At 59.4% G+C, this 126,950-nt stretch overlaps 4 protein-coding genes across 7 annotated transcripts; 2 read left to right on the top strand and 2 right to left on the bottom strand.

The window, feature by feature from the left end:
• Positions 1–5,614: 5,614 nt before the first annotated feature.
• On the bottom strand, positions 5,615–15,136 carry LOC311525261 (uncharacterized protein). The gene is made up of 2 exons (XM_084637223.1): positions 15,007–15,136; positions 5,615–7,109 (listed from the first exon to the last, which is right to left on the bottom strand). Exons 1-2 carry the CDS (start codon positions 15,023–15,025, stop codon positions 5,851–5,853), a joined length of 1,278 nt encoding a protein of 425 aa, XP_084493349.1. The 5' UTR covers positions 15,026–15,136; the 3' UTR covers positions 5,615–5,850.
• An 11,884-nt stretch (positions 15,137–27,020) lies between these two features.
• On the top strand, positions 27,021–38,584 carry PLK3 (polo like kinase 3). The gene is made up of 15 exons (XM_084637377.1): positions 27,021–27,307; positions 28,766–28,873; positions 29,001–29,117; positions 30,086–30,215; positions 30,322–30,409; positions 30,955–31,050; positions 31,967–32,165; positions 32,704–32,830; positions 33,359–33,468; positions 33,630–33,747; positions 34,386–34,469; positions 34,956–35,118; positions 35,776–35,905; positions 36,219–36,329; positions 36,965–38,584. Exons 1-15 carry the CDS (start codon positions 27,104–27,106, stop codon positions 37,157–37,159), a joined length of 1,980 nt encoding a protein of 659 aa, XP_084493503.1. The 5' UTR covers positions 27,021–27,103; the 3' UTR covers positions 37,160–38,584.
• A 3,264-nt stretch (positions 38,585–41,848) lies between these two features.
• On the bottom strand, positions 41,849–46,984 carry DYNLT4 (dynein light chain Tctex-type 4). Of its 2 annotated transcripts, none has more exons than XM_084636159.1 (2): positions 46,909–46,984; positions 41,849–42,717 (listed from the first exon to the last, which is right to left on the bottom strand). In XM_084636159.1, the coding sequence occupies exons 1-2, from the start codon at positions 46,953–46,955 to the stop codon at positions 41,973–41,975; spliced, it is 792 nt and encodes a 263-aa protein (XP_084492285.1). In that variant the 5' UTR covers positions 46,956–46,984; the 3' UTR covers positions 41,849–41,972. The 2 variants fall into 2 exon arrangements, with proteins under 2 accessions (XP_084492285.1, XP_084492286.1); XM_084636160.1 differs by lacking the exon at positions 46,909–46,984 and adding an exon at positions 45,258–45,402.
• Positions 43,305–122,903, top strand: BTBD19 (BTB domain containing 19). 3 transcript variants are annotated; one of them, XM_084636157.1, is made up of 8 exons: positions 43,305–44,514; positions 61,671–61,899; positions 70,495–70,548; positions 97,643–97,702; positions 118,798–118,866; positions 120,210–120,341; positions 121,098–121,223; positions 122,051–122,903. In XM_084636157.1, exons 1-8 carry the CDS (start codon positions 44,462–44,464, stop codon positions 122,171–122,173), a joined length of 846 nt encoding a protein of 281 aa, XP_084492283.1. In that variant the 5' UTR covers positions 43,305–44,461; the 3' UTR covers positions 122,174–122,903. The 3 variants fall into 3 exon arrangements, with proteins under 3 accessions (XP_084492283.1, XP_084492284.1, XP_084492282.1); XM_084636156.1 differs by lacking the exon at positions 43,305–44,514 and adding an exon at positions 47,682–50,702; XM_084636158.1 differs by lacking the exons at positions 43,305–44,514; positions 97,643–97,702 and adding an exon at positions 47,681–50,702.
• Positions 122,904–126,950: the final 4,047 nt, after the last annotated feature.

The raw sequence follows: 126,950 nt of genomic DNA, 5'->3' as shown, positions 1-126,950 counted from the left end.
GCAGTGGGGCTTGTGTTTTGGCCCTGAACCCCAACAAGTCTAACGTCAGCCCTGGCGCCCCCATTAAAATGGGGTCGTGACCCACTTTTGGGGTCCCAACCCACAGTTTGAGAACCGCTGTATTAGTTTAATTCAAGTGGGAACAGGAATAAGCGAAAGCAAAATAAATACCTCTTCTACTGAAGTAAGAGTGTCCACACATGGGGTTGCATTGGTTTAAAAATGAGATAAGCTAAAGCAGTGTAATGTTCCCCTGTCAACAAGGCCTTAGAGAGTGAACACACCCTAGCAGCATCCACTGCATGAGCTCTAAAGCACTAGGGCGTATTCTTCCTCAGTGTTGCCAAGTCTCCTGACAATTCTTGTTTTCCTTAAAGCACCAGTGCCTGGAGTCAAGGGGATCTGTGATGGTTTCAGCCTTTGTTCTTTAAGAAAAAGTAAGTTTCTAGCCCTCGTGGCTGAGGCGAAAGCTTCCAAATGTGACCCCTGTGCACCCTAAAGTCTCAACAAGCAAAAGGCAAATAAAACAAACTCCAGATCGATTATTTGTACATAATCTCATGATTTTTGGTGAGCCTGAGTCATGATTTTTGAACATTTGGGGTTGGCGACGCTGCTGAGCTCTCACCTCCCTTCACTTCATTGAACACAGGAGAAAAACTCCAGCCAACCTCTCCACTTCTCTGCCCCAGCACAGCGGACGGGGGACCCCGCAGGCACTGAAGTCTTCTGCGCTGACCTGGGGCAGCCTGACCCTTTAAGAGCTGGACCAGGCTTGTGTGACCCATCTAATGATCCCTGCCTGTCACACCTGGGATGGGGGGTGAAGATTAATCAGCAGAACCAGTTGAGTCCGGAGGGGCTGGTTCCCCGATAAAGAACAGCAGGGAGGGTGATGCCCAGGGAGAATTGGGGAGGGGGCAGTGAGTAGGTTCCCCATAGGGAGTCCTGAGTCTCCAAAAAGAGGCCGCAGGCTGGGATAGCCTGGATGACCCCCCCCCCCATCTGCATAGGAAAGATGCGGAGTACAGACTTGATGGGGATTTTAAGAAACTCTGTTTTGGGAATGCATCCGATGAAGTGAGCTGTAGCTCACGAAAGCTTATGCTCAAATAAATTGGTTAGTCTCTAAGGTGCCACAAGTCCTCCTTTTCTTTTTGCAGATACAGAATAACACAGCTATTATTCTGAAACCTGTTTTGGGAATGGTTTTGTTCTTTTAATAAACCCAGCCTGGGGGGCGGGGCAGTAGCAGAACCAGAGTTTGTTGGGTAGCTTGAGTGAGTGAGCCCTGAAAGTGGGGAAACTGAGGCAGGGTGCCAGCAGAGTGACCTCAGCCCAGGAGGCAGCCACTCTGTTCACAGGCACCCAATCCGGCTTTGAGACTCTGAGCAGTTTGGCATCCCTCAAGCACATCTTTATTGAATTACCGAGTTGAGTGCCCTTTGGTGACCAAGTTTGTTCAAGGCTAGAAAGGAGCCAGTTTCTCACTGCGTGATGGACTTGAACTAGCTCCCCTTGAGATTAAAAAGGAAAGCTGCAATGGAACGTAAAATAGTTTCCAGTCTCTTGAGCGAGGACACCACACTGCTCTGTCTCTGGGGGGGGAAATAACTAAACACAAAGTAACAAAGCAGGCGTGGTGGCAGCCTAACATAGCTCGCTGGGATGACCAGCACCACAGCTGCAGGAAGATACACAAAGAATGGCAGGCCAGCCCAGGAGCTTTCTGGGGCTTGCTTTCTAGCATGGCATGCGTGTCCCAGTAATGCTCTCACCTTCCTGCCTGGATGTGTCCTCCAGCTGCATTTCCTGCTGGAATCCTCAGGGATCGCCCTTGGGGTACTGACCTGCTCGTCAGTGCATGTTAATGAAGATATTGTGAAACATGTTAGATCCCATTAAAGCCTGATGTGCAATTTCTTTGTTTAATTTACATATGCAGATTAAGTATATTTTTCTGTAGCCCCTCTGGGTCTTATATATTTAACTGGCATTGAGAAAACTAAATGCATTATCTTGTTAACCATTTTTTTATTTCCACGAGGCGGGGAAGGGGCAGAGCTGTCCACTTGCTATTGTTTAAAAGACTCTGCCTTTCCTCCAACCCCTCTGGAAGGAAACTGTGTATTCCCTGAGCGTCTCCACGGTACTAAGCACCCTCACTTCCAGACCCCGGTGGATATTGATCCCGCCTTGGTGTTGAGTCATAACTAGTTTGCTGCTGTGCGTTTTGGACTTACCCTGAAGTAAACCCCTGGAAGAAAGCATTGGTGGGATATAAATAAATACTCAAATCAAAACAAAGCACCAACATGTGGGGCAGGGGCTCCTTGCCAAGCAGAGATTGCTGAGCGATATTCTTTGCAGGAAATGCAGCTTCCTCTAACGGAGATATCAACATGTTCTGTCCCTCCCCTTCTTGGAGCTCTTTCATCTCACAGCCCTGCCTTATGTCTAGTGCTGGTACGTCTGGTAAGGCCAGCTATAGTCAGCATCTTGCACCCCTTTCTTCCCCCTATCCCCAGTCAGATCTTTGCACCCGCTGAAGCTGTGGTAGCTAGGGGAGAATCCAGCCTGAAGGTTATGAGAGATCCAGGCCATGCAGGAGCAGGTCACTTTGGGAGCTAGTCGGTTCACCAGGAGAGGGCTGCAGGTTCGGGGTGTGTCTGGTGAACCTGCTTGTCCTTCCGGCACTGAGGCTGAGTGACTGTTAATGAAACGTTCCCCGAAACTCTGCCGTTCCTTTCTGGGGCCAGTACGTCTCTCCATGGAGGGTTAACCCCAGCCTAGACTGCTCCTTTCCCTGGCATCCAGGAAAGTCTCAGTTCCCAGAGCCTGGTGGCCTCGGAGAAAGGAAGGAATTAATTCCTTGCCGCCCACTGCTCCGTCCCCCACACAGCCCTCGCTCCCTCCCGTCTCCTTTCGTCCTCTGCCTCCTTGAGCCTTTGTGTGCCAGGATTCTTTGCACTGGCCGCAGCGACTCTTCCAAGGAGGAGCTGTGGCAGCTGGAGTGAAGGACCCTGGGGTTCAGGGGGACCCCAGTGCTGCCCGTAGGCCATACGAGGGCAGCAGGGGGTTGGGCTGTCTGGGCAGAAACTCCACGGGCAAAGGGCAGGGCCCTGGTGAGGGGCTGAGGTAGGAGTGGCAGCAGCCTATGCTCCCTGCAGGGTTCAGTGGATGTATCCGTTGAGCTCTGCCTTGGCCCTGCCCCGGGTAGGGGATGATTTACAACCCCTCCGCTCCCTTCTCCTCTTTCCCACTGGAACCCAGCTCAGAGAAGAGGGCAGTAAATAGCCCTTATTTACAGCCGGCCTGCTCTGGTGACAGCTTCCCTGTGCAAAGGGTACACATCACCCACGGCAGGGTGGGGCTGGGCTGGGCAGCCGAGGAGAAGTCCGCAGCGGTGGGAGGGATACACCGACACTGCTGATCCTGTGTCCCCTGCGAGGCCGAACCCACTGTGAAAGCCTACGCTGCCCTGCACAGAGCGCCGTGGGCTGGTCCGAGTGGAAACAGGGATCCTCCACATACCCGCCCGGGAAAGGCGGCGGGATCCCAGCAGCGCCACGGCAGGGGCCGTGGCTGTTGCAGCATCACGGGCCTCATAAAGATAAGCTGCGGAGTCAATCTCCAGGAGAAGTCAGCCTCGGGTTGAAGCTATTATGGCTGCTCATAAAACCATCCTTCAGCCTCAGCTGCTTTGCCTGTGGCCCGTGGGGAGGGGTCCCCTTTGCTGGCTTGCCCGGGCTCCAGCAGCATGCCAGCTGGCTGCAGGCAGGGTCGGTTCATGGCTGTCCCTGCGGGCAAGGACTGCACCCTGTGCCCACGCTCAGTGCCTGGGGCAGGGCGGGAGCTCTGGGCGTGTCTCTGGCTGGCTCCAGGGCAGCGGGAATCCCATCCCATTGAGCCCCCACAGCTGGCGGGAAGGAAGAGACAGCGAGGAGGGGGTGGGCACGAGGCTGGGGTTCAAAGGAGGAAAACCAGGAGATCCTCATTACTCCAACAAGGATAAAATGCCCCTCACCAGCCGCCTGCCTCCCCCCATAGCCTGACACAGCTCTGCACTGGGGCCCCTGGGAGCATGAGCCAGAGAGGCCAGACAAGGGTTTGGGGACTGGGTGGTTGTGGCTGGATCTGGCCCTTGTCCGAGGCCAACACCCGCGTGGCCCAGCAGTAGGGCCGGCCAGCTGCAAAGCCTGCTTAGTTCAGCACTTCTCAGCTTCCTGCTGTGCTCTGCACGCTGAATGAAGCCTCCCAGCCCCGGGGGCCAGGTCAGCTTTACCCCACAGGGCAGCTAGGGGCACAGAGAGGAGCAGATGTGCCCACAGCTGCCCAGACAGGAAGTGGCAGAAGAGGAATTAGAATGTGGCGTTCCTGCCTCCCACTCCTGTGCTCCAGCCACCAGCCCACACCCCTGCCACGCTCAGGCCTAGGGAGCCCTGGAGCCACAGGACGAGGGGCTGATGTCAGTGACTCTTGCGGCAGCAGGGCGGGCGTGGTGACTGGCTGCCTCATAAGCAACACACGCAGGGCCAGATCCTGAGCTCCTTAGCCCGAGCCAAGGGGAGAGGGGAGCTGGCCTGTTCTGCTTTGCGTCGTCCCAGTGTTGTATGTCCCTGCAGCAATAAATGACTTTCCTCCCAGATGTTAAAGGGCCAGGAGCTGGGAGCTCAGCTCTGCTGCTGCCCTCATGCCCCAGGGCACTGGTCGTTGTTAACGCTGTGGGGTTTGGGGTACCAGGAGCTGTGGCCGGTCCCCTCTCTGCCCTGCAGGGAAATGCAGGGACTCTCTAAAGAGGCACAGCCCATCTCTGGACAGCAAGGGCCGCGAGGACACCTCACCGTTGGGTCCCTCCTCTTCCCGCAGCGACCCTGCCCTGTCCCCAGCAGAGCAGCCTTGGATTTCCAGGGCCTGAGCCTCCTCCCACTCATGCTGGTTTTGCACCCGGGTCACCCCAGTGACTTTGATGGAGATAGTCCCGACCTGCACCCCGAAGGCAGGAGCAGAACCAGGCCAGGGGTGGGAGCATGGCAGAGGCCTGCTTGGGTCTAATTCAAGCCTGAGGGAGACCAAAACCCAACCCGAGCCTTTTTCAGACCCAGCCCGTGTCAGTACCACCACCTCGTTCTTGGGGCTTCCCGCTCCCCATGCCCACGACCCGTCTCCAGCTGCCTCCTGCCCGCGGGGTCGCGCTGACGGCTCTGTGCCCCGACGGCTCCATGCCCCCTGCTCGGTGCACGCGCGGTGGAGCAAGAGGTGCTGCGACTCCTCGACACGCTCCCTCCACTGCATGCCCGGGCCGGCAGGAGCGGGACACGCAGCCGCTGCGGTGCCGACCCCCTCGGCAGAAGGAGGGGAATCACGCCGCGCCGGAGAGGGTCGGATAGGTTCCTGACCTGAACCCCTGTTGTTTTCCAGGGCATTCAGGGAGCAGCACGAAGCCCTGCTAAGGACGGCTGGCCCCTGACCGCCAGTCGTGGGCGGCCACGGGAGCCTATGATGCGGGACATGTGCGGGAAGACCGGACCGTGAGAGGCAAAGGGGGTTTGAGGGTGGAGGGGGTGGGAATTCGGAAGGCAGCACGTCCCACTCTGCAATGAGCCAGCCGGAGTCATTTCCAGACATTTATACCTCATGTACAATCGCTCTCGCTCCAGTCCAATGGATCGACATGACAACGGTCGTTTGACTGACAAGATATCCATTCACTACCTTCCAGCTGCATCCTGTGCTAGCTCCCATCCCCTCTCACCCCCGGGAGTGCGCTGGATGTCAGCAAGGGCAGGACACGGCCCCAGGTTCCCAGGACACGGCCCCAGGTTCCCAGGACACCTCAGTGGCCAAGCCTCAGTGCAGGTCAATGTTCTCGTACTCCTGGTGGTCGGAGTCCTCCAGCTCGATGGCAGGCACCAGGTTGTAATAATCCACCGCCTGGCTCATGTAGAGCTTCTCTCGGTCCACCGAGTCCTTCAGGACGTCCGTCACGCTCACCGTCTCCGCTTCCAGCTCGCTGCCCGCCAGTTCGTCTGCTGCTGCCGCCACCTGGGGGGCCCCCTCGGGGCCCGTCTCCTGGTCGAGGCTCCCATCGTTGACCAGCACCAAGGAATCATCCAAGGCCCCCAGCTTGATTTCCACCTCTTCGTAGAGGTCCCGGTTGCTCCCCAGCAGGGCGGTGGAAGGCTTCAGCAGGATCTGGTTCCTCAGCAGCATGTTCTTCTCGCTCTCGGTGGGGGCAGTGGGCAGCTCACACTGGATATAGTGGAGATGCTCTGCCAGCCCCTTGGCACCGTTCCTCTCCGCTGTGGCCAGGTGGCACTCCGGACTGCGGCTCAGGGCAGAGCCCGTCTTTCTCTTCTGCCTGCAAAAGCACCAGGCGACCAGGGCTAAAATGACCACCAGGGGCAGGCAGATGAAGAGGGCGGTCAAGCTGTGTGCCCGGCAGAGCTCCTTCTTACCGATGTCTCGGATGTCCATGCTGCGGTAACGCTCAGGGGTGCTGCACACCACGACAGAGCCCTGCATGTCCCCGCTGGGTGGCTCTCGGGGATACTTCTCCAGGTCACTGAACAAGGTGCAGGTGCAATCCCAGCTATTGTTGGAGAGGCCGAGCCTGGTGAGAGATGGCTTAAAGACACTGGAGGGAAGGGAGGCCAAGTCATTGAAGCCAAGGTTAACCTCTTGGATTTGGGTGGAAGCTCTCAGGAAGGATTTGGGCAGCTTGTGAAGCTTGTTGCCGTCCAATCGAAGGATCCTCAATCGGGGGGCATCTTCTAGGAAACTTTCTGGAAGCTTTTCCAACTGATTGTGATCCAAGTGCAAAATCTCCAGCATGACGGGCACCCCTGGTGCATTGACAATGTCCAATACGCTGCAATGCGAGAGGTATAGCTCTCTCAGACCTGTTACTCCACCAAAGAGGCTCCAGTCCAGGGAGCGAATTTCAGTCCTGGTGAAGTTCAAACAGCATGTCTGGAGGGCTGGAGCGGCCTGAAAATCAGAGAAGGCCACAACTGTACTGCAGTTGCAGGTTTTTTCCACAGTTCCTAGAGCAAGTCGCGTGGCCAGCAGCAGCCCACCCCACAGTATGAAGGTCCACAGCTCATGACCTAAAGCAAAAAGGGAGAGGAAAATAGATTCGTGATTTCTTCTGAGTAAAAAGAGGTTTGTAACTAACTCACAACAGTTCTTGTACAACAAACACCAATTGTTGAGTAAGCCTGCAGTTCGATCCATTTAATGGATCAATTTAACTCTTGGAGAGCAGTTTCTCTCTTCAAAAACTTTCCAAACTTTATCTGTACAAGGTTCACTTCACCCAGGCCTGAAATGTAGCTGTCTCTGGGGGGGAACCCCGCAGCGTACAGTAATTCTGCAAAGCAGCTTAAGATAGGAAGTGAAAAAGAATCCTATCCTAACTGAAATACAGGGAAACAGCGTGCAGGTACCCAGATGAGAACTTCACAAAGGCCGACCCTGCTGCTTTTATTAAACGTGCCATGGGATCTTTAACAACAATGAATGTTCAGAGCCTCCATTGTACGTGTCGTCGGAAAGATGGCACCCCCCAGCAGCACACCGCCCCCTATTGGCAATGCATGTTTAACCACTATTATTACTTATAGGTAATTAGAGGGATATACTATTGGTCACATCTTCCAAAATCTGCCACCTTTAGCATCTCACATTAAAACACCCTGCAGCAGGGGAGAGGAAAGGGTTGGGGTGACCCCCTGTCCTTCTTTTGAGCCCTAAATATCTGTGACCCACTAGCATCTCCCAGTTGCATCTGGCATGAAAGGAGGGAAGAGGTGAGGTGGAACTGGCTGATTGGGAGGGACTTTCCTTTTTCAGCCACTAACTAAATTCACCCGGCCGCTCTAGCTCCTTCCCAAGAATGGAACCGCCTGCCCCCAGTACGTGGTGGCCATCTAGGACTTTCCTCTGTCTGAGCATGAAACCCAGGCTGATTCTGGCAGGCAGCTGATGTCAAGCTGCTAACGCAGTTTCTGAAGCAACCCAGCCCTGGCACAAACAAACATGGGCAGGAGCCCTGCCTCTCACCTGGTCAGATCCTGCTGCTCTGCAAAGAGTTACCTGCACCAGGTACTCAGCTCAGTGCCCTGGAGCACTGGGGAACACCCTGATTACACCCACTCCAGAGGAGAGCAGTTCCCCAGGCAACGGCTGGGCAAACGTGAGCTCTTGTACTGAAAAGGGGCATGTGTTGTTCAAACCAGAAAGGTGGTGTGTGGGAATCACGCTCCCTAGGGCACAGAGATTGACTGGATACCCATGACCCTGCAATACTTGGCCAATGAGTGATCCAGATTCCTAGGACCAGTGCCCTGGGGTCGTCGGCATCTATGCTGCACAGACAGGACCATGGACTCAAAGGGATCATCCACACACAGAGTAAACTGCAGAAATATGCAGGCTGAGTTAGATCCTGATGGGAGTGAAACCTTTGGTTCCGAGGAGTGTAGGATTTCAGACTCGATGCCCTCCATCATCCCCTCCAGCAGGTCCAGAGCCCCAGCTATCTGCCTGTTCCTCTTGTAGCAGCCACATAAACTCCTTCCCATGGCTATGGCCATTCTTTCAGGGAACCAGCTGGTCTGAGACCCTTCCGTTCACACTGGTGGTTGGAGGCATCTCTCTAGGATACTTCCATACAGCACAGCCACTTCTCTAAGGGTCAGCCAGCCAGGGCTTCCCCACCCAGCCTATAGGGGCAAATCCTGCTCCCCTTTCTTTGATGCAGAGGGCCTTCAATACAGTGGAATCAGTGTGATCCTGCTGCTTAGAGCCAGCAGCACGATATGGGGAACTGCATAAAGGGATCTGCACCCCAAGAGTACCATGGATTGGGGCTCCCTGCACCCCAGCGCGCAGGAGTTAGGGCGTAGGGGCAGGGATCTGGAACAGGTGAGCTCTCCTCCGGAGGCGACGTCATGCTGTCTGCATGTGCAACACCAGAACCAGAGAAATTAACAAAGCCCGTATAACAAAAGGCCACCCAGAACTCCAGTCTGACAGGTCTGACCCCAGTGGCCCAGAGAAGAGCTCTGGGTAAGCTCGAAAGTATGTCTTTCTCACCAGGCAGTTGGTCCCTTGAAAGATACGACCTCACCCCTCTTGAATCTCCAATATCCTGGGACCGACACTGCTGCAGACGGGTCTGACCCTACCTTCTCGTCCACCCCAGGGCCTGTTAGGACCGTGTGTAGCTGCCCCAGCTACCCCAGAATGCCCTGCTATGGACAAGCTGCGGGCATAACTTTGTACTGATGGGCCACAGCAGGGCAGCGGGGCATGGGAGGGGTTGAAATCTAGATGCCAGGCGTTATGTAGGACAGATCAATTCCGTGAAGCTTTCCTGGCATGACAAGCTATGCCAGTGTTGCTGCAAGGTAAGAAAAAGTCAGCCCCACAGGTCTCTGCCGGAGAGCGGGTTCGATCCACCCACGAGGCAGCTGGAGGCAGGGTTCGGAGTTATGCGCGCTCGGCTTGGTTCCCCTCGTCTGGAGTAATCGGCGACACCTAGTGGGTCCTCTGGTGCATTGCGGTGGCTGTGGGGCTAGGGAAGCCCTGCCTGTTTCCCCATTTAAGGGTCAGATGTTTACTGACAGGAAGCATTCACCTCTAGCTCCAATCCTGCCCAGACACCAGCACCTGGGCATCGGGACCTGGTCAGCAGCTTGGGCAGAGCAGGTTGGTGGGTGTTAGTCCAGTGCCAGGAGCCTGAGCTCCCCCCTCGGGGCAGGGTCGAGGTTGGCTGGCAGAGGGGTGTGTGTGGAAAGCTCGACCTGTCGCTACCCATGTCCCGGGGAGAAGCAGGGGGTTCAGTTCCCTGGGCGGTCAGGCTGGGCCCCAGGGGAGCCCGTGCCGAGGGAGGCGTTCGAATGCTTTACAATGCCCGAGATGCAGGAAAGGCTCAGGAGCTGAACCGCTGGAGGGCGAGGAGGGAGATCCTTGGGAATCAAAGCCCCAGGCAGCAGGACCTGCGGTGCATCCGCTCATTCTCCGGAGCCATCAGCCCAGCTGGGGCCAGGCTGCCAGTCCGAGCGCTGGAGACAAAGACCGGCCGCAGCTGCGGTGCTGACGGTAACACGAGCCCCAGGCCACGGACGCTGTTTCCTCTCTCCCAGCTCTCTCTCCACCAGGCCACACGGGGATGGCCCTCAGCAGTGGGGTTACCAGAGACCCCACTGTGTCACCCCCAAATCCGTGACTCCCTAGGCTGGTGGGACGGTGATTCTACCTGGTGGTCCTGGTTCCACACCTGCCTCTCCCCCCGACCCTGCAGTCATTTCTCACCCCTTCTTTCTCTCCTTCAGCTCCCAGTGCTTCCCTTCTCCCTTTCCCCTCTCTCAGTTCCCTTTCCCTCCCCTTGACTCTCTGCCATGATGCCTCCTTATGGCAAGGCTTGGATGCCCTTGTGCAGCCCCAAGACACGACAGGCTGAGGGAATTTTGAGGGCACATCCACGTAGAATGTCTCTGATACAGGCACTGGCCTGTGTCTCCAGGCCCTCAGCAGAGGGGCTGCCCAGACAAGCTAGCGTTCAAATGAGGACCTGGGGATTTGCCCCAGGCTGCCCCCCCATGCTTGGGAGGAGCTCCCTGGAAACATCTGCAAAAGGAACTCCTTGTCCTCCTTTAAATCCCTCCCAGCTCTCCACTGCCATGATGCCTACGGACGACAGCTAAATCGCTGGTGTGCAGGGAGCCCTGCCTGTCACATTGGCCATTGTTTCCTGGGACTCCTTAGTTCACCTGTACCCCACCTGACATCTCATCTTACATTGTAAGCTCTCTGGGGCAGGGGCCGTCCCTTTGCTCTGTCTGCACTGAGCCTAGCACCATGGGGGCCCAGTCCTAGGTGCTACGGTAATATACATAGGAATAATACTGTATGCTGGAGACATTACAGGGCCCCGGGCTCGGTTCCCTGCCATTGTGCGGGACAGGAAACTCCAGCACTTTGGCCCATGTTCCGGTTACAGTCTGTTGGTCTGAGCAGGGGTGGAACAATGAACAATCTCTGCTTATCAGCCCCGCCATCCCCAGAGGAACTCCTGCTCAGCCAGGCACTCCCTGGCCACTTCCTGGCCACTGCCCCTGACGTCGGCTTTACCTCCCCGCCCTGCTCTCCTTAAAGGCCCAGGCCTGGTTTTTAACCAAGAGCCTCTTACGGCTTAAACCCTGAGCAGGCCTGTTCTGGACGCCAGGGTGGCCAATGCTCGGTCTTTCGATGTGGGAAAACGGGGCTCAGGTCCCAGCTGTGGGAAGGACTCTTGGGAGGGGGGGCGGTGTCTCACGAGGGACCGTGTATTGCTCAGCAACTTTCCCCTCTGCTAATTAAGAGGCAGTGTGCACGGGGTGTGTGCGTTTGTTGTGTGCTGTGGGGGTTGGATGGCTCAGGGGACCAGGATGGGATGCAGAGACTTTCACCTCCAACTCCAGTCCAGCCTGAGGCTGGGGGACATGGGACTTAGGCTGGGGGCTCCGGGGGTCTTCCACCACTAGGTGGCTTGTTCCAATCCAGCACAGGCCAATCAGCAATAATGCCCCCCGCCCCTCGCTGGTAGCCCCAGCAAAAGGCCAAGGAGAGCGACCGATGCTGTCACGGCTGGCAGGAGCCCACTTGCCAAAGCCCTGGCTGTACCTGGCCATGGATACACCCAGACCTCCGGGCTGCCTGCCAAGCACCTTTCACCTGCAGGAAATTCACCCTGAAAGCAGCCGTGGGGATGGGCTCCGAAGGGGACCATGAGCTGCCTTCCTGGTGTGCTTTCCCCACCCTGTCCTGCCCCATAAGAGAACCAGGCACCATGGCCCAGTACTGCTCTCGTCCCCTCTGGGCCAGACCCAGCAGGCTGTGATACAAATCTGTGAAACCTGAGGCTCTCCCAGGAAATGTGGGGCCCAGGGCAGCTTGACCGCCGCTTTTCAAGGCGAGGAGCTTTCCTGGGACGGGAAAGGAGAGCCAGCGGCAACACTGGAAGCCCTCTCAGTCACGAAGGCATGTCCCTTTCATTGCACTGCCTTCCTGTTTGCTAGGGCCAGGCCTGTCCCCTGGCAACGGCCCAGGGCCAAGAGCTTGATCACCTGAGCGGGGCGCCATGCCAGCAGCAGACTGGTCACCCACGGACACTGCTCTCAGCGTGGAGCAAAAGCCCTCCCAGCCCCGATGGACGCCTATGGCCTTGATGGCCCAGCTCAGCCGACAGAGCTAAGCCTGGCCCCTGGGATGCCGACTGCGTACCGGCCCCGCCTGGAAACATTTGTCTTCTGTGACTGTCCCAAACACGAGCTCTGTGCGGCTGGGACCTGGCAATGGCAGAGGTTGGCACTGCGGCTTTCCAAGCAGTTACCGCCAACAAACTTCAGCCTTAACTCGTATCCCCCCCATCTCCAATTTACTCCAGGGAGACCGCGTTTCACGGCAGCAGAAACGTTCCCTCCCATGAATTGCTCAGCCAGTGATAGAAAGCAGACCTCCTGAAGGAAGGCTTTAGGACGAACCGGATACTGCAGGGAAGTGGACGGGAGAAAGGTGCTTGTTACTGAGGGTCTAATCAGACCATCTGGGCAGCCCTCACCCGATCTTCTGTGATGCCGAGTGGCAGCTTTCACCGAGCCCCTGCACCTCGTTCTGGTTCCTCTCTGAGCACTGCCCATGAGAAGCCTGGAACTGCAACCCCCTGGCCAGGGGGAACGGGCACAGAGTGGCACATACACCCAGCAGGGTCGTGGATGGCAGCAGCTACAAGCAGCTCGCTGACACAGCAGGAAAGAGAGTCCAGCAGCAACGGGGTATCCAGCTCATGGTGATCAGCACCACTCCCGCTCTGTTCACATTCCCTTCTGTCTCTGTAGGCCCTGTACGTGGCTGTATGCCACTGCTCCCCAGCACAGCCAGCCAGCATGGCCGGAGCAGGGGGAGTGGAGCCGGCTCACGGTATCTTCCCCCCTGCCTCTGAAGCACCAAGTGGAACTCCCACCCACTGTGTGCAACCGCAGAACTGGACCATTGCGCAGCGGCAAGGAAACGCCCCCGTTCCCCTTGGCTGGTCACAGCACGCTGCATGGCTGCTCCTCTCTCGTGTCCCGGGGCCTGGGCTCTGAGCTGAGGAAAGCACTTTTGCGCTTACTTTTCACTGCATCCCCTTCCACCCCATGCACCCCCCCCATTGTTACAGGGGCTCTAGAGAATACATGGATCCTGGGTTTACACCCCCTACTCCTACATGGGTATACATGAAAAATCATGAAGGCTGTCACCCGGTTAGAGTCAGATTTCACAGACTCTGGGCAAGATTTTCAACGGTGATTAGGCCAGGGGTTCAGAGCCGGCCTTAGGGAAAATGGTGCCCTTGGCTCCCGGGCTCCCCGCCCTGTCACCTCTGGCCCCTGCTGCGACCCCCCACACACACACTTTCTGCAGCCTCGAACCCCAGGCCTGCCCTATTTCTTGCCTCTTGACCACAGCGCCCTGGGCAGTCGCCTACCCCTAAGGCTAGCCCTGCAGGGGTTCCCAAACTTTTTGCCAGCTCGAAACCCACTGTAATTAATTATTTCCTCCCGAGGCCCCGCAGAGAGCATGGAGGGCGCCATTTTGTAGAGCAGAGTGGTCTCCGTGCATTGTGGTCTCACATGGACGGTGCGTCCGAGGTCCCAAAATGGCATCCTCCACACACGAGGGGCCACCGCCACCCCATCTGCTGGTTTCCCACTTTGGGAACTGCTGGACTTGGGCAGCCTAACTTGCAATTTCTTTTAAAGGGGCTAGTTTTTCAAAGGGGAGTGCTCAGCACTTCCTGAGAAATAGGCCCCTCTGAGGTGTTTCAGGTGGGGCCCCCAAAATCACTAGCCACTTTTGAAAATCTTGGCTTCTGACAGCTACATTCTTGGAGCCCAAAAGACCTACATCCCTTTTCAGCAAGGATGCATTTTGCAGGTCGCCAGCACCTTCCACCCAAGGGTCTCAAGGCCCTTTACAAACATTCCCCTGTGAGGTAGGAAATTAACAGTCTTTCCACCTCACAGAGACTTGCTCCAAGTTACAAAATGAATCAGCAGCAGAAGTGGGAATGGCGCTTAATTCCAACGGGGAGAGGTGCTGGGGCATAAGCAATTTTTTAATTTTCATAACTGATGCGGCGAGCCTGGAGGGGCCGGGGCTCTGAACTGCCAGGCCCGGAGGCTGCCCGGGCTCAGACCTGCCAGGCCGGGAGGGGCCGGGGCTCAGACCTGCCAGGCCCTGGCACAAATTAAACAGTGTTGATGATCAGGAACTATTTTTGTCCGTCTCTTCCCTCGCAGCAACAGGCGCCCCCAGTAGGGTGGCCAGTCAGCAAGTGTGAAAAGTGGGGGTGGGGGGTAATAGGCGCCTATATAAGGCAACGCCACGAACATAGGGACATCTGGTCACCCTAGCCCCCCCCCCGGGCTAGACTGGGGCACTGAAGTCGGGATTGACGCCGGGGGAAGAGCGCCCCCTATTGAGTCACCTGCCCCAACGCTGGGGCACCAAACTTGGGAGAACCCAGGCGGTGCTCGGCTGGGGAAGGGCGCACGGACTCCCGGCCCTGGTGGCCCAGCGGGAGAGGGGTCTCCGCGCCGGGCAGCTGGAGGGACCAGGTGGCCCCTGCCCTCGCCGCCCCTTGTGAATGGAGCCCAGGGGACGCGCAGGCCCCCGTTCCCGGAAAGCCGGGCAGCAGGACGGGCACTGGGGAAACCCAGCCAAACAGACCCGTGGGCGGCGGGACCCAGCCAAGCCCGAGCGCACCCGCTCCCCGGCAGCCTGGCCTCGCTGCTCCGCCCGAGCCGGAGCGGGCCAGGGCCGGGTCAGTCGCTCCGCGCCCGGGGGGTGCGTGGGAATGCGCCCGCGGAGCCCAAGGGGCGCGGAGTGGACGGGCAGCCGGGGCGGGGGGCGCCCGGGGCTGGAGGGAGGCGGACCCCGGTCCCGGGACAGCGCCGCCGGGCAACCCTCACTCACCTCCCGCGGCGGGTCCCATCCTCCCGCGGGGGCTCTCCGGGGAGCCGAGCGGCGGGGCCCCGTCTCAGGTGTCCATGCCGGGCTGCGCTCCGCGCTCTCTCGGGCCGGCCCTCCCGGGGTGTGGCCCGCCCGGCGCCCAGCAGCGGCTCCGCCTCGGCTTGAGCCGCCTGCGGAGCAGAGGCAAGTCACTCCCCGCCCTCCGGGATTTCCCAGTCCCCCGCCGCCCGGTCCCCTGCCCCAGAGCTAGCCCCCTTCTCTCCAGCCTCCCACCTCCAGCCCCCTTCTCCGCAGTCCCCTTCTCTCCAGCCCCCCAGTATCCCGCCCCCACCCCCTTCTCCTTCCCAGTTCCCTGCTATCCAGCCCCCTTCTTCTCCCTAACCCTTCTCCCATCCAGCCACCCCATATCCACCCCCTCATTCCCCAGCACCCCCTTTTCAGCCACCCCCCAGTATGCAGTCTTCCTCTGGTTCCCCAGCCCCTCCATATCCAGCCCCCTCCCTTCTCCCCAGCCCCCCCCTTTTTCAGTGTGTGTCCCCCCCATATCCTGCACTCTTCTTTCTTCCCAGCCCCCAGCATTCTCCTCTTCCAGCTCCCAACCTCCAGCCCCAGGAATTCCTCAACTCCAGCCTCTCCCCCTCCAGCCCCCAGGCCCCTGCTAGGCACCTGGCTGACGTTCCCCATCCCCTGTGGGTGGTGGGAAGCAGCTGCGTGTGTGTCTCTGTGTGTCTATTTCACCATCAGTGGAAACCCACCCAGAGCCGGGGGACACCAGCCCAGGCAACATGCACAACCCCGTGACTGAGAGTGTGTGTAAACTAGGGAGCCCTGGGGCCCTGCTGCCATCCCTGTGTACACCGGTGTTCCTGTGCAAAGGGCCGTAGCTGGGAACGATCGGGATGGAATTGACAGGAGAACGCTTATGCTGGGGCTTTTGGGTGTGCAATAGTGGCCGTGGGGGAGGGCCTGGCTGGGACCCCATCACTTGGGATAGACCAACTGGACAAAGCACTTGGAATTGCGCTGTAGGGCCAGGAGGAGGTCTGAGGGGGTTTATCCATCTCTAGTTCCCTCCATTCCTGATTCTAGGAAATGCAGGGGGATGGGATCTGACTGGCTGCTGACCCAAGGTGTGTCCTCCTCTCTGTGGCCTTTATCCTGCAAACACCCACTTGCTTACCTTGATGCACACGAGTATTTCTGTTGAGTTCAGTGGGACTCAGATCTCGGTGGTTAGGTGCTGAGCGACTAGTTAGGCATCTAAATGCTTTTGAGGATCTGGGCCTAACTCCTGTGCGTAAAGTTAAAAGTGAATGTAAACGCTTGCAGGATTGGGGCCAAATAGATCAAAGATTCTCCCCTCCCATTGTGTCTATTGTGAATTTTCTTTTCCCCAGTACAAGCAAAAGCCCAGGGGCACTTGGAACTGGAGAGGGAAAAGAGCCCCAGGCTGAGGAAACAAAGCTAAACAAAAAGGAAAATTATTAATACATAATACTAAGGCTTGGTAACTAACATCTTTGAAACACCAACCATGCTAAGGGATAAATCCTTGCTCCAGCTCTGCAGGGTGGGGAAGTCATAAAATGTTGATTCCCACCGTGACTCTCGGAGACAGATCAAAATGACTGTACAGCTAGGTAAACTGAGGCTCAGGTAGAGGCAGGATGCCCCAGCGCCCTGAACCTTTCAACCATCCTTTAAACCTGTGCAAACCTTGTGCATCAAACCAGTAGCATTTGACACCCACTTTGCACATATGTAAGTGACTACGCAAGACTGGAGAGAATCAGCCCACAGTTGACTAGCAGGGGAGTGTGTGTGTGTGTGTGATGGATAATACCGGTGAGGGTCTGACTGTACTCACAGGCCTTGTCTGTACTTAAAAACACTGCTGCTGTCCCTACACCTTCAAAATCCTGCTAGTGTAGACACAGTTATACCAGCAAAAAGGAGCTTTTGTCGGCACAGCTCATGCCAGTTTGAAATCGGACAGAAGCAGGTTTTTGCCAGTATAACTGCATCTACAACAGGGCTTTTGCCGGCCCAGCTACATCATAAAAACAATCGTACCCCAACCAGCATTGCATGCTGGCAAAACGTTTAAGTGTAGACCTGGCCTAGCATGAGATCTGTGTCTGAGCATGCTCAGTGCAAACTAAATGTTTCCAGAAGCCTGGGGAGGCTTGGTGTGAGCTGAGTGCTCCTATGGCTAATAATAAATGTATTTGGCCTTTTCTCCAGCCACTCTGCCTCCTAAGCACCTATTAAGCATTCCAGAGATCACAGTACATGCCTGGAATAAACGGTGCCGTGATGCATGCTAAGAGGTTGTTATGGCTCATCATTTAAGACACAAGTAGGTAGGGGCCAATAGTTTAAAGGGTTTATTGATTTGCTTTTATCAGCTGACATAGGTGAGGTACCCCTGCAAGCTGTGATAGTAGTTAGGGCTTACACTGTTTTATTCGTCTTTTGAGCTTTCTACAATTAAAGGAATGGAACCAATTTTAAAAGGTGCAGTACCTGGAAATTTTGTTCTGTGTGTGCAGCACCTAACGCAGTGGGGCCCTGGTCCATGGCTCCCCCCTTACTCCTGTTACAAGTGACAGCTAAGCTCACTCTACCTGAAAGAGGTTAGAGGGGAGGAAAGACTTTCTCAGTTTTCCAGAGTGTTAGCTTTGTGCATTGGTCTAGTCAGTTTCACGGTTTCCTTTGCAGAGGCAGGTGGTTTGTCAGTTTCCGTGTCTTGTCTGTATGGTTCTTTCTCACAGCAGCCAGAGAGAGAAAAACACGTTTTAAAAACAGGAAAATGTGGTTGTCAAGCCGCAGAAATAGGCAGGGAGACCCTGGGGCAGCTGATGGTCTTGGAACGGCTTTTAACTCATGTTTGAAAAGTGACTAGATTTCATTGCTGTAAGAAGTCCACTGGAGTGGACCCCGCCTGCCTTTCCAGTGTTACTTCTCTTCCCGTTGCCTGACTGACCCTGTGAGTGTGTCCGCGGCACGTCCCCAAGAGACACTGCCCACACATCCGGATCTGTCACCTCCTGAGCTCAGGTGGGTCACCAGCAAGAGCTGATGGTAGCAGATGAGCAACGGCCTTATGAGCAGGCAGCTGGGCTCCGTCTGCAGCAGGCAGCAAACAAAACAAACTCCATAGCAACACAAGGCCGCGCGTTCTCCTGGCTGGGGATTTCAGACACGAAGCAGAGTGGGTGAAACAGAAACAGACAGTTCCCTTTTGGGTGTGATGCAGGGAACGAGTGCTTGAAGGTTACAGGAAGTGAGGGTGTAGAGAGGAAGGATGGTGCATTGGGTAGGGTGCTAGCCAGGGAAACCGGGTTTCAAGTCCCTGCTCTGCTACAGTCTCCCTGTGTGACCAGGGCATGTCCCTTCGTCTCCGTTCTCCATCTGTACAATGGGGTCATAGCCCTGCCTTCCCTCCCAGGGCTGTTGCGAGGATAAGAACAGTAGATTGTGAGGTCTCAGATACTCTGGAGAAAGGGACCAGACAAGGACTGCAGATGGATGGCTTTTGCTATGCAATACTCAGTGCTGGAAGCAGAGAGGCCTTCCTCATAGTCCTGCAAATGTGGTCTAGTGGTGAGAGTCTCGCTGGGACTCCAGACCCTGGGTATTCCTAGAGTTTAAGGCCAGAAGGGACCATTCGGATCATCCCGTCTGACCTCCTTGCCAGCAGAGAGCTTAGAGCCTCTCCTAGTGATCCCTGCATCGAGTGCATGACATGTGGTTGAGCTATCATGGATCTTTTAGAATGATATCCGGGCCTGATTTAAAGAATTAAAATGACAGAGAATCCTCCCCATCCCTAGGTCAGCTGTTTGATGGCTAATTACCATCACTTAGAAATCAGGCCTTATTTCAAGTCTGAATTTGTCTAGCTTCAGCCTCCAGCCACTGGATCTCATTCTGTCTTTTCCTGCTAGGTTAAAGAGCCCTTGGCTGACTCAGAAATCTCCTCCCCTCTGAGGTACTTGTAGGCCATGAGCAAGTCCCCTCTTAATTTTTTTTGGATAAACTCAATAGATTGACTTTCTTCAGACCCTCATTGGAAGGCAGGTTTTCCAGACCTCAGATCATTCTTGTAGCTCTTTCCTGAACCCTTTCCAATTGGTTACCATCCTTTCTGAAGTGTGGACACCAGAGCTGGACGCAGCAGCCAGTAATGGCCTCTCTGATGCTGTATCCAGAGGTGATGCCCACCCTTCTACTCTACCTGATCAGCCATTCCCAGCTCTGTCACTGGGTGACCCAGGAGAAATCACACCCCAGCTTTAAAATGGGGATAGTGATCCAGCCCCAACTTTGCAAGGGATGCTGAGCTCCGGGAATGAGAAGCACTGCATGAATCAGGGTACCACTCTCCTTCTATAGTCTGCCTTCCCACCCAGAGGGGTTTCCGGTCTGCTTTCCCAAGAGCTGTGCACTGGGTCAGGGGCACTCCCTTCTGAAAACCTCAGCCTTGGTCTGTAATGCCCCGTGTCCTCCCCAGGAAATCAGGTGGCTGGCGGGGGACTCAGTGGCTGAAACCACATCCTGTCTCCCTGGTCGATGGCCCCTGACCACCATTCTGGTGCGGGATCCCGGACATGCCTTACCCACTCCCTTGCTCTCATGGACACTTTACCTTTCTTGTTTTCTTGATCTCCCCTGACTCTAAAATAAAAGCTGGTCCCTGCCTCCTTTCAACCTGTGACCTGGGATATTTAACTGCCCCCTGCATGGGCCCTGCTAGAAGCTGACGGGGGGAGCTGGATCTAATGCTACAGCATTACACTGCAAACATATATACACCCAAGCAGGTCAGTTTCCACCCAGCACAGGTAGCAATGTACACACAGAGCAAGGCACACACAGGTACGTTGTCAGGCCCACACACACACAGAGCAAAGCACACACAGGTACGTTGTCAGGCCCACACACACACAGAGCAAGGCACACACACGTATGTTGTCAGATCTATGTTCCTCCACCAGAGGGCAGTAGTACCTACAAATATAAAACATAAGCGAGAGGGTAGGACTCCATCCGGCACGAGGTGTGATTCTTGTACCCCGGCACAGCCAGGGGAGGCCTGCACAAGCAGGTCTGATTCTTTCCAACAGAGGGCAATAATGCCATGCACGCTATCTGGTTTAATTCCTCCCAGCCGGTGCCAGTAGCGAACGCACCCCTGCGGACGCAGGAGCGGATTCCTCCCCGCACCAGGCAGCGTTATGCCGATGTGTTGTCTCACGCATGCTCTCACCTACATGGTGTTCTCCATATGATAAATTGCAAACCCCTATAGCAATGGAGATTGCAGTTATGTGTTTTGACCAGCTCCCCTGCATTGCTCTGCCCACCATTCCATTTCCCCTGGGACTTACTCTAACACCCCAAGCCTCTGAGCAGCCTTAAAGAACCAAATGCCCTCACCCCAAGTCAGCCCACCAAAGAAACGATTCCTTCTTTCCTCCTAATGTGGAATTTTATAGTTACCCGACACTCAGGCCATGGGTCAAATCCAAATCCTTACTGTGAATCTGGGGGAAAGACCTTGCTCCGAAGGCATGGCGTGACCTCTGACCTTGGTGGGATTTGCGTGTGACCCTTCAAACACTCAGATGTCACCTCTCGGTTCTGTGTTCCAGGTTCACTTAAAACATCATCAGATCTTTACACCTTCTGCTCTTGAGCTGTATAGGGAGGTGAGTCCTAGTGATGGGAGCCCAGGCCTGGCACTGGCTCCCGCTTTGTCTTTGGGCAAATCACTTCATCGAGTCATGCCTCATTTTCCCCTTCTGTAAAATGGAGACACTGATACTTACCTCATAGGCGGCTGTGGGGTTTAATTATGTCCCACTTGTTCAGTGCTGGGAAGATGGAAAGTGCTTTGCAGGTACTAGGCCCTGTGCTGGTGCATGGATTTTATAGCCCCTTGTCTATTGTTTTGCAGGACACCTCTGTCAGCCATGTTTTGTCAGGCAGAGTTTAACGCAGCCCCTGGTTTAGCTGAGCCTCCATCCAGTTTGATCAAAACCTCAGGAACTGAGCATTTGCATCAATAATCATACAAGCTCCATCCTCTGCTTTCATTAGCTTGGATCCCTCTGAGGAGGGGTGATTCAATCAGTGAGCATTTAATTAAAGTCTCTCTGGTCCCATCACCAGAGTATCCAAATGCCTCATAATTTCTAATGTGTTTATCCTACCACCACCCCAGGGAGGAAGGGCAGCGCTGTTATCCCCTTTGCACAGGTAGGGGACTCGGCCGAGGGAGCCTGTGGCTAGCAAGGACTTGAACCAAGATCGCTGTAGTCATAGGCTACTATTCTAGCTGCTGGGCCACCCTCCCTCGCAGCCTTAATGCACCCTGGCATGTAATCAATGAAGGTGCTGAATGAGAGAGTTCACCAGAACCCAAGGGAAACCCACGTCAGGAATGAAACTGCTGTCCAGGGTGTGTCATTGACACATGAGCGCTGCCATGTGCCCTGCAAGCTGTGCCATGCCCCCTGCTGGTGGGGTGGGTAACAACACAGCCCCTTAACTCCTGCTGATGGGACCGGATTGGATCAGTAGAAGGGGAGGCTGCAATGTAGCTTAAAAATGAATGAAAAATGGCTCTTAGGACAGAAAAAAAACCTATTGAATAACCTAGAGGCCAAATGTTTAAAGGCGCCATGGATCTCAGGGCTGCTCCCCACTCCACAGAGCTTGCTGCCTGTCTCCTGGTCCAGCCAGTGCAGTCCTATCCCGGCAGGGATCAGTGCAGGGACAGCTCCATTGGCCTAGGGCTCCCAGCCAAGCTCTGGCCTCCTGCTCTCTGGAGTGGGCTCCTCACCCGAACCCCCCCCCTTGTAATTCAGCCAGGTGCCCAGGCCAAGGTGATCCATTGGCTAGTGACTGCAGCATCCCTCGTGGTGGAAAAGCAACAGGGTGCAGGTGGAGTGCATGCGAGAGGTTCTTTCCTGAGGCTGCTGGACATGGGCTGACCCCGTGGCGCTTTCTGAGTAGCCCATCTTGTGCTGCGTGGTGGCACCTCACAGCCTCTCTAAGTCCTAGTCTGGCCTCTTCAGTCAAGAACCGGCCCACCCTAAATGAATCCAGCTCTGGCCTCAGCTGGCGTCTTTTAACTGGGGAGGCCACATTGCTTGGGGGGATGGAACTTCTCAGCCCTGGGAGGCGGCCCCAGACCTACTCTCCTATCCTAGCACTGTCCAGGGTGCCCCCAGGTGAATCGCACGCCAGGGGCCCAGTGAGAGTCACGTATCAACTCCAGCTTTAAACCCCCAAGGGCAGGAGTCCAGAGCCAACGGCAAAATGCTGACACCAGCCAGATCACAGATGCTGTTCTAGAGCCCGTGCGGTCACAGATGCTGTTCTGGAGCCCGGTCCTGCTGCCATTGACGTAAAGGATTGGGCCCCAGGGTTGGACACCCACCTCTGGCTGAGGCTTGTGGTTTGCAGGGGTGACTGGGGTGTGTGAAATTCTGCCGTCCCCTGGGCTAAGAGACTGCTTCCCCAGCCGCGGCCGGGAGGAGAAGGGGAGCGTCCCGATTGCAAGCCAGGATCAGCACCGGCTCGGGCTCCCTCTCATCCGGTCACTGCCAGAGGCTACACAAGTGGGGCAAAGAGCAGAGCGGGGTGTTTCTGGGGTCCACGCACCCAGGAGGAAGGAGGCCTAGCCCCCCGGGTGGTCTCTGGAAGCTGTGTGTGACTAGGAGAAGGGGAGGCAAACCCAGAGCACAGCTGCTGGGCTCTGAGCAGCCGGTAGAGGGAACCCAAGGCCTGTGACTCAGAACCCAGCCCAGTTGTGCCATGGCCAGGAAACAAACAGTGGGATGGTATCAGGGGTACCCCCTCCTGCCCAGAGGCCGATTGATGAGCAGAGCAGAGGGGTGTTAGGGGCTGCAGGCACCTGGCTGGCCAGCCTGTTTGGGGGGCGGTTCCTGGGCTGGGTAACCCAGGGAGATCCAGCGGCACCTTTTGCATTTCCCAAATGCTGCGATGGATTCTACATGCGAGGCTGGCTGGGCTCCCTCCTCCTGCCTCCTTCCTAGGCCTGCAAGGCTCTGACCTGAGCCCAATGCTCTGCTGAGCTGCACCCCTGCCCCAGAGGGATCCCCACAAAAGGGAGCGGGAAACTCGGTCTCCACGGCCCATTCAGTCCTTGAACTCTCTGCTGGGGACACTGGCGATCAAGCTTCCAGCTTAGGCACTTATCCATATACCCCCGTTACTGGGGCGTCATGCTTACAGCTGTTAACCCTCTCATGCCCCTGTGAGGCAGGGCACTGCTATCATTGCCAGGGAACAGATGGGGAACTGAGGCTAAACCCCAATGGAAGCTGGGCACCTAGTTACCTTGGAGGATCTGGGCTTAAGTGACTTGGCCAAGGTCACGCAGGGGGGCTGCAGCAGAGCAGGGATTTCAGCTCAGGTCTTCCAAGTCCTAGCTTAGCGCCCTAAGCACTAGACCATCCCCTCTGCTGCCCCTAGGTGCTGGCCTGTGACACCCTCGGACTCCCATCCCCCACAGGCCACTGCGGCAGCAACCTGAACTTAAGGGTGAAAGGCTCCAGCCCCCTCACTGCCAATCAAACTCTACCAGGGCTCCTCCAGCACCGGGGCTGTGTTGTTCTGTCAAGTCAGCTCCTTGTGGAGAAGGTTCCACGGGGCTGGGGCCTCCATCGGAAAGCGCAGGGTTGCCCCGTGACGCCTCCGGCCCCCTCCCGAGCCTGGAAACAGGGGCTGGGGGGTGGCTACGGCTGGGTGGAGAGGGTTAGTTTCTGTGAAGTGGTGAAGGTCTCCTCGGCATCTGTTCTCACTGGGGGCGGGGCTCCCTTGTGTTTGTTGTGGTGGTGGCTGGTATGTTCGTTTCCTGTGTGATAGCTGGAAATGTGAGAGAAACAGAGCAAGGGGGAGAGACAGAGAGGAATCATTGCTTATGCTCAGTGCCTCATTTTCTCCATCTCTAAAATGGGCGTGAGGCTAAATGGGTGGGTCATGAGGCTAAATCCGTCTGTGCTTGCAAAGGGCTGAGCTCCTTGGATGCTGGAGCTAGGCTGAAGGTCATTCTAGTACATAGCTCTCTGCAGCCTCAGAGAGCACTCTACACTTTAAGTTAATGAAGCTTTCCTGTCCTCTGGGAGGTAGGCGGGTAACACGTCTCTTAGTGGATAGGTGGGGAAACAGAGGCACAGAGCAGGGAAGAGACTTGCCCAGAATCACACAGCAAGTCAGGGACAGAGCTTGGGAAAGACAAAGGAATTGGTTCTTCACATTCGCTTGCATTAAGGGCCATTGACACTTTCTCCGTTGCCTGGTGAGCTGTGAAGGCCACAACATTGGGTCCGTTTCTCTTTGAAGAGGATCCTTGAATGGAAACTTGGGGTGGTCCAGGAAGGTGAGGAGAACAGCTGGGGAGGGGAGATGGGGGTGAAGTAAGTGATGCTCCCTTGAGAAGTCTTGTTTCTTTGAACCCTAGAAGAGAGATTCCTGGGACCCCGTCAGCCTGCTCCCCATGCTGATACGTGACTGGGAATCCAATTAAGCCCCTTTGGTCTCCTCTACATCCTGCCCCCCCCCCTTTCCCCCACTCTGATTCCTTCTGAAGGGTAATTAATCTAGAAGCCAGTTGTGGCAATTAGAAGTCCTGCCAGGGTGCAAATTGCAGCCGCAATACTGGAAAACCAGCCTGCCTGGGAAAGGATTATCAGCAGCCCCTGAGAGCAGGGAGGGCAATACGCTGATTCACTAGTGGAGGGCAGCATCTGCATACCATCGTCAGCTCAGTGCATGGGAAGAGTTGATACTTGGGACTCCAGCTTTGCTTGTGACAAAATCTTGGGACAGGCAGAGTAAGAACTGCACTGGAGATCTTGTACATTGGGAGCAACTCCCTGGGTGGAGAAGGAGGCGAGGAATCCTCTGCCACCATGACACCAATGCTCATGCCACCAAGAGACGTGTAATTCTGTTACTGAGCCATCAACACAGGATGGCAGCTAAGACTGGGGCCTGTCAGTAACTAGGGATCCACTAGGGAATGCTCAGGTTTCCCCTTGTGCCCTCCTGGGCGATGTCTGGCATTTCCCCCAAACTAGGCCTACTGGCTGATATGATACAGACAGGGAGGGGGCCGGGGGTCTGGCTGGCAGCGAGCCCTCTGAGGCTCTTAGGAGATGCAGGCTGGGCCCTGCGTCATTGGGAAGAAAGGCAGGATTCTGACAGGATGTCGTTTGAGCTTTGTTGTCTTTCCTGGACATGCTCCTTGAACAGCTTCATGCCTCACTGTCTGGCAACACGCTAATACGGTCAGAGACAGAGTGGGAGCTCAGTGTGGCAGGGGGTGGAGCTGATCTGAGTCTCCCAAGCACCATGTCAGTGGCTAGTAGTATATAAATGTTCTGTAGCATTGGATCAGGGTAACAGTATAATACACCATGATGATGAGATGAACAGGGACAGCCTGTGGACCTGACCCAGAGGAGGCATGCAATTGCCTTGCCTGAGAGCCCTCTGCGCTGCCTGTCCCATAACAAACACCTGGGGGCTGGCGTCAAGCTCTCCACCAGACCCCCTTGCTGTGCTTCTGTACGTAATGCAAGTCTCTCGCCCGGCTTCATCCGCTCACCCTAAAAGCCATACAGCCTTTCAGCTCCAATCAGATTAGTGTCTGACACATGCCTGCTGGGTGAGGGGCTCATATCCTGCCCTGGCAGGGGCGAGAGACTCCGTGACATTTTAGGGTTTATTTTGTTTTCCATCTCTGCCTGTGATTCTCTAGTAAAGCCTGGCTAGGCCTGTCCTCCTGACCCTCTCTGTCCATCTTACCAGCTGAGGCTTCCCCCAAGCCCCGCCTTGGCATCTCTTCAGACTTGGAGGACTAGGGATCGGGAAACCTAAATAGCTTTAACATGTCAGTGCCCTTCTCATTGATTCCAGCCCGAGCTCCGGCCCTGGTAGGCAGAGCCCACCAAGGGCCCACTCCTGCAGGGTGCTGAGCTCCCGCCGCTCAACTCTGAGCAGAGTAAGATGACACAATGGGAAGTGAAGTATGAATCAAGGCAGACGGTGACCCTAAGAGTCCATCATGGTGGTAACCAGCCACCCCTTCCTATAACCTGCCCTGCCCCTTCTACAAAAATGAATGAGGAGAGAAACTCCTTGCAGGAAGAGCCTGACTGGCCCCATCCCCCTGATTAAAGTGCTCTCCTGTCAGATAAGACATTGGCCTGGATCCCAGTCGTTAGGTGCCTAAATACGTTTGCGCATCTGGCCATTATCTTACCCAAACAGAGCCAAACACAACTGATTGCAGGAACGTTGCCGCAGTATTTGGGGCCATTGCTGCAGGATAGCAGAGTGATTTGGTTATAAAATACTTTGGGAAAGAAACCCCCATTTCTTGTTCATCTCCGAAACAGGCTGGGGACAAGGAGGGCTCTGAGGGGCTGTGCAGACCCCAACTCTTCCCTGCAACCAGGTGTGGCTGTTACGCCAGGGGAAGCAAACACCTGGCAGCCAGAGTGTGGGCCCAAAGGACGGAAACAAACCAAACACACCCCAGGGACCGAATCCGCAGCCTTCTGGGGGCCGGTTTCTTCCCTTCCCAGGCCTGCCCTTGTGAACTGAACTTTTCCTTCTCTGGGTTTCCAGGGAGGGGGCAGGACAGACGCAGCCCCCCCCCCGGGTTATTCTGTTGAAGAGTCTCTTGACCCTGCTGCGAACAGCGCAGCAACCCGGGGGCGGGCGGCCCTGGTTTCAGCCCAGATCTAGCGGGCGCGGCCGCTGTCCCGTTACTAATTCGCTCGGTCGGGCGCCGACGGAACCGCGGCCCGAGTCGAGCCCGAGGCGAGCCCCAGGCGAGCCCGCCGCTGCCCCCGGCCCCCGTCTGCCGGCGCCGCGGTCCCTTTAAGAGCTCGCCCCGCCCCCAGGCGGAGGGCGGGGCTCCGGGGGTGACGTCGGGCCCCTGCGTGGCTTAAAGGCTCTGGGGTTCCCTGGCGGCCGCGGCTCCCCGGTGTGGAGGTTCCAGGGCGGCTCGCCACGTGTGAGGGGCTGGAGCGGCGCGGAGCGGCCGGCGCCCCCCATGGAGCTCGCCTGCCACGCGCGGCGTCACCCCGTCCGCTGCAGCCTCGTGGGCTCGGATCCGTACAAGCCTGGCCCCGCTGCCGGGGCCGCCCCGCCCGAGCCGAGCCCGGCCCGGGCCGAGCCCCGAGCGGCCGAGCCCACCCGGCTGATCGCCGACCCGCTCAAGGGCAGGCTTTACTGCAAGGGACGCCTGCTGGGCAAGGTACCGCCTGTCCCGGGGGCGCTCGGCGCGGGGCGTGCGCGGAGGGGGTCCCGGGGGGGCGGCCTGCCGGGTCGGGGGCCCTGGGGCCGGGGCGGCGCCCGTGGGGGCAGAAGGCTCTTTCCCTGGCCGCTCCGTGCGGAGCTTTGGACCCCCGAGGCCTGGCTGGGGCGCTGCTCTCCGATCCCGCCCCGCGCAGGTAGGAGCTGCTTGCGGGCTGCCGGCCCCTGGGGGTGGGTGGGTCCCTCCGTGGGCAGCCTGGCTCCGGTATCTGCGTGCTCGGGGGGCGCAGCCCTGCGGGGGGGTGATGCGGCTGTGAGCTGGTGCGTCGCCCCTTCCTTCCCTCCCCCATCCCCGGCACTGGGCAGTGGCAGACTCGGAGTCCGCTCGGAAGTGCCCCGGGCTCCCCCCCCGGCTCCGCTGGGAGCTTTAGGGACTTGCTCTGGGGTGCGATCCAGCAAATCTCCCCGGGGCCTGCCCTCTCTCCCCCCCGGCCCCGGGGAGCCCCTGCGGGGCCCGGTTCTCCTTCTGAGACAGCCTCCGGTTTCATCGCTCCGGCAGGAGCTGCCCCCGGAGCAGGTGTTTGGCTGCGGCACGCCCAGCCTCCGCTGCCTGTGGTCGCCGCAGTGGAGGGAGGCGACTCGATACTCTCCCCCTTGTGCCTCGATAACTCGTTATCTTTAGCGACACCCTCCCTCCCACGCCCCCGAAAAGCGGCTTTCGCTCTGGAGGGAGCAATCGGAGGCTTCTGGTGACCTGCTGCCTTCAGCAACCTCCTCTTAGCACCTCGGTTTCAGAGCCCTGCCAGCGACCTCCCAGCCGGAGGGAGGGGGAAGTACTGAACAGGGCTGAGTTCTTTGTTCACTCCGGGCCGGGGCCTCATGGTTGGCCCCATTGGCTGCTGGGGCTATAGGGCAGAGGCTGATCCCCCATGAAAGAGCCGCTCGCCTTCTCCTTACCCTTCAGAGCATTGCTCCACCTAGGGCAAGGCGCAGGGTGCGATTCTGTGGCTGTGCGCCTTGCATCATGGCAGAAAAACCTGCCTGTACGGTTCTCTCTCCCCCCCGTGGTCCAAAATCTTGGCCTGTTCTCGCTTCCCTCCCGTGTGCAGGACTTTCCAGTTGCTCTTGGGGAGAAGACTCAATAGTGGTGTGGTGGGAGGCCGGGCATGATACAGACTTACAGGAACTGATTTTAGAAAGTGGCCTGACTCAGGGCTGTCACTCCAGATTTTAATAATGGGGCTTCTAGCATGACAGGAAACCAGATATTTTGGTTTTCTTCAAAGCCCATGTGTTCCAGGGAAACCTCCAGGAAGTCAAATGGCAATTGTTCGATCCTGAGCAGGTGGACTTGTGAATAAGTGAGTCACTGACATGTGTTGAATGCTCTGACTTCCAAGAGCAGGGGGAGGAATGGAAAATGGTGACCCATGGGTAATGACTGCCTCTTCCTTTGCAGGGAGGATTTGCAAGATGCTATGAAATGACTGACGTCAACAGCAACAAAACCTATGCGGTGAAAGTTATTCCTCACAGCCGAGTGGCTAAACCACACCAACGGGAGAAGGTATGTGTGGAAGTGATGGCTGAGTGCTCAGCCCTGCGGGAGAGCAGAGAGATTTCAAGCTTGCCCGGAGCAAGGTCTTTGCATAGTGATGGGGCTGCTAATTGATGGGCTCCTTCCTCCTTTTCAGATTATGAATGAGATCGAGCTGCACAGAGACCTGCATCACAAACACATTGTCAAGTTCTCGCATCACTTTGATGATTCGGAGAACATCTATATCTTCCTGGAACACTGCAGCAGGAAAGTAAGTGGTGGGCTTGCCCCATATGGCCCATGGGCTGGTGTGGTGCTGTTGGGAGCGCTGGTGCATGGATTCGAGGTGTCAGTCGTGTTAAGGGGGGACCGTGCAGCAAACACACCCGATTTGCCTAGTGTAGGCAAGGCCGTAGCTGTGTTTTCGTTCCCAAGTCCCCGCAGGCCCCTCGTCACTCACCGCTTATGCACGGATGCAGATCTCGTTTTCTAACGGATGCTTGAATTCACACTCAGCTGCTTGTCAGATGTGCCCCTTTCATTTTCCAGTCCTTGCCTCATTGTGTGTCATTGGCCGGGTAACCGGGTTAGCTAAACACCACGTGCTGGTCTTGCGTAACCACACTAACCCTGTGACCGGGCTTCTCTTGGTGGGGCTGTTCCTAGATCCTACACATTGCTTGGGCCGTTCTAGTCTGGCTCTCTTGCCAGCAGTTCACTCCCTTGTAAATAGCAGTGGGGCTGACCCAAAATCCTTCAGTGACCCAAAGCTGCTAAGGTGGCATCTTTGGGCCTGCCTGGACCAATTCAGACTTTCGCCAGCCAGTCACGCTGGCAACTTCTCAGAACAGCCCCTGTGTAAAATGAGTGGCTCACAGCCACGGCTTCACCAGAAGTGGTATTTCGAGTCCTTTGGCCTGACCAAATATCCTGCTCCAGGAGCAGGCTGCACCTCTTAGTTCTAGAGCCTGAGGCCGGAAGAAATGGCTAGGGTGATCTAGTCTGACTGCCGATATAACGTGGGCCAGAGAACAAACCAGAGCCGCTCACACATGGGAATCGAGCCCCTGTTTTTCCTGGTACCAGAGCCAGCTCCCCTGGTCAGGGCGGGGCTTGCCAGATTAAGATCAGGGGTCTGCATGCTGCAAACCACAGCTCGCACTAGTGTCTCAGGCCTCTGGTGAGGCACGTCCCTGACTAAGGAGGTTTTCGCTAACTGCTTTGCTTTTCCTCTTCCAGTCCCTGGCGCACATCTGGAAAGCCCGGCAGACGCTGCTGGAGCCGGAGGTGCGGTATTACCTCAAACAGATCATATCCGCCTTGAAGTACCTCCATCTCAAAGGCATCCTTCACCGGGACCTCAAACTGGGTGTGTACCATGACCTGAGCGCCTGTTCGGGGGGCAGGGTGGGGAGCAGACCCCTGGGTAGCATCCATCCCTGCGCTGGTGTCCTAACGCCTCCCTTCTGTTGTAGGCAACGTTTTTGTCAATGACAACATGGAGCTGAAAGTTGGAGACTTTGGCCTCGCCGCCCGGCGCGAGTCTATGGACCAGAAGAAAAAGTAAGACTCCTAATGTGCCAGGCTTTCCTGCTTGCCTGCACCCTGATACTTCATTCTTCCCCTCAGCCCCATACCCTGCCTGGGAAATCCACCACCGCCCTCCCATCTCTTACCTTGCTGTAATCAACTGCTGGCCCTGCCTGGCCGGGGGGAGGGGAATGCACAGGGAAGAAGGTGCCTCCTTGTCCCGGCCCCACACTCAGGCGGTGAGGGCAGCTGTGTGGGGATCAGAGGCTGGAGGGAGCTTGGTGCTGGGTCAGTAGTGGGGGGAGAGGTGGTCTGTAGATGCAGGGGGAGGGATCGTGGGGGGTTCTAATCTAGGGAAGGTGTTAAATTGGATCCTGAAGGGATGGGGGCAGGGTGCTTGGTGCATTCCCTGGAGAATGGGGGTGCTGGAGTCCTGGTGCTCTGGATGCAGAATATACATGCTGGAGTCCAGAGCTCGTGCGTCTACCCCGTTGGCCAGGGAGCTGCATGGAGGAAGACTTGTGCTCTGGTTTGTTACTGCGCCACTGACTATGCTCTGCTCTGCTCTCTCCCCATAGGACAATATGCGGCACCCCCAACTACCTCGCTCCTGAAGTGCTCCACCGGCAGGGCCACGGGCCGGAGTCAGACGTGTGGTCTCTGGGCTGTGTCGTGTAAGTTCCCAGCTCTTGTTACAAAGCAGGGCAGGGCTGGTGGGAAAAGAGACTGGAAGAATGACACTGTCCTGGGCAGCTTCCTGGGAAATCAGCCAGATCCGCTCCCCAGCACAGATGAGTGAGCTGGTCTCTGGTTTGCACGTGTACCAGTCAGATGCCACTAAAAGCAATGGGCCTTGCTGAGGGCCAAGCTTAGCTTGCAGAGATTTTATTACTGCTCCTGGATTGGAAGCAAAGCCCAGCTGGACTGATCCTGGGGCACCTGCAGGGCTGGCAGTTAAGGGGGGAACCCCGCCGTGCTTGTAAATGGCTGGCGCTTGGTGTCATCCAGTGAGCCCAATGAGACAGACGACACTGCTCTGCAGAGTGCTTTCAAAACAATGGAAAATGTCAGACACAAGAGGTGGTCACCAATCTATTAATATGGGCGGCTATCGCTCCCCACAGTGTGAATTGTAAACATCGCTCGTGTGGCTGTTTGCCCTGGTAAGCCACAGGCTTCCTGTTGAACTTTCCATTCACTCAGGCCTGGACAGATGGAGGCGGAAGGTGGGCTCACACAGCGGTGAGCTCAGCCGCCAGGGGTGGGACTGGGGCAGAGTTTAGCTCCACCCCTGCTAAATATAGAAGTGGCTCAACTGACATTCCTGGTTCCCAAGGCTTCCTTATCTCATGCTGTAAACGATTGCAGGGAGGCGCATTCCGGATGTGACTGCAGCCTCTCGCTACTTAGAGGATGGTGGTTGCTCAGAGGCTTGTTATAGGTGGCACTTAGAGCCAGGTGCAACCTCTCGTCAGCCTGTGAATAACTTACGTGCCTTGTAATTGCTTGGCTGGGGGTGAGTCAGGCCAGGGTTTGCTCAGGTGGACAGGGGACGTGTGCCCAGCCCTCACTCCCATCACCTCTTTCCAGGTATACCTTGTTGTGTGGGAACCCTCCCTTTGAGACCTCAGACCTCAAGGAGACGTACAGGTGTATCAAGCAGGTGGAATACACCCTTCCAGCCTTCCTCTCCACGCCAGCAAAGCAGCTGATCACAGGCATCTTGAAACGCAACCCGCGTGACCGCCTCACGCTGGAGGGGATCCTGGACCATGAATTCTTCACCAAAGTGAGTGGCTCTCCTGCAGGCAGCGAACGCCCCCCCACCCCTGGACCGGTCTGAGGAGAATGAAAGCAGGGTGGGCCTGATCTCTGCTCGGGTGGCAAACCTCCCAGGGTGTCTGTCTCAGTACACTGCACTCCTCCCATGACCCAGTGCCCCTGCAGGCTGCAAAGGACACCAGACTGCTGGAGACCCCAACCTGCAAGTGGCCGCTCTCCCTGAGCCTGGCTTATTGGCCATTAACATCACTGGGTCTTTAGCCTTAGCATGCCTCCTAAATACCCTTGTATACATTTGAGCTGCATCTGCACTCCAGGGCCATGTGGCTGTTACACGTGAGCGGAGGCTGCGTCTCAGGGAGGCCGATTCTCAAGTGTAGCCCTTTCAAGGCAGCTCCCAGGAAATGTGAGCCGCCACTGGCTGTCAGAGGAGAGAAAGTGGCCACCGCCAACAAACCAAGGGCAGCTGTTGTCTGTCTTGCTGTGTGACGTGTGGTCCGTGGAGGAAGGTAAACCAGACAATGACATGCTTGCTCTCTCCCCAGGGTTACACACCTGATAAGCTCCCCCCTAGCAGCTGTGTGATGATGCCAGAGCTGAGTCCCCCCAACCCGGCAAAGAGTCTGTTTGCAAAAGTCACCAAGACGCTGTTTGGGAAAAAGAAACCCAAAAGTAAGTTCTCTCCCTCGTGTCTGTCTTGGCTTTTGTTGATGGCCAGCAGGTAGCATGAAGCCAGTTAAACCTGATGGAGGATGGCACGCCTGACCTCTAGAGCTCTGTCTGATCTTCCCCGGAAGCTTTGATTCTGACGCTCTGTTGCACAGAGCACTGCTCCAAGCAGGCGAGTCCTCATTGCCTAGGTTCTGCAGAACATGCTTGGAGCTGAAATGCCATTCCAATCCCTCTCCCTTGGGATGGAAATGTTTCCTTGCAACTTAGCAAGTTCACTGGGTGCATGAGAACCAGGAAATGAAACTGACTGAAACTGCCCAGCCTGGTTTCGCTGGCCAAGCTGAGTGAAGTGCAAAACTGGAACAGAATCAGGGGGTGGGAGAATGTAAACAAGATCTCAAACTGCTTCTGCTCTCGGCTGGGGCCAGTGGAAGGACTCTAAATATCGATCCTCTGACCCACCAACTCTGCTGGCCTCCCTGACCATCTGCTGGGTCTGCCCACTAAACGTCTCCTTCTTCCTTCTAGTTAAGAAGGGCCCCTCTGAAGAGAAGGAGGACATCTCCAAGTTGGTGGTTGGCCTCATGAAGACCTCCATCTGCAGGCAGATGAGCTACAAAACTGTGGAAGGGAATGAGGTAAGATTGAAGGCTGGGAAAGGGGAGCCTTGCTGGCTCCTTGGGTGAGGATCCTCTTCCCTGAGTGTCAGTATCCTGGCCGGGGAGCAGGGATGAGGTGGGGCTGCTCCTGGAACGGAGCCCCAGGTGGGACAGTGTCAATATGCACAACCTCTCTCCAGGTGATCCCCTTGACATGTCAGAGCACCAGCTGCAGCCCCGTGGAGACGCTGGCAGAAGAGGGTTCGCGGAGGTCCGTCTCCAGGTCCATTAGGGGGACAGCAGCCAGCAGCTGTGAAGGTGAGTGAGGCGGAAGCCTGCTTTGAGCAGCTCCTGTATGTAGAGCCGTCCTGCCCTGAGATTCTCGAGTGCCTTGCAGCTCTGCCCCTGGCCTGCCGGGTGGGAGTGGCAGGGAGGCCAAGGAGCTGCTAGCGAAGTGTTGCACTGGGCTGGGGGAGGGGCACTGGAAACCCTGTGAGATCCCCAGCCGCCCCACGGGGGTTGGTGCTGACATCACACTTCCCAGCAAGGAGAGGACCATGTCTAGAGACCATTCTTTGTACCCAGCTGAGGGTGAGGGTTTGAATGACCAGTTACTGTAGACCCCAGATCTCTTCCTCCCATGCTTGTGACTCCCTGGTTCTGGCTGATGTGGTTTCCTGTTGTGAAGACGGGGGCCTAAATTTGAATCCCTCTATTCCCCAGTGACCTCAGAGCTGTGAATTCAAAAAGAACAGTAGCTCTTCATGGCAGCTCCACAAAATCCCTGCCCTTGCCTTGTGGGGAGGGAACATCGACTTGTGTCTTGGAATCTTCTTTGGCGTCAGACACTGCATGCTCCTCGGCAGCAGCTGATCAGGCTACCTGTCTTGCAATTTCTGAGCTGATCAGCAGCTCTCTGCCTCCAGTATGGCTGACGGATCTTTCTTCCCCTGCAGTGTTTGAAGAGTGCATTACGGCCTCTGCGGTCACTGAATCTGCCATCGGACTCCTGAAGAGCTGCCTGTCCTCCATGCCTCCAGGTAACGCGGATTCTCGGGCTCTTGCCGTTTCTCAAGTTGCATCACACACAGGGTTAGCAGGGGGATGGAGGGGGACAACACAGGAGGGCCAGGTGTAGCAGCTTCTCCTCGAGGCTGCTGTTGGCTTGGTCAGAAAAGACTTCCATGGTCCCGGAGTGTGAAACCGAAGGTGGGGAGGGGGATGTGTCCCCATGGCTGCCCGGTGGCACTTGTGGGATTCCAGCATCTGTAAGATGCTCTGAATGGAGACTGGTGCCTCCTGTAGGGAACTGGCTACTTCCAGTGGTATTGAATAGGCTTAGGGAGGAAGCTGGCTGGGGTGGGTAATGTGGCTGGAGCAGAGGGCTGGACCTCTGGAGACCTGGCTGCCTCCCAATCTGCCTGCTGGGGCCAGCAGAGGTGCAGGCCACCCAGTGCTTGTTAGCATCCTCCATGAGGCACATCCTGGGTGTCGCCCTGCTCACAGTCCCTTCTTGCCCCCACCAGCCGAGCGGAACCCTGCCTCTCTGGCTTGCCATGAGCACTTTGCCTGGGTGAGCAAGTGGGTGGACTACTCCAACAAATACGGCTTTGGCTACCAGCTGTCCAACCACCGCATCGGGGTCCTCTTCAACGACGGGACGCACATGGCTCTGTCAGCCGATCGGAAGTAAGTGGAGGCCATGGGCCACCTGGATGTCTCTGCTCTGTGTGTGGGGGGACAGGGGGAAGTGGGGTCTCCTGGCTTTCTTCCTGTGTTGGCCTCTGGGCAGCTGCGTGGCACTTAGAACTCAAAGCAAGAAGGGGAGGAGAAGGTGTGGGGTTGGGGGGACTCTGTGAGGGCTTCCCTGCAGAACAGCAGTGTTCCCCTCCCCAGGGGCTGGGCCGAGCAAAGACTAGCATGGCTACAGGCCAATGGGTACCGGGAGGCAGTAACTGTACACGCCGAAGGCGGTGAACTCCAAGGAGTGTGTTCAGGTCCCAGGGGTACAAGCCCTGTTCCTAGACTCCAAGCCTTGGGCTGGGCGAGGGAAGCCAATGCCCTTCTCCCCAGGTCTAAGATCAGACTCTAACGAGGCTGCCAGCTCCTCTCCTCAGCAGGGCCCATGTCCTATGGTTACACCTCAGTCACAAGACGAGACCCTCAGACTATTGTTGGCTCTGAGCAGGTTCTGCCGCTTACACTAGAACCCCCCATCCAGCTGCGGGTGACCTAGGCTCCCCACGGTCTGGAACCTGATGGTGGAGCCCATGCGCATTGCACTCCTGGCAGTGCAGGGACTTGCTGCTGGAGATGGAAGCTCACCTGGTCTCCTCCCCTTTCCAGGATGGTCCATTACAACCTGACAAATAGCAAACACTTCGCCTTTCCCATGTCGGCCATCCCAGAGCAGCTGCAGAGCCAGACGAGCGTCCTGCGGTACTTTGCCTCCTACATGGAGCAGCATCTCATGAAGGTGAGTGGCCTTCTGGCTGTCCAGAAGCCAGTGCTGTGGGGTGGTCTCCTGGCAGAGCAAGCTCACTTGCTGAAGGGGGAGCCTGTGGCTCAGCAGGCGTGTGGCATAAATACTGGGGGGAACAGCCGGGTGTGCTCCTCAGGGAATGCACTCTGGGGAGCTCAGCTGGTGGCTTGTGCCTGGCCCAGGCGCTGTCTAGTCTCGCAGCAGTAGAAGCCTGTGAACCAGTGGGTAGCTGAGATGCTTGCTGGGTTTTGTCCTTGAGGCTGCTGCTCGGGCAGGAATCGGTGGCTAATGCGGATGCTTGTCCTAGGGGGGAGACCTGCCCAGCACAGATGAGACTGAGCATCCTGCACTGCTGCTCTTGCAGTGGGTGAAAACTGATCAGGCCTTGTTGATGCTCTTCAGCAACGGAACGCTCCAGGTATGTGTGTGGGGCCCTGGGGATGGAGGGGGGAAGATGGCATCTGCCCAGCTTGCCAGTCCCTAGACCTCTGCGTAGGTTTCCCAAGGCTGGCTCTACAGAGCTAGCCCCCACCCCTCTGTAGATGGCTGCTTCCCTCACCTGCAGGGAGCAGCTGCTTTCAGTGCTTCTCCACTTCTCCCAGATAATCTGTTTCAGGGCTGGAGTTTTCACACCAGGGCTTAGGAACCAGTTCTAGTTACAGGGGATTTCTTAGTCTTCCCCCAGAGCTCTGGGGCTCCTAGGGGGAGACAACAGGGGCAGAGCAACCTCCTCACTTGGTCTCTTGCTCATCTAACCTCTTGATTGGAAACCTTTGCAAGGGGAAGGAGGCTCCTTGGCTGAGTAGCCAACCTGTGGCTTCCCAGCATGGGACCCTTAGCCGCATGTGTCCCTCCCAGCTTTTGTTAGCCCTGAGGCTCCCCTTCTGCTTGGCCTAGCCATGGCACAGGGGCTGCCCTCCTGACCGTGGCCAAAGCTCCATCACAGGTCAGGGAGAAGGGGCTGGCTGAGGCCCAAAGCATCAGCCTGGGAACTATGAGACACACCCAGCCCGAGGCTGGAGAAGTAACTCCTCTGTAACATGGCTCTCCTAGGTGAACTTCTACAACGATCACACCAAGGTGATCCTCAGCAAGCCAGACCATTCCTGTCTCCTGACCTACGTCACCAAAGACCGCAGCTCCTACACGTACAAGACGAGCAGCATCAGGGAGCTGGGCTGCTCTCCAGAGCTCCAGTTTCGGCTCAAGTATGTCCTCAAGCTCCTCCAGGAGAGGGCCAATGCCTAGGCTGGAGCCTTGGGAGAAGCCTCCTTGGATTCGAAAGCCTTCCCCTGTCATGTCAATGGAATGAGTGACAGCTCTGGCTGCCCACCAGAACTTTCCTACCCAGCTAAATATGACCAGGCTGAAGGAACTTAGATAAGGGCATCTGGATATTTTGACTTAGCAGCAGCTGGCCTCAGCATCCTTCATCTCCTGATGGCTGCTGGCTGTTGATACTGAAATCCTTGCCCTGGCGTTTGTCAGCTGACTGCTTCAATCCATGGAGGAGACGGGGAGGTGTGTGGGGTGAAGTTACACGTCAAGTTTACTCCTGTGTAATCTTTACACAGCTTAAGTCGTGCACGTGGTTGGGTAGGGGAATCTCCAGGGAACAGCTGTTCCTTCTCCTCCCATGCCAAGCAAGCTGAGGAGAGAAGGAACAAACCTGATTTTTAAGGGGGAGAAAAATCTTTGTCCAGTGTCTAAATGCCTAAATGTTAAGAGCCCAATGTCTGTCCAGGTCAGTGTCCTGGCCTCTGAGCTGGGGCAGGGAGGAGCTGAGAACCATGCTCCATCTGGGCTTGGTTAGAACCTCCCTGCTCCCGCCCTGTCTGGCCCACATGGGGAAGGCTCCTAGTGAAATCTGCCCAGTCTGTGGGTGGCTGGGGTGAAGGGGAAGCTGCTTTTAGCTCCTCTGGCAGCGCTGCTGACTTTACGCTGAGCTGCTACCCCCAGGGACTCTCTTCTGCAGAGGGGGGTGTCTCCATGTCACTCTCTGGCCCTGGGGGTGGGATCTTAGCTAACATGAGCATCTTGCCTAGAGGCCTGAGAGCTGGATGGGGGCCAGGGCCACTCAGCAGGGGTGGGAGAGCCTGCTGTGGGGCAGACCAGCCTAGGCACAGACACACCAGGAAATACTTTATTGAACTTGAAAATATCTCTACAGCAGGAGCCCAATCGCTGTGTCAGGAGGGGATGAGAATAAGGATACCATCTCTGAGGGAGGAGGTATGGTGTTGCCAAGGCCAAGAGCTCTAAGGCGGAGCCTTTGTGTCAGCCCAGGCTGGCCCCTATTCCGGCCCTGGGTGGGGAACAGGAGAACTGCAGAATTGTTACACTAAAGAGGGGGCAGGGTCCCTCTCGTGCTGAGGCTTGGTGCGGGCACATCCCCTGCTTGTCTTGCAGCTTGCGCCAGGGAATGTGAATTGCCACGGTACAGACTCGAAATGCTTTAAAAAGGGACCCGATGAGCCCTCGGCCAGCTGGGACCTAAACAGAGTTGATTTTTTTCTGGTTTCCAAATGCAGGTTTTTTGGCCTGATGAAATTATTTATGTATTTGTATTTATATTGAAGTATTTATTTCACCCCTTCCGTGGTCTCCTGTCTGTGCAGGGCCCTGTTTGCTCTGTGCCTTGCTCACTAATAAAAGTGTTCCTTTTATAAAACACATGGGCCTGCTGCCACCCTTCTCTGTACCTTCTTGGGGAGCTGGGCCCTTGCTGGGGCAGTGCCATGTCTCTCGCTGCAGCCCCTGGCTCAACAATGGTTGCCTGCCTGTATGGGCATTCCCTGTGCACTGGGGACATTAACCTGCCCTATGCAAATGACTCCCATGTATCCTCCAGGACCTAGGGCTACTGCTCCTGGCTCTTGAGCAATTGACTCTCCTAGGAAGCAGCCCTCAGGCTGCCCCTCACAAAGATGGGTGCAGGGGTGTATTATTGCAGAGGGGCAGCACCCCAGTGCGCTGTTTAGCAGCTGATCTGTACATGCTCCTACATCTGCATCGTACTCGGCTTGTCTGAGTGCTGGGGGTCCTCAGAGCCTGGGGTAGGGTTAGTGCTCCCATGTCGGCAGGGGGGTGAGTAAGGGGTGCTGGAGAGACAGCACCCTAAAATCAGGGCCATCCCAGTGCTTATTCTCAATGCTTTCTTACACGCTCTGCCTTGCTCTCACCTGTGCGGGATGGATCGCTGCTCGTCTTCGACCCTGCCATCAACTCCATGCCGCAAGGGGCTGGCAGAGATGAGAAACTGGTTTTAGGCCCATCTTGCTTTAATCGTGACCAAGTAAAGCTCAAATCCTGTCCCTCCAACCTGCTGGAGCAACATCAGTCCCTGGCTATCCAAAACACTGCTTGGCTGCTGAACAAGGGGTCCTTAACAGCGCTAGTGTCCCCTACGGGGCTAAGGCCAGGTACAAAAGGGGGTTGGAGGGAGATCTGGTCAGGAGGCTTCTCAGCTATTGCCCGCTGAGGAGCGGCCCTTAAAGCACTCTTCAAAGCAGGGGCTGGGGAAGATTGTCTCGGATCTGGTCTGCTGGGTCAGAGGGTTGGATCGGTGTTCTCTGCCCTTACGAGCTGCTTTGTTTTCAGAACACTCTCAATCCGCAGCAGCGAGATGAGCTGGATGACACGGGCCTGGTGTAGATGGGGCGAGGGGGGGCCGCCTCGTGAGCCGAAAGGGTGCTTGGTGCTTTGGCAGGGCAGCGGGTGCTGCTTGTCAGCCTGAGCTCTGCCTTGATGGAGGAGCTAGGCTGTGACACTGCTGAGAGCTCAACAGGCCGGCTTCTGCAGCTCTAGGGAGGAGCGGGAGGTCCAGCCAGCCCCCTCCATGACTCAAATAGGGCTGGTAGCACACAATGGGGCCCCTGGGACTGGGGTTGCCCTTTGTGAAAGCAGCTGGGAGAGGAGCCAAGAATGTGCAGTCCTTTAATCCTGTGCTGGGCTGCAGAGCAGAGAGACCCTGCTGAGCCTCCACTCCTAGGCTCTGAGCTCTGAACACAAGAGGCCTGAAAAGCTGGCCTTGCATTAAATCCCTCAGCTGCTGGGCTTCCTCCCTAGGGTGTGGCTGAAGGGCTGACTCCAGGAGGTGCTAGATGCTCCCCCCAGGGAAGTAAAAAGCCCCCCAAGGTGCAGTTTCCTTTGCCTGGTGCTTGCAGGGCAGTGAGCTTTGGGCAGCTGGCTAGCAAGGGGCTCCTCACCACTAAAACATGAGCACCAGCTGTTGGTTAACAGCTTCACCCCTCAAGGCAGGGAAGAACTAGCCCCATTGCGTGGATGGGGAGCTGGGGTGCTACCAGCTGAGAGCAGATCACCAACCATGTACATTCAAAAACCCTGAGATTGGCTTCACATCCTGAGATTTCAGTCCTGAACCTGGCCTTCTGCCAGCTGAGCCAGGGGCTCCCCTCAGCTCCTGTCTTGGTGCTTCTCTCCATGCTCTCGAGGCCCAGGAACTACCTCTGCCTTTTCGAATGGGAAGTAGCGACGCCCCCATAACCCCGTGCCTCCAGGAGCTGGGGCTTTGAGAGCCTTCAAAGGTGGGGCTGAACTAGGCTGAGAACCCAGCTCCCTCTGGCCCCGCTCCCCAAGTACCAGCCCATCCTTTCTCCCCAGGCTGCAGCTTTCCAGTCATTTCTAGCAGCTGCCGTCAGCACCCCCAGAATTCTCCTTTTCTTAGCCACCTCTCGCCCCCTTCCTGTTGCTTCCTTGCCGGAGCTGGCTCCTGCAGACCCCACTAGTACTGCCGGCGAGAGCTGCACCTGCCGCCTCCTGGGTGGGCGTCCGCGCAGACTGAGCTGGCATTGTCAGCGTCCCAACAAAGGGGCTGCTGTTCTGTGGGTGGGAGGCTGCTGGCTGTGACAGCTACTCTCTCTGTCTGGGCCCCCGTGGGGGCTACTGCCAATGGGGGCAAGTGACGACGGAGCTGCAGGGCCCTGCTGTGGCCCTGACATGGCGAAGGAGGAGCCGGGCCCCTGTGCTCCGGCTGTGGGAGTTGGAGGCAGGGCTCCTGGTGAGCTCAGACCTGCTGGGTCGTGGAGCAAAGCTCCTCACCTCTCTGGTGCCCTGTGTCCTGCCGTGTCTCGCAGGGAGGCGTGGGGACAGGGTGGCGCTCAATACCTTGCCACTCAAGCCCTTTGGAAGGCTCCTAAGGCCTGGGCTTGGGTGGGAGGGTGTTGATGTCTGCCTGTGAGCACCCTTCCTTCTGGGTTGTGCTGGTCCTTGGCCTGCCCTTAGGGGCTAGTCACCCTCTGGCCCAAGGAACATGAGTTGGGACCACTGGCTCAGACCAGTCCCTTGTGGCTCAGGGCAGGCTGGACCAGCTGGGGGGCCTCCAATGCGCCCCTGTCCTCAGGGCTCAGCAGCAGCCTCTCCTACCACGGGAGTAGCCAGAAAGCCGGGGCTGGGAGGGTTCCAGGGACTTGCTCAGACCAGCCAGAGCTCTGTGCTCAGAGGGGCCCGAGCTTGCTCTCCTCCCTCGCTTTCCCAGCAGGACAGGCCACGATTCAGGCCAGCAGGGGATGCGGGCGTTGTGGCTTCAAGTCCCAGCTCTGTTACAGCCTCCCTGTGTGCCCTGGGGAAAGTCCTTTAGGCCGAGATTGCCAGACGTCGAAACCTTGTAGGCAGGCTTAATCTGAGCTTTCCTCTCTGCAAAAGGGGCAGAACGCCCCCACGCCTCCCCTTTGCCTGCCCTGTCAGTGCACACACTGAGCTCGCCCTCTGGGTCGTGCAGCGCCTGGCACCGCGGGGCCCCGAGCTCAGCTGGGGCCTTTAGCTGGTACGGCAGTCCCCATCGCAACCCCCCGACAGTGAGTGGAACCAGGGGAACAGCCCATTCTCTCCTGACCCAGGCCCCCACGGCAGCAAAGCACAAAGGCCAGGCTTCCCCATGCCGCCGGCCAGCCCCACATCTGGTTAAGAAATTACTGGTTGTGAGTTAACAGAAGCCCCGGAGGTCAGGGCGGGCTTCTCTTTATTTCTGGCTGGGTCTCTCCTGCCGTGCCGTCGGTGGCCGAGTGTGGCACTCGGATCCTGGCAGGAGCTGGCCCAGGCGCTACTCGAAGTACAGCCCGTGCACCGTGGCCACGGCAAAGAGGGAGGCGTTGACGAAGGTGGCGGAGGCCATGCTGTCGTTCTCCGGGTCCCAGAGGCAGCGGCTGGCCACCTGCAGGCTCTGTTGGCCCTGCTGGCCCAGGAAGACGTTACAGACCAGCTTGTAGCGGGGCGGGGTGAGGTCCTTTAGGCGGCTGCGGATGAGCTCAGACAGGCTCTGGGCCAGCTGCCCGCTCGTCACCGGGTTGTACTTGGCATCCCCCAGGTAACTGGTGAGGGTGGACTCCAGAGCCCGCTGGGCCCGGCAGGGGTCAAACTTACAGCCTTCGTCTGGCTGGGTCTTGTAGGTGTTCTCATACTGCGTCTCCCGGATGGGCTGGAAGAGGGGGAGCCCCGAGAAGCTCACCCGCCCGCTGTGCATCCAGGGGCCGATGGAGAGGCGCCTCCCTCCCATTGCCATGGAGACAGAGTTTCTTCGGCTGGTGAAGGGGGCGTTGGCGATGCTCATGATGGAGCTCCTCCGCGAGTGCAGGGAGGGCGGCTTCCCCTCCTCTATGCTCTTCAGCCGCATCAGGGGCCTGGGCGGGTTGTCCACTGAGTGAGAGCTGCGGCGGGTGGACAGCAAGCCCGCCCTCAGGCGTGCAGCCTCCGGGTTCTCTGACACTACTGCCTGGTTGAACTGGGCCAGAGCCTCCTGGAACAGTGCTAGCGGCTTGCCTGCCATGCCCCCGGGGTGACACCTGGGTCTGGGCAAAGAGAAGAGCAGTGCCGGCAAGTTACTCCGCTTCCACCACCCACCCAGCTCATGGCCTGCCTGGGCGCTGGCAGGTAGGATGCCTGGGCTCAGCCTGCTCAGGGTTATGGCGACTAAAGCCTTCCCATAGCGGTGCTGGAAATGGACTTGTCCTGCTATGCTCAAGGAGCTTCCACCACCAAATGAGGACGGGGACCTGGTACTGACAACCATTGGAACAAGGGGCCATCTCCCTGGTGCAGCGAGACCTCGAGGCACGTTCCCCACAGCCCTGGATGCTCTTAGCAAAGTGTCTGGGACCATCAGCGAGCCTGAGCGAGCGGCTCCTGCTTCCAACCCGCATAGCGCAGGAACCCCAGCGCCGGAGCTGCCTCCTGCAAAGTGCCCTGGCCTCCGCTAAGTGAGGTCCCTGGGAATCGCTCTCCCATTGGGCTGTGGTGGCGCTCTGGGGATAACGCCCACAAAAGCCAGGAAGGTCTGAGTTAATTCACAGACACATCAGGCATCTTCCAACTCCTTCCTGCTGCTTCCTCACACTCCCCCTTTTGTGTCTAGCCAGACTCTGCCTGTCCCTAACCCCGCTCTGAACTCCCCCGCGGCTGTAGCTTTAGCTTGTTATCTCAAGGCTGTTTCTATTCTGGTTCACTAGTATTTACTCTGCCCCCAAGTCCCTGCATTCCATGGGGAGCCAGACGTCTCCGCAGAGACCCAGGCAAGAGGAGCTGGTGTGAGAGCTCCCAGCGGCTGGTCTGTTTGACAGGCCACTCGGGGGGCGGATGGCCACGAGCCGAACCCCTTTCACTTTGCGAGATGTGTAAGGAGCAGCTGTGCCAAGGGCAGCAAAGACAAGGACCTCCAAGAAAGGACAATTACTCAATCAAAGGGATGTAAACAAGGCCTGGAGGATGGTCCTGTTGCATGTGACTAGAGCATTTTAAACGGAGCACCAGCTCCCTTGGCTTTGATATGAGATTTCCTATTTTAGTCTCCTCAGGCCCATCACCATGGTATCTGGTGCCTTTGCGGTTGGGAACCTGTGAAATGGAAGCCGGAAAACTGGGTTGGATGGAACAAGCCCTGACCCAAAGTTCACTCTCCTTTACTGGGAGCGGTGAGGGAGTCTGGCTAACTTGCCCCTGGCGTTTCATGGTCACGGCTACTGCTGCACTTCCCAACTTGTGCCCAGAGTCAAGAAGCAGAAGTACCAAGGAAGGAGGTTGACTTTCTGGGCTGTTTCCAGCCTCGCTGGATACAGGAAGTCTCTCACCCCTACGCCGGGTGTCAGGAGAGAGTCGGACTAAGGATCGGATCCTCTGGGGGCTGAGCTGGACCACACCTAAGAACTTCACTGAAATTCACCCATCACCCCCTTGCGAGTATGGGGTTGATGTTAACATGTCTCCCCTGGTTTTCAGTGCCATTCACTGTTACTGACCTGGGATGTCAAGCAGAGATGGGCACGCTCAGGGTTTTACCCCCTGTAAATGGACTAATAGGAAACAAATTCCAGCCAGAGACAGACAGGAGCCAGGATGGACGTGACCCCTCAGCACCTTCCTCTGGGTCAATGCACACACGTTCTCTAGTGCTTTGTCCAGCTGGCCCATGCAAAGAGCCTCCTTGTTTCTGGGGGCACCACTGAGAGAATATGTGGCCACCAAAGAGCCCCTGCTTCATCTTGCCAAGGGGTAGGCATCTCCCTGCTCTTTGAGTCAGTTGCAAATGCCCTGGGTATAATGGCAGAGAATCCAGCCTTGCAGTGCGCCTGGTTCTTGGGGAGTGTGAGCAGGTGAGTACACCACAGCAGGCCACGTCTACACTGGAGCTGGCGGTGTGATTCCCAGCCCCAGTCGACATACTCGTGCTAGCTGTCCTAGAGCTATCCATGGGGTGTCAGTGAGTTTGTACTTGGGGCGGCTAGCCCCTCCCACGGCTCACCACTGCCCATCCTGCCGCAGCTTCCTATTGATCTTAGCCTGCTGGCTCTCACCGAGCTCGCATGAGCGCGTCTACTTGAGCTGGGTGTCACACCCCCAGCGCTGAGTGTGGACGTAGGCTGGGACCCAGCCTCCGCCAACACCTAGGCGGGATCTCCCAGTCCCTGATCCTCTGCCAGTGAATTCAGTGGGAGCTTTACTGTGGAATCCAACAGGTGCCAGCTCACATCCCTTGTGCATTGAGGGTGGGTGGGTGGGTGTTCACGGGCCCGCAAGGGTCCGATGTACTATAAGCAATGCCGTGGAAACAAATACAGTCGCAGGGCACCTTGTTGCCCGCATCCCATCTGCACTGGGGTGTCTTCACGGAAACGAGGATCCCTGTGCATGCAGGAGAGGGACAGGGGAAGCCAGGGCAATATTATTTCTGAGCTTCACTCTCATTTGCTTTTTCCATGCAATGACTAGAAAATAAATGAGCCTGCAATTAATAATTGATCCTTCCCTTGGAAACAGCCCAAATGCAGTGGGCTGGAGTGGGGCGAAAGGAATTTGTGGTGTCACTTCAGCAGGCAAGCCTCGGGCGCGATCTCACCTGGCAGTGCCACCAGCTCCGATGGGGGGCTGCGGGATTGCTGGCAGGGTCACCGCCCCCCGGATCTGGGAGTGGAGATATCGCAGGGAAGAGAGCGAATGGCGGTTATCTCACCAGCGCTTGCACTGGCTTGCTGTGTGCTCCCCTGGAGCTCCCTGCCTGCTGGCTTAATACCCCCCATCCCCCCGCGGTAAATCATTGGCCTCTTTGATGTGACAGTTCAATGCAAGAGCCTTCAAAAGGGTGGGGGCAGGGCTGGGCAGGCTCAGGTCCGTGACTCTGTTGCCTGTACAAGTTCTGTGAAGCCCTGGTTTTTTTCTTCTTCTTTCCCTCTTCTGAATTTCGTGGCGTTTTGAGTAGCAGGGTTTGCTTGCTAGAAGGCAAGACCAGGCTGCCCTATCCCCTCCTCCGGCAGGGGCCGACGGGTCACCTACCCAGACCTCCAGCCCTGACTCCTGGGATCAGATCCCTGCAGGCACCCCCCTGCGCCCACGTGGCACCCCCGGGGCTAGACCTGACCCGCGGAGATCTAATGGCAGGACTGGGGCCTCGGTTGGGGCTGAGTTGAGGGTTTATTTGCAATTTTTTCTTTTTAAAGGGGCAGCAGCTCCCGGAGGGAGCCAATACCAGCCCTTGCCATGTGCCGGGGGTACCGCTGTCTTGTACCCCAACCCACGTCACGTGTCAGGGGATGGCAGCCAAGGAAGTCCCACCATCTCTTCCCAGCACTCTGGGGTGTTGTTACAGGCCCCCTCCTCACTCACCACTTTGGCCCTGCCCCCGCCCCCCCATCAAGATGTTCCCTCACCTCTCTGCCATAGACATAAATATCCACTAGTGCTGGCATGTCCCTGGCCGCTCTCCTTGACCAGCCCTAGTGGAGGGCAGGAACCTGGGAGTCCCACTTCACCCCAGATGCCTCTTTCCTCCCTCGTTGCTTTGGCCAACAGTGTCAGAAGGGGCGAGTGGATACAAAGGCCTTGATTTCCTGACCCTTCTGGAAATTCGGCTTTAAGGGGCTCTCAAGCCAGGCACCCAAAACCAGGGCTCACTTTTGGTAGATCTTGTCCCTGGTCTCTAAGTCCCCTGTCCCCTACCCCTCTCAGGAATGGATCCTTGCCTCGACCCTGCTTCTAATCAGAGCCGTATTCCTCTCTTCATCACGTCCTGCCCTGGCTACCACAGCACCTTCCATGGTCTCCTCTATCTCCACTCTCTGCACTTCAGAGGCTTCGGGATGCCGCAGCCCCACTGATCTCTGACTCTGAGGACCTGGACTCTCTCACCCCAGCCTCCGTCAGACTCCAATTCAGAATTGCCCGGCCTGGTTTACAGAGCTTGCCAGGACTAGTGCCATGGACCCTCCCAGACATCACCCCACACATCCTTCCCGCTTGATCACACTGCCCTTCGAATCTCCACGCTGCCTTGTCCTGCTGCCCCCCTGCCCTCCCTCACTGCATCCCCTGACCTTGTTCCTCTCCAATGCTGCATGCTCCTGGCCTCCTCCAACCTGCCTGGTCACATCCACCCATCTACCTGGTCACATCCATGCCACTGCTCCCACCCACTCAGTCCAGTCTCAGCCCCCTCCTCTCGTCCCACCAGTACGCTCCTGAACTGGAGCCATGGCCTTCACCGCCAGACCTACCTTTCCCCCTCAGCTCCTGTGTGACTTTCCAGGAGGGGCCGGGACATTGTGTAGTAGGGACTCTGCCCAAAAATGAAAGGCATTGTGTTTATTTTGTAGTGAAACATTAGGTGTTGCTATGTGACACTGAAATCCTTTGGCCATCAGGCAGAATAGCTTTAACTCTTCGCTGCCCGGTCCCAGGAGCTCTCCTCTGCATTCTGCCGAACACACATGTTCTCTCTTTGGGGAGATATTTAAGAAAGTGATAAACTCCAACACAAAATCTATAGCTGTCTAGCTACCTAATCTAGCTACTTAGCTCTCCCCCATCCCTGTGGCATCGAGTGTGTAAACAAACTGCCCTGAACACTTGCGTGTGTGACTGCATGTGTAAACGCTAAAAGAACCAACTCTTATGGCGTATGATTGTTTTGTGGCCTGTATCTAGGTAGCTGGATCCCGACCAGCATTTGAGAGGGAAGCTGTCACCTCCGCTTTGCCCTCTGATTTAGACTTTGTACAAACAAACTTCGTACAAAACCTAAAGGCCTGTAGAAATGTTTCTATTAGTTAAAAGAAAAATCCGAGCAGAGTAGTTATTTTTAACCGTATAACTGCTCTCAGAAGTGTTTGCAACCCAACAGTGCCCTTCCAGAACCCTGACAGTAGTGACCAGGATTTCATTCTCTTTTATTGGCCAAAAAAAGAGACACGCAGAGTGACCAAACAGCAGAACTAGAGAAAAGCTCAATGGGTTTCTAAAATTCTTTCCTCTTTAATAATCTGAAGTGTTGTTTGTGACCCAGAGAAGGACACATATTACCGAGGTGTGCTTTTAAGCAAAGTGTGTCCCTTTAATTATTATTTATAATTTCTATCCCCCTAGCACGTAGGGGCTCTTGTCACAGATCAGAACCCCACTGCGCTAGGTGCTGTTTACACTAGCCCAGAACACAAGTGGTTCCTCTTGAATAGCGGCAGCCTCAGTCAGGGCGTCTTACATTTCGCCATGTGGCCAATAGGCCCTTCACAGCCGCTGCGTGAGGGCAAATCCAGGACCATGCGGCAGGAGCTCCTGCCCTGGCACAGTTGATTCAGTCAAGCGTTCTGCTTCCTGCAGTTGCAGAACAGACGAATACTCCATCCAGCCCGCTGTCCTGTCTTCAACACGGGTCAGAGCTGGACGGGTTGAAGAAAGACAGGGCCGTCTCTCATGTCATGATTCACCTTGCTGGTGATTATCTTCTGCCCTGAAGCATGAAAATTGATAGCCTTCATGCTTCCATCCTAGCATGCATTGGTGATGATTTAGTTGTTCAATGCACTAAACTAGTGAGGAGAGGAGTGAACGGTCTTGCAGGTCTCTCTCTCTCGCCTCACTTTTTTATAGGGCCCTGCTCACTGTAGCTGCCAGGAGGTTCAAGGTGGACTCTGCTCTCACCAGCCGTGGGTCACTTAATTCAGCCCTGAACCAAAGACTGGAGATGAGGGAGAGAGAGGGAAAAGGAACAAATCCAAATTTCAGGCAATCTGGGTTCCTATGGACACCCAAAGGGGGTACCCCCCATAATCATGTCCCTGTGTCTCGCTAGGGTGGCAGCAAGTTTCAAGGGTAAGATGAATGGGGTGGTTCACACCTACTTGGAGTGATTGTTTCAGGCTGTCTGCAGACTCAGGCAGGTGTCAGTTACAGTCAGGTCACGTTGTCAAGCGTTTCTTTGCAGCTATGCGGGCGAGGAACATTGTTTTTTCTAATGAAGGCTGCGATTCTGATCTGGACACGAGGCACCAGGAGTTGGCACAGGCCTGTAGTGCCTTCGCCTTGGTCCAGCCCTGCTTTGGTGTCTGTTCGTGTGGACAGACTTCTGCGAACAGGAGAGTTCTGCACCCGGACCGGTCTGATCTCTTCCCTCCAGGTTTTCAACGGACCAGACCCCTGCTCCTGAGGGCCACACCCCGGGCACTGCTTGTTCCTGTGGACACAGGTCTGAGGGCGGGTGGCAGGGGCGGGGCAGGTTCACAGCTTATTGAGGCCCCAGCCAGCTCCTCCCAGCCGGTCCCACTTCCCATCAGCGTTGGCGCTGTGCCACCTGGGTCGGTCCTGTCCCCTGCAAAGGAGTGCTGCACCTCGGGGCCTCTGCCAGCGTGCCAGGCGTTTGCTGAAAGGGAGGGGGGAACAGCTGTGACCCCTGTGGGACGCCCCATGGGAAGGCTGGTGAGGACGAGGGGTGGCTGCAATGCTCCTTTGCCGTGCCAGCCACCACCGGGACACATCGCTGACGTGCCGAAGCAGCGCCAGGCGCCGGGGAGCTGCGTTGCTGCAGGGGGTGGCCACAGCCCTCGGAGCAGCCCGAGGAAGCGCCCGGCAGCGTGGCCCCGTTTCCAGGGTCGGGCGTCCGAGGGCGTGCGCGATGGGGGCTTGGGTGCGGGACGGCAGCTGAGGTGCCTTTCGCGCTAGTGCTCGAGGCCGGGCGTTGCAAGGCTGCTGTCTCTGCCGCGCGTGGGTCCTGGCTCCTTACAGCTCATCCGTGAGATGGCACAAAGAGACCCTTGGTCCGAGCAGCCGCGCCGCTGCCCTCCCTCCACCGTCCAGCTGGCTCGGAGGCCTGGCCGCAAGGCAACTGGCGTGCTGGCAAGGGTCACCGGCTGCAGGGCTTGCCTCAGTGCCGGCTTCTCGGGGACAGAGCCCAGGCAGGGGAGGCTGGAGACAGATCTTTAGTGTTGAGCGCTGGCCCCTCTGCTGCAGCACTGCGGGCTATCGCTAGCCAAGAGGGGCACGGCGCCCAGCCCCGTGGCTGGTGGGTGTAGACTTCCCCTGGGCTTTCGAGGACTCCCAGGAGAACACCCCACCACTTCCCGCAAGCACCAGGATCTCCCCTGGAGGCCTGGCCCCCCTCTGAGCGCTGGCCCCGACAGCCCCATAGCAAAGGTGCGAGCCCACCGCACACGCATGCTCTTTGTGACCCCACAGCTGTGACTTTGCCCTACGTTTGGGAACTAAGAGAGCCTGCGGGCCCCCCGGAAGTGGCAGCAGCTATTCAGCCGGCCTGAACGACGGGTGGGGCTGGGGGGGCACCGGAAAGTGCTCAGCTGCGGGAGCCGTTTGCTTTCTTTCAGGGGCTGAGATCCGCTCAATAGCTTCGCCCCAGGGGCTGGCCACGGACCAGCCCTTCAGTTCCAAGGCTGAGCCAGGCTGAGCTCCCAGATGGTGGCTGGCTCTGGCTGGCTCTGGAAAGCAGATGCTGTGTGGGGTGTGATTTTCCAGCTGCTTTCCCGCCGCCCTCCTGCCGGCCCCAGCCGTGAGTCTCGGCCCCTGCAGAACTCCTGTCCCGCTGCTCCCGCTCCCCTCTGGTTTGCTGCCTTTCCTCGGCCTGGCCCCCGGGCCGGCTGGCTGCCTCGCTCTAGACTCTGACCCTGTTCCTCTCGGTTCAGGCCCACGGGTTTCCCACACACCCCGTCTGGCAGCCGCTGGATTTCTGGAGCTGGGCAGCGGCCGGTTTCCTTAGTGATGAGCTCTGTTGCTTGCAGCAGGGGCCTCCTCCCCGTGGCCTAGGCCTGCCTCCCCGGCTCTGGCCTGCTCCCGCCCGCTCCTGCCGGCTCTCTGCAAGGCGCTGGGCGAGATAGCGGCCCGCAGGCCTGGCTGAGCCGCTGAACCTGGCCGGCTCTCTCGGCCGCACGCCCAGCCCCGCTCCCTCCCGCCTGCCTCGGTCGCCGCCCCAGGCCATGGCCTACGCCGGCTCGGCCGTCCTGGAGGGGGACGCGGCCGCCTTCGCCGCAGCCATCAGGAGCCTCGTCAACAACCCGCGGTTCAGGTGAGCTGGGCCGGGGAGCGGCTGGGCCAGGCCGGGGATATGCCTGGTACAGCTGGCGGGGCCGTACGCCCGCCAGAGCCGTACTGAGGGTGGGCCCTTCCCTGTCCCTCGACTCCACCCTGTGGAAACTGTGGATGCATCCGATGACGTGAGCTGTAGCTCACGAAAGCTCATGCTCAGATAAATTGGCTAGTCTCTAAGGTGCCACCAGTCCTCCTTTCCTTTTTGTGGAAACTCAGCCGCCCTCCCGCTGCGCCCCCTGCCAGAGCGTGTGCGGGCGCGGCCCCCTGCCCAGCCCCTCTGCCCGTAGCCAGCATCACTCCTGAGGGCCTGTGTGCTGTGAGCTACTCCCTTTGCTCCCTGTCCTAAACCTGCGTGCAGCGCTGCTGGGGGCCGTGAAGCAGTCGCCGCGGCTCATCCCAGAGACGGCTGCATTCCCGTGTTGGACAAAGTGCTGTGTGTGTGGGGAGGGGGTTGAGAATTTCAGAGCAGCCGAGAGGGTTTAGACACGTGTCTAAACGTGTGTCGAGGTCCCCTAGCCTGCTTTGAAAATCTCCGCCTCTGTCCATGGAAGTTTGCAAAGCTCGCGGGGCTGCGTCGGAAGAACAGCGCCCTGTGCACGCAGCCCAGGTGGGTGACCCCCTAGCACTCTGGCGAGGAGCGGGCCCCGCCGTGGCCGACAGCAAGTCCGTGGGACAGGGTCGCTGGCCTTACATTGGCCCCCCACGCTAAGAATTTTATGCAAACTTCTGTGGTTTCAACTCACTTCTTGCAAACCATTTGACAAGCCCGCGTGCGGAACCGGCTGGCACCTCAGGGCTGATTTCGCCAACCTAGGGCCAGCCCTGCGCTCTGATGGGAGCACGTCGCCCACTGGAATCCATTCCAGGGGGGCCGTGGGTCTGGTCTGTTCGCTGAGTCACCGGCAGTTCTTTATTCTGGAGGCGGCTTGCGGGGCCCGTCTGAGCACTGAAACCCAGGGAGGGTGGAAGTCCCTGTGGGCAGTGCTGGGTTTACAATGGGCCAGTGGCGCCATGGAGCCGGGCCCATGCTCAGAAGGGGCCCTGGCCTGCTCCGCTTGCTGGCTCCCCCCCTTCCACTTGCTCCTCTCGGCCTGCAGGGTTGTGCAGGGTGCTCTGCATTTGTGGGGGACTTTGGGGAGCCCTGGCCATAGGGAGTTGGGGGGGGCGGGTGTTGCAGAGGTGCAGAGGAAATTTCTGATTTCCCCATGGGTGCTTGACCCAGCTCTGTCCCAAACCCCACCCCCACTCCACCCTTTCCCCCAAGGCCCTGCCACCCACCTCTTCCTGCCCCCACTCCACCCCCACCCCACCTCTTCCTGCCCCATCCCGCACCCTCCCCCCGAGCGCCCCCACCTCTTCCTGCCCCTGCTCCTCCCCTCCCCCCCCAGCGCCTCCTGCCCCCTGCTGAACAGCTGATCAGCGGCACGTGGGAGGCGCTGGGGCGAAGCTGATCAGCAGGGCTGCCGGTGGGTCCTGAGCAGCCCCGGAGCACCCATGGAGTTGGTGCCTATGGGGTGTTGGGCGTGGGGGGCTGTGTGGCACGGCCTGGGCCTGCCCCCAAGGGGAAGGGGCACGCTGGCAGCACTGGGCTGGGCGGGCCACTGTGCGTCTGCTGGTTTGTGAATAGTGCCCTCGCACTGGGCTGGCAGAGCGGGGCCGCCCCTGCCATGCCCCATTGCCCCTGGCCGCCCCTCACTCTGGGGACCGACCTCCCCGCGCCGGTTCCATTGCCCCTATGGGGGCCCACAAATATGTTTGGTGCCAGGCCCACAAAATGTTAATCCGGCCCTGCTCATCCCTGGAGCACAGTGCAGCCGCTACGGGACTGTTTTCGGGCCCTTGCTGTCTGCTGGCCGTGATGGGGAGAGTTCGTGGGCAGCCGGCGAGAGAACCTGGTGGGAGGAAGGTGTGCACCTCCACTGCTCCTTGGGTTCTCTTCCTGCGAAATGGAAACCACCAGCTTGACGCGGGGCTGAGGCCGTGGCTAGCTGGTGAGCACGGGAAGCCAGTCGCATGCCCGTGACGGTTTCTTTTGAGGAACTTAATGCCCCCATGAACTCCACCCACGTCACCTTTACTCAGGCCTGGTCTGCACCAGACAATTAGGCCAGTTTAACGACGTCAGTTAGGGGGATGAAAAATCCACACCCCTGAGTGATGCCGTCGCGCTGACCTAAGTCACCGTGTAGACAGTACTGGGTTGACGGAAGAATCCTTCAGTTGACCTAGCTACTGCCTCTGCTAGCAAGAGGAGCCAGGAGTAGCTGTGATGAAGTGGGAACTGTTGTCATGTTTTGTAGGAGTACTGTGTGTGCCTCAGTTTCCCCAATGTGTTGCACAAGTATCTAGCTGGTGGGACAAAGGTGCGTGATCGTTGCAGAAACTCTACCGGGTAGCTGCCAGCGCCCAGACAATGGCCAGACACTCTGCACCCTGGCAACTGATGGCTGGGGCACATCCTCTTCAAGGAGCCAGCCGAAGGAGTTGGAGAACAAACAGACATGGAGGCCAGGTGACAAGTTTGCCTGAAAAAGAGACAAAGGATGGAGGGGCAACTGGGCACAACCGAGGTTGGGTTGCTGGAAGTGAGTCAGTCTCCTGGACTGGGACTCGGGGGGAGAGCCTGGGGCTCTGGACCCCCCCAACATAGACTTTGCTGAACCTTCCTGATTTCTGTGCTAGCAAGAACTGTTCTACGCTGCGTTCCAGATGACTAATAACCCTTCTGTTTTAGCAAAAAGAACAGGAGGACTTGTGGCACCTTAGAGACTAACCAATTTATTTGAGCATGAGCTTTCGTGAGCTACAGCTCACTTCATCGGATGCATACTGTGGAAACTGCAGTAGACATTATATACACACAGAGACCATGAAACAATACCTCCTCCCACCCCACTGTCCTGCTGGTAATAGCTTATCTAAAGTGATCATCAAGTTGGGCCATTTCCAGCACAAATCCGTTTTACACGCTGGCCAAGAGTCACTGCAGAGTTGGGGTGCAGAGCCCTCTAGGGGTGTGACACAAGCCCCCATCGAAGATAGGATTAGCCGTTCCACAAAGGGGCTCTTCCCACTTCTGCGTTCAGCACCCTGGTTCACGCGCCCCGGTGACGCCATGCTGACTAACCTGGCCGCCTGGAGTCTGACCAGCCACCCCCTCGTCGGCAGGCTTTGCCAACCCCATACTCGGTCACTGCTCTGTGTGGGGTCCCTGGCTCCTCTCTCCTGCCATGGGGCAGAGGCCGAGCATTGGTCTCTGTACTAGACCCCGGAGGCCCTGAGCGGAGCCAAACCCATAGGTACAGTTGCACTCTCTCACCACTGGATAGCTCACGCCTCAGCTCAGCATCGGCCTGCCTCCCGGCCATTATCTATTTGTGAAGGCTGGCGGGCGCGGCTGGCGCTGCCTGGGCACACAGCTCCTGCCCCACCGGGTCCTTCCTTCTGGGCCAGCTGGCTCTGGGAACTGTGGCACACCAGAGCTGGTAGCTGGACAACAGATTTGTGAGGCAGCAGGGGGCTTGGACAGTCCCAGCATGGCTGGTATGATGCGGTAACCCGCAAACACCCCCCACCCCGGGCACACAAGGAGGGCACCTCATTCCCCACGTGCAGTTAGCCAGAGAACCTCTCCACCCCAGAGCCGTTGCAGCTGCTTTGTTCAGCAACTAGAATCCCAGTGGATTGCCCCGATCCAGGGAAATCTGCAGTTCCAGGGAAGGGTGACTAACAAATCAGGCAGGTTTTCAGCGCTCGAAAGCTGAGCAGGGAAGGACCTGTCACAAGGCCCAGCGATGCACTGGGCTGAGGAGCGATGTATACGGCACGGTCCACACACTGCTCCTCCCTGGACAGGACTGGCTGAGGACAAGCTAAGCAGCAGCCTTTGCTCCTGGTGGTGGGTTTCACCAGTCGGTGCAGCCACACGTCACTAAAAGAAACCCAGCGCCTCCCAGCGGGATTTGCGCAGCCTTGTGCACTGGCCACGTGCTCCAGTAGGGGAGAAAGCCCTGGGTTTGTGCTTAAGGGCTTGACCCAAACCTTTCCACTGGCTTTGGTCAGGCCCGACATGGGGAGCGTGCGAAGTCACCCCTTTCCTTTAGGCCTACCTGCGGAGTCTTGCACAGCTAGGTGCCAGGTGCCAGTCCAGCCTCACTAAGGGGTGGACCCAGAGAGAGGAGCCGGGTGGGGCTGAGCCTCCCAGCACAGTTGGCCATCGTCGTCTCCCTTGGGGGCAGCCGTGGTGGAGAAGCCCAAGAGCTGAACAGGCCGCTGGGCGTGAGCAATCTGCTCCCTCTGGGCCCCTGGGCGGGCAGTGTGTGGCGTGGCGCGGCCACTGGCCCAGGCCCTGCCTGCTCTAGGGATGGAGAAGAGCCTCTCGCTTCTAGAAGCAGAGTGGAGCCGGCGGTGGAGGAGGAAGCTGGAGCCAAGGGACGGAGGAGATGCTCAGGAGCGAGCTTTGTTGAGGCTGCTAAGGGAGAGCAGCTAGCAAGGCGTGCTGGGGAAAAGCAATTCCCCAGGCCCATGCACCTCACTCCAGAGCTCGGACTTTGGCACCATTGCTCATGGAGGCCGAGTGGTGTGAGCAGAAGCCAGGTTTCCTCTCCATGCAGGGCTTCAGGCGGCTGCCGAAAGCACAAAGGCAAACCTGCTGAGCTGGTGGAAAAATGTGGTTAACAGATTTTCTAGCACTTCATCAGCACTTTCATCTGTGGCCCAAGGGGCAGGTTTCTAAACGCCCAGGCCTGAGTGCTCGCTTCCCCCAGCTCCTATTCCCACTCGGATGGGGAAGCTCAGGCCTAAATGCCGGTGGCACGTAGTGGAAGGAGGCAGCTGGAGCAGCCATCAGCCATGCTATAGCTAGAAACTGGCAGGTGATGTGGGGCTGCCGGGCCAGTGTCCTGGCTGTGGTCCAACCCCAGGCATTACAAACTCAGCTGGCATTGTCCGGTGGCCCCATGTTCTCCACTGCCTGGCCATAGCTGTTGTGCCGTGTTGATGTGCGCTGTTAAACAGCTGCTGCGTTTCACCCCAGAGGTGGCTGGAGTTTTGGGCTCCATGATGTGAGGCTGGCTTGGGAAGCAGCTGGGGATGAAATGTAACGGGCAGTGATCCCTTTCCCTGCCTTGCGAGGCTCTGCCCTGAGCGGGGGCTGGGAGGTGCCCTTTTGATTCCCAGGGGTTCTCTGTGCCGTGAGGGCCAGTTTGATACTACAATGTGCGAGCGTCTCGCGTGGGGGGGAATGGGATGGCTCAGGCGCTGGGATACGGAGCTTGGCCCGTGTCGGTCACTCATTCAAATCCACTCGACACTCCACCGCTCTGCCAGGCAAGAGCCCTACTAAGGCTGCTCTCCCCTTGCTAAGGGGTTGTGCTGGGTACGGATGGATTTAAACAGTTTGGCCTAGATCCTGAAGGGTATCTAGGCTCCTAATGCTAGTTGCTTCCTGGGCCTTCCTCCCTGGGGCAGGCTCATGAAATACACCCAGGGGCCCAGCTGGCTGCTGTCAGCCCGCGTTCCCTTCGATGGCTGCAGTGCACGGGGTACAGTGCGGGACAGCATCGGTGCAGAGGAAGGATGGCCTCGTGCGTCGGGCACTTGAGAGACCTGGGCTTGATTCCCTGCTCTGCCACAGAGTCCCCGTGTGACCTTGGGAAAGTCCCTTAGTCTCTCTGTGGCTGAGCTCGCCAGCAGCATGATGGGGGGATTATATTAAAGCTACGCTGAAGGTAGTGAGGTGCTCAGAGGTGCCGGGGCCGGAGAAGGACTCCGCTCAAGCCACTGGCTTGTCTCAGGTGGCTTTGAAGGACAGAGTTCCAATGTTCTTAAGGCCAAACACTGGGCGGGGGGGGGGCCCATTTCAATGAGTCAGGCAGCTTTTCCCAGCTGCTTGGGGCAGCCTCTGGCTCCCACTGCCCACCAGGCAGAGCCTGGGCTAGCTCTGGGAGAGGAACAGGCTGGGTTGAGTGAGACAAGTCCAGGATTTGCAGTCTGCAGTGGGAGACAGGGACCACGCGGCAGTGGCCTTTGCTGGGAGAGGCCTGGCCACTTGGGCTGGAGCTGTCAGAGAGTGTTTGGGGGGAGGGCGGACGAGCCACATTCCTGGGCTCATGTAGACCTGGACTCTGTGATGCAATGGAGAGAATATCCCAGTCTCCGTCAAGGAATGTAGCACGCGCTGACCCTTAGTGCTAACGGGGTGGTTTATTGTCTGAGCATCATCTCTGAATTCCCAGGGCTCCAGCCTGTATCCCACAGGGTTGACTCAGCCTTCCAGCATAGGCACACTGAGTCCCTGCCACTCACTCCCTATGGCATTTTGGCTGAGTCCTTGAAGCTAAGGTCCTGTCTGCTCTACACAGGTACTAAAGAGCCCATACTTCATCAGAGGGTAGCTTTGCCTTTCTGCTCTTGGCCAAAATGCCATGCTCACCGCCCTTCTGCTGGTGCAGCGTGATATGTGCTGGGTGGTTGATGTCTTCCACACCAGAGGTGGCTGCATTTCATTGTGGGTGTATAGATCCTGAAGTGCTTTGAGATGGAGAGTGCTTGGAGATGGCAAAGTCACTAAACACAGAACAGGCCCAATGTCACTTAAAGGGCTCAACCCAAAAGCCAGGTCAGTAGACTCACCAGCTCTTTCAGGCTGCAGCCTACACAGGCAGCTTGGTGCCACATCCCGGTGCCCAACGCGCTTGGGAGATTTGGGTTCTGGGCTTGGCTCTACCATAGACTAGGCCCAGACTTTAGGCCCCTCACTTGCATGTAAATCCTCAGTCCCTTGAGGAGCTGCCCCTCCATGCCTTCCCTGCAAAATGGGGACCATCAGAATCCTGCCTTAGCTCACAGAGAGACTGGGCGGATCGGCCCGTTGGCTGGGGGTGAGCCGCCCAGATGCCATGGTGTGGTGGGCACAGGCGATCAGCGGGTGGTAGGATTGACTCCTCTTGTGCATTGTGAGCAGCGGCAGCCCCCGACCAGGCTGGCCCCACTGTGCCACCAGGCGGGTGTTGGCAGCAGCGCCCACACGCTGGCGTCCCGGGAGAACCGGGAGGTTGGAGGCGTTTACCCGCGGTGGAATTATTTGTCAGCATTTCTGGTTCTAGCCCAGCTGCCTGACTCAAGGGTCATGAGTCAAAGGAGGTGAAAAGCAGATTTCTGATTCTCAGCAGCTGGACTTTCCACTCCCTGCTGCACGGAGTGAAAACCCCTCCATGCAAGCGCTGGGCCCACGGCACTTTCCTTTTCAGTTCTGACTCCACACGGGTGTGCGGCCTGTAGTTTTATGAATCTTCCAGAGGAAGTGGTTTACCTGCCCTACATGGAGTTTTGAACCAAACAAACAAACAATAGCAGCCATGCAAACAATGAGAACCCTCAGCACTTCCCGAACCGCTGCACAAAGCCCTGGGGGGTATGCAAGGAGAACCTCCATTAGCTGTTAGCAGTACAGGGCCCATGATACTCGGTTGGGCAGTTCAGTCCAGCCAGTAGCAGGCACTGTGCGTATGTATTCAGGGAAATACCCACACCACCACCCCCGCCCAATGAGATGTAACCTCAGCCCCATGGTGTGACTGGCATTTGTGGGGGGGAGGTGAGGTGGAGGGGTGAAGGCTGCATGTCCTGGCCTCCTGCTGGAGTAGATTTGTTCAGTCACTTGCAGGGAGGCAGCACACAGATGGCTGAGCCGGGTGGGGGTGAGGGGGGTGATTAGTGGGAAGGAGCAGCCATGAGGGGCCACGTGCTGGGCTCTTCTGCCTCCATTAGGCTCTGCACGGGAGGATACTCTGAATGGAGGATGGGGGTTTGGGGGTTTAGGGGTTACATTGCATGGTGGGCAGGGTACTCTGCCTGGGGGATAGGGTGGGGGTCAGGGGTACTCTGCATGGAGGATGAGGGTTTAGGGGGTACATTGTATGGTGGGCAGGGGTATTCTGCCTGGGGGATGGGGGTCAGGGGTACTCTGCATGGAGGGTCAGGGTACTCTGCATAGGGGATGGGAGTCGGGATACTCTGCATGGGGGAAGGGGGTACTCTGCATGGGGGATGTGTTACCTGCACGCATTAGGGCACCCCACCTTTTCCCAATCCGTAGGGCTCAGGGTGTAACTAACCTGGTCAGTGTAAGGACCCACGCCCTTTCCCAATCCGTAGGGCTCAGGGTGTAACTAACCTGGTCAATGTAAGGACCCACGCCCTTTCCCAATCCGTAGGGCTCAGGGTGTAACTAACCTGGTCAGTGTAAGGACCCACGCCCTTTCCCAATCCGTAGGGCTCAGGGTGTAACTAACCTGGTCAATGTAAGGACCCACGCCCTTTCCCAATCCGTAGGGCTCAGGGTGTAACTAACCTGGTCAATGTAAGGACCCACGCCCTTTCCCAATCCGTAGGGCTCAGGGTGTAACTAACCTGGTCAATGTAAGGACCCACGCCCTTTCCCAATCCGTAGGGCTCTGGATATATACTACTTCTGCAGGTGTGCAGGACCTTTTACCAGTGAAAGAGCCTTACACAGTAATATCTGGACCCTCTAGTCATTAACAATCACCAAGCAGAATACACACTAAGCAGACAGTGCCATGCTCACCAACCCTGATCAGGCAGGCGGACTTTCCCTGTTGGCCAGGCAAGGTCGGTCTCATCTGGGTCCCAGTTGCTGCATGACACGTCTGAACAGCTCTGATCTTAGGCTGAGTCTTGGGGGTGAGTTCTTCTTCTTCCAGGTCTTTCCTTCTTCTTATGCTTCTCTTCCCAATTGGTCTCCTTCTTGGACCCCAGTTTATATAGTGAAACTTGAGTCCGGTTTAGCTAGACCTTAACCAATCCTAATATAGAGTAACATAATTCTCTAACCAATTATATCCCACTACCCTAATTAACTGACACCTAGCAAAATTAATTATACAGCAGACAGAAACAATTAAAGAACCAGACGGAGACCATACAGGTAAACAATAGGGAAGTGGGGACCATAATGCCAAAACAATAAAGAAATGAGGATTTCACGGTCAGTTCTTGCCAGACAGGATGCTATCAGACTAAGTTTTCCTTAACCATCTTAAGCTCTGTTTCTTTATCTGGCGATACCGGGTGCCATTAGGATGAGGTCTCCTTCTTACCAGCCAGATAGGACATTGTTTTAATATAATTAGAGGCAATGTGAGGATGTGACTTCCTGCTTCTCAGCTAATGGCTGCTGCTCTTTTAATCTGACTGCAGATGAAGGCCTTAGGATATGGCTGCTGACAAAGGCCTTATCCTTACAGATGGGGGATTAGGGGGTACTCTGCATGAGGGGGCAGAGGTACTCTGCCTGGGGGATGGGGGAGTCAGGGGATACTCTGCATGGGGGGGCAGGGGTACGCTACATGGGGTATTAGGGAGTACTCTGCATGGGGGATGGGGGATTAGGGGGGTACTCTTCCTGCGGGATGGGGGAGTCAGGGGGTACTCTGCCTGCGGGATGGGGGAGTCGGGGTACTCTTCATGGGATATTAGGGAGTACTCTGCCTTGGAGTAGGGGTCAGGGGTACTCTGCATGGGGGATGGGGGTACTCTGCATGGGGAATGGGGTGTAATGATGCTGGTTCTGGCGGGACCCAACTGAGAGTGCCAATTCAGGACAAATTGCTTAAAGCAGGGCAGTTACAACCCAAGGCTGGGGTTTCTATGCACACCAAGGCAAACCAAACCAGCCAGACAGAGGACTTCAGTTTTACCCCACTGGCTAACCACAAGTCACACAAGCAATTCCCATAGACACTCCTGTTTCCCAGTATCCCCACCAGTGCCACTCATTATGGGGACAAATGGTGATGAAAACCAATACCCCAGTAAAAGAAAAAAGTTTCTCTCGATCCCAAAGGACCAAGCCCCAGACCCAGGTCAATATACAAATCAGATCTCACCCACAAATCACGCTGTTGCCAATCCTTTCGAATCGAAAATCTAAAGGTTTATTCATAAAAGGAAAGAAATATAGACGAGAGCTAGAATGGGTTCAATGGAATCAATGACATACAGTGATGGCAAAGTTCTTGGTTCAGGCTCGTAGCAGTGATGGAATAAACGGCAGGTTCAAATCAAGTCTCTGGAGAACATCCCCAGCTGGGATGGGTCCTTCAGTCCTTGGGTCAAAGCTTCAGTGTAGCAAAGTCTCTCCACAGGTACGAAGCAGGATTGAAGACCAGATGGAGGAGCTGCAGCAGCGTTTTATAGTCTCTTGCCATGTGGTCTCTTTCTTTGTCCCAAGGACACGCTGCCCATCCCATGGCCTGGAAACACCTCAGAGTTCTGTCCCTAGGCAGGTCCCTGCACACCTGGCTGAGTCCCCAGGCGAGTCTGCCTTCTCTCACTGGGTCAGTTGTGTTGCTGAGGGTCCTTAATGGGCCACCCAGCAGGCTAGGCAGAGCTGACACCCACTTGTCTGGGGTGTCCCCCAGAAGCAGAGCAGAAGTTTGAAATACAGACAGTCTAAAGCCAATACTTATATCCTTCAATACAAAAATGATACATGCAAACAGACAGCAAAATCATAACCAGCCAACCATCATCTCGTCTTAGACACCTTATTTGACCCCCTTTATACAAGATTTGGTGCCACTACAGGACCTTGGTTGCAACAACGTTCTAAACGGTCCCAGTTCAAGTCAATAACATCACATGGGGTCAGGGGTACTCTGCATGGGGGATGGGGGTCGGGGGTACTCTGTATGGGGGTAGGGGTACTCTGCATGGGGGATGGGGGTCGGGGGTACTCTGTATGGGGGTAGGGGTACTCTGAATGGGGGATGGGGGTCGGGGTACTTTGCATGGGGGATAGGGGGTACTCTGAATGAGGGATGGGGGTCAGGGGTACTCTGCATGGGGCACTCAAGCAGTGGCCACCCTGTTGCAATCCCCGCTCCTCATGGCGTGGCTTGGCCTGTCTCCATCTCCGCAGTGACGTGACGTTTGTGGTGGGCAGGGAGAGGCAGGAGGTGTTTGCCCATCGCTGCATCCTCGCCTGCCGCTGCCAGACCTTCCAGGGGATGCTCTGCCAGCCCCAGCCAGGTGCCCAGGAGCCACGGCCCCCCCAGACCCCATTGGTCCTCAGCCATGTGCAGCCCGAGGTCTTCCTGGCCGTCATCGAGTTCCTGTACACCAACAGTGTGACCCTCAACAGCCTCATCGTGAGTGCCGCATGCTGCCCCGGGGCCGGGCGCCCTGGGAAGGGCAGGGGTGGGTCAGGCACAATGACAAGGGACCCCAAACTGGGCTGCAGGGAGGGCATGGCAGGATAATACGTGGAGATGGCTCATGTCACATCCCCCTCTAGCAGCTAGGCCACAGAGAGGATTACAGCCTACTACTGTTGCCCTCTAAGGGATCTATTTCTTTAGCTCAAGTGGTAGAGGGCTGTGCCACAAGTCCTGGGTTCAAGCCCAGCCCACACAGGGGAAGGTACATGTGCTGTGGCTTGTAGGGCACGTAGAGTGTAGTTAGAGTCTGCAGTGCCGGATCCAGACAGCACCACCGCCTGATGGGAGCTAGGGCTGCAGCTGCCCCACTCATCTCCCCAGGCCTCCTGGCTGGGAGTGGCTTGCGTTGCTCCAGTCCCTGAACCATGGCTCTTCCTCCAGCCTGGCCTGGCCGAGGAGAGAGGGAGAAGTCCCTGGCCCAGGCCTGGTTAGCTTGGGGGCTGCAGGAAGAGGCCAGCGTGGGCTGGAGTGCTGGCTTGTCCCCGCCCCTGCTCTGCCAGCTTTGTAATCCTCGATACTCCTCGTTATGGGGGCAGTGGGGGAAAGGGCGGGGGTGCCAGTGGGAGGGGGCGGCACTGGAGGCTGCTTGCTCTAGGCTATTTTTAGAGCAATGCCCCTCGCCCCGCCCAGGCAGCACCGGAACAGGGTGCGAATCACCCAGCTCAGAGAACTAAGATAAACTCAGCCCAAGGAAACAGGAACCACCCCCGGGAAAACACTGCCAGCCGGGGCCATCCCGGGCATCGCCCTGCCTGGGGGCAGAGTCACCCGGGGGATTCAGCCCTTTCTCTCCTACGCTCTCCGCACCACGATCCTTGCTCAGACACCCCCCCTCACCTCCTGGCCCCATGCACTGACCTGCTGAGCCTTGGCTGGGGGCATCCCAGCCCCCCGGCAGCCGTGGAGAGGCCCAGGAGCGCAGGTCAGCCCCAGCCATCACCTTACATTCCTGCAGTGAAATGGGCCAGGGCTGGATTTTAACCTCTCCGCCAGCCCCAAATTGAGAGCCCACGGCACAGAGAAAGGGCCCCAGAACTCGGGGGGGTGGGGGGGAGACCGTGGGCACAGCCACGGCCTTTGCCCAGCCCCCGACGGCCCTGCAAGGTGGCTCCTGGGCTATGGAAGAATCAGGCTTCTCCGGAGGTTCCCTGTCCTTTACCCCGCTCCCATGGCAAAGCATGAGGCAAGTCCAAAGCCAGCTGTGGGGACGGGAAGTGCCCCTCAGTATTAACACCACTCAGCCATTCGCACGGCCATTGCATGGCCATCCTCATCCCCCACCCCCACTCCCGGCCCCTGGATCTAAGCAACTGCAGGGCGGGTGGGACGGCCTGGCAGCCCCCCAGCAGAGCATCGTGGTTCCCCCTCCAGCTGATTCAGCAGCGGTGCTGGGGGCGTCTGGGGGTGTCGTGGTGAGGCAGAGGTGGAGGTTGTTGCAGCCCAGAGCCTGGTGTGACATCCCCAGAGTCCAAGCCGGACTAATGAGGAGCTGTGTTCCCCTGCCCTCGGACCTGGGGTGCCCTTTACCCCACTCTGCTGCTGTCGCCTCCAGTCCCAAACTGCTCACCAACAGCCGCCTGCAGGCAAGTCGCCCACAGTCACGTCGGGGTGTGAACTGCAGCTGGGGACACCCACACGCCCTCGGTCTGGGATTCCCCCCCAGAAACAAGTGTCCTGCACTGGGCAGCTGTCCCCTGGCCAATACCAATTCACACAAGTCAGTGATCTCATCAAGGGAAATAATGCACAGACTCGGTGACCTCAAACGGACTTTCCCAACCCCTTCCACGCTGGATGAGATCAAACAAGTAGATTAACGACGAAGAGGGAGAGTTGACGTGAATACACAGCATGAGGCATGACTGTCAGAAGTGGCTGCAAGAGCAATACAGATAAAACGCAACTGACGCCTGACACACGGACCCAGGTGACACTCGAAGCTCGCCCCATCTTTCAGGAGCTTTGCTGGCTGAAGTTCTTTCGGTCCAGGTCCCTGCCCCAGCCCAACGCTGCTGCTTTTGTTCTTCGGGTGCCTGGACTGCCAGAGGCTGAGAGAATGGCAGGGAAACTCTGGGGCGTCTGCCCCCCCCTTTTTATAGTCCCCCCCACTCCAGCTCTGAGAAGCAGCTCCAGCTGGGAGTGTGGCAACAGGCAGGCTGCAGGCCTGGGAACCCCAGGCTGTTTCTTTGCTGGGATGGAGATTTTTTGCCCTGCCAATGAATGGCCACTTAGCAGATGATGGCCCATGTGACCTTGTCCACACCTGGCTGAGGCACCAGCTTGCCCTCTGTCTGAAGAACGGGTCTGGCCGCTCCCCAGACTCGGAACATCAAGGGCTATTAGCCAGGATGGGCAGGGATGGTGTCCCTAGCCTCTGTTTGCGAGAAGCTGGGAATGGTGACGGGATGGACGGGGTGACAGGGGCTGCATCACTTGATGATTCCCTGTTCTGTTCTTTCCCTCTGGGGCACCTGGCACTGGTCACTGTCAGCAGACAGGATCAAACTGGGCTTTTGGTCTGACCCAGTGTGGCTGTTCTTTACATGTGGAGTAACTCCAAGCTTATACATTCACACACAAGGTTGCCACAGGTATTTTACCAGGACAATAATGACCAGCAAATAGGAGTTTTATACTTTGTCCAAGGGGTGACGCCAGGGGTCCAGACTGCCACAAGGGGTCTGCTTGAAAGGCCAGGCTGTGTTCCCTTCCCTGCTGAGGGCTGGCTCAAGGGTTGCTTCCCAGGGCGGCCTCCTCATGGCCCTTACTGCAGAGAGCCAGTTGCACTGAGCAGCCGTCTGGCCCGTTGAGCTGCCCTCTTGCCCCTCCGAGGCCCTTGTGGCCTGAGGAGCACAGACGGAGGAGAGACCTGGCCACACAGGCTGTCGTGGGACAGAAACTGTCTCTCTGCCCAGCTGGCGGCCAGTGCCTGTGGCTGTGTGGGTGAATGCCCGATCCTGTTCATCACGGCTCTGGTTGTGTTCCCTCTGGTGTGACTGTTCCAGTGTAAGAGGAGGTGGCCCCTTGTTAGCTGCCTGAAGCCAGGGAGAAATTCAGCTCCCGAGCCTGACACGTGACCTGGACTCTGAGTAAGCTCCGTGCAGGATCAGAGCCCAGCCCGGACCAGCTCTGTGGTCAGCGGATGGGGACCAAGTGTGAAATGCTCCTCTCCCAGAGTCTAGCTGAGCATGGGAGACCCGGCATCTCGCAGGGGATGGACAGGCTGTAGCTGGTGTGGCTGCTGCCTAGAATACACCGTGTGGAATCCCAGCTGGCGTTCTAATGAGAATGGTATTTGGGATTTCCTCTGAGGTGATCCATAGCCAAACAGTGGGCAAATGGGACCTGGTGAAGCCTCTCAGCACACCCGTGAATCAGTGAAGAAACTGAGGCACAGAGAGGGTTGAGCTAGGAATAGCACTGAAGAGCCCCGCTTCGCATCCCCTGCTCTAGCCAGCAGGCCCCAATGCCTATTGCCAGCCTGCGGCCTTCTGGACTAGGAGCTGGGGCATGTTATCCTGCAGTGATCCCGGCAGGGAGATGGTGGTTCCCAGCTTGGGGTCTGCAGGACACTCGCTGGTGGCCTGCAGAGAGCTGGCTGGTGACTTGGGTCCGGCTCTTCCTCCTGGCTTCCAGCTGTTAGAGAGCTAAAAATATGCCAACTCCTTTACCTTCCCCTGGAAGGTTTCAGAGTAACAGCCGTGTTAGTCTGTATTTGCAAAAAGAAAAGGAGGACTTGTGGCACCTTAGAGACTAACCAATTTATTTGAGCATGAGCTTTCGTGAGCTACAGCTCACTTCATCGAATGCATATTGTGGAAAGTGTAGAAGATCTTTTTATACACACAAAGCATGAAAAAATACCTCATCCCACCCCACTCTCCTGCTGCTAATAGCTTATCTAAAGTGACCGCTCTCCTTACAATGTGTATGATAATCAAGGTGGGCCATTTCCAGCACAAGTCCAGAGTTTAACAAGAAGGTCGGGGGGGGGGGGTAGGAAAAAACAAGGGGAAATAGGTTACCTTGCATAATGACTTAGCCACTCCCAGTCTCTATGCAAGCCTAAGTTAATTGTATCCAATTTGCAAATGAATTCCAATTCAAGGGTTTCTCGCTGGAGTCTGGATTTGAAGTGCACGGGCTGAAATTGTGGAAAAGCAGCACCACTTGCCCCATAACCTCAGCCGTGCGGAACACAATGCCATCCACAGCCTCAGAAACAACTCTGACACCATAATCAAAAAGGCTGACAAAGGAGGTGCTGTTGTCATCATGAATAGGTTGGAATATGAACAAGAGGCTGCTCGGCAGCTCTCCAACACCACATTCTACAAGCCATTATCCTCTAATCCCACAGAGAGTTACCAAAAGAAACTACAGCATTTGCTCAAGAAACTCCCTGAAAAAGCTCAAGATCAAATCCGCACAGACACATCCCTGGAACCCCGACCTGGGATATTCTATCTACTACCCAAGATCCATAAACCTGGAAATCCTGGGCGCCCCATCATCTCAGGCATTGGCACCCTGACAGCAGGATTGTCTGGCTTTGTAGACTCCCTCCTCAGGCCCTACGCTACCAGCACTCCCAGCTACCTTTGAGACACCACTGACTTCCTGAGGAAACTACAGTCCATCAGTGATCTTCCTGATAACACCCTCCTGGCCACCATGGATGTAGAAGCCCTCTACACCAACATTCCACACAAAGATGGACTACAAGCCGTCAAGAACACTATCCCCGATAATGTCACGGCTCACCTGGTGGCTGAACTTTGTGACTTTGTCCTCACCCATAACTATTTTACATTTGGGGACAATGTATACCTTCAGATCACCGGCACTGCTATGGGTACCCGCATGGCCCCACAGTATGCCAACATTTTTATGGCTGACTTAGAACAACGCTTCCTCAGCTCTCGCCCCCTAACGCCCCTACTCTACTTGCACTATATTGATGACATCATCATCTGGACCCATGGAAAAGAAGCCCTTGAGGAATTCCACCATGATTTCAACAATTTCCATCCCACCGTCAACCGCAGCCTGGTCCAGTCCACACAAGAGAGCCACTTCCTGGACACTACAGTGCTAATAAACGATGGTCACATAAACACCACCCTATACCGGAAACCTACTGACCGCTATTCCTACCTGCATGCCTCCAGCTTTCACCCTGACCACACCACACGATCCACTGTCTACAGCCAAGCTCTGCGATACAACCGCATTTGCTCCAACCCCTCAGACAGAGACAAACACCTACAAGCATCTATCAAGCATTCTTACAACTACAGTACCCACCTGTGAAGTGAAGAAACAGATTGATAGAGCCAGAAGAGTTCCCAGAAGTCTCCTACTACAGGACAGGCCTAACAAAGAAAATAACAGAATGCCACTAGCCGTCACCTTCAGCCCCCAACTAAAACCCCTCCAACGCATTATTAAGGATCTACAACCTATCCTGAAGGATGACCCAACACTCTCACACATCTTGGGAGACAGGCCAGTCCTTGCCTACAGACAGCCCCCCAGCCTGAAGCAAATACTCACCAGCAACCACATACCACACAACAGAACCACTAACCCAGGAACCTATCCTTGCAACAAAGCCCGTTGCCAACTGTGCCCACATATCTATTCAGGGGACACCATCACAGGGCCTAATAACATCAGCCACACTATCAAAGGCTCGTTTACCTGCACATCCACTAATGTGATATATGCCATCATGTGCCAGCAATGCCCCTCTGCCATGTACATTGGTCAAACTGGACAGTCTCTATGTAAAAGAATAAATAGACACAAATCAGATGTCAAGAATTATAACATTCATAAACCAGTCGGAGAACACTTCAATCTCTCTGGTCACTCGATTACAGACATGAAAGTTGCTATATTACAACAAAAAAACTTCAAATCCAGATTCCAGCGAGAAACTGTTGAATTGGAATTCATTTGCAAATTGGATACAATTAACTTAGGCTTGAATAGAGACTGGGAATGGCTAAGTCATTATGCAAGGTAACCTATTTCCCCTTGTTTTTTCCTACCCCCACCCCTCCTCAGACCTTCTTGTTAAACCCTGGATTTGTGCTGGAAATGGCCCACCTTGATTATCATACACATTGTAAGGAGAGTAGTCACTTTAGATAAGCTATTACCAGCAGGAGAGTGGGGTGGGAGGAGGTATTTTTTCATGCTTTGTGTGTATATAAAAAGATCTTCTACACTTTCCACAGTATGCATCCGATGAAGTGAGCTGTAGCTCACGAAAGCTTATGCTCAAATAAATTGGTTAGTTTCTAAGGTGCCATAAGTACTCCTTTTCTTCTTCCCCTGGAAGCAGTTGCTGTAGCGGGGAGGGCAAGTAGTGGAAGGAGGGACCGTCTCTCTGGTAGAGTTTGGTTCATGTGGTTTACAAGTTGGAGAGCCCCTGCCCGTAATTAATTAATCAGGAAAAGTCAATAGTAAAACTAATGGCAAGGATCACTGCGTTCAAAGGAGCCGTCTGGCATGTGCATTTGCAATTAACTTTAACTGGGGCGTAGCCCTTTCTCCAAGAAAGCCCTGGCTGCTTCTCCTTGGACGCACTGGGGCTTGTTATGAGAGGCCCAGGTTTAGGGAGCAGGACGTGTCTAAGCTGGGGATCTCCGGCCAAGGGAAGAAATGATACCTGTGCCATCCATCACTGCAGCTGTCAGTATCCGCTGGCTGAGTGAAATACCATTGCCAGGAGCAAAAGCAAAACGCTCAACATAGGTAAGATCCTAGGGAGGAGGGATGGTTTGGTCTACTATGTCCCAGCTAGTCCACCTCCTGCACTGTCCCACCCAGTGCCTGGTCCTGCCCCGCCATGAGTTGCGTCCTGGGGACCCAGCATCCTCACTCTGGTACCGCATCGCACCATAACGACACAGATGTCCCAGCACTTGTCTGACATGCTCAGAAGAAGGTGGCAGCCCAGCTCCAGGCAGTGGTGAGAAAATAACCCCACTAGGAGAGTGAGCAACAAGGCTTGGGGTGTCACCCAGGAGGGGATGTCTCACCTCTTCTCCTACCCATTGTCCCTGCTACATAGGTCCCTCCCTTTGCACTTCTTAGGCTGGGGAGGATGGTGGGAAATTGCAAACCAGCTGGGGGCTGGATAACAGCCCTGCCAGGGCTCACGGGTTCCCAGCGGCCTGCTCCTTTCAGCAGCTGTCTCCATAGCTCCTCCCGTTGACTTCTGTCCCTTGCGCTGATCCCAGCTCTGAGCAGACCTCTCCTGACTCGAGCCCACCATACGTGTCTGTTGGGCCACTAGGCAGCTGACCTTGGGCCCCAGGTGTCGTGAGTTGTGCATGTCAAACCAGTGACACAGGCTCCTGGTGTTACCCGCTGTGCCCAGCAATTCTGGGAGAGGGTGAGGCTGGGTTGCGTCCCGCTGCTGGGAAGTTATGAATCAGGCTCTTCCAGTTTTCCTGGCGTTCCTGGGGCTTGTTGAGGCAACACGGTGGCTTTCCCTCGGAGCACCTCTGACTCCGGCCCATCTCCCTCCTCCTTCCCATGCGGCTCAGGAAGTCTTTTAAGGCTCTGCTCACTCATGGAGCTTCGGGCTGGGGATTGTCAGGCTAGCAACACTCAGTAATGTGGGGCGGATGGGATGGCTCCAGGGGCTGGGATCCATCCACCCTGGGTGGCCAGGTCCCCTTCACTCTAGGCTGACGGGAGAGCAGCCATCCTGCCTTGTGTGAATGGTACTGTGGAAACTGAACTGCCCTGCCTTCAATGCGACGGGGGGCCTTCTAGATCCCAGCTGGGTCACATGGACGGGGAGTTGTACAAGAAGACCACAAGCCAGTTCTGGGGCTGAGCAGAGGCCTCCCATCTCCAGGCCGTCCCAGGAGAGCCTGAGGGTCAGATCTGTGCCACCTGGCGCTTGGCAGCAGTTCTGCCAGCTGTGAGTGGGTACAGTGCCCCGAGCGTTGCTCAGACCCTGGGCTAGCGCCTCCCCTGGGCAACGGGAGAATGTCTGTGGCAATGAGCCTCTGCTGCCCACAGCTTTGTGAAATGCCGAACGGTCAGAATGGGCCCTGGTGCTTTGCCACGTTGGCGGCTGAGATCTGCTGTGGCCGGGCCACGTGCCTGCTTGGAGGAGAGCGCGTCGGGGAGAGCCTACGAATGTGTGTGTCTCCTGGCACTTGTCAACACTTCAGCTCCCATGAGCAGGCCAGGCTGCTTCCTGCAGGTGCCAGCTTCCTTTGTAACGTTTCCAAAGCTCTTGGTCTCTTTTCAAACACATTTGTCAGGTGGGCCCCCGGCTGGAGCCCCCAAGACGCTCTGTCCCCCCGAACCAATGCCAGTCCCTTGCCCATGCATGTGGGGTGTGTGTGTGGGGGGGGACGGCTGTAGAATAACCCCAGTGCGACCGGCTGAGAGCGGCTGGAGAGGACAGATGCAGAGAACAGACCTGAGGCCCCTGGCCCTGCCAGCATGGCACCTGCGCTCTCTTGCTCACCAATGTGTTTCTTCACTCTGCAGGCCCTGGAGGTGTTCACCTCGGCTGTGGAGTATGGGCTGGTCGACCTGAGGAAGGTAAGGCCCTCGCCTCACGGCCTGGGCTGCCTCTTGTTAAATACATGGGTGCTAGGGGGACGGGACGGCAGGTGATGGGTGGTGATGTCCGGCGGGCCAGGGACTGCACATTTAGCCCTGTCTGTCCCTGGGGGGAGGAAGGGAGTGAGTAGATTGACACAGGGCTGCTAACGTTAGGGGGGCACGTCACCCCAGCAATGCGGATTTGCACCTTCAGAGGGCTGGGCCGGTACCGCCCCATGAGGGACCCGGCAGGAGCGCCCAGAGGGGGCAGGAGCGGGTGATTGTGTCCCTTGGTCGCAGGCTTGTTCTTACACCTCAGGGAGCTGGGTGCAGGGGAATGGTACCAGTAGCTTCTTTCAGCAGGTCACTGGAGATGGTTAAGGGTGCAGGGAGGTAACATCTCGGGGGAGCAAACCAGGGTTGTTTGTTGCCAGCTGCTTCCACCCTGCCGGAGATTGTCTGGAATCACTGCAGAGAAAGCAGCCAGGCCAATGGGAATGGGCTGCTCAATACCTGGCCTTGTGGGTGCATTGCATTGTGGGAGTTTGTAGTCAAGGGCCAAGGCTGCATGAGTAGATTTTGGGTGACTCTATTTCTGGGAAAACTTGGCAATGGGAGGCTCATTCTCTGTGCTCAGTCCAGCAAACTGAGCTGAGTTCCCCAATGTGATCTCAGCTGAGCCTGTCAGCGCTTCTGGGCAGCTCAGAAAGTGGAGAGGTTATGAAAAGTTACCATCGAACCTCAGCCTTATGGACACCTCGGGGATGGGGGTGCCACGGCATCCCTGGGCAGTGCTCTGGGACTGCTCCCTATGGAGCCGAGCAGGACTCTGGTGAAGTTTCCTCTCTGTGAGCAGCCTGTCTTCAGGACTCACAGCTCACACAGCTTCCACCTTCCTGGGTCTGACCTCGGAGCATTCAGCATCCTCTGCCCCTCCGTGCGCTTCCCACAGTGAGTCCACCCAGGCGGGGTCCTAGGGAAGCCAGAGGGTCCTGCCCCACAACTCCACAGTCAGACGTGACTCTCAGCCAGCCAGTAAAACAGAAGGTTTATTAGATGACAGGAACATGGTCTAAAACAGAGCTTGTTGGTACAGGACCCCTCAGCCGAGTCCATTCTGGGGGGCAGTGAACCAGACAACCACGTCTGCACTTCACTCCTCGTCCCTGGCCAGTCCAGTTTGCAAATTAATTCCAATTCAGCAGTCTCTCGTTGGAGTCTGTTTTTGAAGTTTTTTTATTGAAGAATTGCCACTTTTAGATCTGTAATCGAGTGACCAGAGAGATTGAAGTGTTCTCTGACTGGTTTTGGAATATTGCAATTCTTGACGTCTGATTTGTGTCTATTTATTCTTTTACGTAGAGACTGTCCGGTTTGGCCAAGGTACATGGCAGAGGGGCATTGCTGGCACATGATGGCATCTGTCACATTGGTAGATGTGCAGGTGAACGAGCCTCTGATAGTGTGGCTGATGTGATTAGGCCCTATGATAGTGTCCCCTGAATAGATATGTGGACACAGTTGGCAACAGGTTTTGTTGCAAGGATAGGTTCCTGGGTTAGTGTTTCTGTGTGGTATGTGGTTGCTGGTGAGTATTTGCTTCAGGTTGGGGGCTGTCTGTAGGCAAGGACTGGCCTGTCTCCCAAGATGTGTGAGAGTGATGGGTCATCCTTCAGGATAGGTTGTAGATCCTTGATGATGCGTTGGAGAGTTTTTAGTTGGGGGCTGAAGGTGACGGCTAGTGGCGTTCTGTTATTTTCTTTGTTGGGCCTGTCCTGGAGTAGGTGACTTCTGGGAACTCTTCTGGCTCTGTCAATCTGTTTCTTCTCTTCAGCAGGTGGGTATTGTAGTTGTAAGACAGGTTTCAGAGTAACAGCCGTGTTAGTCTGTATTCGCAAAAAGAAAAGGCGTACTTGTGGCACCTTAGAGACTAACCAATTTGAGCATAAGCTTTCGTGAGCTACAGCTTATGCTCAAATAAATTGGTTAGTCTCTAAGGTGCCACAAGTACTCCTTTTCTTTTTGTAGTTGTAAGAATGTAAGAATGCTTGACAGAGATCTTGTAGGTGTTTGTCTCTGTCTGAGGGGTTGGAGCAAATGCGGTTGTATCGTAGAGCTTGGCCGTAGACAGTGGATCGTGTGGTGTGGTCTGGATGAAAGCTGGAGGCATGTAGGTAAGTATAGCGGTCAGTAGGTTTCCAGTATAAGGAAACAGTTTCCTCAGCTTGTCAAATCTTTTTTTAAACTTTTCCTTTATTTTTTTTATACTTTACATTTCATGAAGTACTGTTCTGTATTTGCTTTATTTATTTATTTTGACTCTGCTGCTGCCTGATTGTGTACTTCCGGTTCCAGATGAGGTGTGTGGTTGACTGGTCAGTTCTATTGTATTTATTTGATGACAGTAGCACCTGGAGGCCCAAGCAGATCAGGGCCCTCTTCTGCTGGGCACCATATTTACACACAGTAACAGTTAGTCAGTCACCTGAAGAGTCTGTATAGATGAAGCAGGGATGATTATCCCTGTTTTACAGATTGGGAAACTGAGGCATGGAGGGATAATGACATGCCTGTCCTCCATAGCAGAGCCAGGAGTTGAACCCAGCTCTCCTGACTGACCGTCCAGTGCCTTACCCACAGCACTCTCCTTTGTGTCCAGAGCTGATGGGGTCACCACCTGCCAGCTGTGTAGATCCACAGCCCCGTGTGGCTCGCCCTGTGAGTGTATCTCAGCTCTTCGGCACCCGTCTTGGGGAGGAGGGGTAGCTAAGCCACTTGTTCTTCAGCCGTTTTCCTCCATTCCAGTGTGTGGACACGGCTGGCTTTCCCTGGCCATGGCGTCACAGGACCATCGCAGTCCGAGGTGGGAAAACCCCATGAGGTCATCCACTCCAAGGCAGTTCCTTGCTTTCTAAGTAAGATCCTTAAACTGCGGATGACTCAGGCCCCTCCTAGCCACATGCACTCGGGATGTGTCAGGGTCATTCCAGGCATGCTAAAGAGACAACCCATAGTGACTTGGCTAAGTGCAGCAAACTGCCTTGACTCAGCAGGAGCTCTCCGCATGGGACCTGCTGACACACCATGTAATGGCCGATGAAGTGAGCTGTAGCTCACGAAAGCTCATGCTCAAATAAATTGGTTAGTCTCTAAGGTGCCACAAGTACTCCTTTTCTTTTTGCGAATACAGACTAACACAGCTGTTACTCTGAAACCTTCCCTACAAGGCGCAGCCATGAGCTGCTGCAGTCTCCTTTCATTTACAGGGGCCTAACTGTGGAGTGGCTCCGGTTTCTTATTTGTACAGCCGAATGGCTGATCCTGCATGAAGCAAGAGACTTCCCCTGCTCAGCTGTGTCTGAGGCAGCGTGAGAGGATCTGAGACGGGCTGATCTATCCCTCCCAGGCTGATCCGTCCCTCTCAGAGCCGGGAGTGAAGTGAAGGCTCATGAAGCTGGGAGAGAAATACGGGGCTTGGGGCAGGGAAGCCAGGGCTGTGCTTGTCTGAGCGAATTAGTGAAATCCTTTGGGTTAGGAGGAAGAGGGGTCGAGGAATGGAAAAACAAAAGGGAAGTGACAGACAGAATCTCCTGCCCACTCCCAGGACTGGGGGTGGGGGGTGGGGAGAGCGAAAACTTCCCAGGCCAGCTGCCAACGGACTTGAGAGCATGGGAAGTTGCAGTCATGGGGGATTTTTAACCACTGGTATCTCTCTGCTGGGTTTATACACAGCCAAATATGCACAATCAAAGAGATTCCTAAGTTAGGGTGGAATCGGCCTTATGATCCAGAGACTCACACCAGGATTTCCCCTCCCTTTGTACTCCTCACCAAAAGGGAGATGCTAACAAGGATGTGAGAGTAACCATGAACCACTTGGGTTCCTGGTGAACGCAGCAAGAGAGCTCAGGGAGAATTCAAGTATCTAGCGAGCAAGGGGAGAAGGGAGGAAAGGGTAACTCAAACCAGCGGGGAGTTCCAAGGGTTCGGACATCCCAGACTGGGAAAGAGGAGTATGAGATATGGCTGATATGGGGTTCATGGGGGACTGACTGCTCAAAACCCTGCAGTTTAAAATGGGTGGAAGAGGAGAAGGAAGCAAACCAGAATAGGCAGTTATAGTGCGAGGGGAGTGCAGACCAAGTGAAGGACAGCCAAGGGGTCTAAGAGAAACTAGCTATTTATGAAGACCAGGGAAAGGAATTCTGCGCCTTAGCATGCCCAGGTGACAGGCATCCTAGAGTGGTAGCTTCCAAACACTTGGAACAGCTGATAATTATTCCTAAAATAACACCCAGGTTTTATACCGCGCTTTTCATCTGTAGATCTCAAAGCACATTCTAAAGGAGGTTGGTATTGTTATCCCCGTTTTACAGATGGGGAAACGAGGAAACAGAGGGAAAATAGGGGAGGTACTAGAAAATTATAAATTAATACAACATGGTACTGATCTTTGAATGGGAAAGGAGGGTCCTCCAGGCAGTTGCCCTTTGGGGGATGAAATTCAGTCCCCCAGTAAAATCTTGGAACAGATCTTACGCGGGAAATGACGCCCAACTCCTACCTAACAGAACCAAGTGCTGTAAGCAGCATGTACTTACCCAGATCAGACCTCATCAGGCAAAGCTGACTGCTTGTTTGGCTAGGTGGACGCAATGAGTGGACGCAGGGAATGCTGGATGTGAAGTGTGTGCTGGAATTTTAGCTAAGAGTTTGCAATCTCGCATGAAATGAATACAAATGTGCTTTGGTATGCACTGTTCCATGGACTGCAGACTGGATGTAAATAAGGGCTAAGGATTCACTGCACGGTATTTAATCAGGAAGGAAATGTCCAGGGGTAGCGCGGGTCTGTCGTCTGGTCTCACATTGAATATCTTCATTAATGACCTGGAAGAGGGGAAAAAACAGTGCAGCTGGTCCTAAACTGAGGCATTGTGAGCCAGTTAATGATCAAGAGGAGCTAGAAATCTGAGCAGAAACGATCCAGCTAGTAAATCTAAGGCAAAGTAATTCAAACCAGATATGCAGCGAGAAAGCAGAGAAGGAGCAATGTCTGGAGGAGATCCAGGGCAGAAAGTTGCAGTGTCACATTGCATGAAAGCCAGTCCAGTCCAGTTGTGAGCTGAGTACACAGAATCAGCAGGTCACGGAGCGGGGAGGGAAGGCGCTGTTTGACTCTGCAATCTCTTTTGGGATTGTGTGTCCTCTTCTCAGTTATTTTGTTACCAGGACAATAGTGACAAACAGGAGGGAGTTCAGAGAAGAGCCATAAAAAAGATCAAGGGCTGGGAGCGGTTTCTGAGGAATGCTTCAAAGAACTAACCTCATTTCTTTGGCTAAATAAGGACAAAGTCCTTGGCTTTGCTGAGTCTGTATTGAATTGGTTTAAGCATTGATAGTTCCGTGTATCCGCACTAGTCATGCCGTAGGTATTTTCCTAAGTCATTTCAGTTGCAATGCCTTCTGGGTACTTAACCCACAGTTCCTTGCCAAGCTTCCAGAAACAGTGCATTGTGGGAGACGTCCCAAGGTGGCTGGTGCCCTGTGGGATCACAGTGGGGTGTCTAGTTGAACTGGTTTGATGGATCTTCAGCCACACTGGCACTAACCTGGGATCTAGCCCTGAAAACACACTGGTCCCTTTTGCACATTTGTGAACTGGTTGGAACCTGTGTGCATGGGCGTGTGTGCATTACGAGCAAACTACAAGGTGACAACAGTTCTCAGCATGGTCAACTTCTCTAGTGTAGACAAGACCAGGGGGGTGGAAGGGGAGCCATAGGAACCCTGCATTGATCTGAACGGGTCAAGGCCGCTGACGGAGGGGAATTATTTAGAGGCATGCTTTGAGGAACAACTGTCACGGAGTCCCCAGGCGATGCTCTGGAACTGCTCCCTATGAAGCCAGTCAGGAGTCTGGGGAAGTCTCCTCTCTGGGAGCAGAGTAGCAGCCGTGTTAGTCTGTATCCGTAAAAAGAAAAGGAGTACTTGTGGCACCTTAAAGATTAACAAATTTATTAAAGCATAAGCTTTCGTGAGCTACAGCTCACTTCATCGGGTGCATTCAGTGGAAAATATAGTGGGGAGATTTTATATACACAGAGAACATGAAACAATTGGTGTTACCATACAGACTGTAACAAGAGTGATCAGGAAAGGTGAGCTATTACCAGCTGGACAGTCTCTACGTAAAAGAATAAATGGGCACAAATCAGACATCAAGAATTATAACATTCAAAAACCAGTCAGAGAACACTTCAATCTCTTTGGTCACTCGATTACAGACCTAAAGGTCGCAATATTACAACAAAAAGACTTCAAAAACAGACTCCAACAGAGACTGCTGAATTGGAATTAATTTGCAAACTGGATACAATTAATTTAGGCTTGAATGTGGATGTGTCATTACACAAAGTAAAACTATTTCCCCTTTGTTTATTTCCCCTCCTACTGTTCTTGTAAACTGCTGGAAATGGCCCACCTTGATTATCACTACAAAAGGTCCCCCCCACCCCCCCAACCCCCGCTCTCCTGCTGGTAATAGCTCACCTTTCCTGATCACTCTTGTTACAGTCTGTATGGTAACACCCATTGTTTCATGTTCTCTGTGTATATAAAATCTCCCCACTATATTTTCCACTGTATGCATCCGATGAGGTGAGCTGTAGCTCACGAAAGCTTATGCTCTAATACATTGGTTAGTCTCTAAGGTGCCACAAGTCCTCCTTTTCTTTTTTCTCTGGGAGTAGACCGTCTTCAGGGCAGGAAGCTCACACAGCTTCCACCTTCCTGGGTCTGACCTCAGAGAATTCAGCATCCTCTGCCCCTCCATGCACTTCCCACAGCGAGCCCACCCAGACGGGGCTTCTGGGAAAGCCAGCGGGTCCTGCCCCCCAACTCTGCAGTCAGACGTGACTCTAAGCCAGCCAGTAAAACAGAGGTTTATTAGACGAGTAAATAAAGCCGGTAAAACAGAGCTTGGTAGGTACAGAGAACAGGACCCCTCAGCCGAGTCCATTTTGGGGGACAGTGAGCCAGACAACCACGTCTGCACTTCACTCCATGTCCCCAGCCAGCCCCAAACTGAAACTCCCTCCAGCCCCTCCTCCTCTGGGCTTTGTCCCTTTCCCGGGCCAGGAGGTCACCGGATGCCTTTGTTCTCCAACCCTTTAGCTCTCACCTTGCAGGGGGAAGGGCCCAGGCCATCAGTTGCCAGGAGACAGAGTGTCGGCCATTTGTGTACACTGGCCCTTTGCTCTGCAACCATTACACCCCCTTATCCCTCCACCTAGAGACTTACGAAATGCCTAGGGGAAACTGAGGCACCCCTACTGTATTCAGAGGAAACATTAAGAACAGTCCCACTTCGTCACAATGAGGAGCAGTAGGACGAGATTTAGAAAGGGGGAACATTTAGGCTGAATATCAGGCTGAACGTCCTGGCGGCAGGGTTCCCCGTGGCGGTGGAACAGCTTCCCCGGGATGTGGTGTGATGCAGATTCCCACGCCCGTTCTGCACATGGCAGCAGGGCCTGGGCATGGTGATCTCATGGGTCTTCCTCATGCCTGTATGGTGTGATTCAGAGAGGTGCTGGGATGAAGCCAGCAGCCTCTGGCTAACTGCGCCTGGCTCTTTCCACACCTGCATGCCATTTGGATCTCAAGGCACTTTCAGTTTTTCAGGAATCCCTCTCCGGGTGCGGGTGGTGTCAGCAGCAGGGAATTCACCCCTTCCTTCCCGCAGAGGCCCGCACTGCTTTCCCATAACCTGCCCAGGGAGCACGTGTCACTAGCACTCTCTGCACGTGTCCTTTCCGCTTCAGCCTAGTGCCTCTCCTTTCCCGGAGCTCTCCTGGCTGGCGATGCTGGTCAGCGAGGGAACCCACACCTGCTGCTCGTTCTCCCAGCCACCGTGTCAGGGGAACCTGCCGTCAGGGCTCTTCTACGGCCCGTACTGCAGCTGCGTCTCTTAGCGGTTGGGCTTGGGACGGAGGAGCCCAGCAAAGCGTCTTCTGCAGGGCCAACCAAAGCCAGGCTGGAAACTTGCCAACAGCCCAACGGCCACATGGGATGGGGACATAAATAGAGCAGATGAGAACGGGAATTACAATGGAGAGTGTAATTCCCAGGATGCAGTGCTCCACCTTGAGCCACGCCGGCATCGCTGCAGGACGGGCTGGAGGCTGTGTGTTGTGTTCTGGGAGCTGCGGTTTCTGCGGGGGCCTCCCAAGGGTCCAGAGATTTCCCCGTGACTTACCCTGCATTAGCCAGGACCAGTGTGGGGTGTTGGACCCACCTGGGGTGGAAAGTGACCAAGCCAGTCCTGGGCAGTGGTAAGGAATTGCCCACCCAAAGCACAGGGGCCTGGGCCTGCTCCCCGGGAGCCCATGGCTGTGTGGCTGGCCCGAGAGCTGAGGGAACGTTTCATTTCGAGCCCAGGCCAACGTAGGGCAGAGGGGAAGCTGCCAGGCAGTGAGGGCTGGCGGGCAGGGCAATGTGTGGAAGCTACTTTCTTGGGTAATTGAAAACCAGCCCAGCCAGAATACTGAGGGAACCATCCCCCGGGTCTGGGGAGGTCTCGTCTCCCAGGCCTTCTGCAGCCCAAGCAGCTGCGGGAAGGGGCTTTGAAGGCTAGTTTTCTTCCCTTGTGCCCACTGATGTGGGGCTGCCCCTGTAACTAACAGGCCAGTGGCTCCCTGGCCATAGGCAGAGCTGGACGGGGCAAGACCTGGCTGGACAGGGAGACCAGAGTCTCCTTCCTTAGTGGAGAGAAGGGGCCTTGCTGTTGCATTGATCCCATCCTGTGTGATCAGGAGGAGCCGTCCGCGTGGGGCAGCAAGGGCTGGCTGAGGGCGCCCAAGCTTCCTCTTAGCCGAGTGTGAAGAATGTGGGGGGGTGGTGTGTGTGTGTGCAGGGGATATGTGTGTCTCACCCGTGCTAATTCCCAGACGAGTATGTTCTAAACACTGGGCCTGAAGCACCGGCTAAAGGCCAGCACGTGGGGCATGGGGCTGGCAGACCCAGGCCAGGGAGCAGTGGGGTTGGTGCAGGGGGCACGGGGTTGGCTGTGGGGTTGGCACAGGGGGCATGGGGCTGGCAGTGGGGGAGCTGCAGGGCTGATGCAGGGGGTGTGGAGCTGGTAGACCCAGGCCAGGGACTGGGAGCCATGGGGCCGGTGTGGGTGGCACGGGACTGGCAGTGAGGGAGACGTGGGGCTGGTAGGCCCAGGCCGGGGGGCCGGCGCAGGGGGTGTAGGGCTGACAGTGAGGGAGCTGTGGGGCTGGAGTGGGGGTGTGGGGCCGGCAGTGAGGAAGCTGTGGGGGTGGAGTGAAGGAGCTGTGGGGCTGGCAGTGAGGGAGCTGCGGGGCTGGAGTGGGGGGTGTGGGGCCGGCAGTGAGGGAACTGTGGGGGTGGAGTGGGGGGAGGGGCCGGCAGTGAGGAAGCTGCAGGGTGGAGTGGAGGGTGTGGGGCCAGCAGTGAGGGAGCTGCGGGGCTGGAGTGGGGGGGGGGCAGTGAGGGAACTGTGGGGGTGGAGTGGGGCAGGGGGGCCCACAGTGAGGGAGCTGTGGGGGTGGAGTGGGGGGTGTGGGGCCGGCAGTGAGGGAGCTGCGGGGGTGGAGTGGGGGGTGTGGGGCCAGCAGTGAGGGAGCTGTGGGGGTGGAGTGGGGGGTGTGGGGCTGGCAGTGAGGGAGCTGTGGGGGTGTAGTGGGGGGGGTGGGGCCAGCAGTGAGGGAGCTGCGGGGCTGGAGTGGGGGGGGGCGGCAGTGAGGGAACTCTGGGGGTGGAGTTGGGGGGTGTGGGGCCGGCAGTGAGGGAGCTGCGGGGCTGGAGATTGGGGGGGCCAGCAGTGAGGGAGCTGTGGGGGTGGAGTGGGGGGGGGCGGCAGTGAGGGAGCTGTGGGGGTGGAGTTGGGGGGGGTGGGGCCGGCAGTGAGGGAGCTGTGGGGGTGGAGTGGGGGGTGTGGGGCCAGCAGTCAGGGAGCTGTGGGGGTGGAGTGGGGGGTGTGGGGCCGGCAGTGAGGAGCTGTGGGGGTGGAGTGGGGGGTGTGGGGCTGGCAGTGAGGGAGCTGTGGGGGTGGAGTGGGGGTGGTGGGGCTATCGGTGGGGGAGCTGTGGGGGTGGAGTGAGAGGGGGGTGGGGCCGGCAGTGAGGGAGCTGCGGGGCTGGAGTGGGGGGGGCGGCAGTGAGGGAGCTGTGGGGGTGGAGTTGGGGGGGGTGGGGCCGGCAGTGAGGGAGCTGTGGGGGTGGAGTGGGGGGTGTGGGGCCAGCAGTCAGGGAGCTGTGGGGGTGGAGTGGGGGGTGTGGGGCCGGCAGTGAGGAGCTGTGGGGGTGGAGTGGGGGGTGTGGGGCTGGCAGTGAGGGAGCTGTGGGGGTGGAGTGGGGGGGGTGGGGCTATCGGTGGGGGAGCTGTGGGGGTGGAGTGAGAGGGGGGTGGGGCCGGCAGTGAGGGAGCTGCAGGGCTGGAGTGGGGGGGGCGGCAGTGAGGGAGCTGTGGGGGTGGAGTTGGGGGTGGGGTGGGGCCGGCAGTGAGGGAGCTGTGGGGGTGGAGTGGGGGGTGTGGGGCCAGCAGTCAGGGAGCTGTGGGGGTGGAGTGGGGGGTGTGGGGCCGGCAGTGAGGGAGCTGTGGGGGTGGAGTTGGGGGGTGTGGGGCTGGCAGTGAGGGAGCTGTGGGGGTGGAGTGGGGGGGGTGGGGCTATCGGTGGGGGAGCTGTGGGGGTGGAATTAGGGGGTGTGGGGCCGGCAGTGAGGGAGCTGCGGGGCTGGAGTGGGGGGGGCCAGCAGTGAGGGAGCTGTGGGGGTGGAGTGGGGGGGGCGGCAGTGAGGGAGCTGTGGGGGTGGAGTTGGGGGGGGTGGGGCCGGCAGTCAGGGAGCTGTGGGGGTGGAGTGGGGGGTGTGGGGCCGGCAGTGAGGAGCTGTGGGGGTGGAGTGGGGGGTGTGGGGCTGGCAGTGAGGGAGCTGTGGGGGTGGAGTGGGGGGGTGGGGCTATCGGTGGGGGAGCTGTGGGGGTGGAGTGAGAGGGGGGTGGGGCCGGCAGTGAGGGAGTTGCGGGGCTGGAGTGGGGGGGGGCGGCAGTGAGGGAACTGTGGGGGTGGAGTTGGGGGGTGTGGGGCCGGCAGTGAGGGAGCTGCGGGGCTGGAGTGGGGGGGGCCAGCAGTGAGGGAGCTGTGGGGGTGGAGTGGGGGGGCGGCAGTGAGGGAGCTGTGGGGGTGGAGTTGGGGGGGGTGGGGCCGGCAGTGAGGGAGCTGTGGGGGTGGAGTGGGGGGTGTGGGGCCAGCAGTCAGGGAGCTGTGGGGGTGGAGTGGGGGGTGTGGGGCCGGCAGTGAGGAGCTGTGGGGTGGCATGCCCAGGCACATGCTTTGTTTTGATTGTGAGGTTGCCTCGTTTTTCATTGATCTCCTCTCCTAAGAATATCTGGCTGCTCCCGCCCCCAGCCCCGGTGCCTGCCCCATCCGGCCCCCGGGCTGGGAGCTGGGCTCATGAAAGCCAGGCAGGTGGGCTGGGAGGCGGGGGGGCGGTCAGGAAATGACCGCAGCGCTGGGCTGGGGCCAGCCGTGCACAGCTGCCGTCCCACAGACAAAGAGGGGCTCAGGCCCGGGGAACAGGGCCGGGGGGGATCCAAGAATTCGTTCAGAGCAGTCCTGGGCCAGGCCAACCAAGGCTTTGCTGCTGCGCCAGGCGGCCGGGCATCGAGCTGCTCCCCGCTCCTCCTGGCTGGGGGAAGAGCCCCCCAATTCTTCCCTTCTCCCGGGGGAAGAGCCGCAGCGCTGGGCCGTGGCGGCAGGGTGGGCGCGGCTTGGCTTTGATGCCGGTTCTGCCCTCAACAGGCAGGCGCCGTGGGGCCTGGCTGCTGCACACGCAGCAAGGGGCATCCTGGGAGGGAGAGGGAGGGGAGCTCGAGTTAGGGGGAGCACAGCTAACAGCTCCCCTTGTCCCCCTGGCTGGGGTAACAGCCCTTGAATTCCTCCCTTCTCCCCTGGCTGGGGTAACAGCCCCCCCAGTTCCCCCCTTCTCCTCCTGGCTGGGGTAACTCCCCCTCAACACCCCCACAGCCCCCCTTTTCCCCCTGGCTGGGGCAACAGCTCTCCAATTCCCTCCTTCTCCCCTGGCTGGGGTAACTCTCCCTCAACACCTCCACAGCCCCGCCTCTTCCCCCTGGCTGGGGTAGCTACCCCTTCAACACCCCCCACAGCCCCACTCCTCCCTTTGGCTGTGGTAACAGCCTCCCCATTCCCCCCCTTCTTCCCCTGACTGGGGTAAGCAGCCCCCCCGTCTCCTGGGCTGTGGTGAGAACTCCCTGTCTGGCTTGTCTAAGGGCTGCCCCCCGCAGGCCAGCATGTCTCCATCGGGGTTCTCAACCTGGGCTCAGGGCACCACCCCCTTAATAGCCACATGGGGGGTGGCCTCTCAAACCTGGGGTCACAGTGCAGAAAAAGCTGGGAACCCCTGGGTCCTCCCTGGGCTCCTTGTCCCTGCCAGCCATAGCTCCTCACCCTGCCGCCCTCCTGTTCCCGGCCTCTCCGCCTGGCATCCTACGCGGCCCAATCTCCTGTCTGTACAGGGCCATGCACGCTCACAGCTCTGAATGCAGTGTTAGGAGAGCCCTGACAGACAGACACAGCTCTCTGTGCACATGGGCTGCGAGCAGGGATTGTGCAATCTCACTGCGCTAGGCCCCAAAGTGGGTTGACTGGCAGACTGGGTGCCAGGACGCCTGGGTTCCTTTCCGAGCTCTGGGAGGGGAGTTTGGTCTAGAGCAGTGTTAGTCAGAGTGGTGGACCGGTGCCGGTCCACGAGCCAGCAGCTGCCGGTCTGCGCACACATTGGAAAATAAAATTGCCGGTCCCCCACATCAGATAGCTTGAGAAGCGCTGGTCTAGAGCAGAGAACCGGACGCCTGGGTTCTGGTTTTGATGGTTCTGTCCTGACTCACTGGGATTTTAGGCAAGTCACTTTGCTGTCTGTGCCAAATGGAGACCCCAGTACGTCCCTCCTGGGGTGGAGCAGGGGGCTGTGAGACTAAATCCCTGCATGGCTTTGAGGTGCCTTGGAGTGGTGGTGGGGCAGGCCCAGCCAGTGGCTACCCCGTTCCCCCACCACTCTCACCCTCTGGGGCCGGGTAAAGCATTTTACAGCCCTAGCCACCTGGCAGAGGGCCAGTCTCCCATGCCATTCCTGCTGCCCCAGAGCCAAGCAGCCAGCAGGCTAAGGAACAAAGAGCAGGTCTGGACATGCCTGCAGCAGGGCCTAGTGGTGTGGGGGAGGGGCCAGGGGCATGCGGTGCTGAGCCCGTCCTGCAGACCAGGCGGAAAGGAATCTCTGCCCCCCTGGATGCATGGCTGGCAGCGGCCGCCCAGCCCTGCGTGAAGTTCACCATGTTCCCATGGGGAATGGTCTGTGAGCCAGGTGGCGTGGGGGCAGCGCTCGAGCGTAGCCAGCCTGCGAGCGCCTGTCCCTGCTGGCTCAGTGGGGGGGGCTGCTCTCCCCTGTGACAAAGCCAGACTGTTCTTAATGTTTCCTCTGAATAGTGTGGGGGTGCCTCAGTTTCCCCTAGGCAGTTCTTAAGTATCTAGGGGGTGGGGTGAGGGTGTATGATGGTTGCAGATCCCTAGAGGGCAGGTGTGTGCAGGGGTCTGGACACAGAGAATGGCCGACGCCCTGTTTCCTGGCAACTGATGGCCTGGGCCCTTCCCCCCTGCAAGGTGAGAACTAAAGGGTCGGAGAACAAAGCAATCCGGTGCCCTCCTGGCCCGGGAAAGGGACAAAGCCCAGAGGAGGGGGGGTTGGAGGGAGTTTTAGTTTGAGGCTGGCTGGGACATGGAGTGAAGGGCAGACGTGGTTGTCTGGCTCACTGCCCCCCAAAATGGACCCAGCTGAGGGGTCCTGTTCTCTGCACCTACAAACTCTGGTTTAGACCATGTCCCTGTCGTCTAATGAACCTCTGTTTTACTGGCTGGCTGAGAGTTACGTCTGACTGCGGAGTTGTGGGGCAGGACCCTCTGGCTTCCCCAGGACCCCGCCTGGGCGGACTCGCTGTGGGAAGCGCACGGAGGGGCAGAGGATGCTGAATGCTCCAAGGTCAGACCCAGGAAGGTGGAAGCCGGGTGAGCTTTGTGTCCTGCAGACAGGCTGCTCCCCGAGAGGAGACTTCCCCAGAGTCCTGCCTGGCTTCATGGGGAGCAGTTCCAGAGCATCGCCCGGGGACTCCGTGACAACTGGTGGCAGGGGTGGGATGTACTGAATGCTCTGTGTGCCAGCTGGCGTGGGGCAGAGCTCGGTTGTAGCCAGCCTGCGAGCGCCCATCCCTGCTGGCGAAGTGGGGGAGGGTCTGCGCTCCCCGAAGTTTCCTTCTTCTCCCTGCTCCTGGGCTGATGTGTGCTCCGCTGAGCAGGGGGGAGCGGGGTTGGGGGGAGCGGAGTTTTGCACCATCCCAGCATGGGGGCGGGCGGTGATGTGACAAACTCTGCTCTAGAGCAGCGCAGGCTCTGGAGATGCTGAGGGGCCTCCTGGAGGTGGTCAAGGCGGGGCCCCGATCCTCAAAGGCCCTGAACTCCCATTAACTTCTGTGTCAATGAGGAATCGGGCCCGGCTCCTCAGTCGCCTGCCACCTTGGCAGCACATGGACGGGCGATGCCCTCGGGTGGCCCCCTGCCCCTGGTGTTCCTGGCCACCTGGCTGGCATCTCTGAATGGTGCCGGGGGGTCCGTCCAGCCTGCGCCTCGCTCCCACCCGAATACTCCACGCCTGGCCATTTTCTAGGCCCTCCCATGCCCACATCTCCAGGTGCTTCACAGGCAGCCGGCTCCCGCCCTGGCCCACTTTGGTGCTTTGACTGGGATAAAAGCACGCAGGCCAGCGTAGCTTCTGCTCGTCTGGTGAAGCCAGATAATCGGTACTGGTGTAAAACGCCTCCTCCCCCGTATCTGCATCTGCACGTTCGAGCTGAAACCCGCCCCCGCCGGCTGCCTTGGTGGTGATGCTGATAAAACTCAGCGCGGAGACCCCCTAAGCCTCCCTCCCTCCCGCCGGATGGGCGAGTGCCATTGTCTGCTTGCCCTGTTGGAGAAACTGAGGCAGGGAGTGGGGAAGGGGCCTGGCCGAAGTCTGCCAGAGCTCAGAACAGAATCCTGGGCTTCTGAGCCCTAGCAACCGACTCTTCCCCACGACCATCCTTCCCTCCCCGACCTGCCCGCAGGGTGAGTTCGGGGGGCGGGGTAGTTACTGGTGGCGGGCGGTAGAAGGCTGCACCCATGGTCTCGGTGAGCAGCTGGCACATGGAATCCAGAGCCAGGCTCCTCTCGGCCCCGCTGTCGGTTCCAACGATGCAGCCCACCCTGCGGGGGGAGGGGCCGGGGGCAGTGATTTATTTGTGAAGTTCCCAGAAAGCAGGAAGCCAAAACAAAAAGCAGAGGCTGTTTGTGACACAGCTGCGGTCGCCTGCCGGGGCGGTGATGGTGCTGCGCGCCTGGGGGACTCACAGCCACAGCAGGGCTCGAGCTCAGGCCCTGCTGCTGGCACTGGGAGCAACTCTCCATTAACTGGGAGCAATGCAGGGACACGGACATGCAGCCAAGCAGCTCTGCTTCCTTCCTGGAGCGGGCTCGGGTGCCTGGGGGCGGCTGTCCGTGAAGGATAAAGCAAACGGCAGGGAAAGCGCAGAGCAGGGAAGTGAGGGGAAAAGCCGCGCCCTGCTGGAAGTCACAGACTGTTTAGAAGGAGGATGGAGCAGTGGGGGGATGACCCCAAGCCGGGAGGGGTTGCAAGCACTTTAGAGGGCAGGGCAGGGTTTTACGAGCCCCTCCGAGGCCTGGCTAACTCATACCGTTTAGGGCATTGCATTTAGCAGCCTCTTTCTTTGTCACAGGCTCCCAGCCGTACACCGTCCTGGTTGGCTCAGCCAGACTCTGGTTAGACGGAAGGCAAAGGAGAGCAGTCGGCGGGGGAAGGAAGAGCTCACGCCGGGTGGGGGAGGATGACAAAGTCTCACATCCTGGGTGATATTTGGGGTCAGACAGCGGAGGTGGCGCGGGCGGTTGGCTCTCGCTCTTCCTGGCCTGGCCCCAGAACCCCCGTCAGGATCAGCCTGGCGAAGGCCGGGGTCCCAGGCGGGGCCAGCCAGCGTCGTGATGTTTGCTCCTTCCCCATCTCGTCCTTCAGCCAGCCTGTGCTGCTCTTCCCTTTGCTGTGCCAACATGTCCCCCGCAGGGGACAGCCCATCCCCTCATTATTCTGGGCACCAATTTGGCCTCGTGTCTGCAGCAGCAGGTTTGGCCCCTGCATTTCCATGTCCCCCAGCGCGGGACGCAGCCCTGGAGCGTCTCTGGTGGGACCGGCCCTGCCTGGCTGGCTCGCGCCCTGCGCTGTTGCTCGTTGTCGGTTAGCGAGACGTTTGCTGAACTCGCTCGCTGGGAAGTGGTTCCTGTGGCTGATAGTTCTCCCGGGCGCGCGGCATTTCCACCCCCACGTGCTGCAGGCCAGGCGAGAAGCAGCCCCCTGGCGGGTTAAAGCGCACCCAGGGTGAAGATCAAGGCAGACAGGGGGCCGCCATCTGCCATCAAAGGGGAGTGGTGCATTCTCCATCCCGGGGAGTCTCCCACTAAACACCAGGCCAGCTCAGCCAGCAGAAACCGGGCGCGCTGCTGGCTTCCCGAGGTGACGTTCTCCGGGGAAGCTCAGACCAGATGCTCAGAGCAGTCCCTGCTGGCCAGGAGATCTCTGGCTAGTCCAGGATCGTGGCTCAGTTCAGCCCAACGGCCCATCTAGGCTGGGATCCAGGCTCATCCCAGTCCAGACCAGTGCGCTCTGATCCAGTGCCTGGTCTGACAATAGCCAGCGCTTGATGCTTGTTCCAGGTCATGCTGTGACCCTCCTCCTGCCTGGCGATGCACTGCGTCACTCCTGTGGGAATTCGCTCCTGCCCCCAGCTGCAGACCCTTGTGCCCAGACACGTGCGGGCTCAGCGGAGGTGCGGTAGCTCTTCCGTGGGGCCTGTGGTCTGGGCTGCGTTGCAGGCAGCGAACGGCAGAGCACAATCCGCTGGGGGCAGTCTCCACCACGCCCCCCACACCCCTGCGCCTGCTTCCATCCGCTTCATGGGACATGAGGCGCGATGCTCCAGCCCCCTGAGCGTCGGTCGGTTGTGGCGAACCTGGGGCTTGCCCAAGTTAAAATCCCCTCTGCCAGCCCCCGCACAGCCTGCTCCCTCCGCCCTGCCAAAGCAGCGACGCCCCATTGGAGATGTGGTCAAGGGGTCCCGCGCTCGGGGGTGGGATCGACGCTGCCTGGTCTCCAGGGCTCTGGGGTCAGAGCAGGCAGCTAACGTTAAAACTGGGTGCAAGTCCAGCGCCCCGGCTCTCCACGGTGCCTCCCGAGCCCGGCTTTGCCTGGAGAGGCCGGGGGCACTGGGTGATGGGCGGGGATGGAGAGTTGGGTACTCTGATGGGATGGACAGTCCCGTCCCCCTGGCTGTGGGGGGGTGGTTCTGAGAGACGCAGCTGAGAAAATGCCTCCTCTCCCCACTCTAGGAGAAATGGCCTGGCACATGGCAGCCAGTGGGGCCGGGAATTGGGGCGGGGAGGGGGGGCGGTTGCTGTGGCCCAGCTGGAAAGAGGATTAGGGTTTTCCTATTGCTCTGGATGGTGGGAAGCAGCTGCAGTCGGCAGCCTGCTGTGATACTGTTGACACCTCCTGGTGTTACCTCCGGGCTGCGGGATGGGGCTGTGGCGACCTGCCAGCTGGCCCCGGGCCCTGGCTCATGGGAAAGCGCTGAAAGAGGCCTGTTTGCCGATGCTCAGGTGACAGTTAATCCCGTTTCCTCTGCCCCAGGTCAGGCCCCCCCCAGAAGCCTCCGGGGCTCCCTTACAGCTGCAGCCGCCCTCTGGGAAAGGCTCGCAGGCCTCGCCGGTTGATTGGCGAAGGCAGACAAGTCACCGGCAGGCTGCCTGCCAATGCGGGTGCCGCCCGACCCAGCCTCTGCAGGGGCGCAGTTTGTCATGGCAGGCGGCCCCTGCTTGGGAGAGGGCCAGGGCTGGAGTAAGAGGGGTAGTGTGGGATTGAGGGGCCTTGGAGGAGCTGTGTGTGTGGGGGGGGAAGCCCAGGGCAGCGGGTCAGGATTGAAGGGCAGTGGCAGAGCTGTGGGGGAGCCCAGGGCTGGGGTAGCAGGGGCTGCGGGTCGGGAGTGAGGGACGGGGGGCGGGGGAGAGCCCAGGGCCGGGGTAGCAGGGGCTGCGGAGTTGGAAGTGAGGGGCATGGGGCGGGGAGCCCAGGGCTGAGGTAACAGGGGCTGCGGAGTTGGAAGTGAGGGACATGGGGCGGGGAGCCCAGGGCTGGGGTAACAGGGGCTGCGGGGTTGGGAGTGAGGGACGGGGTGGGGAGCCCAAGGCTGGGGTAGCAGGGGCTGCGGGTCGGGAGTGAGGGGCATGGGGCGGGGAGCCCAGGGCTGGGGTAGCAGGGGCTGTGGGTTGGGAGTGAGGGGCACAGAGGCGGGGGAGCCCAGGGCTGGGGTAGCAGGGGCTGTGGGGCGGGAGTGAGGGACGGGGTGGGGAGCCCAGGGCTGGGGTAGCAGGGGCTGCGGGGTTGGGAGTGAGGGACGGGGGCGGGGAGCCCAAGGCTGGGGTAGCAGGGGCTGCGGGTCGGGAGTGAGGGGCACAGAGGCGGGGGAGCCCAGGGCTGGGGTAGCAGGGGCTGCGGGTCGGGAGTGAGGGACGGGGTGGGGAGCCCAGGGCTGGGGTAGCAGGGGCTGCGGGTTGGGAGTGAGGGGCACAGAGGCGGGGGAGCCCAGGGCTGGGGTAGCAGGGGCTGCGGGGTTAGGAGTGAGGGACGGGGTGGGGAGCCCAGGGCTGGGGTAGCAGGGGCTGCGGGTTGGGAGTGAGGGACGGAGTGGGGAGCCCAAGGCTGGGGTAGCAGGGGCTGCGGGTTGGGAGTGAGGGGCACGGGGGGGGGAGGGAGCCCAGGGCTGGGGTAGCAGGGGCTGCGGGTCGGGAGTGAGGGGCACCGGCAGAGCTGGGTCCCGGCTGCACCTGCCTGTCCTGTGTGCTGCCAGCACCTGGCTCTCCTGAGTGCTGTGGCGCAGCAGGCGGGGTGCTGCTGGGGGGCCCTGTCCATGCGCTGCCTGCGGCTGGATGCGGGCTCTGCTGATAACGGGAATCGGTCCGTGCCCCACAGGGGCCTGGCAGCACCTCGGAGCCGGCGGGATGTTCTCCGCAGCACTGCCGAGTCCAGTTCTCTCTGTCCCTGGCACCTTTCTCTGTGCTCTGGGGTTTGGTTCCGGGGGGGGTGGTCACTGGGTCACCCTGCGGAGCCACGGATCAGGGTGTCTGCGGCCAGCCCTGCCCTGCTGGTGCCCGGCACCCAGCTAGGAAGATGCCAGAGAATGGCCCTGCTGCAGATGGGCCTGGCAGAAAGGTGGGAGCACGGGGCACCTGTGATGAAGTGGGACTATTCTTAATGTTTCCTCTGAATATTGTGGGGGTGCCTCAGTTTCCCCTAGGCAGTTCTTAAGTATCTAGGTGGTGGGGTAAGGGTGTATGATCATTGCAGAACCCTAGAGGGCAGGTGTGTGCAGGGGCCTGGACACAGAGAATGGCTGACATCCTGTTTACTGGCAATTGATGGCCTGGGCCCTTCCCCCCTGCAAGGTGAGAGCTAAAGGGTTGGAGAACAAAGGAATCAGGTGACCTCCTGGCCCGGGAAAGGGATAAAGCCCAGAGGAGGAGGGGCTGGAGAGAGTTTCAGTTTGGGGCTGGCCGGGACATGGAGTGAAGGGCAGACGTGGTTGTCTGGCTCACTGCCCCCCAGAATGGACCCAGCTGAGGGGTCCTGTTCTCTGCACCTGAAAGCTCTGTTTTAGACCATGTTCCTGTCGTCTAATAAACCTTCTGTTTTTCTGGCTGGCTGAGAGTCACATCTGTCTGCGAAGTTGCGGGGCAGGACCCTCTGGCTTCCCCAGGACCCCACCTGGGCAGACTCGCTGTGGGAAGCACACGGAGGGGCAGAGGATGCTGAATGCTCCGGGGTCAGACCCAGGAAGGTGGAAGCTGTGTGAGCTTTGTGTCCTGCAGACAGGCTGCTCCCAGAGAGGAGACTTCTCCAGAGTCCTGCCTGGCTTCATGGGGAGCAGTTCCAGAGCATCGCCCAGGGACTCCGTGACAGCACCTGGCACGCGCTGCGGGCATGCTGGGTTTGACGAGGGGCCCGTCTGCCAGCCCCCAGGCACAAGGCTGGCTGCTTGCTTTGAGTCCAGGTTTGCCTCTGCATGGCCTGTGGCTGGGAAAAGCTGGGCTTGCTTTCCTCCCCCCGGGGCCAATAGGACAGCAGCCGCCTCTGCTGACCTGCTCCCGAGCCCCTGGCTGGGAGGTTGTCGCATCTTGGCTCCGTGAGTTTTGTTGGCCCAGGCCTGGGGTGCATGGCTAAGGCCCCTCACCTCCCAGGGGGAGGGGAAAGTTTGCCAGCACTGGAAAGAACTGGACTGTGTGTCTGTGCACTAACGCCCCCTGCAGGCTGGAATCAGACCTGCTCTACTCTCTGTCATAGGCCCTGTACCGCTCTCCACTAATGGGGAGTCTCCCTTTGCTCCAGGAGCAGGGGCTGCTGCTTTGGGAGCTGGCTCTGAGTCACTGTTGCTGTCACTGTGAAGTTGTCTGTAACTCTGGCATGCAGCAGAGTGAGAACCAGGAAGCTGTGGGTGGCCCTGGAATTGATGCAACAGCAAAGGTGACCTTCCAGCCAGGGGCTCTGCGGCAATGCTGCTCCTCTGGCAGCCGGTGCGCTCTCACTTTCCACATCCTTGCCACGCTGACACCTACCTGAGGGTGTGGCGTCAGCCCAGTGCGCAGCAGCGTTCTTACACAGCCAGCAGCCTCGCCTGCGAGCTCCGAGGCCCACGCACAGGAGCTAGGCACCTCGCCCAATGCTGACAGGGCAGGGCGCCATCCACCCGCTGGGGCTGTCCCAGCACTCCCGGGGTGGGAACAGGCATTCGTGCCCTGGGTGAGCTCCGGCGGGGGCCTGGTGTGCTCTCAGCACACTTTGTTCAGCCTTGAATTCACCAGCGGCCACCCTCCCCGCCCCTGCACGGCACGGCGGACACAAGGGGTGTACGAATGCGGCATTGTCCTGGCGGTGACCCCGGCCTCTGTGTGTGTGTCGCGGGGCTCTCCTGCATCCCACAGAGATTTCCCTTTAACTCTCTGTGTCGGGAAAAGGAGCCAGCTCGGTAGCCCCGGAGCCTCTCTTGATCCATGCAAGCAGCCCCATGTCTGAGCCGGAGAGGTGAGGGGGCCAGTCCCTCTCAGCCTCTCTCTGCCACCGAGGGGGCCAGCCACTGCCCGTCAGTGATGGGGGTACCTGCCTGGTGGGACTGGTCTGAGACCCACCCAGCTCATTGCATGTGGGGGCCATCAGCCAGGCGTGTGTTCCAGCCCCACCCCCTCGAGCCAGCCCATCTGCTCGAGCGGGTGTTTGGGGAAGCTGGAGGCTGGTTCCCTCTGTGGCTCATCAGTCCAGCCCTTTCCCTTCCAGTGCTGAAGGGATTCCTCCCCCTGGGTGGGTGGCTAGCCGGGCGGATGTGGCTGGGTGAGCCAGCGTTGGAAACGCAAAACGCTGGCCTCTACAATGGGACTGCGGGCCAGGGCGTGTGTGTCAGGCAGGGACCTGGAAGAGAGAGCATTTCTGTGCTAAAAGAAAAGGAGGACTTGTGGCACCTTAGGTGCCACAAGTCCTCCTTTTCTTTTTGCGAATACAGACTAACACGGCTGCTACTCTGAAACCTGTCATTTCTGTGCTATTTTCTCATCACCCAGGGGCATAATGATCAGGGGGTGGGAGGGTGGCTAACAAGTCCCAGCCCATGTGATTAGACCAAAGACCTCCACCAGCCAGCCAGCAGCCTCCTTTCCTAATGCCCAGCGAGGCGATGTGGCCACGGCAGGTGGGGAGGGTTGTCCTCTGGGATGCAGGTGGAGGGGTAAGCAGGAAGCAGTGGGAAATCCCCAGCCGGGCGGCCTGGCTTGGCTGAGACGCAGATGCGAAGTTTAGGCTCCCTTCCCAGCGCTGACGGGCCCAGCCCCTGATGCAATGGCCCCAAAGCCTGAGCTGGCTTTTCCCACGCAGCATCTGGCAGTAAGGCTGCTGATCCAGCCAGACCAGCCCTGCGCCTCCCCAGTGCCCCAGCTCGGCTGGATGGGGGCCCTGCCCCAGGCACTGCAGAGCTCTGCTCCATGGCCCAGGCTGGGGTGAGTGGGTAGCAGCTGCACAAATACACTTATCCCTTGGCCCCTGTATATGCTACAGGCTTGGGGCCCCGCTGCACCAGCCCCCTCCTTTCCCCGGGCTGCCTGTGGCCCAGTGTCTGGGGCTGACAACGCCCCATTGCTCAATAAGGACAAATACCAAGTACACCACTTAGGAAGAAACATTCAGTTGCACAAACACAAAATGGGAACTGATTGCCTAGGAAGGAGCACTGCGGAAAGGGATCTGAGGGTCATGGTAGACCACAAGCTAAATATGAGTCAACAGTGTAAAAAACCCAAACATCATTCTGGGCTGTATTAGCAGGAGTGTTGTAAGCAAGACCCAAGAAGTAATCTCCGCTCTGCTCCGATTAGACCTAAACTAGAGTATTACATTACAATACAGGAGAGCCAGGGAGCAGTGGGAGAGTGCTAGAGGGGAAGTCTAATTAAGGTGTGCTTCCCTATAGACTAGGGAAGGTGGCTGCAGGTTAATTGGAGCACCTGCAGTCAATTAAGGCCCTGTTAGGAACTTAATAAAACCCCCTGCTCCAGGCAGGCAGGGGAGGAGAACTTGAGTTTGGATGTGTGCTGTGAGACTTGGGGGCGGCGGAAATCAAAGAACTGAAGCAAGGGAGACCCTGCCCCAGCATCTAAGGACTGCAGGTACCCCACCCAAGGGGGAAGAGGGTAAGAACCTGCAGGGGTTGAGAGGGGCCGCCTCTCAGAGTGAGGCGCAAACCCAGACCCCTCCCCTGTTTCCCTCCTTTACCACCTTTCTGGGCCACTAGTGAGGCCATCGATGGCCCAAGAACAGGGGCAAGGGGTGGCATCTTAGCTCTCCGCCAAGAAAAGCGCAGGATTGCCCAGACTAACATTGGCTATCTTGTCCCAGTGTCCAGTTCTGGGTGCCACATTTCAGGAAAGATGGGGACACACTGGAGAAAGTCTAGAACAGAGCAACAAAAATGATTAAAGGTCTAGAAAACATGACCTATGAGGGAAGACTGAAACATTGGGTTTGTATCTTCTGGAGAAGAGAAGACTGAGAGGGGACAGGATACCAGTTTTCAAGTATGTAAAAGGTTATAAGGAGGAGGGAGGTAAATTGTTCTCATGAACCTCTGAGGATAGGACAAGAAGCCATGGGCTTAAATTGCAGCAAGGGACATTAGGAAAAACTTTCTGTCAGGGTGGTTAAGCACTGGAATAAATTGCCTAGAGCGGTTGTGGAGTCCCCGTCATTGAGGATTGTTAAGAGCAGGCTGGACAAACACCTATCCAGGATGGTCTAGACAATACTTCGTCCTGCCTGAGTGCAGGGGACTGGAGTAGATGACCTCTCGAGGTCCCTTCCAGTCCTGTGAAATATGATCACTGACAGAACGGCTCATGCTGCTTGGGGTGGGGGGGGAATGGGGCTCTCACATGGGGGGGTCGATGGAACATTTCAAACTGAACGGCAAAGGGGAAGGCAGTGCAGAGCTGGAGATGTGGGGAGAGGCACAGGCAGTGTGGCTGGGCTGGGGTGCGTGGGACCGTGGTGGAGCCAGTGGGACCAAGGGGCATGTGGCTGGAGGGTGGGGCCATGGGGCACATGGCGGGGTGGGCGGGGCTGTGATGGGGCAGGCGGGGCTGTGGCAGAGCAGGGTGTGGCTGGGTGGGCTCTGATGGGGTGAGAGCCATCTCACCCGCGTGCCACGTGGCGGGCTCAGCTCGGTGCCTCCTGGCGCTCCTCGCCAGCGGGCTAGATGAGCCACCCATGGCTGCAGCAGGAAGTCACCAGCTTCCCTAGCCGGGGCTTCTAGTGCCAACATCACCCTCTGCTGCAATTTCCTTTGCTTGTGGTTTGCTTTCCGGGGCTGTGCTTGCTGGACACGCCCAGGGGTCCTGGGAAGGGCACAGCTTTTCCTTCCTCTGCTCACAGCCCCTGGGTTAAGCCAGGGAAGGGGACCAGGGTGGCCAGTCCATAGCAGGGCTGACCTGTCCAGTCCGAGCAGTCCTGGGGCTCCTGGATTGAGCGGCTGCCCGGCCTGCTCCCCCTCTGCTGCACCATGTAACCTCCTGGTGCAGAGTCCTGGCTTTGTGGCTTCCCTTGAACCCTCAGCAAAGGCACCAGCTTCCTCCCCTTGCCCTCATGGGCCATGGTCTCGCTCTGCCATGCCTCCCCGCCCGAGAACCCGGAACCTCTCCGGGAAGTCTTAGAGTCTTAGGTCAGCGGGGTGGGGGCGGGACTGAATCACAGCCTGGGGGCAGGTCACCGCCAGCCAGGGGCAGAGGTGGGGCTGGAGCTGAGGCCTCCGGACCCATCCTTCAACCTCTTCCCTCACAGCCAAGTGCTAGTGACGGGACCCCAGCGACCGCCGGGGCTGGTGCCTCTCTCAAGGGAAGGGGGTCGGTGCCCTGCGCCCGAATCAGGGCGCCAGGCGGCACGTGGAGCGGGCATTGCGATGGCACCCAAGGAATTGGGCAAGGAGGCTGGCTGTGACTCCCAGCCAGGAGTGGGAGTCAGGGCCGCCGGCTGCATAGCCGCAAACATGCCCTGGCCTGTGTTCCTGAGCCCCCCCACTCCCGCCGGGGTGCCCGGGGTTCCGGCGAGTGGCGGTTCAGTCCGTGGCCTTTAGGACCCAGCACCATAGACTGGTGTTGACCAGTGTTTGGACAATGGCGCAGCCTGGCGAGTGGCTCAGCCAGGGCAGAACCGTGGCGCAAAGGGCTGGGGCAATCGCTCGGGTGAATGGGCCAATGCCCCCCCACGAGCTGCCCATGGGGGGTGAGCCCGGGAGCTCCGGAGCCAGGCGCCCGCAGACAGGAGCAGACTCGTCCTGTTCTGGGCCGTGTCGTTCTCAGCCCACCCTCCTCACGCTGCTCCCCGGGCACCTTCCGGTCATGCGCTGAGGGTGTGGCTGCCCGGGGGTTCGATCTCTCCCCAGGGGCTGAAGTGGGCGTGCAACGGGGTGGGTTGTTTTGGTAGGGCTGGGGTTTGTAAGCACTCTGGGTGGAGGCCGTGGGATTTCCCAGCTGGCTGCACAGGGGCGTCCTGGACGTTCTGGGAGAGGAGCCAGAACTGGCTGGAGTCCGGCAGAGGGCCATGGGCCTCACTTGCTAGGTCCCCAGTGGCCGGGCCACTGTCTGGGCCAGGTCCAAGCCAGCTAGGTGTCACCTCCACCTGGGAACCATCTCGGGGTTCTTTCTGCCAACACCCCACCACACACCTAGTTACCCAGGCAGGGCATCGGGGAAACTGAGGCCCACACACAAGTCCCAGAAAATATTATGAAAAGTTCCACTTCGTCACAGCGGGGTCAGCCAAGCTGTTACTCTTCAGTCACCCCCCTCTCCATTAGCAAGGGTCAGATGTCAGGAACCCCACTGGAACGGCACAGCGAGAGCCCCCTGCCCCACCCCCTTAGTACATCTTGGGGTGGGGGAGCTTTGAAACCCCTCATTTCCCCCAGTCACAGTGCACCCATCCCTGCTGGTGCTGCCTGGCCTCCTGCTCTGCCAACCACCCAGCCCAGTGCATGGGGCTCGTGGCCGCATCTGGGAGCAGCGGCAAGGCCTAATGGTTAAAGTGAGTGGCTGGGGTTTGTAAGGTGCTTTGAGAGCCCTGCCTGGAGGCTGCACTGGGTGGCAGCTCTGGGTCCCCTCAGCACTGCTGGCTGGTTCCCTGGTGTAGTTTACACCACTGGATCCTCTGCCCAGGGGCCCCGGTGGGAGGCCCAAAGGCAGCAGCACCCCCGCAGGCAGGGCCAGGGACCACTGCCTCGCCCGGGGCTGGGGATTGAATGGTTTGCCTGGAAGTGGGAGCCATGTTAGTGCAGCTGCGCCGGGTCTGGTTGCTGGCACCTGCCGGCTGGGCCCGCCAGGGTCCACGTCGGCCTCAGAGCAGCCCACCCCCTGCAGGGCTAACCGGTCTGCAATGCTGACGTGGAGCGAAAACCCCCCAAGTCCGAAGGTCAGAGCCTCCGAGTGCCTAACTCCCATTGGAATCGATACCTTAAACACCCTGAAATACAGGCCCCAGTGCTCACGTGGCTTCTTAACCCCAGGGGCACGGGGCACACCCCCTGCCTGCCCCGAGCCTGAGAACAATAACTAACCCCCCAGAAACAGCCAGCCAGGTGGGGAGGGTATTAACAGTGAGCAAAGGTGGGGGGCAGGGGAGTTCTTCCTCCAGCGGGGACCTGGGGGCACGGCAGGGGTGGGTGGAACCTGGAGATCAGCTTGGCATGCTGGGATTTCCTCGGAGCGCTCTTGGCTTCCCTGGGACTGGGGTCGGCTCCAGACTGAGCTGATCAGGGCATGTCCCAGATTCAAACTCGGTCCCTTTATTTACATTAGCCCATCGCATTGCATCTGCTCTATACTGCATCCCACATTCCTCCGTTGGCTTGATCGCCTGGGAGGAACCGGTCCCTGAGCAGCCCACGCGCGTGACTCCTTTCAGCCTCCTCTTTCCCCGTCTGTTGTCCTCTGGCTCTTTGTGATGGTTCCCGAGATCCAGGCTGGTGCTTAGTTCACTAACCCCTTAACCTGCCTCAGTGGGCACAACTGTTTCCAGGTTGCGGCTGTGTTCACCACCCTGCCCCTGTCTTCCACAAAATGCAGCCTCCCCCAGGTTCAGTTCCCCATGTCACGCCCAATGGCCTACACCATGGCACTCCCCCGGATCCACCTGGCAGAGGGGCCCTGGCGAAGGGCTGGGGGCTCCCCCTTCTGCCAGCCTCCCCACAGTGCTGAGTCAGACTGGAACAGTGTGCATCGGAGCCGTGGGGATCTCCTGGCGGCACTCGGTGTGGGAGGGGGAGTCACGGTGGTTTCTCTGCTCTGCCCCCACAGTCTGTCTCTCTCCTGCAGCTGTGCGTTGAGTTCCTCACGGGTGCGCTGAGCGTGGAGCTGGTCTGCGAGGCGCTGCAGGTGAGTCTCCTCCCTCCCCTTCTGATGGCTCTGTTCCCAGGAGCTGGCTGGGGCGGGGGCCCATGACTGGGATTCCTCCTCCGCTGCTCACACGCACAGTCCCAGACACGTGAGCGGCTCTCTGCCCACGTGCCGTGCCCCGATCCTTGCCAGCTGTGCCCCTCGACAGACAGGGCACATGGCTAGGGGCCGGGTGTTGGTGGCGAGGAGTGGGTTGGCCTCTCCCCTGAAGGATCCACCAGCAGGATCTGGCCCCAGTGTGTGCCCTGCCAGAGGAGGGGGAGGCCAGGCATCTTGGGAGGGCTGGAGTGCAGCAGCCCCTCTCCAAGCCCCGGCTTCGATCCACCCTGCGCTGTCCCAGGAGGGAGCCCAGGCCCCATTCAGCCCCCCAGGGGGCCTATTGTGCGGGGGGCTCTTTGTACCTGGACACCTGCCCCTAAGGAAGTGAAGTGAGCCCTGCTGGCACAAAGGAGCCCAGCCAGGCAGCTGCAGCGTGCAGACAGGCCCCGCGGCCCCTGCACCAGCTGGCCCTTTGTCTGCCGAGCCGGGGTTTTGGTGGAGGGGGGTCGTCCGCGTCTGTCCCCCCGTGGATAGGCTTTGAGCCCTGGCTGGTTGTTTCCCATGGCAGCTGGCCCACCCTGAGAGGAAGTGTGGCCTAGCGGTCAGGTCGCGGACCTGGCAGAGGAGTTAGCGGGGTGGGCTGGTATCGGCCAGGCCTGCGGCATGCGATGCCGAGTGGGGCATTGTTCTGTGCAGCCAGCTCCTTCCCCTCAGGCTCTGGGGGCTGGGCCCCTTTGATCGGACAAAAGGCCTGGGCTGACTTTTTCTCCTTTGCCCTGATTTGTCCTCGGCAGCTGCTGCTGACTGGCACAATCCCAAGCGCTGGCTGGGGGATGGGGCTAGAGCCATCGCACTGGGTGGGACACAGGCACGGTGGGCAGCAGGGATCCCAGGACGACTTGAGTAGCTCCCCCTGCCAAGTGCCAGGTGCTTTGCAGGCCAGTTGGTGACCACGTCCCAGCCCCACAGAGCCAGCGTTGTGGATACATCGCCGGCGTGGTGGTGGAGGACCTCTGGGGGAAATCAAGGCCGGGATCCACGCTGCCTGGGCGATTGGGTGCTGCGGGACGAGCACAGTGTGGAAACCTGGCTGGAGGAGAAGGCAGAGCCCAGCCCCTCAGTGCCAGGATGGAGCAGCCGGACAGCCCTGGGGCAGGCCTGGCCGAGGAGCAGGCTGCCCCGGGAAGTGGATCAGTGCCTAGCTCTGGGCTCTCGGATGTGGCTGTGGCATCCTTTTGCCTCTGCCCTGCCTCATGGGGGCGACAGCGAGTCTGTGCCGGCTGTGGACCGAGGGGCTGAGAATCTCAGGGGCTTGGGGCCGGATTCAGAGCTCACTGGAGTCGAACAGCCTTTGCACCAGGCCTTCTGATGCCAGGCACAAGCCCTGGGCAGCCGGAATAGCCGGATGCAGAGCTCTGCCCCGGGCAGAAGCTCTGGGGACTGCAGGGGGCGGCTTAGGCCCGATTCTGCCCTCACAAAGCCGGGGTAAGTCAGGCGTCGCCCTTGAAGCCAGTGGAGTTGCCCCGGATCAGAGCCGAGCCCTGGAGGCTCAGCGTGCAGATGCAATGTTACCTGCCCTGGGGGTGTGAGGCTTGCCGCTCCTGGCCTGTAGGTCAGCGTGGCACTGGGGGTGGGGGGCAAGGACTGGCCCAGACCGCAGGGCTGAGGGCCCAGACCGCAGGGCCGAGGGAGCTTGCTGGCACAGTGACCAAGTTCCCCACCAGGCCCATTCCCACACAGTCAGTCCTCTGGGCCTGAGCTCTTGTGTGGTGCGGGGCTCTGAGCAGGCGTCGGGGCAGGGTTTCTGCTGCTGAGCACCCGGACCCAGCATGGCCTGTGGCTCTCCACGCTCCTGTTCTCCCCGGGAGAGGCCAGTGCCCGCCCTGCAGCCCGTTGTCCTCGCTGGTTGTGCCTGAGGCCCAAGGAGAATCTGGGCCCCTCCTGGCTTTGCCCTCGGGCTTACGAGTGGCCAGGCTGTCTCTCCACGGCAGGCGACGGCGCGTCGGGGTGATGCACAGGCCCCTGGGGCTCCCTGGCTCTTGGAGCCGCTGTCCGCCTCGTCCCCGCTGCCCAGCCTGCTCGCTCAGGGCACAGGAGAACAGCGGGAATTGGCTCGGAGGCTGCCCTGGGGTGGGTGTCTGTGAACCTCGCAGCCGCGCATGGGGAGACTTGCGCAGCCCAGACGCCAGGGGGAGAACACTGCTGAGGTGGCAGCATCCGGCGCGCAGAAGCAAGGAGGCACTGGGATGAATTGCTGCAGCAATTTGAATTCAGCCCCTGGCCTGAGGCCGCTGCCTGGCTCAGGGCACAGACGGACAGTGCTCACGTACAACCCCGCCTGCGATAGCCAGACAGCACTGATTGGATCCCAGCTGCTCCCGAAGGCCTTGCTCCAGATCGGGCTCCCTTGTGCAGGGAGGGGGGCCCTGCCCACAGAGTTTATAATCTCTGGTGCTGAGCGCTCCAGCCTCGGCTGAGTCCCACACGGGCCAGGCTGTTAAACTAACTGGCTGGGCACCGGCACAGAGGTAGCAAACCCTGAGCAGGAGCCAGGGCCAGATTTTTTTCAAGTGCTCAGCACCCGAAACTGGAGCAGATTTCCCCAAGAGCCAAGTGTGTGGTGTGGCGCAATGCCTGGGAACCGCAGCCCACGCCACCTCAGTGCGGTGCCCGGAGCAGAACGACAAGCTGGCCAGACTGGAGATGCCCCAGAAGTGTTGAGCTGTGTCTGGACCAGCGGAGAGGCCCTGCGAGTCGATCACCCCGCACTGGGCTCTCCATTGGCCTGGGGGGCGTGGTGGGGAGCTCAGTGAAAGGTCTCAGCGCAGTCAGCAGCAGCCCGCCATGCTGGCAGGGCACGGGAAGAGCAAGCCAGAGCACAGCAGCGGGGCGGCCTGCCCTGGGCCCGGTGGTCAGCTCGGGCCGCCTGTCTTGGATCACAGGGAGCAGAGGCGCAGTGGATGCAACCAAGGACCAGCGACAAAATATTGCTCGGGCATGCAGGAGTGAAATCAAGAAGGCCAAATCACACCTGGAGTTGCAGCTAGCAAGGGATGTTAAGAGTAACAAGAAGGGTTTCTTCAGGTATGTTAGCAACAAGAAGAAGGTCAAGGAAAGTGTGGGCCCCTTACTGAATGGGGGAAGCAACCTAGTGACAGAGGATGTGGAAAAAGCTAATGTACTCAGTGCGTGGTTTGTTTTTTTTTTTTTTTTGCCTCTGTCTTCACGAACAAGGTTAGCTCCGAGACTGCTGCACCGGGCAGCACAGCATGGGAAGGAGGTGACCAGCCCTCTGGAGAAAGAAGTGGTCGGGACTATTTAGATGTGCAAAAGTCCATGGGGCTGGATGCACTGCATCCGAGAGTGCTGAAGGAGTTGGCGGATGTGATTGCAGAGCCATTGGCCATTATCTTTTGAAAACTCATGACGATCGGGGGAGGTCCCAGATGACTGGAGAGAGGCTAATGTAGTGCCAATCTTTAAAAAAGGGAAGATGGAGAATCTGGGGAACTACAGGCCAGTCAACCTCCCCTCAGTCCCTGGGGAAAAATCATGGAGCAAGTCCTCAGGAATCAATTCTGAAGCATTTAGAGGAGAGGAAATTGATCAGGAACAGTCAGCATGGATTCACCAAGGGCAAGTCATGCCTGACTAACCTAATTCCCTTCTATGATGAGATAACTGGCTCTGTGGATGAGGGGAAAGCAGTGGACGTGTTGTTCCTTGACTTTAGCAAAACTTTTGATACGTCTCCCACAGTATTCTTGCCAGCAAGTTAAAGAAGTATGGGCTGGATGAATGCACTATAAGGTGGGTAGAAAGCTGGCTAGATCATCGGGCTCAACAGGTAGTGATCAATGGCTCCATGTCTAGTTGGCAGCCGGTATCAAGTGAAGTGCCCCAAGAGTCAGTCCTGGGGCCAGTTTTGTTCAATATCTTCATTAATAGAATAATGATCCAGAGGATGGCGTGGATTGCACCCTCAGCAAGTTTGCAGATGACCCTAACCTGGGAGGAGAGGTTGATATGCTGGAAGGAAGGGATAGGATACCGAGGGACCTAGACAAATTGGAGGATTGGGCCAAAAGAAATCTGATGAGGTTCAACAAGGACAAGTGCAGAGTCCTGCGCTTAGGATGGAAGAATCCCATGCATGGCTACAGACTAGGGACCGAATGGCTCAGCAGCAGTTCTGCAGAAAATGACCTAGGGGTTACAGTGGACGAGAAGTTGGGTATGAGTCAACAGTGTGCCCTTGTTGCCCAGAAGGCTGTGACAAAGTGGGACTGTTCTTAATGTTTCCTCTGAATAGTGTGGGAGTGCCTCAGTTTCCCCTAGGCAGTTCTTAAGTATCTAGGGGGTGGGGTAAGGGTGTATGATCATTGCAGAGCCCTAGAGGGCCGGTGTGTGCAGGAGTCTGGACACAGAGAATGGCCGACACCCTGTTTCCTGGCAACTGATGGCCTGGACCCTTCCCCCCTGCAAGGTGAGAGCTAAAGGGTTGGAGAACAAAGGAATCAGGTGACCACCTGGCCCGGGAAAGGAACAAAGCCCAGAGGAGGAGGGGCTGGAGGGAGTTTCAGTTTGGGGCTGGCTGGGACATGGAGTGAAGTGCAGACGTGGTTGTCTGGCTCACTGCCCCCCAGAATGGACCCAGCTGAGGGGTCCCGTTCTCTGCACCTGCAAGCTCTGTTTTAGACCATGTTCCTGTCGTCTAATAAACCTTCTGTTTTACTGGCTGGCTGAGAGTCCCGTCTGACTGCGAAGTTGGGGTGCAGGACCCTCTGGCTTCCCCAGCAGCCCCACCTGAGTGGACTCACTGGGGGGAAGCGCACGGAGGGGCAGAGGATGCTGAAAGCTCCGAGGTCAGACGCAGGAAGGTGGAAGCTGTGTGAGCTGTGTGTCCTGAAGACAGGCTGCTCACAGAAAGGCGACTACCCCAGAGTCCTGATTGGCTTCATGGGGAGCAGTTCCAGAGCATCGCCCAGGGACTCCGTGACAAAGGCCAATGGCATTTTGGGATGTATAAGTAGGGGCATTGCCAGCAGATCGAGGGATGTAATCATTCCCCTCTATTCAACGCTGGTGAGGCCTCATCTGGAGTACTGTGTCTACCACAAGAAGGATGGGGGAAAAATTGGAAAGCATCCAGTGGTGGGCAACAAAAATGACTAGGGGGCTGGAACACATGAGTTATGAGGAGAGGCTGAGGGAACTGGGATTGTTTAGTCTGCAGAAGAGAAGAATGAGGGGGGATTTGATAGCTGCTTTCAACTACCTGGAAGGGGGTTCCAAAGAGGATGGATCTAGACTGTTCTCAGTGGTAGCAGATGACGGAACGAGGAGTAATGGTCTCAAGTTGCAGTGGGGGAGGTTTAGGTTGGATATTAGGAAACACTATTTCACTAGGAGGGTGATGAAGCACTGGAATGGGTTACCTGGGGAGGTGGTGGAATCTCCTTCCTTAAACGTCTTTAAGGTCAGTCTTGACAAAGCCCTGGCTGGGATGATTTAGTTGGGGATTGGTCCTGTTTTGAGCAGGGGGTGAGGTCCCTTCCAACGCTGATATTCTATGACTTGGAAAGACCCTCTGTGCGGGACGAGGGGAGAGAGCAGGCCTCTGCTGGGAGTAGTTGGGTGAGAAGGGCCAGGGCATGGATCAAGGCAACGCATGTATGGAAGGGGAAAGCTGGCCCGGGTATGCGGTGTTCGCCGAAGTCTCAGCAGAGTTCCTGCCACAGACTCCCTAGTGTGTGACCCTGGGCACTACCCATGCTAGTGGGTATCTGCACCTAGGAAGAGCTTTGCTCTTCTGGTGCCAGCTCTTGGGCTGGCGGGTGTGTGATGTGGCATGTGCCACACGCTGGCCTATAATGGGGTTAAAGGACCCTAAAGAGACTGGGCAGAAAGCAGCCAGTAGGAGAGGGGCTGGGAGGAGCAGCCAGTCAGGGCTGGCTGAAGATGCTGGGCAGAGCATCTTCAGCTGCTCCGTGGAGGTGGGAGACCTGGCTGCCTGGCAGGAGGAGGAAAGGTGGCACCTTGGACAGAGCAGTGCTGCGTGGGATCAGGGCGAGAGCACGAGCCCCTGGCTCGCTGCTCAGACAGACACGCTGAGGCCCTGAGATAAGGGTGGAGAAGGTGCTGGAAGAGGCCCAGGGAAATAGACTGCAAAGGTGGAAGGGGTGCAGCGTGTGGCTGCTATCTACAGGGTCCCTGGCCTGGGACCCGGATTAGTGGATGGGCCTGGGTTCCCCCCACTCCCCACTGAGGAAGGGGCTGGACTGTCAGACTGCAGGAGTTCCCCACCGAAGTGGGGAGCACTGGGTGGGGCACAGCTGGAGGCCTGGAACGGAGAGGCCTGCAGTCCCTGGAACGACACGGTCAAGGAGGAGAAGTGATGGTGGCAAAAGGTCACCAGAAGGGGGCACTTGGGCTAGCAGAGCTAATCCCCGGGACAGCCGGCAGGAGGCGCTAGCGTGCTGAGTCGCACCCCGTCACAGGGTGGTTTCCTTGAAGCCCCAGCTCCTGGACTCCCATGATCACAGCAGAGGCAGTTTTCATTTAAAAAGAAACAAGTTTCTAGCCCCCGTTACTGCAGAAAACCAGCCGCAAGTGGCTCCGAAAGCAGAAGGCGAAGAGCCCTGGACATGTGTGTTCTCATGGTTTGGGGGGCCTGCCTCCTTGGGGATGGGCAACCACATTGGTCTGAGCAAGAGACCGGGAGCCAGGAATGTCATTGGGATTGTGACCCCACTGCAGCCAGAGGGGCGGGGTTCTTAGCCAGTGATTGTCCGCCACGGCTGCACCCCTCTTGGAGAGCTCTGCTGGGCACAGCTGGGTGGTGGTGGGTGTGACAAAGCGGGACGTTCTTAATGTTCCTCTGAATAGTGTGGGGGTGCCTCAGTTTCCCCTATGCAGTTCTTAAGTATCTAGGGGGTGGGGTAAGGGTGTATGATCGCTGCAGAGCCCTAGAGGGCAGGTGTGTGCAGGGGTCTGGACACAGAGGATGGCTGATGCCCTGTTTCTTGGCAACTGATGGCCTAGGCCCTTCCCCCCTGCAAGGTGAGAGCTAAAAGGTTGGAGAAGAAAGGAATCTGGTGACCAACTGGCCCGGGAAAGAGACCAGGTCCAGAGGAGGGGGGGCTGAAGGGGGAGTCAGTTTGGGGCTGGCTGGGGACATGGAGTGAAGTGCAGACGTGGTTGTCTGGCTCACTGGCCCCCAAAATGGACCCGGCTGAGGGGTCCTGTTCTCTGCACCTGCAAGCTCTGTTTTGGACCATGTTCCTGTCGTCTATTACTGGCTGGCTGAGAGTCACGTCTCACTGTGGAGTTGGGGGGCAGGACCCTCTGGCTTCCCCAGGAGCCCGCCTGAGCGGACTCGCTGGGGGAAGCGCACGGAGGGGCAGAGGATGCTGAATGCTCTGAGGTCAGACCCAGGAAGGTGGGAACTGTGTGTCCTGCAGACAGGCTGCTCACAGAAAGGAGACTTCCCCAGAGTCCTGCCTGGCTCCGTGGAGAGCATCGCCCGGAGACTCCGTGACCATGGGAAGCCCTTCAGCTGCCCCCACTGGGCATATCAGGGCACCTCCTGCTAGGCACACATCTGTGCCTGTCCCTCGGGCCCCACTCCACCTTCCACAGAGCTGCTCCCTGCCGCTGCGCCCCTCACCACCGCGTCTGGGCGCCCCCCACAAGCAGACCATTGGGCTCCCTCCTGGGAATTGTGGGAGCTCCCTGCAGGCCTCGGCGTGGGGCAGACACATGTGAACAGCCGCGTGTGCTCCACTCAGCGAGCCAGGCAGCTAATAATAGCGTGGTGAGGTCAGCGCCGTTCCCCAGCACTTCCTGTTTTGCTGCAAGGGGCCCTGGCTGCAGGTGGGGGTGGGGTGAGTGCGTCCAGGGCGGCGCGGTAACCTTTGCTGGGGAGTTCACATCTTGTGCCTGGCGCGCCGGTGACGCACTTGGGACGCCCCCCCGGCTCCCTGCCCCAGGCTCACATCAAAGCAGTGTGCACTGCCCTCCCCCAGCCCCAGCCAGGCTGACGTAACCCTCCAGGCAAGCAGCTCCCCTGGGCATAGGGGCCTCCCCCACGCTGCCAGCTCAGCTGGGCTCCTAACCCTTCAGCGGGCCAGGGGGCTGGCTGGGGGGTGGAGGAGAAGGGTGGCAGAGTCAGGAGCAGGAGACAGGGAATGTGGAAGAGCAAGAGGTGGCTTGGGGCAGGGTAGGTCAGGTCCGGGGGCACCTGGCCCGCTCCCTGTGAGGCAGGGCATGGCTGGCAATTCCTCCAGGTCCCTGGCTAACGGCGGGATCTGTGCCGGCGTTTGTCTGTCCACTGCGCCCACACGTCCGTGGTGCCGAGGGCTGGAGGCGGGACCAGGCTCTGCATCGTGCCATGGCTCTGGCTTGGGGATCCCCTGGAGGCAGCAAGCGCCAGCCCCCTGGGGCGATGGTGAGGATGCTGAGAGGGCAGAATGTGCTGCCGGGAGGCTGAGCCGGGCACATCACGGGCAGCAGGAGCCAGGGAGGACCTGTGTCACGGAGTCCCTGGGCGATGCTCTGGGACTGCTCCCTACGAAGCCAGGCAGGACTCTGGGGCAGTCTCCTCTCTGGGAGCAGCCTGTCTGCAGGACACACAGCTCACCCGGCTCCACCTTCCTGGGTCTGACCCCGGAGCATTCAGCATCCTCTGCCCCTACTTGCGCTTCCCCCAGCGCGTCCACTCAGGTGGGGTCCTAGGGAAGCCAGAGGGTCCTGCCCCCCAGCTCCGCAGTCAGAAGTGACTCTCAGCCAGACAGTAAAACAGAGGTTTATTAGAGGACAGGAACATGGTCTAAAACAGAGCTTGTCAGTGCAGAGAACAGGACCCCTCAGCCGGGTCCATTTTGGGGGGCAGTGAGCCAGACAACCATGTCTGCCCTTCACTTCATGTCCCAGCCAGCCACAAACTGAAACTCCCTCCAGGCCCCCCCCCTCCCCGGGCTTTGTCCCTTTGGGCCAGGAGGTCACCTGATTCCTTTGTTCTCCAACCCTTTAGCTCTCACCTTGCAGGGGGGAAGGGCCCAGGCCATCAGTGGCCAGGAAACAGGGTGTTGGCCATTCTCTGTGTCCAGGCCCCTGCACACACCTGCCCTCTAGGGCTCTGCAACGATCATACACCCTTACCCCACCCCCTAGATACTTAAGAACTGCACAGGGGAAACTGAGGCATCCCCACAATATTCAGAGGAAACATTAAGAACAAACGGGCCAGACAACCTGGACGCGGGTCTGCCGTGCAGCACAGCCAGAGCCGCAGCCCCAAACCCACAGTCGCTTTCCCCTCTGGTGGCGCCTGGCCCCGTTGAGGGAAATGCCCGCTGGCTGCTCAGCCGGGCCTGGGCCGAGCTGCAGCATCCGTGGCCGGGAAGGGGCTGGCATGGCAGCCAGAGACTGACGGGCGGCGGGCATGGCCCAGCCTGGGGCTGGCGTGGCTAGCGGCATGGTGAGCTACCCAGCCAGTCCCTCCTGGGCCTCGGCTTGTGGGCGCTGCCAGTTCACGTCAGCGGGGATACTGGCTGGAGCGTTAGACGCCGCGAGACAGGGAACAATCCTGCCTTGGCTGGCTGGGGACGCTGGGGCTGCCCTGGGAGGTGAGCGCCGCTCTCGGCGAGTGTCTGGCTGGGCCCCGCTGGGGCTGCCCTGGGAGGTGAGCGCCGCTCTCGGCGAGTGTCTGGCTGGGGACGCTGGGGCTGCCCTGGGAGGTGAGCGCCGCTCTCGGCGAGTGTCTGGCTGGGGACGCTGGGGCTGCCCTGGGAGGTGAGCGCCGCTCTCGGCGAGTGTCTGGCTGGGCCCCGCTGGGGCTGCCCTGGGAGGTGAGCGCCGCTCTCGGCGAGTGTCTGGCTGGGGACGCTGGGCCTGCCCTGGGAGGTGAGCGCCGCTCTCGGCGAGTGTCTGGCTGGGGACGCTGGGGCTGCCCTGGGAGGTGAGCGCCGCTCTCGGCGAGTGTCTGGCTGGGGACGCTGGGGCTGCCCTGGGAGGTGAGCGCCGCTCTCGGCGAGTGTCTGGCTGGGCCCCGCTGGGGCTGCCCTGGGAGGTGAGCGCCGCTCTCGGCGAGTGTCTGGCTGGGGACGCTGGGCCTGCCCTGGGAGGTGAGCGCCGCTCTCGGCGAGTGTCTGGCTGGGGACGCTGGGCCTGCCCTGGGAGGTGAGCGCCGCTCTCGGCGAGTGTCTGGCTGGGGACGCTGGGGCTGCCCTGGGAGGTGAGCGCCGCTCTCGGCGAGTGTCTGGCTGGGGACGCTGGGGCTGCCCTGGGAGGTGAGCGCCGCTCTCGGCGAGTGTCTGGCTGGGGACGCTGGGCCTGCCCTGGGAGGTGAGCGCTGCTCTCGGCGAGTGTCCCAGCAGGGCCTGGGGGCTCAGCAGCAGATGGGACAGGAGAGGTGGTGCCAAGGGCCAGGGGAGTCCCAGGGAGCAGTGCCAGACGCTGGCAGGTGTGGGAGGAGAGGGCTCTTGCTGCTGGGCAAGGGGGGACGGGAGGAGCTGCTCCAGCCTCTGTATTGCTGCTGGGACTCAGGGCCGGGGATCCCACCTTTTGGGGGGGTCATTGCCCCCCAGGGGAGGGAGCTGAGCCTCTCATCCCTGGACCCCTGTGCAGGGGGGCTGTGAGTCCTGGGCAGGTGATGTGGAACGTTCCCAAGGTCAAAACGGGGGCACGTCAACCCCCATGTTTGACACCGAGGGCTGGCAGGCCCCATGGCAGGTTGATCACGTCCAGGCTGAGCCAGGAGCAACCCACCAGTGTCACCCTTTGGCCAAAGAAACCTCAACATGTCCGGCCAGGTCCTCTGAGCCACTGAGCACCAGGGGGGAGCTGTTCAAGACCTGGCAGGATCAGGCCCTGAATAAAGCCCTCTGGTGGCAGTGGGGTGTTCCCCACCCTGCTTGGCTGGGCATTCCCTGCTCTGTCTGGCCACAGGAGCCAGCTGAGCGAGGAGGGGAAACTGAGGCACAAAGACAGGTTTCAGAGTAGCAGCCGTGTTAGTCTGTATTCGCAAAAAGAAAAGGAGTACTTGTGGCACCTTAGAGACTAACCAATTTATTAGAGCATGAGCTTTCGTGAGCTACAGCTCACTTCATCGGATGCAGTGATGATGAAGTGAGCTGTAGCTCACGAAAGCTTATGCTCTAATAAATTGGGTAGTCTCTAAGGTGCCACAAGTACTCCTTTTCTTCTTGAGGCACAAAGCCGCTCCTTGCAGCCGATCTCCAGAGACCTGCTTCGGAGCAGGCTGGCGATGCCATGGCCTCCTGGGAGATGCACCCCTCCACCTGGGCTGCTTCCGGCTCCCCCACCAGAGCTGAGGTTGCCTCTGCAGGGCGGGGGAGGGCTGAGAGCAGGCACTGACAGAGAGGCAGTGATGCCCAGTGAGTAGAGCACTGGGCTGGCTCTCCAGAGACCTGGCTCCTCCTATTCCTGGATCTCCCACTGGCCTGCTGGGGGAACTTGGTCACGTCGTTCCCCCTCCCCATGTCTCAGTTTCCCTTCCCACTCCGGGTTGAGGAGCTCTGTGGGGCAGGGGCTGTCTGTCCCTCTGTACAGTACCCGGTGCAGGGGGCCCTGCTCTCAGCTGGGAGCTGGCAGGAAGCCCTGGCTTTGCCGGAGGAGAGTCAGCAAGGGCACCAGGTCTGTGAGGGCAGAGCTGGGGAGGGGAGGGTGGCAGCTTTCCATGGTGCAGGGAGATTTTCCCCCTTGGTCTGCAAGCTGCTCTCGGTCGCTGATTGATTCAGAGAGTGGCTCAGAGCAGGGTTGGCGGCGAGGAGGAGGCCCCGGGCAACATGCTGACGCCGGGGTTTCTGTTCCACCGAAACGCTGCTCCCAATAGCCACGGGGCCTGTGCTGGTGCAATCAGGAGTCGCTCAAAGGGCCTGATTCTCCCCTCGCTGACGCTGGCAGACTGGTGGATCCCTGATAATGTAGCCATTGGTTCCCAGCCGAGCTGCACCACCCCAGAAGGGGCTCTGTTGCCCGGCACTACCTGGGTGAGAACTACCCCTCGCAGGCATCATTCCCCCCTGCCCGTCCCGCTGACTGAGGAGGGCTGGACATGACCAGCGTGCCCGCGAGACACAGACACGCAGGACTCTGTGCTCCAGAGCTGCCTGGCAGTACCATAGGCCTGGGCCTGGCTCTGGGCCTGGAGATCGGACCCCCTGTGTTGCCCAAATGACCCTGTCGGCTCACAGAGCAGACAGGCTGACGGTGTCCCGCTGGCCTGCTCTGACCTGGGCACCGGGCACCACAGGCAGGCCAGAGGGCCAGTGGCTGAGCTGCACTCCCATGAAGAAGGCTCTGCTCCCCCGACGGCTCCTTAGGGAGCCCTTGGAAACTGGCTTTGCCCAGCTCCTTTCTTCCTTTCCCCGAGTCCTGCCCTGGCCCTGCTGGACCAGCTGCCCTGCTGCACCCCCATTGGTGGCAGCGGGCGCCTGGCTGGGCACAGGGGGCACCGTGGCAGATTGGAGCGAAGGCCGGCAGCTGAGCCGCCCTGCTGTGGGTCTGTGTCAGCCTGCCCCCTGCCCGGGCCTCAGGCTGGTAGCCGGAGCATGGCATCAGGCTGATAGCGCAGCCCTCCGCCTGCCTCGAGGGACCACCCCTTAGGCCCCACTGTTCGCCGGCCACAGAGCCTGGCTTGCCGCTTGTCTGACGCTGGGAGCTGAATTCAATCCATTGCGCCGGGGCTGTGGCAGAGCCGTGCACAGAGCCGCACTGCACCCGGCTCGTGGGTCTCCCCAGCTCTGCCCGTGCCCCTCGTTCCCGACCCGCAGCCCCCTGCTCTTCCAGCCTGGGCTCCCCTCCCCCAGCTCTGCCCGTGCCCCTCGCTCCCGACCCTCAGCCCCCCTGCTCTTCCAGCCTGGGCTCCCCTCCCCCAGCTCTGCCCGTGCCCCTCACTCCCGACCCTCAGCCCCCCTGGTCTTCCAGCCTGGGCTCCCCACCCCCAGCTCTGCCCGTGCCCCTCGCTCCCGACCCGCAGCCCCCTGCTCTTCCAGCCTGGGCTCCCAGCCCAGCTCTGTGGGTGCCCCTCACTCAGGCCAATTAAAATTGAAGGGATTGTTGCCTGAAGCATGGCTCAGAGTTCAGCCTGCCAGGAGCTGCTGGTGCTCAGGGCATGAACTGAGCCAAGAGAAACACTCCCCTGCTCGAGCGTCACCTAGGAACGAGGCGCATTTGTGCGGCCAGAATTGGCCGCTGTTGGGGAGCTGCTCCTGGGCTGGCTGGACCAATGATCGATCTCTTCAGCTACAGCTGCCCCCTGTCCTTAGGATGTTGCCTTCTGAAGTTTCTGAGGCCAGCACATTCCACGTGGGCTCTTGTTGTGTGTATGGTCATGGCAGGCGTTACCGGGGGGCGCTGATACACAGTCTGCCAAGCGCACGAGCAAGTGCTCAGTCTTGGGCAGACAAGCTGCGGGATGAGGCCCTGGTTCTGTGCAGAGGCAGCTGAGCAAGCCACGGCAGCGTTGCTCTCTGCCTTGGGCTCTGATTAGAGTCAAGGCTTGAGGCGGCTGCTCCCTGGGAGCTGGGATTTCCCCGCGTGCTGGTTGAGACCTGCTCTGGTCCAGGCCAGGTGCAGGTGGGTAAACAAGCCAATTGCACTTCGAATAGACCCTGACTCTGCGTCACACATTTCTCCTGCACTGGGAAGCCACCAGGCCCCGGGCGCCTGCTACCACTCAGTGGAGGAGCTGGCGTTTCTGTGCCGCATGCCTCAGTGGGTCTGAGCCGGGCTGGGTGCCTGGTAGCCAACGGAGTCCCGGTGCTGTCAGACCCGGATAGGAGCCCTCCCTGAACAGGCCCTAGCGGAAGCCTTTGCACTCGTTGTTCTCTCCGCTGGCAGCTTCCCCCCGGCGCCCGGCTCTGTGGTTGCTGTCATGCGGCTGGGGCAGGCCTGTCTCAGCAGGGTTTCCCTGGCGCGGGCGGGCGGCTGGCACCACGTGAAGCGCTGCTCGGCGGAAAGAAGCAGGAGGGGAAACCGGCATCAGGTGCCCTGGAAAGTGACGGTTGGGCCCTGGTGCGTGGAACAATCCGTCTGGCGGGGGGAGGAGCCGCCCGCAGGGGGGTTCCCCTGGCTCCCCTTCCAGGGCAGGTTCGGCTGCGATGTGCACAGACCCCTCCCACCAGACCTTGCCACCAATGCAGGGGAGAGCTGCTCTCGCCCTCTGCAGCTGGCTGGGGGTGGGGGGCGGACCCTGTACGGCACCCATTCCCGTCCCTGGGGGTGCAGGGCTTAGCCTGGCTTAGTGACCCCACTGAGGTCCCTGACCTCGACTCTGTCACTCAGTTGTGGAGCAGCCCCTCCCCCCAGCTCCGCGCTGCCCCATGGGTGGGTGGCTCCTGGCGGGAGAGGGTGTGCGGACTGCAAAGGTCTCAGCTACATGGGGGGAGAACAGCCCCGAAGGTCCCAGGGTAGAGATGGGGCTGGGACCAGACAGGTCTATGGGCCACCTCTGCCCTGGGCACGGCCCCCAATACCCCCCACAGAGCAGGGTGAGGGATCGTCTGGCCTGGGACAGAGCCAGCCGCCCAGGAATTCCCTCTTTCCAGCAGTGCCAGCAGCTGTGGGGTGATCTGTGGCAGGGGCTGCTGTGTCTCCCTGTCAAGCCGTGGAGCCCAGATCGGGTCTGCACCCAGATGGGGGGCATTTCGCTGTGGGGTGCTCGGAAGAGCCACCCTGTCTGAGACTGCAGCTAATGCAGCTGCTGTGGGGTGCCCCCTGTGACGAAGTGGGACTGTTCTTAATGTTTCCTTTGAATACTGTAGGGGTGCCTCAGTTTCCCCTAGGCAGTTCTTAAGTCTCTAGGTAGTGGGATAAGGGGGTGCAATTGTTGCAGAGCACAGGGCCAGGGTACATAAATGGCCGACACCCTGTTTCCTGGCAACTGATGGCCTGGACCCTTCCCCCTGCAAGGTGAGAGCTAAAGGGTTGGAGAACAAAGCAATCAGGTGCCCTCCTGGCCTGGGAAAGGGGAAAGCCCAGAGGAGGAGGGGCTGGGGAGAATTGCAGTTTGAGGCTGGCTGGGGACATGGAGTGAAGAGCAGATGTGGTTGTCTGGCTCACTGCCCCCCAAAATGGACCCAGCTGAGGGGTCCTGTTCTCTGCACCTACAAGCTCTGTTTTAGACCATGTCCCTGTCGTCTAATAAACTTTCTGTGTTACTGGCTGGCTGAGAGTCACGTCTGACTGCGGAGTTGTGGGGCAGGACCCTCTGGCTTCCCCAGGACCCTGCCTGGGTGGACTCGCTGGGGGAAGTGCACAGGGGGCAGAGGATGCTGAATGCTCCGGGGTCAGACCCAGGAAGGTGGAGCCGGGTGAGCTTTGTGTCCTGCAGACAGGCTGCTCCCAGCGGGGAGACCTCCCCAGAGTCCTGCCTGGCTTCGTAGGGAGCAGTCCCAGAGCATTGCCCGGGGACTCCGTGACACCCCCCCCAGCCAGGCCTGGCTCCCTGGAGTCACTCTTTGGGCGTCGCTGGCTGCTAGGACCGATTTTGCAGCTGGAAGGGATTTCACTCAGTGAAGCTGGATCCGTCTGGACAGTGCCCCTGCCCAGAGCGCCCAGGGCCTGGTCTCCCTCGAACGTGTGGGCCCAGGTACCTTTACCTGCTGTCCTTACTGTTCAGCTAGTGTCCACCTCATGACACCCAGATGCTGTGGTGATGGGCACCCAGGTGAGAGCCCGGCCAGCTGGCCCTCACCAGCCATGCGTGTCAGGCCGGGTTTGGCGGTACTCACCCAGACTCCAGTGCCTCCCCGATGGATGGCACGGGTGCCCATTTCCCCGGGTTTGGCTGCAGACATTCCCTGGCACTGCGGCATTACCTGTGATGGCGCGGCACACAAATAACCCCAGGCTTGGTGCCAGGGCACCTGACCACACCTCAGTGGCACGGAGCCCCCTCCCTGCCCCGGGCAGGGCTGGCAGGGTAGGAGCATCACCACCCATACAGTCAGCACCCACCCTCCGTTACAGGGCAGCCGGGCACCCCAGCCTGTCAGCTAGGCAGAGGCGGGTGGGGTCTGCTGGGCACGATGGTTCTTGCTGGGCGCCTGCCCTCGGCTTTGGGATCAGGGTGTCTGGGCTGCAGAGCTGTTTGCTGAGGGGCGCTGGGCATCGCCGAGAGGCTGGTGGGGGCAGGGGAGGGGTTTGGAAGCTGCAGGTGGGGTGAGGTTAGGGCTGCACCGTGGGTCAGGGAGTGCCAGGGTGGGAGGGGCAGGAGGTGCTGGGCCCAGACGGAGGGGGTTAACGGTCATGCCATTGTTGGGGGACTGTGGCAGGTGTCTTCACGGCCGGGCCCCTGGCGCTCTGCTCCCCCCGGTGTGTTTGCGGCCGGGCCCCTGGCGCTCTGCTCCCCCCGGCATGTTCGCGGCCGTGCCGGGCCCCTGGTGCTCTGCTCCCCCGGTGTGTTCGCGGCCGTGCCGGGCCCCTGGTGCTCTGCTCCCCCTGTGTGTTCGCGGCCGTGCCGGGCCCCTGGTGCTCTGCTCCCCCGGTGTGTTTGCGGCCGGGCCCCTGGCGCTCTGCTCCCCCCGGCGTGTTCGCGGCCGTGCCGGGCCCCTGGCGCTCTGCTCCCCCCGGTGTGTTTGCGGCCGGGCCCCTGGCGCTCTGCTCCCCCCGGCGTGTTCGCGGCCGTGCCGGGTGTCACGGAGTCCCTGGGCGATGCTCTGGAACTGCTCCCCATGAAGCCAGTCAGGACTCTGGGGTAGTCGCCTTTCTGTGAGCAGCCTGTCTTCAGGACACACAGCTCACACAGCTTCCACCTTCCTGGGTCTGACCTCGGAGCATTCAGCATCCTCTGCCCCTCCGTGCGCTTCCCACAGCGAGTCCACTCAGGTGGGGCTCCTGGGGAAGCCAGAGGGTCCTGCACCCCAACTTCGCAGTCAGACAGGACTCTCAGCCAGCCAGTAACACAGAAGGTTTATTAGACGACAGGAACATGGTCTAAAACAGAGCTTGTAGGTGCAGAGAACGGGACCCCTCAGCTGGGTCCATTTTGGGGGGCAGTGAGCCAGACAACCACGTCTGCACTTCACTCCATGTCCCAGCCAGCCCCAAACTGAAACTCCCTCCAGCCCCTCCTCCTCTGGGCTTTGTCCCTTTCCCAGGCCAGGAGGTCACCTGATTCCTTTGTTCTCCAACTCTTTAGCTCTCACCTTGCAGGGGAGAAGAGCCCAGGCCATCAGTTGCCAGGAAACAGGGTGTCGGCCATTCTCTGTGTCCAGACTCCTGCACACACGGGCCCTCTAGGGCTCTGCAATGATCATACACCCTTACCCCACCACCTAGATACTTAAGAACTGCCTAGGGGAAACTGAGGCACCCCCATACTATTCAGAGGAAACATTAAGAAGAGTCCCACTTCATCACACCGGGCCCCTGGCGCTCTGCTCCCCCCGGTGTGTTCGCGGCCGGGCCCCTGGCGCTCTGCTCCCCCGGTGTGTTTGCGGCCGGGCCCCTGGCGCTCTGCTCCCCCCGGCGTGTTCGCGGCCGTGCCGGGCCCCTGGCGCTCTGCTCCCCCTGGTGTGTTCGTGGCCGGGCCCCTGGCGCTCTGCTCCCCCCGGTGTGTTTGCGGCCGGGCCCCTGGCGCTCTGCTCCCCCCGGCGTGTTCGCGGCCGGGCCCCTGGCGCTCTGCTCCCCCCGGTGTGTTTGCGGCCGGGCCGGGCCCCTGGCGCTCTGCTCCCCCCGGTGTGTTTGCAGCCGGGCCCCTGGCGCTCTGCTCCCCCCGGCGTGCTCGCGGCCGTGCCGGGCCCCTGGCGCTCTGCTCCCCCCGGTGTGTTCGTGGCCGTGCCGGGCCCCTGGCGCTCTGCTCCCCCCGGTGTGTTCGCGGCCGGGCCCCTGGCGCTCTGCTCCCCCCGGCGTGCTCGCGGCCGTGCCGGGCCCCTGGCGCTCTGCTCCCCCCGGTGTGTTCGTGGCCGTGCCGGGCCCCTGGCGCTCTGCTCCCCCCGGTGTGTTCGCGGCCGGGCCCCTGGCGCTCTGCTCCCCCGGTGTGTTCGCGGCCGGGCCCGTGGCGCTCTGCTCCCCCCGGTGTGTTCGCGGCCGGGCCCCTGGCGCTCTGCTCCCCTGGTGTGTTCGCGGCCGTGCCGGGCCCCTGGCGCTCTGCTCCCCCCGGTGTGTTCGCGGCCGGGCCCCTGGCGCTCTGCTCCCCCCGGTGTGTTCGCGGCCGGGCCCCTGGCGCTCTGCTCCCCCCAGTGTGTTCGCGGCCGTGCCGGGCCCCTGGCGCTCTGCTCCCCCCGGCGTGTTCGCGGCTGGGCCCCTGGCGCTCTGCTCCCCCCGGTGTGTTCACGGCCGGGCCCCTGGCGCTCTGCTCCCCCCGGCGTGTTCGCGGCCGGGCCCCTGGCGCTCTGCTCCCCCCGGTGTGTTCGCGGCCGTGCTGACATCGCTGCTGTGGCAAGTCAGGTGTTTCCTGTTTACCCTGCGGCGGGGAGGCCTTTGCCTGGCGGTGTTAGAACCGAAATACTTGCTCGGGCTGTGGTCACCCAGCCCCGGAGCAGGGACAGGACAAGCGGGCCCCGGGGTGGGACAGTTTGTCCTCCAAAGAACTGTGCGAACAGTGTGTCACAGCAGACGCACACCGTGAGGTACACGCACAGTCAGGCGCCCATGCGGTTTGTGCCCAGACGCGCGGGGTGAGATACAGGCGTACGCACGGACCGGTCACACACCGACCTACAGGCCCGCGTGGGGTGAGATACAGGCGTACGCACGGACCGGTCACACGCCGACCTACAGGCACACGCGGGGTGAGATACAGGCGTACGCACGGACCGGTCAAACGCCGACCTACAGGCACACGCGGGGTGAGATACAGGCGTACGCACGGACCGATCACACACCGACCTACAGGCCCACGCGGGGTGAGATACAGGCGTACGCACGGACCGGTCACACGCCGACCTACAGGCCCACGCGGGGTGAGATACAGGCGTACGCACGGACCGGTCACACGCCGACCTACAGGCCCACGCGGGGTGAGATACAGGCGTACGCACGGACCGATCACACGCCGACCTACAGGCCCACGCGGGGTGAGATACAGGCGTACGCACGGACCGGTCACACGCCGACCTACAGGCCCACGCGGGGTGAGATACAGGCGTACGCACGGACCGGTCTCACGCCGACCTACAGGCCCGCGCGGGGTGAGATACAGGCGTACGCACGGACCGGTCACACGCCGACCTACAGGCCCGCGCGGGGTGAGATACAGGCGTACGCACGGACCGGTCACACGCCGACCTACAGGCCCGCGCGGGGTGAGATACAGGCGTACGCACGGACCGGTCACACGCCGACCTACAGGCCCGCGCGGGGTGAGATACAGGCGTACGCACGGACCGGTCACACGCCGACCTACAGGCCCGCGCGGGGTGAGATACAGGCGTACGCACGGACCGGTCACACGCCGACCTACAGGCCCGCGCGGGGTGAGATACAGGCGTACGCACGGACCGGTCACACGCCGACCTACAGGCCCGCGCGGGGTGAGATACAGGCGTACGCACGGACCGGTCACACGCCGACCTACAGGCCCGCGCGGGGTGAGATACAGGCGTACGCTGTGAAACCGAGCGCTGGGGCTGCTCCCGACTGTGCTGGCTGGGGGAGCAGCTCCATGCTCCAGCCCGGCCGTGGGGCGCCCCCTGCTGGCGCCCCTACAAACCGTGTAAATCCTTCGGGACCGACCTTCACAGGAACCAAGGATCTGGCCCCACTGAATGCCAGGCGGGCACGACTGCCGTGGTGGCCTGGCTCATGCCCCGTCCCTCGGAGCGGCTGAGAACAGGACAGGCTGAGATCCCGTCCGAGGCAGGGCATGTGCGTGCGTGTGTGTGAGTGTGAGTGTGCGCCACGTGTGCACGGCACGGTTGTGTGTGATTTGTGGAGCTGGGTGTCTGTGCTCTGGGTGCCACGTGTGAATTGTGGTGCTGTGTGTTGTATAGCTGTGCCGTGTGTGAGTCGGGGCCTGGGTGCCCTGTGTGCACGGCACGGCTGTGTGTGTGTGTCTGTGTGTGCGTGGCAGGCGTACGTTGTACCTGTGTGTGTTGGCAGTGCCCCACAGGTGACGGCTCCAGCCCCAGTCATGGACCCCCCGCCCCACGGCTCACTCTCTGTGTCGCAGGTGCCCGGCCCTGGCAACGCCCCCCTCTGCCCCCCAACGGAGCAGCAGCCTCGCTGGGCCCCCCCAACCCTTGCCCAGTGCCTTGAGGGTGCAGCGATCCTGGGAGCTCTTTGGGGTGGGGATCCCTGCAAAACCGCCCGGCCCTTGTGCGGCCCTGACCCGCAGGCTCCCTGGGGCGGGGCAGCCTCCCTGCTGGGAAGCGCAAGGGGGTGCTGCCTGCCACCCCCGAGCCCGTGTCCCTGCGGCCCCCCAGCAGAGCCGAGCTGAGCCTGGGGCTCCCAGGGTGACGCTCCCAACGAGAGGCTCATGGCCCCGTTTCCCTCCCAGCGAAGGCCGCCAGGGTGACAATGCCCCAGCGGGCACCGAGCCCTGGGCTCCACCGGCTGCGTGGGGGGACGTGGCGAATCCTAGAGCTCGTGAGACTGAGCGATTGTAAGCAGGGGCTAGTCAGACACCCCCGACCCCCCGCTCCGCCGGTGCCCCTCACTCCCGACGCGCAGCCCCCTCCTAGCCCAGCCCTGGGCTCCCCCACGGCTCCGCCGGTGCCCCTCACTCCTGACCCGCAGCCCCCCGCTAGCCCAGCCCTGGGCTCCCCCACGGCTCCGCCGGTGCCCCTCACTCCCGACGCGCAGCCCCCCGCTAGCCCAGCTCTGGGCTCCCCCACGGCTCCGCCGGTGCCCCTCACTCCCGACCCGCAGCCCCCCGCTAGCCCAGCCCTGGGCTCCCCCACGGCTCCACCGGTGCCCCTCACTCCCGACGCGCAGCCCCCCGCTAGCCCAGCCCTGGGCTCCCCCACGGCTCCGCCGGTGCCCCTCACTCCTGACCCGCAGCCCCCTGGTGTGCCATGCCCCCTTCTCCAGCTGACTCCGGCTGTCTGTCTGTGCTCTCCCTGCAGGCGGCTGTGACCTACGGACAGATGGACCTGCAGCAGCACTGCCTGGTGTTCGTGGAGGACCACACGCGGGTATGGGCACTCAGGGAGCGAGGGGGGGCCCAGGGCCCCAGCGCTGTGCATCGGCCGGCCCCCACCGAGCTCTGGCAATAGCCCCACGCCCCGCCGGCAGACTCAGGCATGCGGCCAGGGCCCCACGTGGAACCAGCCCTGAGCAGCCAAGAGAAGGGGCGTCGCCCCAGGCAGGGGGGCACAGGCCAGGCTGGCCCTGTCAGTGCAGGGCCCCGGGGGGTAGGATGCCCCAGATGGCCATGGGCAGCGGGTGCTGGGTCACGCAGGGGGCGCTGGGCGAGGGGAGCTGGGTCACGAGGGGGGCACTGGGCGAATGGGTCTGGGTCACGCAGGGGCGCTGGGCGAGGGGAGCTGGGTCACGCAGGGGGCGCTGGGCGAATGGAGCTGGGTCACGCGGGGGCGCTGGGCGAATGGAGCTGGGTCACGCGGGGGCGCTGGGCGAGGGGAGCTGGGTCACGCAGGGGGCGCTGGGTGAATGGAGCTGGGTCACGCGGGGGCGCTGGGCGAGGGGCGAGGGGAGCTGGGTCACGCGGGGGCGCTGGGCGAGGGGAGCTGGGTCACGAGGGGGGCACTGGGCGAATGGGTCTGGGTCACGCAGGGGCGCTGGGCGAGGGGAGCTGGGTCACGCAGGGGGCGCTGGGCGAATGGAGCTGGGTCACGCGGGGGCGCTGGGCGAGGGGAGCTGGGTCACGCGGGGGCGCTGGGCGAGGGGAGCTGGGTCACGCAGGGGGCGCTGGGTGAATGGAGCTGGGTCATGCGGGGGCGCTGGGCGAGGGGCGAGGGGAGCTGGGTCACGCGGGGGCGCTGGGCGAGGGGAGCTGGGTCACGCAGGGGGCGCTGGGTGAATGGAGCTGGGTCACGCGGGGGCGCTGGGCGAGGGGAGCTGGGTCACGCGGGGGCGCTGGGCGAATGGGTCTGGGTCACGCGGGGGTGCTGGGCGAATGGGTCTGGGTCACGCAGGGGGTGCTGGGCGAGGGGAGCTGGGTCACGTGGGGGTTCCCAGGGCCCCTTCTGCCCTCAAGGTCGATGAGTCTGAGCTGCTGCTCCCCTCGGGTGGGGTGCAGCAGAGGGGTGGCGGGATGGGACAGGGCAGAGGGGGGATGGGGGTGGGGCGGATCAGAGGGGTGGCAGGATGGGGCAGGGCGGAGCAGAGGGGTGGCAGGACAGGGGCAGGGCAGAGGGGGCGGGTCAGGGGGGCAGTAGGACAGGGACGACGGGAGGGGTGGGCGGCAGGTACATGCCCGGCAGTTGTGGGGCGGGGTTCTGGGCCCGCCCCATGCCAGGTGGGGCCAGCCCCGCTGCCAGGCTGCCAGGGGTGACCGGGCCCGTTTGTGGCACCTCAGGAGGTTGTGCAGACACGGGGCTTCCACGAGCTGTCGGGCGTGGCGCTGGGGGTCGTGCTGCAGAGCGACCGGCTGGCCATCGACGAGCCGGACCTGATCCGGGCTGTGCGGGAATGGGCCCACGTCAGCTCGGTGAGTGCCGGCAGCCCCAGGGCCAGGAGCTGGGGCTCACCCAGCGAGGGGCTTTCTCAGCCCCCACCACGGGGAGGCTGGCAGGGGTTGTTCCCTGGCGTGCGGGGGGTGGGATGTGTCCCCGGTCACCCACTGAGTGCATGGCAGAGCTGGGAATGAACTCCCCCGACTCTAACCCATAGACCCCACTCCCCGCCCAGAGCCGGGGGAGAACCAGGCGTCCTGGCTGCCAGATCCCTCCGCCCCACCCCTATAGATCCCTCTGCCCTCCCCTCCCCTCGCCTCCCAGAGCTGGGGATAGAACCCAGGCATCCTGGCTGCCAGCCCCCACCCACCCCAGCCCACCCAGGAGAAGCAGAGCACAGGGCCCCAGGGGTGTCCCCCACCCAGGACCCAATCTCTGGGGCACAAGCACAGGTGATGCCAGTCCCTGCCCAGACCTCAGTGCTCCCCTGTCTGCCCTGGGGGCGAGATGCCAGGGCTCTGTCCCTTGGGATGCCTGAGGGGGACTGGTCGCTGCAGGGCCGAGCACACAGGAGGGCGGATGGTGGTGGCTGGTGACATGGGCCCCCATCACCTGGGAACCTGGCCGAGACCCCCAGCCCATCTCCTGCCGGCTGCCAAAGAGCTGGGGGGCCCTGCCACCCCGGGGTCAAAGGCCCCAGATCGCACCCCCCCCCTCCGGCTCCCCATTTCCTCCCCGCCCCGGCTCTCTGGGTCATGGATCCGGCCCCTGACTCTGCACTCCTGTTCCAGGCCGTCCTGGAGCGGCCGGTGGCCGAGGTGGCAGCAGGGCCGGTGCGCGAGCTCCGCCTACCCCTGCTCTCGCCCCGCGAGCTGGCAGCCCTGGAGAGCCACAACCAGAGGGACCCGCTCATCCCGGTGAGGGGCCAGCCGGCTGCGTCCGTCCGGCTGCGTCCGTCCGGCTGTCCTTTGGCCCCATCTATCTCGGTGTCTGTCTGGCTGTGTCCAGCTGGCTGTCCATGAGCCCTGGCTGTCTCTGTGTCCGTCCGTCTGTGTCCGTCCGTCTGTGTCTGTCTGTCTGTCCATGGGCCCCAGCTGTGGCCGTCTGTCTGTGTCCGTCTGTCCATGGACCCGGGCTGTCTCTGTGTCCATCTGTCTGTGTCCATCTGGCTGTCCACGCTCCCCAGCTGTGTCTGTGTCCGTCTGTCTGCCTGTGCGGCCCTGGCTGTCTACGTCCATCTGTCTATGTCCATCTGTCTGTCTGTGTCCATCTGTCCATGCACCCCATCTGTGTCTGTGTCTGTCTGTTCAGTCACCCCTGGCTGAGATCAGGCCCTTGGGAAGGCCTGGCCAGCCTAAGGCATTTGGGGGCGGGGGCTGAGCCCCATGGGACCTGCTCCAGGCCCTTGGGCCAGCCCCTGGGGTCAGTCTGGACAGTGTCCCCAGGATGGGGAGAGGCTGGTGAGAGATGCCAAGGGACTGGGGTCAGGAAGCTGCTGCTGGGGAGAAGCAGGGATGTTTGCGGCCTGCCCCACATCCCCCTGTGCCAGGCACCAGCCCTATCGCCCTCTCCGTCCCTGTCACTTCTTGGTGCCTCTTGCAGCCCTGTCCTGCCCCACGGCCCCAAGCCCCCTGGTGCCAGTCCCCGTGTCCAGCTGGGCCCGGCTGCGAGCTGCGTGCCCGGGGACAGCCCTGGCATGGCTGGGACCGGCCGGCATTGCAGCAACCTGGTGTCACCCCCGCAGGTGGAGTGCATCGCTGAGGCCTGGAAGTGCCACGCGCTGAGGAAGGGGAGAGGGGCGCCATCCCGTCTGTACCAGTGCCGCAGGGGCACCCAGCCCCGGGAGCACCACAGCTACCTCCAGTGAGGGGGCGGCAGTCAGCGGCGGGCGCCGGGCGTTGCCCGGGGGCAGGGAGAGGCTGTTCCTGCCTCTCTGGGACGAGTGACGGGCAAAGCGAACTTCCCAGGACACCGCTGGTCTTGTGCCCCCGACATGCCAGAGCTGGGGGCAGGCCATTGTCCTGCGTGCGTGGGGGGGGCACGGCTGAGACGGGGGCTGTCCCAGCCATGCTGCGCCCCACAGCCGCCGGGGCATTGTGCTAAGCTCAGCCTGCCCACAACGCCTCACGTCTGAGCCTGATCTCGGGTGGAGCTGGGGAAGGTCAGGTTAGTACCTCCTGCAGCCCGGGGCCAGCTACAGCAGCCCAGGGGCTGCTCTAATGTACACCTGGGCTGTAACAAGGGCTAGCTAGCAGCTCAGACTAGCCAGAGGGCCCAGCCTGGTGGGCAAGCCCCCTCCTGTCTACCCTGGGGTGCGTGCTGCCCAAAGATCCCCCTGAGCCGGAGGGAGCCCCGGCTTGGGTTGCTAGCTGCTTTCCAGCCCCTTTGTGCACAGGCCCTGCCTCTCCAGCGTGTGTATGATCCCGGGCGGGGGTTAGATGCCCACAAGCCCCAGGGCCATGCCTCTCACCAAGTCACAGGGCCACCGAAGGAGGGGGCCAGCCCTGGCACATGCTGGGCAAGGCCTCAGGGGGTCACTTGGGGCCCTGGGGCTGCCCTGCACTGCAGGCAGGATCAATACATCTCCATGGAGCTCATTGCTGAGTCAGCGTCTTGATTTCAGTAACGCCTCAGAGCTGGGGGGAGCCCTGGGCTCGGCTAGCAGGGAGCTGCTGGTCGGGAGTGAGGGGCACCACAGAGCTGGCAGTGGGTAAAGCCCAGGGCTGAGCTAGCAGGGGGCTGCAGAGATAGACTAAGGGGGTCTGGGGGGGAGTTGCCCATTGACAGCCTATGGCCAGCACCCCATGTCCCTGCACCCCACATCCCCGGGTGAGTCAGGGTGGGGGCAAGGGCTAGCTCTGCCTGGGAAAGCCCCTAGGACAGTGGGCTCCCCTTTGTGACTGTAGCCCCTGCTGGGGGTCCAGACTCCTGGGTTCATTGCCCTGCCACCGGCCCCCTGTGGGACCTCAGGGAAGTTGTGCTCTTGCTCTGTGCCTCAGTTTCCCTATCTATGGCAGGGCTGCCAGGCTGAGACCAGCCAGAGCCCACAGAGGGGTGGCACCGGAGATGGGGTCCCCCAACGCTGGTAGCAAGGGCGCCTGCCAGCTGGGTGGGTAACAGCAGCGGGCACAGTGCAGCACGGCCAGACCGGCCCCCCCATCTGTCGGTCTAGGCTGCCCAGCTCCCTGCACTCTCTGCCCATCACACGTAGCAGCAGCCGCTCAGGGTCAGTGCAAGGCGCTGGATCCCGAGGCCGGCGCTGAGCCATCCCTGTGGCACTGATGGGTCTTGACCTCCAGGGACCCCAGCCAGCTCGTGGCCCAGCCTAGCCTGGGCCTGGTGCAGCTCGACGAGCCCTTGGCACCTCTTCCGCCCCACGCCCTGCCTCGCTGGCTCTGGGTCTGCGCTCGGTGTGGTCACCTCCACCTGGCCTGCAGCTACCCCTCGGGGTGGGCAGAGCCAGGGCAGCAGGCTGCTTCCACTCCCTGCAGCACTCTGCCCTGCTGCCCAGGGACACCAGAGGCAGAGGTGAGGGGCCCGCCCAGCCCGGGGAGCCAGTACAGCGTTCCCTTCTTCAGCCAGGTGGGGACACTGAGGCCGGGATTGCCTAGGACAGTCAGTTCCTCTGGGGCCCATGGGAGCCAATGCCGGGATGTGCTACCCTGCATGCCCACCCTGTCCAGGGGGCACGGGGCAGCAGGGACATGGCCCTGTGACCCGACAGAAGGGTGCTACACAACCCGACTGCCAGCACGCTGAGCCCAAGGACTCTGGGCCAGGCATCGACGGGGGACGAGGGCTCAGTGGCCTCCATGGGGAAGGGACCAGGCCAGCCCGTGGGGGCCAGCGGGACGTGCTGGGCTCAGGCCTTGGGATCTGCTGGAGCTTGGCTGCCTGGCAGGCCTCCACCCAGGGGGTCCAGCTTGTCTCCTGCAGGCAGGGCGGGGGCCCCAGTCCCGCTCCTCGTTCCCAGGCCCCACGCCAGGGACATGACAGTCTATTCTTGGCGCCCTAGGAACTGGCAGCTGAGCCCCTGGGTTGGCCCACGGGATTTTTAGCTCAGCCCAGGGCCGCTGCTGGATTTCTGGCTTCTTTGCCAGGGACCTCTGGAGCGTCCAGCCAGGGCAGGCCCAGCTCAGGGACTTTGCTCCTGCTCACACCCAGGGTCTTGGCAGCCGAGAGGGAGCCGGCAAAGACCACGGGTGAGATGTGGGTGGGGGTCTCAGCCAAGGCTGCAGCCGGGGGGCTGGGCCTGCCGCGAGTGCCCAGGCTCAGAAGGGTGAGGCTGGGGCAGGACCTGGCTGGGACACAGCAGGATGACGTGGTGATGGCGATTCAGTGGGGGGTGATGCCCTTCCGTGGCCGTGCAGAGCTAGGAGGCGCTGTGGTAGAGGGGAGCCTTCCTTGACCCTAGTGCCCCAGTGTGGGGGTTAGCTGGGGGGGGCAGTATGATCTGCTGGGGGGATTCCATGCCCTGCTGTGGCCATGGCTCCGGGGGGGCAGCAAGCCCTGCTGTGGCCGTGGCTCCGGGGGCACCGCGCCCTGCTGTGGTCACGGCACCGGGGGGCACCGTGCCCTGCTGTGGCCGTGGCTCCGGGGGGGCAGCAAGCCCTGCTGTGGCCATGGCTCCGGGGGCACCATGCCCTGCTGTGGCCATGGCTCCGGGGGGCACCGTGCCCTGCTGTGGCCATGGCTCGGGGGGGGCACAGCAGCTGAGTGCAGGCCCTGTGGCGAGGAGGGGCCGGCTGCAGGCCATGTGTGTTTGGGGTGTGGGTTGCTAAGTGGCCGTGGAGCTGAGGCCTGGCTGGGTGCCTGCAGGGAAGCCCTGCCGGAGCCCTCTGGCATGCACTGACTCATCGGCTGAGGCGGGGAGAGGTCGGAGCAGCCCTGGGCCTTGGCAGCGAGGCGATCCAGCCCCTGAGGCAGCCGCACTGGGATGACTCACGCTCCAGTCGCCCTGCACTGGTGTCAGTTGTGGCTGTGCTGGGCGGCCGGCGGAACCAGTGCGGACACGGCTCAGGGGAAGGGGCTCCAGGCAGCGCCGGGATCAGAGGCTCCAGAGCCTGGCATGCCAGCAGGGCTGCCACCTGCCCACGTGGTCACAGGAGTGTCGTGCTAGTCAGGGAGCTGGCCTGGGAACTGTCAGGATGTTCAGTGCCCGCGGCCAGCAGCCCTGCCTGTGGGCTCAGCAGCACCCGCGGGGCTTGGTGTTTTGGGACCTCAGAGGTGGCAGCCCCAGATGCTGGGTCGAAGGGGCTGCTCCTCCAGCACATTGTCCCGCAGAGAGTCATTTACACTCACTGTGCACAGGGGTAACTTGTCAGCAGGACTGGGGCAGGATTAGGCCCAATGGGCAGGGCCAGGGCAGGATTGGGCCCTTGATTTTCCCCTGACCAGGTCCCCCTGGAGCTGAGCGATCAGCACCTGAATGACGCAGCCCTGCACCCTGCCCCACAGGAGGCCACAGGGCTCCCTGGCCCTGCCCCTGCGGGACCTGCCCCCTCACCGGGCCAGGTAGACCCAGAGCTGAGAAGCTGTGAGGAGTCCTGACACAAGCACATGGCTCTGCGCCCCACCCCAGGCGCCTGCTTGCTGCCCCGGTGCAGGACCTCTGGAGCCAGGTGTGGGGCCGGGGCGGGGGGACTCCTTGGCTTTAATGAGCGAGTTATTCCAGCTGCTGAGTGAGAGCTGGGGCCCTGTGTGCACCCCCCAGCTCTGCCCGTGCCCCCCACTCCCAGCCTCCAGCACCCCTGCTGTTCTGCCGGCCTGACTTTGGCTGGCATTACCGGTGCCCCACACTCCTGACCCGCAGCCCCCCGCTTTCCCAGCCCTGGGCACCCCCATAGCTCTGCCGGTGCCCCTCACTCCCGAGCTGCAGCCCCCCGCTATCCCAGCTCTGGGCACCCCCATAGCTCTGCCGGTGCCCCTCACTCCTGACCCGCAGCCCCCCACTTTCCCAGCCCTGGGCACCCCCATAGCTCTGCCGGTGCCCCTCACTCCTGACCCGCAGCCCCCCGCTTTCCCAGCCCTGGGCACCCCCATAGCTCTGCCGGTGCCCCTCACTCCTGACCCGCAGCCCCCCGCTTTCCCAGCCCTGGGCACCCCCATAGCTCTGCCGGTGCCCCTCACTCCCGAGCTGCAGCCCCCCGCTTTCCCAGCCTGGGCACCCCCATAGCTCTGCCGGTGCCCCTCACTCCTGACCCGCAGCCCCCCACTTTCCCAGCCCTGGGCACCCCCATAGCTCTGCCGGTGCCCATCACTCCCGACCCGCAGCCCCTGCTACCCTGGCCCTGTTTTTCTGATCTTTTTCAAGCCTGGGGTTGGCACTGGGTGTTGCCCATCCTCAGCGCCCTCCCTCCCCCCGGCTGAGCCCTTTGCTCCCAGTGACTCCGGAGTCCAAAGGCCATGAGGAGTGGGGTGCAGGGCCCCCGTTCACACCACTGCCCAGCCTGGCCAGGGTGGGGACAGAGGTCACTCCAGCAGCTGCCTCCTTATCTCTGGCAGGGGGTGGGGGGTGAAACACGCGCCAGGCCCTTTACGGCACCATGGAAACCGGGCTGGGGCTGGGGCTGGCCTGACACAGAGCTGGGCGGGGTGGGGGAAACCTGCTGCCTCCGGCACCTGCCCCCAAACCCCCTGCCCGG

Source organism: Lepidochelys olivacea (genome assembly GCF_965140295.1).
Source record: "Lepidochelys olivacea isolate rLepOli2 genome assembly, chromosome: 8".
In the NCBI taxonomy this organism is placed as follows: Eukaryota; Metazoa; Chordata; order Testudines; family Cheloniidae; genus Lepidochelys; species Lepidochelys olivacea.
This window is presented reverse-complemented; position numbering and strand designations above follow the sequence as displayed.

Bases quoted from the DNA above. Each gene is read 5' to 3' on its own strand.
- PLK3 (XM_084637377.1), top strand. From the start codon at position 27,104: ATGGAGCTCGCCTGCCACGCGCGGCGTCACCCCGTCCGCTGCAGCCTC. The intron at 32,831-33,358 runs GTAAGTTCTCTC...TCTTCCTTCTAG, and splicing joins TGGGAAAAAGAAACCCAAAA to TTAAGAAGGGCCCCTCTGAA. The intron at 35,119-35,775 runs GTAAGTGGAGGC...TCCCCTTTCCAG, and splicing joins GCTCTGTCAGCCGATCGGAA to GATGGTCCATTACAACCTGA.
- DYNLT4 (XM_084636159.1), bottom strand. From the start codon at position 46,955: ATGTCCCGGCCCCTCCTGGAAAGTCACACAGGAGCTGAGGGGGAAAG. The intron at 42,718-46,908 runs GTAGGTCTGGCG...CTCTTTGCCCAG, and splicing joins ACAGGAGCTGAGGGGGAAAG to ACCCAGGTGTCACCCCGGGG.
- BTBD19 (XM_084636156.1), top strand. From the start codon at position 50,614: ATGGCCTACGCCGGCTCGGCCGTCCTGGAGGGGGACGCGGCCGCCTTC. The intron at 61,900-70,494 runs GTGAGTGCCGCA...TTCACTCTGCAG, and splicing joins TGACCCTCAACAGCCTCATC to GCCCTGGAGGTGTTCACCTC. The intron at 97,703-118,797 runs GTGAGTCTCCTC...CTCTCCCTGCAG, and splicing joins TGGTCTGCGAGGCGCTGCAG to GCGGCTGTGACCTACGGACA.